Source organism: Gastrolobium bilobum, unplaced genomic scaffold (genome assembly GCF_033153095.1).
Source record: "Gastrolobium bilobum isolate Gb01-03AN ecotype WA unplaced genomic scaffold, APGP_CSIRO_Gbil_v1 utg6021, whole genome shotgun sequence".
In the NCBI taxonomy this organism is placed as follows: Eukaryota; Viridiplantae; Streptophyta; class Magnoliopsida; order Fabales; family Fabaceae; genus Gastrolobium; species Gastrolobium bilobum.
Window position 1 is genome coordinate 298,080 of NW_026899147.1, and position 140,667 is coordinate 438,746.

General features: G+C 31.5%; 7 protein-coding genes and 1 pseudogene across 10 annotated transcripts; 2 read left to right on the forward strand and 6 right to left on the reverse strand.

The window, feature by feature from the left end:
* Window positions 1-1,036: 1,036 nt before the first annotated feature.
* On the reverse strand, window positions 1,037-3,985 carry LOC133287635 (ubiquitin-conjugating enzyme E2-23 kDa-like). The gene is made up of 6 exons (XM_061485281.1): window positions 3,782-3,985; window positions 3,591-3,670; window positions 2,916-3,030; window positions 2,751-2,803; window positions 2,515-2,643; window positions 1,037-1,347 (listed from the first exon to the last, which is right to left on the reverse strand). The coding sequence occupies exons 1-6, from the start codon at window positions 3,823-3,825 to the stop codon at window positions 1,217-1,219; spliced, it is 552 nt and encodes a 183-aa protein (XP_061341265.1). The 5' UTR covers window positions 3,826-3,985; the 3' UTR covers window positions 1,037-1,216.
* A 9,223-nt stretch (window positions 3,986-13,208) lies between these two features.
* Window positions 13,209-18,350, reverse strand: LOC133287667 (AT-rich interactive domain-containing protein 1-like). Of its 3 annotated transcripts, none has more exons than XM_061485324.1 (3): window positions 18,215-18,350; window positions 16,665-17,737; window positions 13,209-14,545 (listed from the first exon to the last, which is right to left on the reverse strand). In XM_061485324.1, the coding sequence occupies exons 2-3, from the start codon at window positions 17,583-17,585 to the stop codon at window positions 13,679-13,681; spliced, it is 1,788 nt and encodes a 595-aa protein (XP_061341308.1). In that variant the 5' UTR covers window positions 17,586-17,737; window positions 18,215-18,350; the 3' UTR covers window positions 13,209-13,678. The 3 variants fall into 3 exon arrangements, with proteins under 3 accessions (XP_061341308.1, XP_061341307.1, XP_061341309.1); XM_061485323.1 differs by lacking the exon at window positions 18,215-18,350 and adding an exon at window positions 17,905-18,175 and having other exon boundaries at window positions 16,665-17,762; XM_061485325.1 differs by lacking the exon at window positions 18,215-18,350 and adding an exon at window positions 17,905-18,015.
* A 38,567-nt stretch (window positions 18,351-56,917) lies between these two features.
* On the reverse strand, window positions 56,918-59,725 carry LOC133287666 (G-type lectin S-receptor-like serine/threonine-protein kinase SD2-2). The gene has a single exon (XM_061485322.1). The coding sequence runs from the start codon at window positions 59,680-59,682 to the stop codon at window positions 57,121-57,123; it is 2,562 nt and encodes an 853-aa protein (XP_061341306.1). The 5' UTR covers window positions 59,683-59,725; the 3' UTR covers window positions 56,918-57,120.
* Window positions 59,726-69,157: 9,432 nt separating this feature from the next.
* On the reverse strand, window positions 69,158-74,284 carry LOC133287655 (probable E3 ubiquitin-protein ligase RHB1A). 2 transcript variants are annotated; one of them, XM_061485306.1, is made up of 5 exons: window positions 74,093-74,284; window positions 73,224-73,411; window positions 70,276-70,648; window positions 70,040-70,149; window positions 69,158-69,825 (listed from the first exon to the last, which is right to left on the reverse strand). In XM_061485306.1, exons 2-5 carry the CDS (start codon window positions 73,284-73,286, stop codon window positions 69,796-69,798), a joined length of 576 nt encoding a protein of 191 aa, XP_061341290.1. In that variant the 5' UTR covers window positions 73,287-73,411; window positions 74,093-74,284; the 3' UTR covers window positions 69,158-69,795. The 2 variants fall into 2 exon arrangements, with proteins under 2 accessions (XP_061341290.1, XP_061341292.1); XM_061485308.1 differs by having other exon boundaries at window positions 74,053-74,284.
* Window positions 74,285-76,733: 2,449 nt separating this feature from the next.
* LOC133287654 (pentatricopeptide repeat-containing protein At2g46050, mitochondrial) lies at window positions 76,734-78,695 on the forward strand. Its single transcript, XM_061485305.1, has one exon. It carries the CDS (start codon window positions 76,734-76,736, stop codon window positions 78,693-78,695), a length of 1,962 nt encoding a protein of 653 aa, XP_061341289.1.
* A 5,820-nt stretch (window positions 78,696-84,515) lies between these two features.
* LOC133287651 (calmodulin-binding receptor-like cytoplasmic kinase 2) lies at window positions 84,516-87,570 on the forward strand. The gene is made up of 6 exons (XM_061485301.1): window positions 84,516-84,790; window positions 85,247-85,491; window positions 85,614-85,782; window positions 85,885-85,974; window positions 86,109-86,410; window positions 86,992-87,570. Exons 1-6 carry the CDS (start codon window positions 84,538-84,540, stop codon window positions 87,250-87,252), a joined length of 1,320 nt encoding a protein of 439 aa, XP_061341285.1. The 5' UTR covers window positions 84,516-84,537; the 3' UTR covers window positions 87,253-87,570.
* A 19,995-nt stretch (window positions 87,571-107,565) lies between these two features.
* Window positions 107,566-117,736, reverse strand: LOC133287643 (uncharacterized). The gene is made up of 15 exons (XM_061485294.1): window positions 117,541-117,736; window positions 116,633-116,691; window positions 116,104-116,221; window positions 115,546-115,619; window positions 115,255-115,323; window positions 113,377-113,979; window positions 112,043-112,572; window positions 111,751-111,815; window positions 111,184-111,263; window positions 110,132-110,236; window positions 109,630-109,769; window positions 109,414-109,542; window positions 107,898-108,050; window positions 107,692-107,822; window positions 107,566-107,644 (listed from the first exon to the last, which is right to left on the reverse strand). The coding sequence occupies exons 1-15, from the start codon at window positions 117,734-117,736 to the stop codon at window positions 107,625-107,627; spliced, it is 2,472 nt and encodes an 823-aa protein (XP_061341278.1). The 3' UTR covers window positions 107,566-107,624.
* A 12,584-nt stretch (window positions 117,737-130,320) lies between these two features.
* LOC133287644 (uncharacterized) lies at window positions 130,321-131,011 on the reverse strand (annotated as a pseudogene).
* Between the last annotated feature and the right edge of the window lie 9,656 nt (window positions 131,012-140,667).

Sequence of the window (140,667 nt, forward strand, 5' to 3'; positions counted from 1 at the left end):
AAAAAATGATGAATATGTTAAGAACCCTAGTCCATTATTCCGATCCCATAAGAAACAGTATGATATATGATTGACTTTTGACACCTTACGTTTAAAACATAAAAAAAAAATATTACCCTTATAAATTACAGAAGTTTTAGAAAAGCTTGCATTTTTTAACAATTAAATTACATATTTTAGTGCTTTAATTATATTTTCCCCTTCAAAACTTGGTTAATACAAGTGAAAATTAATTTACTTAATATATTACGGGTTAAAGTTAAAGTAATATATAGGTCCTTGTAGTTTCGTCGATTTTTATGTAAGTCCTTGTAGTTTAAAAGTTTGCAATTTATTTAAAATTCTTCAAATAAATCCGTATATGTTAATTGCGTTGACTTTTAATTAATCATTACTAGACTATAAAGACCTATTTCAAAACTCAAATAAATTATTGAAAACCTTGATAGCCGTCTATTTGTTAAGATTATGTAATAGTTAACTTTATGACCTTTTAAGCCTGTTATCATGAAAAAATGGACATTCCTTTTAAAATGGAAGGAATTGATTCCATTCTACATTATAATCTTTTATTATTATTATTATTATTATTATACATTCCATAATCTACGAATTAGTTTTGCATAAATTTTTTAATGGAAATCAAATCCAAAACTTATTTACATATTTTAATTTTAATAGAAACCAAAATGATCCCCAAAAAAGGACAAGGGAATTTTGGAAATACCATGAATGAAAATGGATTCTCTCGTGCCTCATTTAATATAAAATCATTTGAGACGATTCAAACTATCTATAGATAAATTCAATATTATCATTTTTTTCACTCTTTATCTTAATGCATGTGCTCTCTCTTTCTCTCTCTCTCAGTATGGAGAACTGAAACTATCTCGCATCACGTGAACATGTTAAATGACATATAAGGGGATTCATTCATTATCATTTATCTGAGTCTTATTCCAATATAATACCATTCTAGGCTAACAGCTTAAAATCCATGCACTTCAAAGGGATAAACAAGAAACAAAATAGCATCAGGAAATCAATGGTGCATTATTTACAGTGACAGAGTAAAGTAGCAGGAAGGGGAATTTTCCCCCTACCAACAACCAAGTACATTACATATAATATAATGAGGTGAATTAACATAACTAGAACATCATGTACAGATGAAATACAGAACAGAGATAAGAACATGACATCCATACATACAAGGCTAGGGGTCTGCCTTACCAGCCACCTGTTCATCACTAGAATCATATTCATCTTCAGTTAGCTCCTCATCACTGGATTTCTCTTCTGTGGCAGCTCCTATGTCTTCGGGCTTAGCATATTTCTCACAGTACTCTGAAAATTTAAGTCAAAGACATGTCACTATTTGTTAAATTAAGAAATTATTGTTCCTGAAAATTATACACAAATTTGGTTCTCAAAGAATTCAAGCCTAGATAGATAAACAAATCAAAGTTATACTTTCTGCAAGTTAGTCTTCACAAAAGACAGGTGATTCCAAACCCTTACCTATAGATAAGGTATGAACTTGAGTGAACAATGGGTAGATGTGATCATAGACATTTGAGTTTTGACATTATTATAGGTCAGATTTGCAAAAGAAAATAAGCCAGGCATAACATGATAGCAAGTCATTATGAAATCTTGAGTTGCAAATTATCTTATCAACAAACTCAATGGAAGGTTTATTTCCTTGTTGATACAATAATAATAAACAGCTAGGCTGCCTCCTAGCCAAGTCAGAAAATAAATATGCCACTCCCCGTTAAACCCCGAGTAGTGAAGGTGGGATGAAGGCAATACTTGTATACAGTCTTAACTTGGCATACTTGCAAAGAGACTGTTTCTCGGATTTGAACCCGTAACCTTTTAGCTCGCCCTCTCAAGTCAGAAAATAGATATCATATTTTTTATTCACTTGCACACGTGATTAAGGTATATGACATAAATGGAGATAGTATCTCCTCTTTCACAGGTAAAATTAACACCTAAGCTTTCTCCTCTGCAGGTATATATACCCATGTGCACCCTAGGTACTACCATATATGCCTCACTTTTCTGTTTAGGATTTGATGGCATCATCGGAGGCAGTAGCGAAATATGATAGAGATGGCGGTAAAGTCAGTTCTGTTGGCGGATGACAACTTGAGATAGTCAAATTTATGATGCAGTCAATAGAAGAAGAGCAGCAATAGTTTTTTTGTTAGTAATTGCACAATAGTAGGAGGTTAAGAATTATCAGTAAGTCATTATAACTGTTTGTGAGAGTGTATGTGCACATGTGTACTGCAGTGTAGTCCATACCTACTACCCTGAGGTCTAAAAAGTTAGTCCAAGCGTCTCTTCTGGTTTTAACAGTTTAATTGTAGCTCAAATTAGGAAGAACAACACAAAACCTCAAAGAAAACATAGCAAGCCTGTGATAGTATCCATGGGACAACTACACATCAACTAATACAGACACGTATATTCAGCAAATGATATTTCAAAAAGGACCAATACCTTTAACCCTTTGTTCATAGGTAGCTCGGTCACGCATCATTAAAGCTGCAGCTTCTCCATTCAAGGGGTCTGATGGATTAGGATACAGAAGAAGTTGTGGTATAAACACCTCAAATACGTTGACAAGATCTGGAAGAATGTAGATTTTGACATAAGAAAACAAACCAAAAATGTCAAAATGGAAAACTTGAATACAACGACATATTTTCTCAAAAGGTTTAAAGAAAGACCATTACCAAACATGGGGCTCCAGGTCTGATTGATAACATCAAGACAAACTGATCCAGACCTGAAATTATTATTATCCAAGATGATCACAAACTTAATTATTCTTAAAATTAACACATGAGGAAAATTACTCAACATAGACAAGTTTCAGATCATTAATACAAGTTTCTTACATCTCATCAACATTAGGGTGATAGATCTTATTGACAAAGCCTATGGAAGGAGATTTATAAGGATAGGCATCTGGCAGCTCAACTCTTACTTTCCACACACCTCCATGATAAGGACCTGCCAGGAGCCATACCATGGATGAAAAGAAAATTGAAAAAAAGGAAGATGCATAATACAGTAACAACACTTCTCTCAAAATTAATCATTCTATCTCAATTCAATATCTAGAATCAGGACAAAACAATATACAAAAGCGAAAATCAGCAACTACCATGGTAAATATATTAGGTATAACTAGAAAGCAACCAAAAAAAAAACTCATGCCAATCTTCTCCGGCTAAAAATTAGCTTCATATTCAGACCAAGAACACCACAATAAGTAAAGGGAAATCAATAAGAAAACTAACAATAATTGCTTTGTAAAATAACTCTGCAGATTGCAAAGAGCAATCAATACAAGAAACAAAACAAGAATGAAAAGTAGACAAAAGACTACGACTCTCATATGAGTATGTTTTTTGTTGCCACCCAAATCTAAATCCAGAGCCACCAAAGTCAGCATATGGTCAAATATCAATTACCCACAGTAAAAAAACCATCTTTATTATCCAAAATATTTCACAAGGAGCATCAAAAACAAGAAGAAGAAGAAAAAAACACATGAAAGGAAAATTTACTCTCATTGGGTCCATGGAAATGGACATAAAACTCTTGCATTCCATCATTAATCATCTCCACCTTGTAGTCACTCATCATCCTAATTAAAAAAATCAAAAGCAGAATCCAGAGTCAACGTAAGAAACCCAATCAGAAAAAGATTAAAACTTGAATGAAAATAGAGTGAAAAAAAAGAGAGTTGAGGATTAACAGTTTCATCAAGTCCATCTCTCGCCGCTTGCTTGGGGAAGACATTTTTTTCTTTTTTTTTCCTTCTCCCTTTTCTCTGTGATGCTTTCTTTTCCTTAGTTCCTTGCTTTTGAGGAATTGATTGAGAGAGAGAGAGAGAGTTTGGGGAGAAGAGATTTGTGGAGACCTTTGCTTGTGCAACTGAAAGAAGTAAAATTGGTTCAGACAGCAATCTGAAAAACTTGAGTAATGAAAAAATGTTTATCCTTTAAAATTATATAACTTTTATTTTTTTATTTTTATAAAAAGGTGTGATTTATATCTTTATTTTTTTGTCATCTCTTTCCTCATTTATTTATTTATTTATTTTTCTTAAAATGACATAACTTTACCCCCTTTAAAATGACATACATTTTACCCATAATAAAAATAATATGGGAATTGTATTTGCCACGTTACATGAGGAAAAATTGTATAATGTAACCTAAAAAAGATGGGTGGTGTCTGGTAATAAAAAAGAGAAATAAAATTAGAGGATTTTATCTACTTTTTTATATATGGTAAGAGATAATGTTATTTAATAACAGGGTAATTATACTCTTATGTGACAGTAAATTTTTTTTTATCTCTTGCACACTTAACTTGAAGTGAGACCTATCAGGAAAGAGAAAAATATAAAAAAGAAACAACATAGCTTTCGATGTATGGATAGGAGATAAGAAAATTTTTCTGTGTGGCATAAGACTAACATTGCCCTTAATAATAGTAGGAGAAAAGGTGTATTATTATTTTATTTTTTTTGATAACAAGGTGTATTATTTTAAATGACATGCTTTATATTTTTTCTTTCTCACAAAGAGATGAGATTTATATTTTTAAAACTTTTTTCCTCGTTTTTTTTCATGATTTATTTTTTTTTTTGACTTGAAATGACATAATTTTACGTTCTTTTAAATAATACATATTTTCCCGTAATAATAATAATAGGAAAAAATATTTTAAATTTTACTACGGAAAATTTTTTTATCCTATTCACATAAAAATAAATGAATTATTATAAAAAAGAGAGAGAAAAGTTAATAAAATCACTTAATATTACGTAAGCGTGGCAGAGAAATTTCCCAGTAGCAAAAAAAAGAAACATTAAATCTATAATAAGAATAATAATAATGGATGAAGAAGCAGATTTCCAATAACGTCCTATAACAATATTTTATTACCATTCTTACATGCCTTGCACTTTCAAGATTCCTTCCTATCTAATTCCCATGCTGCCCCCTTTGCAAATTTTTTGTTTTTGGAATACATTGATTTGTTGTTTCACAACTAATAATATGATCTAATGCTCGATTTAGGCCTGCCGCCCCTTGTTAGAGATGATAGAATAAAGACGGAATTAAAATAAATAAATAATAGGAGTTCAAAAAAGGTATGAGTTTGGAAAATATAGAAAATGTTATATTTATAATTTATTTTTGTTTATAACTTCTTAAAACTATATTTTAACTGTTGATATCTGTCAACGGTTATTATTTATTGTGAATTAATAATTAATTAATAAATTTTTTTTGCGAAAATCTTAACCGTTGATTTATCTTAACCGTTGATTGACGGAAATCAACGGTTAAGATATGGTTGTAACTTGTAAGAGGTTGTAAACGAAAATAAGTTGTAAATATAACTTTATCTGGAAAACATATATCATATATTGAAGGGAGGTTATACTTATAACCTATTTTTGTTTACAACCTCTTACAATCATATCTTAACCGTTGATTTACGTCAATCAACAATTATCATTTATTGTGAATTAATAATTAATTAATAAGTTTAATTTAAAAAAATAATAACTGTTGATTGATGAAAATCAACGGTGTTAAGATATGATTGTAAGAAATTGTAAACAAAATTAAATTATAAGTATAACCTTCCTCTATATATTATATATTGTGTTTTATAGATGGTAAAAGAGGTTCAATTTACCGGATTTATCCGTTTAATCCGTTATATATGGTCAATGGTGGGTTGGAATGAGACTTTCAACCTTCCAACCTTCTTAAATCCATCTTCATGTGAGTTAAAGCCGGTTGAATGTTGGATTTTATTTTTTTTTCCGACCTTAACTTCTTATATGCAATTGCATCATAGCATTCACTAACATTCATGGACCACAAAATTCAAATAAATCATTATGCGTGTCAAGGTGCAAGCACCTTAGTAGGAAGAAGGTAGTTGTCATTGTGAAGGATCATCATACCTTCAAAAGCGAGTTTGTAGGGTAAACTAGTTTGTCTGCCTTGCCACCTTTATTGTGTTTGATACAACATTTTATACAAGAGTCTCTTAAGATAATGTTATCTTATTCAATGAACAACGACAAGATATGATATAAATATATAAAAAATATTATTTACAACAAAACTTTTAGATAAATTTTTTAAGTTAATTTTAAATTATTTTTACTCATTTATACATTAACTTTATTTTAAATTAATAAAAATTCTAAGAGTAATAACTTTAAATAAGATAACCTACAAAATCTTCCAAAATAAAAAAATTTATATATCCACCAAATAAATTTTTAAAATTAAGTTTTAAATCAATCATCTATACTGGTAACTGGTGGCCAGTGGTTAAAGTAATGACTAGGGTTTAATGGTTCGAGATGACAGTAGTTGGTTACGATGGTGGTGATTGGCTCGATGAAAGTGATCATGGTTATAAAAGGTGGTGACCTAACTTGTGGTGGCGGTGGTGGTTGATCAATGGAGAGGATTGATTCTCACATTCCTATTAGAAGAGCGTACAACTATATTATGGATAAGAAAACTCAGATATTTGTTATCTCGTCCTGTCCAATTCTAATCAAGTCTCCCTTAGAATAGTTTATTGATTTGCATGTGGAATAAATTGAACCAATAAATTTATGGGAATATATTTCTCATGTTGTATGAGATAAAATAATCTTATACACATTTGTCTCATGCACACACATAAAGTGAGCATGACATATTCTTTTTCTTTCTCTATCTTTTCCTTAGTGGATCTCCATCATATTTTTGTGTGTTATATGAAATAATTTTGTCTCATATAATATGAAAAACATATTTTTCATAAATTTATCATATCATATTCACTCACCAAATAATGAATAAGAAGCAAGGTAACTGGATAGGTCTCTAAAGTTAGTTTTTGTTCCTTTACCCTCTTAAATTTTTAAGATAATAAATTTATGACAATGGTTCGTGCAGCTGCAAAATTACTTTCTCTCTTATCTTAAGAGGGGCGTTTGGGACAAGAGAAAATTTTTTTACCAAAAAAAGAAATTTGCTCGGAATATGATGGAAAGAATTTTTTGTCGAGTAAGTTAAAAAAATATATTTGATAGGACAAAAAATTTCTAAAAAAGTTAAATGAATTTTATTGATGTTATGTTTCAATTTTACCACCGTGAAGGAATTTTTTTTTTTTCCATCCCATCGATGACAAAATTCAGAGGATGGTTCATATGTCAAAAAATTAGACGAGAATTTTTTTTTTTTTCAGACCCCTTTTAACTCTTCTTCCTATCAAATATGGACATGTATTTTTGCCTATCCTATTTTTCGAGCCAATTTTTTTTCCCTTTTACCAAACACGGTAACGAGAGCATGGCTATTTACTTTCGATACATAAGTGCATAGCCTTTTAACTTTCTGGACGGTGAGCATTTGTGTTGATATGATAATGGCGTGTAAAAGTGAAACTCAGATTCGTTTCTTTTCTTGGAAAGTGGATAGAAACAAAATTTGAATCGCAAAACAAGTGGTTGAGATAATTTGATGGCATAAACAAGTACAAGATTATTTATTGTATTTTGCTTTCCGATATTGGAAAATCAGAATAAAGTAATGGACTCTACAAACGTATCCTCAAATTGATGAAGTGATAAGGGTTCTTTCAATTTAAGCACTGTTATTGAGTTTTAGTCTTGAGTACGTAGTTATGTTAAAAATAGTGACAGGTTGATTTAATTAATAGGTTCAACGAGCTAATTTAATTAATTTTGATTTTGTCAAATAATAATTACTTTAAATTAATTTAACCGTTAATTTGATTATAAATGTAAATTACTACCTATTAATAAGGGTTAGGTTCATGATTAAATTGAATAAATCGTTTGCATGGTTCGATTTCCTTTTTTCTTTTTCTTTTTTGGTTTAAGTTTATGCAACAGCCTTTCTAACCTCCCAACCCCATTTTCACTCATAAATGTATGTCGAAGCTTCATTTCCCAATGGGAATTCATAATCTTGGTTTATTTTGGATTTTGAAGAAGTCTAAGATTTGGCTTCCGAATAATTAAGTTTATGTTAAAATTAAATACATTTATAATTACAGTTTCCTGTGGCATACGCGTATATCAAATTTCTAAAGGATTCAAGATGATTTGCTAAATAAGTTCAAACACAAAGAATGCGTTGATACCATGTTTAACCCACTTAAATAAGTAATAATAATTTTGACACCATATTTTCAATTTAAAACTTTAAAAGTTATTGAATTTATGAATTTTTTCATTTATATATTCCTTACTTAATTTATTTTTATCTGATGCCGGGACTGTATATCTCTTATATTCGAATTACTAATAATTTTGTCATGATATAAGTTATCTTTGATGTGAATCTTCTATATATCCACACTCATTTATTGTACTACTTTTCTAATAAAGTGGTATATATTGAATTCCTGTATACTTAGTGTTACTAGTTTCGAGACGTGTGAAAACGTTGTGAGACTCCTTATTTGAACATCCTCAAAGGAGTTTTAGGCACATTTTCATGTGGATGTTACATTAAGTTAAATAATGTATGCTCCATTACAAAAATAAATAAGTAAAAAAAATAATGTATGCTCAAGTATGAGCAGTAGAACTTAAGGTAATTAACAACAATAATAAACAAACGAAGATGAGAAAATAACCGGGCAAAGGTCCTTTTAGATAGGGTGTTGGAGATTTTCTTCAAATGCACAAAATGTGATGCTATAATCGTTTTTAGCCCTATGGACCTTAATAGGTATGAGACTGCCTGACCTGTAATATGTAAGAAAATATGTGTACTAAATAAAGATGGCCTTGCCCGGCAGCCATATGGGTCTGCCGGTACCGAACAAAAGTAAAGATAGATTTCTCACCCCTTCATGGTCCATAAGCATAGACAGTTTCCTCGTCTCAAAGAAACACACATCAATGGAATTGGACTACATATGTCTCTATTAAGAAAAAGAAACTGCAGTAGGGGCCAACCATGGTACTTGACAATAGGAAGATTGTTTCAGCATCCATCAACCTAGGACAAGGGTTTGTTTCCAAATGTTTTTATGTACCTGCTGTATGGTCTAATTTCACATTCTCTACGATAGTTCATTATATGTACCAAAAAATAAGATGAAGGGAAATAAAATCATTGACTCTTTTAAGTAACTGTTAGTGACTGATTAATAAACCCTTATCATGACCCTTGAATTTAAAACAATTAATGCAATTTGCCTAAATATCATTTTCACTTTTTTTAGAAATTAAAGGTTCATGTTTCCAAAAAAATTAAAAATTTAAAAGGTTCATGTTTTCACCTTTTTTAGTTTCCTTTGAGGTATTCCCCACCAACAATCGAAGAATAATTCTTTTGAAGCATAGAAATCACCCAAGTAAGTTTTGTTTATATGTTTTTGTGTAATATATATATATATATATATATATATATATATATATATATATATATATAAAAGCAGCCAATGGCGGAACTGTATATATGCAAGTGCACACACAAATTTTTTTGAAAAAAAAAAGAATAAAATATATTTTGGGTCATCAACAAAAATTATAGGACCCAATTTAATCCTTTAAAAAAAGTTGATTTGCAATCCTCTAAATTCCAAAATAGACCCATGTTAATCCTTTTGAGGGACTAATGTGAGTCTTTTTGAATTTCAGAGGGACTACGATTTTGATTATCTGTATTTATTTTTGAATTCTGAGGGACCACAAGTCAACTTTTTTTTTCTAAGAGATTAAATTGGGGCCCGTAATTTTTGTTAAGGACCCAAAATGTTCTATTGTTACAGTTTAGTTGACTCTTGATTACTTTTTTTTAATGTTAAATTAAAATTTTCTTTTCTTTTTTTTGTTTATATTCTTTTGTATTTTAATATATTTAAAAAAAATTAAATTTTTTTCCTTTATTTTTTTATTTTAAGTGCGCAGACATAAATAAAAGTTTTTAGTTCCGCAATTGTAGGCAGGTGCATAAATATTTTAGAATGTGTGTAATTGAGTGAGTGGTTATTACAAGTGAAAATTGTGTAAATCCTAATGGTGTCCTTTTAAACCTTTCTATGTGAAAAACAGCTGGAGGGTGATACTTAATCAGCTAGAATCCAAACCAACAGAGTCATTGGTGTCGTTTTGGGCAACTTGATACCCTTTTTAGAGCATGTTGGACTGTGGGGCTAAACTTAACGTGCATACATGGCAATGTAAGCTTGAGATGAGGAGGAGTTGGTGAATCATATTGTTGAGTGTTCATGGTCTTCTTTTGCCACACATTTAAAACTGGTGGCTCTTATTTGGATAAAGAACTCAGATCAACATCCTTTGTCCTCTCCATCTATCAAAATCGAAAGAGATAATGTCTAGTTTGACGTTTCATACAGCACATGTTATTGTCACTCATGTAATAAACACTCTCTTATTATATTGAAAATAAATGGGTAGACTAACATTTTTTTTTTTTAAAGAAAGTGGTACATTGAGTTCTCAATAACTATAAGAAATAAATATTCATGTAATTATTAAATATTGATTATCTTAGTATATACAATTTGTATACAATAACTGGCTGTGTAAATAAGCTGAGTCACATTAGGTCTAAATAGATTAAGCCTATATTTTGAATCTAACATGTCCTATTAGCTTAATGTGAGTTTAATTATAGGCTTGATATATAATTTATTTAGAGCTTGGCACCTTTCTTTTTTAAGGTAGAATTTACTTTTAAGCTAAAGCTTAAAAAAATAAAGTTAAAAGGTGTTTGGTGATTATATAAAATTGTTATGATGGTTTTGAAGGAGGGAAGAAAAAATAATTTATTATTAGAATGAATTATTATGGTAAATGATAAAATTTATAAATACAGATTTAGAATAAGGGTAAAAGTGAACAATAAATAAGGAGTCAAAAAAGTTGACATACATTTAAAAAAAAAAACTCCTCTTTGAATTTTTTTTCATTATTGAAAAAAAGCTATTTTTTATAAGAATTTTAATAAAAACATGTTTGACCTAGTTTCTACTTATAAGGAGGAGAGGAAAAGCTTTAAAAAAGACCTCTCAAATAGACACTTAAGCTTATTGGAATTAGAAAAAGTAAAAAAACTATTATTATTTTAATTAAAATTATTTAAATATTTAATTTAATTTATTTTAATTAAAATAAAAAATATGATATGAGCTAATTTATAAGTAAGGCCGGCAAAACGAGCTCGGCTCGGCGGGGCCGGCTGAGTGTTACAATCCACTCTCAAAAGCAGAGCGGGGCGAGCTCATTTTTTGGTAGATTGATGGCAGGGAGGGGTGGGCTGAGACAGGTTAGTGTAAAACAAGTTCGGGCCAACCCACCCTGCACGCCAAACGTGACGGGATAGGCCTAATGTTTTAGTCCACTTTTAAAAGTGAGGCGAGATAAGCTGTCTTATTTTTTAGCGGGTTGATGCCGGGACGGGGCGATGTGTCTACTTTCCCACCTCTATCTATAAGTCATGTCTTGTTAAAATAGGTTTGTGACTTGTTTTCTAAACAAATTTTTTTAAGACTTAAACCTATTTTTTTTTTGGGTAGATTAAACCTATTTTATTTTGTTGAATATACCAAGTCATATATGATGAATCATATGCCCCTAATACATCCCATTCAATAATTGAGAATTTTTTTTGTTATTGTACAATTTTTATCACTCTTGGGCTTGGCTCGATCAAGAAGTCCATACAGTGACGGAAACTTCCCTCCTAACAACGCTACATGATAATACTAATAAAAGAAGCAAGGGATCTTAGCAGAAATTTTTGACCATGATTAATGATTTCTTGATTTCTTGAAGGTAGTGTCTTAGGAGTCTAATAAAGATGTCTAAACTCTTTCCTTTATTGCCTCCCAACCAAATCACATGTATATGCTGAACAGCTAGGCTCTATTAAATTAGAAATTTAAACAAAAGAAGCAACCTTCACCTCTTATTCTCTAACATCTAGAGTCATGGCCAAAAAAGATATTAGGTTAACATAATATTTTGAGACGTAATTATGAATAGTATTCTCCACTAATAAAAAAAATATGCTAAATCTTTTTCTAAATAAAAAAAACCATTATCCATTTATAGAAAAAAAAAACTTATTTTTTAGTTTTATGTTAACCATCATCATATCATGTATTTATTTTCTTAACCAACAATACATTCTTCTTTTGTCAATTCCATTACTTAAACTCTTACTGTTTTTACAAATATGCACGCATGTTATATAATTCTATTTATGGTTAGATTTACGAAATGATATGCAATGAACAGTGTAAGTCAAACCCCAAAATAATGAATAACTAGAATTTGTCTTCTTTGATAAACCATTCTCCCCTTTGATAAGTTCAAATTAAATTAAAAATCGCATTGCATCCTTCTTTTATATAAGAGTTCTTGTATTAACAGGCTGTTACGGTTTAAAGTAAATCACTTTTTTTTCTTTCTTTAAATAAGTTAATATAAGGTCAACAAACGATACTGTGCACTTGCTTGTAACAACACAAATTAAAGTCTCTTTTTGAATCTTTTCTTTTTTATGCTAAAAACTACTTATAAGCTAAAATAAAGAAAAGAACTTAAAAAAAAAAACTAAAAATTGTTTAATAGTTACATAAATTTTTTAGCTTAAAAGTTAGTTATAAACATATTTTAAGAAAACTCTCTCTCTATCTTTATAACTCTTCATTTCAAAAAAAAAAAAAAACACAATTTAAGAAAAGCTGATAAGAACTTAAAAAAAAAACTCTTCCTATGAGCTTTTGGCTTAGAGCTTTTTTCTTCATTATAAAAAAAAAAAAAAAAAAAAAAAAAAAAAAAAAAAAAAAATCTTATAAAAACTTGTTTGACCTAACTTCTGCTTATAAGTAACTTCTAGCATAAACAATAGATGATTCAGGCAGGCACATAGTTGGAAATCACTCACATCAACATCCTTCCAGCCAGAGAGAGCACAAACAACTTCTGAATGTGCATATGATAAATTTGGCAGAGCTTAAATAGAACAGACAATTACTAAGCATAAGAAAATTTATAGACCAAACTGAAAATGAATAAGCCAAAACAATTTCTATACCACATTGAAAGACAGGAAGAAACATCAAAACATTACTCGCGTGAAATGAAAAGCTACAAATTGAAATTGCACTTTGATGTATTTGTTCATGACCCTCTACAATGAAATGTTGATCTATAATCCTAAGGCTTCTGTTTTAAGTAAAACCTTGCAATCAAGACCAGGTGAAAAAAATAAAGTGTGCAATCTTTGGCTGCTATATATCATTGTGGACACAGAGAAGGTACATATCAAAATCGGAAGCATGTAAAACTAAAATCAACTCAAACTTCTAAGCTGCTCAAATTTTTCCTGCTCCCACCACCAAAGACATCATCTCTCCTAAATTGACCCTACACCAAATCAACCTTTTAGGTTCCAATTTTTTACTCCCCAAAATGCAATGATGACTATACTCTAAACAAGGAGGGACAGATCCTTGATACTGAAAACTGCCACGGTGAAGATGCACAAATTTGTGAAAACTCAAAACTTACATTCTCAACGAAGGTCCTATTTTGGCAAACATTTACTTGCTATCTTCCCTTTGTCTGTGGCTTTTTGGGGGTTAATAAGATGGAGCTGCGTGATTTCTGTGTTTGATGTCCAAAAACATTCCTCAATGGCCCACATTCGGATCCATCATCATCACTGTCAACGTTGTCCGGAGTATGCCTATTCTGGTATCCTCGGCGGTGCAAAAGAAAGACATTGAAGTAGTAGCTAACTAAATCTTCCCTGCTCTTATGAGGAAATGATGGAAAAATATGATCCCAAAAATAACTCTCAGATGATGGAGGGTTTGATTGCACTACTTCCTTGAATTTTTTCTCATCTTCATCCTTCCACAATTTCGCAACGTCTTCACCTGACTTGTCAAAATTCCATTGAAAAAAAGCCAAACCCAGTTCCAGCTTGACTTTAGACCTTTTCTCACTAATGTGAAATCTGATACACTCAACAGAACCTGGTACTGAGCAGCCACAAGAATCTTGTCTTCCCTTTCCCATGGGGTCCCTTTCAATAAGAAATCTAGAATTTACTTTGTCTGTAGGCCATATTTGGGTCCCCAACCACTTAGAATCACTTTCAGAAGTCATGCCAGTCCATTCTGGTACTTCAGCTTGATGATTTGGACCCAAAGGAATGATCACTCTCACACATCCATCAAGACCTGAATGTACATCAGAGGAATGAAGAAACTGTTTCTCAGCACGATCTTCAGTATGAGGACTTGGTGTTCTATTGAAATCTACTCCGGTTCCTACAGATGACTCTGAAGAGCTTCGTACAGCTGATGTAGGTTTTGGAAATAAAGTCTTCTTGTCACATTTCGACCTCTCCCTAAGATTATAAGTTGCCCCAAGGTGATCATCATACAAGCTCGGATGCATCTTCTGCGTCTACAAAATGACAGAAGGTTTTGTTTTTAATGCGATGCAATAAGTACATTAGTAATTGCTTTAATCGAAAATATATGTAGCAGCATTTGGACAAAATTTAAGGCACCTTGATAACCAGCTAATAAAAAGAGAAGACCTTTATTACCAAAAAATCATGCAGTTACTTCGATCAAGAACTTATCTATATATGGTAACTATATACTTGATACTTATTAGATTAACTAATAAAAAGTGAGCTCTATCCATCATAATTTAACCTGCAATTTGTGGTGTATCTCCCAAAAAGGGCTAACAAATCCATTTAGGTTATCCATGATTTCAACAAGGGTACATAATAGTGAGGATATTTGCCTTGCCACCTTTAATATAAATATATAAAAGTATTAACATACTTCAATATTAATGAAGCTAAGTAATGTGACTAACATTTATCTTAGAATGTGTTTAAGGGTTTCTGTAGTATTCTTGGAACTAACATTAATATTTTCAAGTACAAAAAAACTATAACATACTTTCAAACATTAATTATAATAATTAAAAATAGATAGAAATCAATCCAAATAATATTCACAAATAAGATGGACTCCCCAACTACTTTCCACTATGCCTCCACTTTCTTTCTGCACCAACGGTTAAGTGAACAAAGTAGCCTTCAAGGATTTTCTCAATCCACATACACATCCGAGTTGCAATATAGTACAGAAGTAGTACAAACAGACAGGGCTTGAGCCCAAAGTCTTTTTAAGTTTTTCTTGTTTGTTGAGCTCTATTTCCATTAATATTTTAGAAGAAACAGAGCTCAATGTCAATAGAATTGCATCACATGTGAAAATGAAATACAATGAGTCCAACAAACAAATTATGGAGGATATGAAAACAGATTTTAAGCACACAATCATTAACCGAGTTGCAATATAGTACAAACAGACAGGTTTTGAGCCCAAAGTCTTTTAAGTTTTTCTTGTTTGATGAGCTCTATTTCCATCAATATTTTAGAAGAAACAGAGCTCAATGTCAATAGAATTGCATCACATGTGAAAATGAAATACAATGAGTCCAACAAATAAATTATGGAGGATAGGAAAACAGAATTTAAACACATCATTGTTAGAGATATATAAAACCATTAATGTAACCTCACCCAACAACTTAAACTTTTGGGTTGAATTGGTTCTTTATATAGTATCAGAGCCTCGGTGTCACGGATTTGATCCTTACCGCCCCCCATTTAATTAATAATTAATTAAATCTTATGGAGTTTCTTAGCATAGGTAAGCTGGGCCTGATGCATCATCCACCCTTCAAGTCCAATAGACTTTTGTGTGAAGGGTGTATTAGAGATATATAAAACCATTAATGTAGCCTCATCCAACAGCTTAAGCTTTTGGGTTGAATTGATTCTTTACAACCATAATTAACCGAGTTGCAATATAGTACAGAAGTAGTACAAACAGACAGGGTCGTCTTTTAAGTTTTTCTTGTTTGTTGAACTCTATTTCCACCAATATTTTAGAAGAAACAGAGCTCAATGTCAATAGAATAGCATCACATGTGAAAATGAAATACAATGAGTCCAACAAACAAATTATGGAGGATATGAAAACAGAATTTAAGCACACCATAATTAACAGAAGCATACAGAAGCTAACAGCCAAAAACAAATATCAAAATTTTGAAGATATGGTTTTAGCACAAATCAATGACATGCAACCCGACATTATACGACAAATAAAATCTGTCTCCCTCAGCAAACCAGAAGTTTTTTTTTTTTTTTTTGCAGGGAATGAAGCATCAAAAGTTGGGGATCGAAAGGAAATGAAGTCCAGAGCAACAAGCGCAAACAATCATCATTACACATTCAAGTACAAATACACTTGAGAAAAGAAATAATCAGTTAATCACTAGTGTAGTGTAAGTGACTAAGTGCACAGATAAGATTAATTGCACAAAAGATAAACAGAACGAAAAATATGTTCATTTATAGAAAAATTTTAACGGACTTGCTTATTTTGAGACTATTTAATTTTTAAGCATGTTACAGCAACACGTGCTTTAACTAAAGCAATTTAAGGTTAGCTAACTTCACTTAATAGCATATAATTTTTTTTTTCCAAATTACCTGCCAACTACGATTTTCACTGGTAGCCTCAAAATCCCTTTTGAGAAACACAAACTCTCGAAACAACAAAACCTGCTTCCAGATCTCCTGATTACTGCAAGACTTCCACTTCGGCTTTTCAGGTATAGAACCAACCACAGGATCACAAGGATTCCTAGCAACACGAGTAATCCAACTCAGCAAATCCAACATAGACTCTCTCTTCCTCTTACAACCACCAGTACTCTCTGTATCACCAGAAGATGGATCCAATACCACCAAATCACCATCATCATCGTCACACTTCTCGCCTTCACTCAACAATCCAGGCATACTGCTGTTCCCCGCATCAGATACATCCACTGTCGGCTCCACAGACATTTTTTCTCCATCAAACTCATCCAGTACTACTATTGCATCATTTCCCTCGCATAAGTTTCCAAGAACAGACTCATTCATCCTGTGGTCCAGCATTTCTGAATCCGGACATCCTCCATTCCTCACTTCTTCGTCACCATTAGACTCTAGATTCAAACCCTTCATCCCATTAGTACCACACAACACCCTCCCATCCTTGTATTCATCATCAAATCCACTCTTGAACTCCTCTCCGGCGACCTCATCCTCCGTGGCACAATCCGACAACAACCCTTTCACCTCGGCTTGCAACTCCATCAAATGCCTACCGAACTTATCCTTATCATCCACCAAACTACGCTCAAAGGGTACCTTACTGTCAGCAACTTTCTTCATCCAAGCATCCAAAGCACTCAAGTACTTACTATAAACCAGCTTCACAGAAGAACCAACACTCACACCCAACCCAGATTCCTCCCCAACCACATCCCACAACTTCCCATCGCAAACAGCATCGTACCCACCTTTCCCCTTCACAACCATGAACAGCTTGTACAAATCCACATGCTGCCCATCACCTAGCATTGGAGGAAAAGACAGAGAACTATTCAGGGGACAGATCTCCCTCAGGAACTCAACAAGGAATACCCCAAAACGGCACCGAGTCTTGTCGTATGACACTCCAACAACGACACCTTTATCTTCAACGAGAACCCCGTCATCCAACAGCGACCACCCTGCCATGGATTTCGAATTCAAACCCTAGGAACAAATAATCACGATACAAATCAAAATCACCCATTTTCTTTTCTTTTTTCAAAATTTTGATTTTAACTATTTTTTTATTCAAATTCGTTTTTGTGAGAAATCTAGGAAAAAGAGTTGAAGGGTGAGAAATTGGTACCGATTCAGAATCTGGGTTTTGCTCAAAAATGGATTTTGGCGGGAGAATAGAAAAGGGTGAGGATCTAGAACTAGCTAGGGTTTTTTGGAGCAAGCTCTGGGCTTGCATGCTCTTCCACCATTTTGTATAAGGAAAAAATGTTTCATATCCCGCGCTGTGTTTCTCTCTCTCTCTCTACAATGATGTTAATTGCAAAGAGAGAGAGAAAGAGAGGGAAGGGGCTAAATTTCAAGTTTTCAACAGACGCAGACCCTCTTCTTCAAAATCTCAATTTTCATTGGAAGTAAAAAGAAAAGAGAGAAAGACGTACCAGTTTTTAGAGAGAGAAATGGGTTTCAATGGACCCCTATGGTGAGTTGAGTTGAGTTGTGTTGTGTCGTGACCCTCTTGGCCTTTGGCCCTCTATGTGTTGAGTAGTATTTTCTTCTTCATACCCTATATTTTTTTTTTTTCCAATTGGTTTTGAGGGAATTTACAAGAGTTCCATTTTGATAAAACTCAAAATGGAGATTTATTAGGGTAGGGTTTTTTGATGAGAGGAAGTTCCTTCCACACCACCCTCTTATACATAGGTGAGGTTGGAGGATCCACTAACCTTGGTTAATATTTAACTATATGGATGGTTAAGTTGGGGTTTTGAATGGGTGTATTTTTTGTTGAGTTTGAATTATTTCTTTAATAAGATGAGGAGGAAAAAAATATAATTAAAAAGGACTTTCATGGAAAGATAAAAATGAGGGCATTAGAGTTTGCCATTAACATGGGTGCCCTCATGGATGGTTGTCTAACTTTTGAAGATTTATCATCTTATCTCTATTTGCTCAAGAAATTACCATCAAAATAATTGGAGGCAATGAATATAACCTCATAATTTTATAATTTATAGTAACAGTTGGGCATTCTATTACTTAAGCTTCCTCCTTTGACTATAACAAATTCAATTGTTTTATTGTTGAGGATTTCATAAATGGGTTCGCTTTTTCTGCAATTACTGTAGATAAGTTATCAGTAGTAAGCCCAATGCGATATCATTTTGGGGTAGAAATCATGGTGTTTTTGTAATTTTAATTTATTTCAGGGTTATTATAGTCTTTATAATTTTTTAATCTTTCAATCCCAAAATAACGTTGTTTTGAAAGTAAATGCAGATAACTTATCTACTACTGCAGAAATATTTTTCTGTACATAAATACCACAATTAGTTATGATTGGCCAAATATGAATCTTAGGCTAAATTAATTGACTAAATATTTATAGGCCATTTTATAAATAAATTGAAAAATTAATGTGGTTTTACTTATAATACTATAGATTATGTAAAAGAAATTAATTTTATTCAGTGTGTGAATTATTCGGATAATCGATTAACTGGTGGAGAAATTTTTTGGTAACTGATCCTAATTACCTCTTTGAGACGAATCAGAACCCCCCGGTATCCCCTCCGGTTCGACTCTTTGAGTCGCTTATGGGACTAATCCAGAGTTCGGGTGCGAGTCCAAGGATTATGGTACTTATGCCCCTCCCCATATGATGTTGGTGAGATTCGAACCGAGGTCTTCTTCCACCACTCAGTCCCCATGCTACCAACTAAGCCACCACACTTGGGTACCGGTGGAGAAATTTAAAAGTTCATTCTCATATCTCCAGAAAAACGTATATATTGTAACGCCCTTATTTATATAAAGAATGTTACATAGGGTTATTGAATTGCAATTTAAAACATTGGTATAGTTTTTTGAATATTAAATCGTAAGATTTAAAAACATATTAAAAAATAGCATAAGAAGTATTATATAAATGATGTATTGAATGAAGGAAATTAATTCCTTAATCCTTATGGTGAAAACCATCACCCATCAAACATTTATCATTTTGAATCATCAAGAAATATAAATCAAATGAGGCATATTTGTCTCAATTATAGCAATGATGTATCTCTAATCCTTTTGAGTTTTTGGCCTTTTTTTTTAGCTTTGGTCTTCCTCAATCAAATCAATCTTTAGAGATTATTCTCTCTAGATGGGAAAGAAAGAGATTGAAATTGATTTGACATCTTGGGGGGGCTATAACCCTAGTTTTAGTTTCTTTATATATTGTTCCATTAGGCACCCATTACACCTAGTTGGGTCAATATTAGTATCCACTCATTAAGCCCATACCGAATTAGGAATTTGATGGGATTCTTTGTATTGATCACTTAATTTTCCCAATAATTAAACAGCATGACATAATTGATATATAAATATATAGCCCACAATTATATTAGAAAATAAAGTTTCCTAACATTGAATATATAAGCTAAGAATTTAAAAATATTATAAAATGTGGATGACTTGAATTTTGAATTATATAACCGTTGGCACTAACGTTGCAATTATTCTCATTCTTGATTTCGTAACCACAATACTAATGGAGCATTACTCCCTCATTCACAGTTGTAATCCTATATATCGACATTGCTTGCATTGAAAATGGTTGCTAAATGATAAATTCTACCCTACTTATTTGCTTCTTTCTCTCTGACTTTGTCTTGTAACACACATTTCCTTATATTTTCCCTTTCATTTTCATAGCACGTTATCAGCACGAATGGAGCTTGTAACACCCCGTATATATCCGGTGATGTTATCATACTATCGTATTAAGCAGCGCTTAATTAAAAATGCGGAATTTCTTTTTCTTTTCAATTATGATGTCATTATCATTACCAACTTGCTTATTAATCAATTAATAAAACATCGCCTGTATGTAATTGCAATAAAACAGCTAACTGAAATACCTCATAACATAGATAATAAAAGTGTGTCTCTAGAAGTCACGGAACTACCACAAGTAGGCCGGACCAACTAGCAGGTTATACAACTCCAATATAAAAGTACTAACATAAAGTGTAATAGATAATCCCCATGCTCACTCAAATAAGGCAACAAGCCCAACATCAGTCTCAATAACAACATAATCATAAATAGCGGGAAACATAAACAGCATCCAAATCCAGTCATGGCAGCAATACAACATAATATCATAATCAGCTAAGCTCTGGCCTCCTGCCGCCAGAGGCATCAGTCACCATACTACCTGAACCTGAAATAAGCATTCCCCAAACATGGGGTGAGATCTCTAAACAAGAAATCTCAGTAAGACAAGGGGTCCTCAAGGATCTTCCACCCCAAGCTCACTTACATGTGCAATATAAGTTCAGAAACAGTTCATCAATATCATTTCTAAAATAGTGCAATGTAGCAGATAATCATGTCATGTGTGTCAATTCTATTCTACTGGCCAGAGAAATGCAGGATTTATATACGCCAAATACCCACACATAGTGCAAGACGCCACTTGCATTCACCCCGGATCACCATATCGTATGACGCCACATACTCAGGCTTACCGTCAAGATGAAACAACACATGCATATTAAAAGCCATTACACATAAAGCTCAACAACATTTCAAATATTCAAAGCATGTAACACAACATGCATATAACCACACCCCCATGGGAGATGGTGGAACAACAACATGGCTAAATTGAGGACACGAAAGCTTACCTTGCAAGCTAACACCCAAAGCCAAGAGTCCACAGCTCAAAGTCCAAACACAGCAGATTCACAATCTGTTATGGACCAATACTATATCAATAATAATGCACCATAAGTATATAACTTAAAGACAACGCCTTTCCTTTACGTTTTACGTCTTAAGGCTCCATACCAAGCTATAAGCCCTTAATCACTTGATTCTGACTTAGTTCATTAATTACAGAAGTTCAACTTCATCAATCTAGGGTCCACAAACCCCCAATAGCCTACTGTACACACATCACAACTATTGTTCTACGAAATCCCAGAATATTTGGATATTCCTCGGGACCATATCTGGATATGCAATATCCGGATATCTCACTGTACATATCCGGATATACAATATCCGGATATCCAGATTCCCATATCCGGATATCCAATATCTAGATATCCAAATCCCATATCCGGATATCACATATCCGGATATTTCTCGGGCAGATATCCGGATATTTCACGACAGAATGCAGAAACTGCATTTCGTGAAGATATCCTTCCAAGGTTGGGTTTTTACTGATTCTAGACACTTAAACATGCATTTCTAGGTGTGTTTGACCAACCCCAACGTTAAGTTATCATCTTTTAACCTTTACATGCATCAAGGTTCCATTTTTAAGCATCAAAACACAAGTTCAAGGGTTCAACCACTCACCTAAGCTTCAAACAGAAAAGAGGGATGCTCTTGGAGCTCACTACCAACACCAAAGGTTCTGACTTGGTTCCCAAAATGAAAATGGAGACAAAGGTAGGTTCTTGCACCCAAAGATCACTCCTTGGAGCACCAAGTGCCAAGGCAAAAGCTCCACCAACCCCAACAACCCAAAACAGCAGTTCCACACACCAAGGTCAGCACCCTCAACTCAGAAAAATGCCACCAACACACTCCCAAATATCACTCTCACTCACCACAAGTGTTTAGGAGAAGTTTCCATGAAAGAATAAGCCTCAAAGATCAAGCCATGAAGGAAGGAAGGCAATGGAGGCAAGTGGGAATGCTGGTCAGCCACCCTCTCACGTAGGGAATTCTGTTTTCTAGGACATTGTGCTCTTAAAGATAGTATTTATAGTCACTAACTCAATAAACACACAGTATTAACTTTAATTGCTACGCTTAGCATTTTAATCCCAAACTCTAGATTCTTAATCTACTCAATTTTACAAGAATTATCATATTTTTCTTATAATTTTCGATGCACCTTTCCAGTACGCGCTTTTCAAAGCCAGTACCGGTTTCTAGCACCAGTTCTCATTATTTGGACTTGAAACTCGTTTTACAAGTCCTACATATTATTCTAGTAATTATCATGCACTTATTATTATTTTCCGGGATACTTTTTCGGTACGCATTTATACCGACTAGCAGAACCGGTATTTGCACTTTTCTTCCGAAAAGCGACTTTCAGCATTATTAATCACTTACTATAATTACTAGAGCCTCATAATAATTATTAGGGTCAATTATGGAATCATTTCCTAATTTTGCATAATTAATTAATTAAAATTCCTTAATTAACGGTGCGGGTTCTTATAGAGCTATATGAAAATCTACAACGACATAGTGTTCATAACCATAGCTTTTTACCTAAAAAAAAAACTCTTCAATAATTTTTGGAAAAACTTCTTTAAAGAAAAAAAAACCCTTTGTCATTAATGCTTCTATCATCTATGGTTAAAAGGTTTCCACATAAGTAAATTTTGTCTACAAGGTAGGTATTTGGTATGTATTCATTTTTGTGCGATTTTATTGATTTCTAATTCTTCTTCTGCCAATTCTTTTTTCATTTTTGTTTATGCACATGAAGTCAGTGGCAGAGCCACATTAAGGCCTTGGCCCAGGTTAATTTTTGAAAATTATCCACGTTTCAAACGTGGCTAAACACTGAAGCTAATTTGCAGGCTAATTTTTAAAAATTAGCCACACCACTATAGCTAGGTTTGGCACGGGCTAAATTTTTGTGGCCCTGGTTGGATTGCTATGTTGGCTCAGCCACTAGTGCTATTGGGTATTTGATAACATATATCATTATGTTCTTAAAATAGCAATGATGAAATGTTATTTGGTATTTGACAATATATATAATTATGCTCCTGAAGTAGCGTTACATGTTTGGAAATTCTTACTGGGTATTTGTCCTATTCTTGAAATAACAGTGGACGATTGGTAATCCTTATTATTAATTTAAGGATTTCAAGAATTTTCATTATGTTATAGCAAAATATTGAAAAGGAAAAAATATCACATCCTCGAAGTGAGTGAAAATAATTGTAATTTTAGACCCATTGGTTCAAAAGCAAATCAATGAACCATTGTCAAAATATCATTTTGTTAAACCTGTTATTAAAAGTATTGTCTGAAGCAAATGCAGACTCTAGCTATTTTGAGGGCTCTAAGCGCAGGCAACAATATAAATTTTGAAATGCTGGTAGAAAATATAACTTTAGGTCAAATTATGAAAAGAAAAGAAACCAAATGAAGGTTGCTAAAAAAAAAAAAAGGATAGGCGTGGTGATCCTCACCCCAAGAAAATTACTTCTATTGACATAACCACTGCTAAGTCAAATAATATCTTTATTGATTATTGCACCTGAAGTAGTTTTAATATTTTGAAACGTTGGTTAAGATATTGTCAAATAATATCTTTGTTGATTAATGTCTCTCCATGAAAAGGACAAGTGTTGGTTATTACTCCTGAAGTAGCAAATACATATTTAGATTAATGTTTCTTATTTTTTTGCGTTGATTTAATTCATTGCTTAATTATTTTATGGGTTTTTCTTGATGTTGTTTCGAGTATAATTTTTTTTTTTATTTTACTGGTTAATATGTTTTTGTCTAAAGTTTTTTAATTTTTTTAATTTTCCTAAGAAGTTGTATTTTTTGCATCCCAAAAAGGATTGTACAAAAAATAATTATTTTTCTTGCTCATTTTATTTATGAGTAATTGTGATATAGTTCCTGAAGAGCTATAACTTAGACCATGATTGAAAAGATCCAATAGATATGCGAAATATTTTGAAATAAAATATTGAGAGAAAATATTATCGATATTTTTTGTCTCTCGAATATGCTTCAGAAGTAGTCATATAAAAAATGCTTATATAATTTGACTAATGAGTCAAACTCTCTTCCATGAAGTGAATGTTTCAAACTATAATTTTAGACATGATAAAAATTATGGTCATAACCAATGATTATCAATAGCACTAAAAAATAATGCTACAAAATTGATTAAAGGCTCTTTATTAGCTTAGATTATGTTACCTTGAAGAAGAAAATATCAAGGAAAGAAATAAGGCCTCCTAGTAGGAGCATACTGATGCAATGATATTTTTTTTATTTTATGATGACCTTAAGGCCAGTGGTGGAGTGTCGTGCAGTGAATGCAATATTTGAGAAAATAATTTATAGTATTATGCTTCAAATTGGCTCCTGCTATTAAGAGTGTGGCTTTAAAAAAATATATACAATTTAAGTTAATATCATGTCTTTCGTAGTTGTACAAACCTTTTGATGATAAATCGCTAACCATGACCAATTGGTTCTATGCCATTTCCCGAAGTGAATGCAATACCATTACATAATCATAATGTAGTTGTAGGTAATATTGTCAAGACCGAGATACTACATAGGATCAGTAAGGGGTGATAGGATCGTAAATCGTGGGATCGACATGGATCGTAAGATCCTACTATTTAAGTTACAAAATTATATTTAACTATATATACGCATGTGAAATAACTTCCATCAATTGTAAAACTCATAAACATAATATAAAAGTCATAAGGCTTATAAGTCAAGGAAGATAAGTCACAATAACAATAGAGATGACAATACATAAAACCAAAATAACAAAAGAAAGAAAGAGTTCAACATCTCTAATTTAAATAAAGTCATTAAAATCAAAATTATCATAATTCTTTAAAATTTTAAAGATTCAAACAGAAACTTTAAAAAATAAAAAATGGGAGAACCACTCTAAAAAACAATTTTCAAATATTGTTACTATTGGAATAGAATACAATGAAATATAATATAATCAAGTATTTTATTAAAAAATAGAATACATGAAATTAAATATAATATGGTAAAAATCGCTTGAAACAAAAAGGTTTCAAATGGAATAAAATAAAATAAAATATTTTATTAAAAAAATATAAGACATTAAACATAGTTATGGCCAGAATGATTTTGTTTTCAACCCAATGTTTTACAAACATAAGCATTCAATAAAATATTATATTCACTTCACTTGATCAAAGTTACAAAGAATAGCATACTGAAGCACCTTTTCATTTGCGCAAGAAAGAGAGGAAAAGAAGTTCGTTTTGCTCAGGGAGATGACAGAACTTAGTCATCCGTCATGAGAAGAGGTTGATGGCAGGAAGTTACAAACTCTTGCATTTATCCGCGACAGGCTTTGTTTCGCATAAGAAGGTGAGGAGGAAATAAAACACACCCGCTTAGGGACTTTCTGACTTAAGGCCTTTTTTTTAATCATAAGTGTTTTTGGGTCATAGGTATTTTCTGATTCGTGGGTTAATGGGTTTAAAATTTGGGCATTTTGGGTCTTTTAACAAAAGCGCGGGAACAGAGCGACCCTACGAGTTTACAAGTTTGCAAGGCGATCTTACACGATCTTACCAAAATGCGATTTTTCTTGCGATTTGAGTCACCATGGCATCAAAAAACATAGGATCGAACGATCCTACGCGTAAAATCGCAATTTTAACAACAATGGTTATTTTTGGCACTATGGTGGCTCTATAAGAGCTAATTATTTATTTAACAAATCAATTAAATTAATTATTATTTTCTTCCATCATTATGGGAAGAAAAAAATTAAAGGTCAAAAAGCATAAGAATTTTGTTGGAATATTGTCTATCTAGTTATACCTTATACACCCACAATCATAGTGAACTTGAAGTTCAAATGATAATTCATTTGCAGAATATTATAAATCATTACAAATATTCTTGTGAGGTATCCCAAAAGGACATTATGCAGATATAGTGCCTAATGAATATAAAGTAAACAAAGGATATTGTTCTTTGACGAAAAGTTCATGTTGGGCTTCCTCCTTCAATGCTAAGCTCAAGCCCATTGAGGGATTTCCTAAAAACCCTAACCCTAGATCTCACCTCCTCTATATATTCATTAGTTGAGGGTGGAGGCTAGGTTAAGAGATTAGAGGGAAAATTTGAGAGATAATTATTTGATTGTTTGAGCAAAGTTTCATGCTTTGCATTTGAGAGATCTCTAGAGAGAGTTTGAGTGAAACATCTCTAGGGAGGTTTGATTATCACCATTGTTGGAGAGATTGAGTTAACCACCACATTGGTGATTCTGATTATTTGTAACCATTATTTTCATAGTGGATTTTTGATCTGGACTAGGTCCCGTGGGTTTTTACTTCTTCACTGAAGAAGGTTTTCACACGTTAAAATTGCTTGTGTTCTCTCTCTCTCTCTCTCTCTCTCTCTCCCGTTTTTTGTTTTTTTTTTATTTTTCCGCTACGCTGCCTGACCTTGTGAAATTCAGGCTGAGGTATTGCTGAGATCTGAGATCGAGGATCTCATTGACTGACTTCCGCAAAGGTCCCTGAGCCAATCTGAGGGAACCGAGTTCCCAACAGTGGTATCAGAGCCCGAGTTCGACGGGTTTTGAGGGAGACGAGATGGAGACCAGTGGCATAACCAATGGTGGAGACATGTTCAAGTTGATCGCAGATAATTTCACCTATTGGAGACCGATGATGGAAGATCATCTCTACTGCAAAGATTTACATGAGTCCATTATCCTTGATGAGAGACCGGCAGGCAAAACTGATAAGGAGTGGGAGATCCTGAGTAGGAAGACGATAGCCACGATCAGGAAATATATTGACAAAAGCCTCTTTGAGCACGTGTCCGAGTTCACGAACGCGTATGAGTTGTGGACGAAGCTGGAGTCCATGATTCAGAAGAAGACTCCCAGGAATAAAGCATACCTGGTTCGCCGACTTGTGAAGCTTGAATACAAGGACGACATGAGCATGATTGAACACCTCAACACCTATAAAGGTATTGTGAATCAGCTGTCAAAAGCCGAGATGAAAATTGATGATGAGATGCAGGCTTTGCTGCTGTTAAGCTCGCTACCAGAAAGCTGAGATACTCTGGTGGTGACTTTGAGTAATTCAGCTCCAGAAGAAAAGTTGAAGATGGATGTCATGACAGACAGCCTCTTGAGCGAAGAAGTCAGGAGAAGAGAACGAGATGTTTCGAGCACGTCTGAGGCCAACATTGCTGAGAACAAAGGGAAATCCGACTCCCAGGGTAGAAGCAAAAGCAAGGGTAGAGGTCGTGACAGACGATAAAAGTCCACAGGTCGGTTAAAGCCGAAATATGAGTTGAAGTGCTTTTACTGTGGAAAGACAGGCCATAAGAAGCCAGACTGCTGGACCCTGCAGAATGATGAGAAGAACGACTCTGTGAAGCCGGATCAGATTATTCCCAAGAAGAGGGAAGACAAGAGCACCACTGCGGTGGCTGCCAACCCGGATGCCGAGATATTCCTCCTTGGTGAGGATAATTATTTGAATGTTGCATATGATGACTGCACCTAGATTGTTGACTCTGGTGCCTCTTTCCATGTACTCCACAGAAAGGTTTTTCTTCTCTTACCGATGTGGTGATTTTGGAGTCGTGAAGATGGGAAATCAAGTGACCAGCAAGATTTTTGGTGTCGATGATGTAACTCTGACCACAGATGTCGGATGCCGACTTGTGTTGAAAGATGTAAGGCATGTTCCTGACATGCGTTTGAACCTAATCTCGGTAGGCAAACTTGATGATGCTGTGTTAGTGAACTACTTCGGTAGTGTTAGATGGAAGCTGGCCAAGTGAAACTTGGTCGTGGCCCGAGGTAAGAAAGAAGGCTCCTTGTACGTGATGCAAGGAAAGATCAATGGTGGAGAAGCCAACTCTGTCCGAGATGAACCTAGCTTGGAGCTATGGCACAAACGCCTCGGCCACATGAGCGAGAAAGGGCTCCAGATCCTGAACAAGAAAGGATTACTGACATGGTTGAAATGCCAAGCATTGGAGAGTTGCACGCACTGCCGAGCTGGAAAGCAGCACCAGATTTCTTTTGTGAGACCGGATCAACCTAGACGACACAGGTATATTCTTGACCTCGTCCATACTGATGTCTGCTCCATGTCGGAAAGATCCCTTGAAGGAGCTCAGTACTTTGTTTCATTTATTGATGACCACTCCCGCAAAGTGTAGGTATATTTGTTGAAGTCTAAAGACCAGGTACTCCAATCCTTTAAAGAATTCCATGCAATGGTTGAAAGGGAGACTGGTAAGAAATTGAAAGTGGTCCGATCTGATAATGGTGGTGAATATTGCGACCCTTTTGATGCATATTGCAGAGCGACCGAGATCCGACTTGAGAAGACGCCCCCCAAGACTCCACAGTTGAATGGACTTGCTGAGATGATGAATAGAACTATTGAAGAGAAGGTCCGAAGTATGTTGTCCAATGTCGGATTGCCGAAATCATTCTGGGGAGAAGCCGTCAAAACTGCTGTTGACTTGATCAACCTCTCACCATCACGGCCACTTGAAGGAGAAATTCCAGAAGAAGTCTGGACAGGTCGAAAAGCGGCCTATAATCAATTGAAGGTGTTTGGATGCCGAGCTTTCGTGCATAACCCTAAAGATGAAAGGGCTAAACTTGATGCAAAGACCAAAGAATACATTTATCTTGGTTCGCCGAGATGTGAGTTCAGGTTCCGACTTTGGGATCCAATCAATAAGAAGATCGTGAGAAGCCGAGATGTGATCTTTCATGAGCATGAGAACATTCATGACATCTCGAAGCCCAAAGTTCGGGTTACTGTCAGAAACCCAATCCTTCTGTCCGAGCTGAAGCAGGGGGAGAAAATCATGAAAATGAAGAGATTGATGACCAGCAACCAGCTGAGGATGACTAAGACACTGATGTCCGAGTTGATGATGAGATCTGGGATGAGAATGATGAACCGGGTTCTCAAGCTGAAGAACAGCCGAGATATCCAACTCGAGAAAGAAGACCCTCTACAAGATACTCATCTGATGAATACACCATTGTTGCTGAAGACGGTGAGCCTCAGAGTTATGATGAGGCTGTGACGAGCTCAGAGAAAGAAGAATGGAAAAAGGCAATACAAGACGAGATGAAGTCTCTGCACGAGAATCAGACTTATGAGCTGATCGAGTTGCCAAAAGGAAGACGAGCTTTGAAAAATAAATGGGTCTACAAGATTAAGAATGAAGAGAACGGGCAAAAGCCGAGATACAAAGCCCGGATTATAGTAAAAGGCTGCAATCAGAAGAAAGGAGTAGATTTTGAGGAAATTTTTTCTCCTGTGGTGAAAATGACCTCGGTCCGAACCGTGTTAGCCATGGTGGCTTCGATGGACCTCGAGGTAGAACAAATGGACGTGAAGACGACATTTCTTCACGGTGATTTAGTAGAATAAATATATATGGAGCAACCTGAAGGATTCCAAGCTCCAGACCAAGAAGACTTGGTATGTCGGTTGAATAAGAGTCTCTATGGCTTGAAGCAAGCACCTCGGCAGTGGTACAAGAAGTTTGAATAATTCATGACTGATCATAAGTTTGAGAAGACTGAAGCCGACCACTGCGTATTTGTGAAGAGGTATGAGGCCAAAGATTTTTTGATCTTATTGTTATATGTTGACAACATGTTTATTGTAGGGAAAGACAGATCGAGGATAGCCGCCCTGAAAAAGGCGTTGAGCTCATCCTTCGCAATGAATGACCTCGGCCCTGAAAAAGCAGATTCTCGGAATCAAGATCATCCGAGATAGACAGAAGAAGCTACTGTGGCTGAGTCAAGAGAAATATATTGAGAAGATTCTGAAGAGATTCAGCATGGACAAAGCCAAAACAGTGAGCACCCCCTAGCTGGACACATAAAGCTGAACCAAAAGCAATGTCCGAGATCTAATGAAGACAAAGATGAGATGATGAAGGTCCCTTACCAATCCGTTGTCGGAAGCTTGATGTATGCAATCGTTTGCAGTAGACCCAACTTGGCGTATGCTGTTGAAATGGTAAGCCGGTATTTGTCAAACCCCGGCAAAGAGCACTGGGAAGCAGTGAAGTGGATCTTCAAGTACCTCCGAGGTACAACTGACTTATGTCTCTGATTTGGAGAAGGCAAAGCCGAGTTGCAAGGCTACTCGAATTCTGATTTAGGGGGAGACGCCGACTCGAGGAAGTCGACTACAGGATATTTGATGAGATTTGTCGGAGGAGATGTCTCTTGGCAATCAAAACTTCATAAATGTGTTGCACTATCGACAACTGAGGCTGAGTACATTGTCGCTACTGAGGCAAGCAAAGAGATGCTGTGGATGAAGAAGTTCCTCATGGAACTCGGCCATGATCAAGACAAGTACGAGCTGGGTTGTGACAATCAAAGCGCAATCCATCTTGCGAAGAATTCGACCTATCACTCTCGTACTAAGCATATTGATGTGAGGTATCACTGGATCCGAGATGTGGTGGAAGGTGGAGAGCTCAAACTCGTCAAGGTGCAAATTGACCAAAATTGGTCCAACATGATGACGAAGCCGGTTCCAGCAAGGAAATTTGAAAACTGCTGTGAAGGAGCAGGGTTGATGCTGAAGCCGACACATTAAAGTCAGAGAGGGAGATTTGTTGGGCTTCCTCCTTCAATGCCAAGCCCAAGCCCATTGAGGGGTTTCCTAAAATCTCTAACCCTATATCTCACCTCCTCTATATACTCATTAGTTGAGGGTGGAGGCTCGGTTAAGAGATTAGAGAGAAAATTTGAGAGATAATTATTTGATTGTTTGAGCAAAGCTTCATGCTTTGCATTTGAGAGATCTCTAGAGAGAGTTTGAGTCAAACATCTCTAGGGAGGTTTGATTATCACCATTGTTGGAGAGGTTGAGTTAACCACCACATTGGTGGTTCTGATTATTTGTAGCCATTATTTTCATAGTGGATTTTTGATCTGGACTAGGTCCCGTGGGTTTTTACTTCTTCATTGAAGAAGGTTTTCCCACGTTAAAATTGCTTGTGTTCTCTCTCTCTCCTTCTCTCTCTCTCTCTCTCCCATTTTTTGTTTTTTTGATTTTTCCGCTGCGCTGCCTGACCTGGTGAAATTCAGGCCGAGGTATTGCTGAGATCTGAGATCGAGGACCTCATTGACTGACTTCCGCAAAGGCCCCTGAGCCGATCTGAGGGAACCGAGTTCCCAACAGTTCAATGAGGCACTCCTGAAGATGTCAATGATAGACTACCAAATTCATATTTCTATAAAAGTGACCCCATAAGTAGTCACGATATTGGAAAATTAGGAGAATCGTTAAACTTTATAAATATAAGGGAAGATATAAAGTAATGATTTAGTACATGTCATTACTTCTAAAAATAACCAGGAACTTGAAATTCACTAGGTCATATGTTTTTAAGCATATCCCTCCAACTTATACGTGGATCCAACTTATACGTGGATTTGAACATGATATTTCTTATTTGTGCATTTTTGTTGTTGTGTTATATATGTCCCAATACCATCTCCACAACATCCTAAAATATGGCCTTAAAGATGGCTGAGCATTTACGTGAGCTTTTGAGACTTCATGTAGAATCAAGTATTTAGAGTCTCTGATGGGCAACTTGATTACTGTCTGATCCGTTGATCATATATTTAGTGAGGGACATTTCCCGTCATTAGGGGGAGCAAGCCAGAAGCTTAATAAATCTTAGAAAATTATTATGAAGGAAAAATCAAATATATTATCTTTCTCAACATACAAGTATAATTGAACTTGAAATTCAAAATACCACTCACTTGCAAATTTGGCAAGTCGAATGCTACATGTATTTACTGATCACAAGTGAGTGACTAAGTCTCATATTCTTGCAGAGAATGCACTACATATAGTGGAGATTTCAATGAGATAAAATATGTTTGTGTATAGTCAACACCGAAGTGTGAATGATCTATAGATGCTACACATGGATTATCTCATTGTAAGAATAGATCACCTATCTCAAAGTTTTTGTAACGTGAAGTTTATATTGGCTCAATCGCATTTTTTGTTTTATAATCTATAGGTGTAAATAATTTTATTAATCTCGCTAACTTTAAATTTAAATTTCAATTAAAATTCACTAGCTATTATAAATTTTAATAATTGTACTTTATAATAAGAAAATTATGAAAAAATCTTACAAAAATATTGAACAATTTACAATATGTTATCTTAGTAGGCCTTATATGTCTCGAAGGCGAGACTAGGCCTTGTATTTTCTAAAAAAATGATAGGATAGGTCAAAATTTTAGTTTGCACCAGGCTAAAAGGTTATGATAGGCTTAAAATATTTTACACAAGTCTAATCTGACCCATTTAAACCCTAACTTTTCAGAATTTCAAAGATAAAATATTAGAAAGTGGGGAACCATGTGAACAAATCAAATAGTAATGATTTTAGCAAGAAAAAAGATAAAAAATTTAATTCGTACAAAATTCACATCTACATGAGCTTAAATACAACTCATAATAAGGTACTTTTTATAAGAAATAAAGTAAGTATCACCATTATACAAAATTCATCATGTAAGGATGTCACAAAAACACAACAATTTGTACCATTGTAATATCTTACATGAGCCCAAAACTTGGTGGGCAAATCTCACAAATCATTATCAAGCCAAACCATGTGGCATCATACACATGAAACTTAATAATACTTGCCCCAATTTTGTGGGCATATATGACTAGATCTGATGTATTGTACTCAAATTTTATGAACAACCTAGATTTCTTGGGCCTAATTGTGTGAGGCTTATTATACGTGGTTGAGCTCATAAAGAGAGTAGTGTATTCTCTACAATATAAAGCTATCTAAAAATCAAACTTCATGGGCTAGGGACACAATAATCATACCAAGGTCACCCAAACTTTGTGGGATCATTCATTATTGAGAATCCCTCAATTCACATGACAAGCTTCTCTTGCATAATACATTTCTTAGTTTCAACATATAATCATATTATTCCCAAGTCCAGATTGCTCAAAATATACCAAAATAAGCATCGTGGATACATATTACTTTGTGCATCTTTTAATGTAAGAATTATCAATTCACGCTTTGGCAATTATCAAAGAGTAAATAAGCTACATTATAATATTTCTCAACTGGAAAAGAATATATGCAATGCATGATAGGGATCTAAACCTTTATTGCAACATGACATTCAGTGCAAAAGCTAGATATGTATACACATCAATATCCTTATTTTACTACATGACTTAGCCTATTCATTATATTTGAGTGACACTCATACTTGTAGTCATTTTACCTCTATTCCATGCTAAATCTTATATAAAGTGCATGTTATCATTGAGATATGTTCTCCTAATAGCCCTTTTTCTTTCGTGTCAAAATAATATCAATTTCACCATTTTGAGGGATTTGGTATTCGAATACCATGGGAGGTATTCAAAATTTTATGTAGAACAAAGTATTTTATGCTTAGTTTAATGTAGTTTCATATGTATTGTTTTAACATTTAAATTTTGGGAATCATACACTCATAAATCAAGTTCTAAATTCTCTACTTTCACTTTTCAAATGCATCCCGAATTTAATGGCTAAATTCTATGGGATTAATATTTCTCATATTATAGGAGATAATTTTATCTCCCTCACACACATAAAAGTGTGTGAGGCCATGTAAAGAGAAAAATGAGAAAAAGAAAGCATGGACCCCCCACACTTTTATGTGTATGTAGGAGATAAAATTATCTCATATAACATGAGAAACATTAATCCCAAATTCTATAAGTATCATGAAATAACAAGTTAAACTTTTACACCAATTATTTATACATTTCACCAAATTAAAAATAATTAAATAAATCCAGCAGTATACATATAACTCTATAGGTAGAACTTTCAAAAATTTGTATTACTCTAAATAGATTACATATAGATTAATTGTTTCATATAGCTTTAAATTGCTTTTACATCGATTATTATTTAAATTATTATTTTACACAATGGATTTATAAATAAGTATTATACATTTAATTGTTTTCAAGGGAGGAGATAACATAAATAGTAATTGAGCAGCCTACTTGTTTAATTATATTTAAAACACCAGTCGTTTTTATGATATTTAATAAATGGCCTAAAAAGATATTATGAATTTTTTAATATTTTTACATCTTCAAAATTTAAGTGTTTTAACCCCTGAGGGTAGCTTAGTTGGCAACTGAGCTCCCAAGGGTTTGTTTGGGTAAGGGTTTCAAACTTTGTTTCAAGCAAATTCTTGGAAAAACTTTAAGGGCCAGAGGACGTGTCTCTCTCCTCGAATAGGGGATTAGTCTCATTTTTTCTCGTGTAGCGAACTCAATGCACTTATTGTTCTAATGAGGGGGTAGCCTTTGGGGCCGTACTCCGATGACAAGGTGACCAAATGGGGTTGAACGAGGATACCTATAGGTTATACAAAATAAAATAAAATAAAGTGTTTTATTATTTGAGTGATTTAGAAAATAAGAATTTTGTCAATTACTTATATCTCTATTTGATTTAAATCTCCATTTTATTATTCTATTGTTTTCAAGGAAAAAGGTAACATAAAAAGTAAGAGCAACCTACTTTGTTTAATTATTTTTAAAACACTTGTTGTTTTCATGATATTTGAGAATAACCGAGAAAGATATTATGAATTTCGTAGTATGTTTACATCTTCAAAACTTAAGTGTTTTACTATTTAATTGATATAGTAATTATGAATTTTGAAAATTACTGAAATTTCTTATTGATTTAAATTTATTTTATAATACATGACGTGGTTTTGGTGATATTAAGGAAAAAATATGGAAGAATGTTATTAAATTTTGAAAATTGTTTATACTCTTATGATTGAAAATATTTGAAAAGCATTACAATATTGGTGAAATGATTTTGAAGAAAATATAAATGAATAGTATGTTTTATGTTAATTATTATATACTTTCAATTGATTTTCAATGTATACGTTATGATTTATGTTTTTAAAATTAATTTTGGGAGAAAACTTCTGAAGAATACTATAGCTCAATATTATAAAACCCATACCTAACTGGGTGGTTCAAACTAGAAATCGATAAATCAGTCCAGGTATTGTAGTGGATCATACGATGTGATCTATCTGTTTATCGAGTCTCGTTGGTCCTTGTCGTTGATGGCTAGAGGTGGAGGGTTAATTGGTCTGGTGGTGGAAGTGAAAATCTTGTCGGATAGCTCCTTTAAGATGAGAGTGCACAACTGGCCATGAGCAATGTTTAGGCACTGGACCTCTTGGAAACTGGGCTGAGCCACTTTTCTTAATTGGCTGGAATAAGGAATGGGCTCCATGGTCAATACGGTGTAACTCGTTGATGGAAGTGGTGAATATAAAACCTAAGTTATCTTAATATATAGAAAGGAGAATCAAATTTTGGAAACTTTGCTGATGTGTCGCTCTGTCCTTCATTCTCAGCTTTGTGTTCATACTTGAGAAGAGTTTGAAAAGTTGCTTCTTTTGGAAATCTTTTATTTTTTGCAAAAAAATTTGAAAAAAGAGTGAGATAATATTTGAAATTCAAAATTCGTTGATGGCAGACAGCTGTATAACTTTCCCACCATTTCCTGCATCGGTAATGGTGAAGTGTATTCTACAAGCACTCAAATAATGCATTGAGTTTTTGTATAAATAGGGAAGTGTTGCTTCTTCTTTTTTGTCTTGCTTGCATTTTTTTTCCCGTTCATGTGTCTAGGGATTGTTCTATTGGTATAATTTTTGGTTCCTTTATTATGAACAAACCCTATGAATTCGTTTTCATAAATTTTATACTGACACTGATTTATTCATTTTTTAGGGTGGAAGGATTCATGATACTGTGAGTGGTTATTTACATATTCAGCGTCTTCCACCTTCAATTGTTTCAATCTACGACTACCAAAACGAGATCTTTATTCACAATGCTAATTCATTCTTCTTCCACGGCTGCAGTGAGGGTCTTTATGCTTCCAGAGTCACCTCTTTCAACGACACTCAACCTTTCGAAGAAAAGTCCCTCAATGGTAAATCCTTCATCAGGTATTCCTTCCTATCCACAAAATAGGAATGTTTGATTCATTTCTTTCTCGAGAAACAGATTGAGTTTCGTTCTTTTCTCTTGGGAGTGCGTCAAGAAAATTTAATATATGATTTTTCTCTTCATCAAAGAAAGAGATGCACATTGTAGAGGACAACACAACCGCACAATAAAAAGAAGACAAGGAACAACGCAGAACTGAGCAACTCAACAAAGAGACGAGCATTGCATAAGGCTGAAGAAGATATGGGTTACCTCTTTTGATTTTTCAATTTTGCAACTTCCTTTTTTTTTCTTTTATTTGAATATGTGTCATACAATTGTGGCTTCATAATAGCGAAAAATATATATTATTATATATTATTTCCTTTTCTTATTTATTTTTTTATTTTTTATTTTTTCTCCACCGAACATAATTACTAATATCCTTTGTATATCCAAAAAAATAATAAATTTTATTTATTTTATGTATGACTTTCATAATAATGGATTTAAAAGTTGTTACTATTCATATTCCATGTGATAACTTGAAAAGTCTCTATTATTGAATGCCTTTGAATTTTAAAAAAATGGCTGATGGACGCATTGGAAAACGAAAAGCCTCATGTGAATTATAATAACATTAATTGCTAAACCTATTATAACATAGTTGTTTCACTTGAAGTAAATGGTCATTATGAATAAGTGGAGCTTCTTTGAGATTTTAACATTTTGTAAATGCAAGTAATACACATCAGACGTGGTTTACTTTTTCAACGTTATTCATTAATTTTTTTGAATTCCAATGGATGCAAAAGGACACTCTTCAATTTTAACGAAAACAAAGTCCAACATACATCCATATGGCAAATAGTCATGAAACTGGAAACACTTAGAATAATTACGGAAAAGATTCATAAGATTAAACAGTTTAAAAATCTGCAATGGAAATCTATGATTGAAGCAATCAAGCAAATATAATCTATTATACTCAACACAAAACAAGTCAAAATGGAATATAAGAAAACAATAGCCAATAAATATATAAATTATGAAAAAAAAGTTTCCCTCTCATTCCCTTTTTATAGTATAAGGAAAAAATAATAATAAATAAAACTCTACTTTACATCTACATTCAGTCATCTACATAAAGTAAATTAAAATCTTAACTTAAAATAATGATACAAAAAGGAAACAAAATTAGTACTTGAGACTTTTTAAAAAATACTTAAGATAGATATTTTAAATGTGTATATATATATATATATAATATAAATTAAAAGAGAAAAAAATTATTTTTTAATAGTATGTATAATTAATTCTATTCTCATGTTAAATTTTAAATTTAAAATTAAATATATTAGAAAGAAATCAAACTTTCATTCTTTTGATGTAAGAGTGTAATTAACACAATTTCCTATGTCGTGAATGATTACCTAGAAGCTATTACTTGGAGAATGTGCCTACACTTCTATGCATGTTTCTTTTTATTCTTTGCATAGAAAATTGTTAAGCCTATTAATTTATTATTACGTCTATTGGGAGGGAAAATATTTAATACTTAAAATTTAAACTTTTCAAATTTGAATTTTGAACTTAAGAGGTGAGAAAATATTCAGCATTTAATATTGCCCACTACTTTCTGCATGGAAAATTAATAAGCATATTAATGATAGTTATTACTATATCTATTAGGCTTAATTACTATACCTATTAGAATAAATTATAAAACTGGTAAAAGGATATGTCTAAAATAAATTTAATTTTAATAAAAAATTAATAATTAAACGAAAAAATATTTAAAATTATAAAAATATTATTTAAAATGTATATATATAATATAAATTAAAAGAGAAAAAATTATTTTTAAAAAGTATGTATAATTAATTGTATAATCATGTTGAATTTTAAATTTTAAAATTAAATATATTAGAAAGAAATCAAACTTTCATTTTTTTGATGTAAAAGTGTAATTAATACAATTTCCTATGTCGTGAATGATTACTTAGAAGCTATTACTTGGAGAATGTGCCTAGACTTCTATGAATATTTCTCTTTATTCTTTGCATAGAAAATTGTTAAGCCTATTAATTTATTATTATGTCTATTGGGAGGAAAAATATTTGATACTTAAAATTTAAACTTTCTAAATTTGAATTTTTAACTTGAGAGGTGAGAAAAGATTCAGCATTTAATATTGCCCACTACTTTGTGCATGGGAAATTATTAAGCATATTAATGATAGTTATTACTATATCTACTGTGCTTAAGTATTATGCCTATTAGAATAAATTATAAAACTGGAAAACGATATGTATAAAATAAATTTAATTTTAATAAAAAATTATTAATTAAACAAAAATAATAATTTTATTTTAAAGTAAATTAAAATCTTAACTTAAAATAATGATACAAAAAGAAACAAAATTTGTACAAGAAAATTTTTCATAAATACTTAAGATAAATATTTTAAATGTATATATATAATATAAAATAAAAGAGGAAAAAATTATTTTTTAAAAGTATGTATAATTAATTCTATTATCATGTTGAGTTTTAAGTTTTAAAATTAAACATATTAGAAAGAAATCAAAGTTTCATTCTTTTGATTTAAGAGTGTAATTAACACAATTTTATATGTCATGAATGATTACCTAGAAGCTATTACTTGAAGAATGTGTCTAGACTTCTATGCATGTTTTCCTCTATTTTTCTCATAGAAAATTGCAAAGCCTATTAATTCATTATTATGTCTATTGGGAGGGAAAATATTTAATACTTAAAATTTAAACATTTTAAATTTAAATTTTGAACTTGAGAGGTGGGAAAAGATTCAACATTTAATGCCCACTACTTTCTGCATGAGAAATTATTAAGCATATTAATGATAGTTATTATTATGTCTATTGAGCTTAATTATTATACCTATTAGAATAAATAATAAAACTGGAAAAAATATATGTATAAAGTAAATTTAATTTTAATAAAAAATTATTAATTAAACGGAAAAATATTTAAAATTATAAAAAATATAATTTAAATTAAAGTAAATTAAAATCTTAACTTAAAATAATGATACAAAAAGGAAAAAAAATCGTACAAGAAACTTTTTAATAAATACTTAAGATAAATATTTTAAATGTATATATGTATATAAATATATATGTATATAATATAAATTAAAAGATAAAAAATTATTTTTTAAAAGTATGTATAATTAATTCTATTATCATGTTGAATTTTAAATTTTAAAATTAAATATATTATAAAGAAATCAAACTTTCATTCTTTTAATGTAAGAGTGTAATTAACACAATTTCCTATGTCGTGAATGATTACCTAGAAGCTATTACTTAGAGAATGTGCACAGACTTCTATGCATGTTTCCCTTTATTTTTTGCATAGAAAATTGTTAAGCCTATTAATTTATTATTATGTCTATTGGGAACGAAAATATTTAATACTTAAAATTTAAACTTTATTTTGAATTTTGAACTTGAGAGGTGGAAAAAGATTCAACATTTAATATTGACCACTACTTTCTGTATGGGAAATTATTAAGCATATTAATGATAGTTATTATTATGTCTATTGGACTTAATTATTATACCTATTGGAATTTATTATAAAACTGGAAAAAATATTTATATAAAATTAATTTAATTTTAATAAAAATTACTAATTAAACGAAAAATATATTTAAAATTATAAAAATATACTTTAAAATACACACGACACAAATCCTTGCAAAAAAATAATTATTTATTATTAATTTTTAAATCTGATTGTAATAAAAAAGTCCATCTCTAAGATAAAATATAAAAATTTAAATGTGACGATAAGAACTTTTTTTGTGGATAAATGTAAAATTCTATTGCATGTTGATAGTTAGAGGTGGCAAACTGGATTCGGGCCGGCCCACCAATATATTTTTATAATTAAATTAAAGTTTTAGCCTTATTCTTTTATAATTAAATTCTTAAATCTGATTTTAATTTTTGTAGATACAAATTTGTAAAATTCAAAATACTAATGACACAAATCCTTGCAAAAAATAATTATTTATATAAAAGAGTGATAGTTAAAGGTTGCAAACTGGGCTTGGCCTAGAGGGCCTGTCCGCCCCACCCTCCAACTCATTTTTATAATTAAATTAAAATTCCATTATTATTTTTTAATAATTAAATTCTTAATTCATATTTTAATTTTTGTAAATACAAATTTATAAAATCCAAAATAATAACGAAACAAAAATTAAAATCATTAAAAAAGACAAAATTTGTAAATACAAATTTGTAAAATTCAAAATACTAATGACACAATCCTTGCAAAGAATAATTATTTATATAAAAGAGTAATAGTTACAGGTTGCAAACTGGGCTTGGCCCAAAGGGCCTGCACGCCTCGCCTGCCAACACGTTTTAATAATTAAATTAAAATTCCACTCTTCTCCTTTTATAATTAAATTCCTAATTCATATTTCAATTTTTGTAAATACGAATTTATAAAATTTCAAATACTAACTTGTAACACCCCAAATTTCTAACAATTTATAATAGCATAAATAAATTCAATAATTTTATAAATAACAGCGGAAGTTCAAAATAATCGAATTTGGGAAGTGTTACCGCCGCACCTGTACAGGGACAAGTGCAAGGCTAACTCTATTACATTCAAATAAAAATCTAAGACTACAGTTTTTTTTTTTTATACATAATATTTATGACAACTAGAAATATCCGAGTCGTGATCCTCACTGTCCACAGCTAGCCCCATCCTTTGCAACATGCTTCACTGAAAATCTGTTCCCCCGCAGCCGCAGGATCATTGCAGTCAAACAAACACAAAAGTCAGCAAAGCTGGTAATCCCAATCAAGATACAAAACGAGGATAATATAACCCAATATCAATCAAGACATTTATTTAAGAATAATCAACATAATCAACTCAATTAATATTTCGAATATGTCATTTAATCATAATCAAGTAATAATTCAAATAAGAAATTTAATCATAAATCAAGCAATAATTCAAATAAGTCATTTAATCATAACTCAAATCAAGTATTAATATCATTATTAATCATGTTTAAGATTATTTAGTCCATTTAGTGTATAAGGGTAATTGTCAACTAACATATTTAGCACAACATTAATCATAATATTACATAAATGGTAATATTCACAATTCAATGACATTCATCATAATCAAATCAAATAACGTTTCATTATTAATCATGTTTAAGTTCATTGTACTTAGTGGGAAGAGAACCATGGTAGACCCGGGAAACCCTGGCAGTCTACCCCGTGACCCGGGAAAAAACCACTGTTACCAGCCACGTATAATCAAAATTGGCCATAATCAATTCACATCTTCCTAGTGTGCACACCTCTTCCCAAAGTTGCTACTAGTACCCCGGGAAAAACCACTGTTACCAGATACCACTTTGGGAAGAACGGATATAATCTTTTTCACATCAGTTTCACATCGGAGGCATAAAGCCCAAAAGTTGTGTTCATCACCTTGGGAGGTACCATCCCAAAGCTATCCTCCCACTATTTAATTATTTACAATCACACTCAATCATCATAACTTTCCAATTTATTCAAGGATATAATAATTCAAATCTTCAACATTCATCACAGTAAAATCCAAATCCGATCCTCATCATAACTTTCCAATTTATTCAAGGATATAATAATTCAAATCTTCAACATTCATCACAGTAAAATCCAAATCTGATCCTCATCATAACTTTCCAATTTATTCAAGGATATAATAATTCAAATCTTCAACATTCATCATAGAAAAATTCAAATTCAATCATCGTCATTCAAATAATCTCATCACATCAATTATCATAGTTATAAATATTCGAATTCAATCATTAAAACACATATTTGGAAAGTTTTTCTTAAAGAGTATTATAATTCCATAATTTTCATAAATTATTCAATAAGATCCATATATTGCACATGAATTAAATTTTATACCATACATTGCACATAATTATAATTTCTAAAATAATAACATTTTATATCATATATTGCACATAATCATAATTTCTAAAATAATAAAAATTTTCCAAAAATATTCTAATTATCATATGTAGTAATTTAAATTTTAAAAAAACAAATACCTATATATATAGAAATGTTCATACCAAACTATTAAGAACATCTACAGATTACATATAAGGATTATGCCCAAATTTCATATAATAGAGATAACCTAAACACCTAGGAATTCGGATTACATCCAAGTTTTATATAAAAGAAATAACCTACGAACAGTATTACATATACCAAAATTCATGTCAATATAATCTATGACTCTCTAGGGGTTAGGATTACATATATCAAAATTCATATCAATATAACCTATGACTCTATAGGGATTAGGATTACCTGGTCTCCGTTTTCGCTAACTTCTAGAAGAAAAGAGTAATTTGGGACAGAGAACCGGTTGGTAACCAGAAGAATAAAAAACTAAGAAGAGAGAATAGTAGAGGAGAAATGTTGAAGAGTGAATTAGTTTGTTTAGGCTAGGCCTCTATTTATAGTTGAAGTTTTGGGCTCAGATATGAGTTTCGTGCATTTATTTCCTTTTTCTTTATTGATGTATTTGACTCAGATATTGACTTCATACATTACTGACTCAATGCTGACTCATCATATCTAATCAAATTACCAATCAACATTACCAATCAATCATTACCTATCAAACATTACCAATCAATCATAAATACTTAAATCATCAATCAATTAATAATCCAATTAATTACAATTTATCATATAAAATATATATATATATATATACACATATTAATATTATGTTATTATAAATAATTTAGAGTATTACAAAGTATCAAAATTATTTTCCAATAGCACTCATATCGCACAAAATAATTTTATCAAAAATAAAATTAATATTCTACTTTGTTATCTATCACCATAATATATTATATATATATATATATATATATATATCATTAATAATAATTTATAGTTTATTATTAATATTATTATATTATTATTATTATTTTATTAATAAAAATATGGGGTATTACATAACTACACAAATTCTTGTAAAAAATAATTATTTATTATTATTTTATAAATCTAATTGTAATAAATAAAATTTTATCTCTGAGATAAAATATAAAATCTTAGACGTAATTATAAGAGCTTTTTTTGTGAATTAATATAAAAACGTTAGTTATAGGTGGCAAACTGGGCTCGACCCGGAGGGCCGGCCTACCAAACATTTTTATTAAATTAAAATTTCATCCTTTTTTTTTTATAAACAATTTCATCCTTCTTCTTTTATAATTAAATTCCTAAATCTGATTTTAATTTTTGTAAATACAAATTTGTAAAATTTTAAATACAAACGACGCAAATTCTTGCAAAAAATAATTATTTATTATTATTTTTTAAATCTGATTGTAATAAACGAAAGTCCATCTCTGAGATGAAATATAAAAACTTAGATGCAAATATAAGAACTTTTTCGTGTGGATATATATAAAAGTTTATTACATGCTGGTATATAATGCTGACAATTAGAGGTTGCAAAGTGGAGTCGGTCTGGAGGACTGCCCCGCCTATTGTTTTTTGTAATTAAATTAAAATTTTTCTCTTCTTCCTTTATATTAAACATAATAACTCAAAAATTTGCTAACTCTATATGTACAAAAAGTTGGAGTTAGCTAGCTAACAATATTGATTTAAATAAAATGCAGAGATATATTTTTATGATTTGAATTAACTTTTACGAGACAGACAAACAAATTTCTTTTTTTCTTGTGCATCGCACGAGTTATACTTAATCTTGAAGAAGTTTTTTTACTTAGGGTGCTGATTTGGAACATTATCCAAGAAAATTGAACGCTCTTAATGAAAAATCCATATTATTTAAGGTCAACGTAAAAAAAATAATTTGGAGTCATATAATGAGCCAAGATATCAAGTTTCAAGTGTTTGAAGCAGCGAAGCTATTGTCACCTCATTCTTTAAGTCTTTGGTGGACCCAAATGTATGTTGTTGTTTTTAAAAATTTATCATTGTGGGTTCTTTATATTTTTACAAGTTTTTAGTATGTGTATTGATTTGATGCTGTTTAGACACATTTGTTCCAATGTAAGCAAAAAATATACATAACCATTTGGTTAATTTGCTTTCAAATCCCTTTCAGACAACGTTTTTTGGGTTCTAAAAAAATTAACCTATTTTTTTTTGCTGAGGTTATTACTTCTGGGTGTTAACATATTAGCGTAATTTATTTAATGAGCATTTGCATTTTGTATCGTAGGCATAAATATGATGGTAGAAGAGGATGTTCCTGATAATGCATAAACATAGGAAATCACATGTTTGGTATGTGTTAAACTCATCCCTCCAATGATTGCTACAGAATGACACTGAATTAATAGTATAGGTACAAGCTGATCTTTTAATTCCATGTTTGCTTGGTCTGTTTGTTACCTTGGTTTTATTAGTGACTGTTATAGTTAGCAATAAGTTGTATGCATTTTTTCTTTTTTTAACCATCCTCATTTTAACATAGTCTACTATGACGTATTTATTTTTTACATAACTCATCGAGTAGATAATTATATTTGATTTGCATAATATTGATCACTCTGGATAGCAGATTTTTGTTTATGGTTGACATTTGTAAAGTTCTGTGTCAATGCTGTAGTTTTTTCCACCTGAAATATAGAACAAGATAACAACACAGGTTTTTGTAAGTATAAGGTTTGCAGTGCGATTAACCAACCACGACGGACGACAAATATTTTGTTCTTTTTCCCCGAGCATCGCACAGGTAATTCACTAGTAATACTGAAATGCTAAAGTAACGAGAAGAAAGAAAGTAATGATGGAGGTGAAATGAATAGATATAGGGAGAGAAGCTAGAGTGGGAAAGTGGGTGACTTGATGAAAATACTTTTAGTATTACTGATGTACCAACCACTTGGTACATCTTTTACCAAATATTGGAAAAAGTAATATATTTATAGTGCCCCTATCTCTATAGTTATTTATTTCCATATCCCTAACTTTCATTTCTTGATAATGATCTACCTATTTCCATTGCACCGAAGATTTACCTGACTTTGACGGGGTGAAAGTTTGTGTTTTTTATTTATGAAAAATGTAGTTGAAGGGCTCTAGAATACGGGGAATTGGAAAGTTTGTAATTTTTTTTAATAATTTTTTTTTCTCTTTTAAGTTTTCAATTTAAAAAGTTGCACTTTTTAACTTTTATACTTTCCAATTATGCTCCTCCCGATCTTGCAAGCCAGGGGCAATTTGGATTGGATGCAATGTTGAGCAACCTCGACTCCAAGGCTTCTATATTAATTAATCTATCTATTTATAGTTTATTGTAAAAATTTCATAAAACGTAATTAAAAAATATAATATAAATAGTTAAATTATATTAAGTTATATTACATTTTGTAGAATTTTAGTGTGTGCTTGATTTGATAAGATTCACAATACTGAACAAGACAACTTCTTGTTCCATGTTTGATTTTAGGGGAAAAACACTTCTCCTGTTGGTAAAGAAGTATTTTCTTATGTTGTGTTTGTTCAAAAATCATGCCTCAATTTTTTAACTGGCGGACCCCACATGATTTATTGGTCAGTAGGAGATTAAAAACTTCTCCTACAACAGGAGAAGTTATATCCCTTTGATTTTATGGAGGGATTGAGCACAAAACAAAAAATAGGTGAAGCACCACACAAAAGTAAAAATATTTGTCCCTCGTTAAACCATGGGGAAACTTTTTGTTCCATAGCATGACTTTTAAAAAATAAAAAATATCCCTTGTTATCATCGAGCCGAATCTATTGACATTCTCTTCCAAATTCATATCCTTTTGTGTTATCTCCTCACTTGCAAAACCGAAATGAGGGATCAATATTACATTCAAATTGCAAGGTATGCGACTTATCCTTTGTTGTTGTTGACATAGCTCGACCAACATTCTAGTTTCGTTAACATAACAACTAAAAAAAATAATTGAATGCAGTGTCGTTAATTCCAACTCGACCCGGCCAGGTTGACCTTAAAACCAGTGAACCGATAACTTAATCAGTTCAAGTTAACCAACAGACCAACCATGCAATCGACCTGATGAGAACTGGTTTGACTTGACCCCGATAGGGTCATGCCTTTTTTTAAAAAAAATAAAGAGAAATGACGTCATTTTTTAAGCAACAAACAAATACAAAATCCCTAAGTTGTTGTGCATCAATTTCAATTCACATATACACATATAAATCACATAAAAAAAAACACAAGATTAAACATTTATACTTAAGAAAGGTGAAATTGAAATGAATAGTGAAAATGCTAAGTTAGATTTAAATTTGAAAGCATAGGAAACGAGGAAGAAGAGCCAATTTGAAATTTCAAAAGTGAAATTATTTTTTTAATAATGATATTATCGATAATTTTTTTTTTAATTAGGGAGGGTCTCATCTCGAAAAAATAAATTACAAAGATGCAAGAGTTCTTTAGTTATAAAAAGCAAGTAAATGCCCATCCAGTAAATTGACCATTTGAGGAGGAGGCTGTTTGAAAATGACGATATGTTTTTCCATGCTAAGGTCTTGTTTTGCAAATAAGTTTGCACATTTGTTATCAGACATGATTTTGGATAATTATAAATAGACATAATTATAAATTTTGCTAAATAACATAGAATTTATTAATAAAGAATTTCGCGTATAAAATATAAATTTATATACATATATATGTGTTATGCGGTTCAACTAGTCACTACCCTAACCGAGTTGATAATTGGTCTGGGTTTAATAATATTGATTGAATATGTGTGCCTAAAGAGTGAAAAAGATTCAAAAGAAAAAGAAAGAGAAAATGGATGGTGATTGTGGTTTTAAATTTGTGATTATACCCATTTTTCTTCTGATAAAGCAACCACGAGGAAGAAGGATGTCCAATTTTTTTAAATCTAGAATAGTTTATTTTATTAAAAATCTATTTTATGCATGTATTTTTTTTATTTGAAAATATTTTTTTTAAAACATAAAAATATAATTTACCTTTTTCCATGAGAAATATATTTAAAGTTTAAAAAAAATAATTCACTTACTAATAGATTTAATCATGTAGATTATAATCAAAAGTATTAAATTAATTAAATAATACATATTAAACTCTAACGCATAAAAAATGTGCTATCAGTAAATTCTGACCTCTAAGGGTAGTCTAATAGAGCGAGCCCTGGGGGTAGTCCACAAGAAAATAAGCTGATATATTAACAACTAACAGAGCTATGTTTTACTTTTAGTTGCTATTTCATTTTGTTGTTGTTGTTGGTATTTTATCATTGGATGTAAGTATATGGGCTAATTATGTGCAATTCAATTCGGCCAGTAATGGACCTGCTTTTAGTGGGCTACATTGAGCTAACCCTTTTAACAAGAGGGCTAATGATGTTAGGTAGTCTAGGCTCAATATTATTGGCCCATGGGTTAATTTGTTAGCCCTTTTCTTTTCATTTTTATTGATTTAATAAGAGAAAGTAGTTTATTATTATGCTAATCTTGGAAGCCTTTAGTTAGGTTTAGGGCTTATCACAATTTTGACATTTTTTTTGTTAAGTTGCTTGTCGAGGGTATTTTTGTCGAGGCATTTTATTATTATTATTATTATTATTATTATCTTTTTTTTTTTTGTTATATTGACCTTAATTATTTCTTTGAAGAGAAATCGATATTAGGTATTCTCACAAACTTTAATTTTTTAAGCCGACTATAAAACTAATCCTGAATCAGAACTTAGTCATTGATCTAGTTATGGGTTAACATAGTCTAATATGCTCATCTCACGAGTTAAATATACTCAATTTTATAAACCCGCATTTAAACGGGTTAGTAATTTAGGTGATCCTAACTATTTATTATATACCCAGCTTTACTCGTTCAATCTTGTTTATGGAGGTTAGTTGTCTTCCTTTTTGGGCCTTTTGATTGCTACTTGTAGGGGGGGAGAAAATGAATGACTAACTTTTTATTAAGATATTTTAAGTTTAAATTTTAGGGTGGATAAACAAAAAGTAGTGTATATTGCAAGCATATAGTAGCTGCGGTAGGATTCGATTCAAGTTCAGGTACTCACTCTCCTGCACTAAGCTTGGCAATTTCAAGTTTCAATCTTCCATGTGGGTCTTGTGGCTGTGAAGGTTTTGTCTTTACAATGCAAGTTGGGGTTTAAGATCAACATCTCATGGGACACCCCTACTCCTACCCCACATATGAAAAATCTTAAGTTAAATATCTCATTTATTAGTTATGCTCTTAACTTGTTAATTGTCAATAACCAATGCAACCAAAAAATTTAAGTTGATAGTAGAGACTACATTAATCATTTTATATTTTTCTAATATACTCCCTCACATGGAAAATGATGGACAATACACAAACTCACCTATTTGTACTAAGAAACACCACAAGACTCAATTAATTATTAATTAAATTGGGAGAGTCGGTGTGGTCGAATCCGTAACATCGAGACTTTGATACCGTATAAAGAATCAATTCAACCCAAAAGTTTAAACTGTCAGGTGAGACTATGCTAATGATTTTATACTTCTCTAACAAGGTCTCTCACACGAGAGCCCACCGAACTTGATGGATGGATAATGTACAAATTCACCTACCTGTGCTATAAAATTTCACAAGAATTAATTAATTATTAATTAAATGGAGGGCGGTGAAGACCTATGACACTGAGGCTTTGATCTTATATAAATAATTATTTCAACCCAAAAACTTAAGCTGGTAGATGATGCTACATTAATAATTTTATATTTCTGTAACATTATTTAATTTAATTATGCATATATGTGATAGAAGTATTCATGTCTTTTAATTATATAAAATGGTGGTTGTTTTAAGATAATGACTACACTATATTAGTTTAAACAAGATAAACTCATATTAATCAGTTTTACATATATTTAAGTCCAAATAAAATAATAACTTAATTAAACAAGATTTATATTTGCTGATCCATATGAATCACGAGTTCACCACTTAGTACATTTTTATTAAAATAAGAAAATTATAATTGATTATAACAAACAATAATTATTAATAATTATAACATTAAATTTGAGGGGGGATAAGAACGGCATATATATATATATATATATATATGGGGTTTGATTTTTCCATGTTACATAAGAATTCAATTCTCATATTGTGACTCAATTAGTAATGGACCCCACATTTATTAAAAAAAAAATTTTTGCACGTAAATCGAAGGATCATAATATGATAATTGAATTCTCGTTTGACATGAGAAAATATATATATGAGGTTGGATCCTTTGACACCAATGTCAAATTTTAAATTTGATACCTCATCTGAGAGTCATTATATTTAAATAGAATATATATATATGGTTTATGGAATATTTTTTAATAGAATATTTAAGGGTTTTATTAATCTCATGTTAAAGGAGATAGTTATCTCATGTCATAGAGATAAATTTGTGGGCTCCACCACCTGAAAAAAGAAAAGAAAAAAGTGACACAGTTATCGAAGGGTGTATAGGAGAGAAAATTTATCTTATGCAACATAAGAATAGTTTTTCCCAATATTTAAATTTGAGAATATTTTATAATATGAGGAAACGATGGTGACAGAAATAATGACGTCAAAAAGGTGCAAAATCAACAGACGTAAGCTCGATCGTCGAATACAGTACTCTGGCAGTCTGGTGTTTATATTTTGTAAATATGACAAGTACTAGGCAAGGGTGATAATTGCACTGGAGGGCTCCGATTTTAATGAAATGCTAGAAATCGCACGTTGTTTTAAAATTTTACGCCTTCACAACATACCAGCGTAGAGCTTTGAATGAAATTTATGAAACATTAATTATAAATGAGTGGATAATATAAATATAATAAATGTTTTTTATTTATTTTTAATAAGTTGACTAATCTTCAGTTAGTATTGAAAATAATTTTCATTCTTACATTATTAGTAAGAATCGAATATATTTTTTTAATTCGGTTGGATTTTATTAGTTGAGTTGAGTCAACTCATTGTCTCTTTTATTTACTTTTGTTTTTAATTGTATCTTTTTAAATTATTTTAATTAAATATGAATAACTAAACAGAAAATTAGTTCAATTTTTTTTTGCTGTAATATTATACACTTCTATTTCTCTACAAACTCATCTCAAACTACCTACACAATAATTAATAAGGAGACTTTGTTTCTTATCCACTTGTGTTGTAGAGAACAATGAGGGAATTTTTCAAAGCTAGTCATCTTTATCTTACTGAGTATCGAAATATCTTGTAGATATATTTTTCACTTTATTTCATTGAACACCCATGGATAAAGCTGTATTAAATCAAATATGGTTAGCCGGGTAATTTCGGGCTTTTTCACCCTTTTGTTCCTTATTAATTAATTAATAATCATTTTGCCCCTGATTCAAAACTATTTATCAATCTGCCCCTCTTTAGTCGACTATCTTGCATTTTTAATCGACTAAATGGCCAAAACAGACAAAAAATGGCTGCTGGGAGATTTAGTCGACTAAATCTCCCAACAACCGTTTAGTCGATTAAAAATATAAGGTAGTCGATTAAAGAGGGGCAGATTGGTAGATAGTTTCGAATCAGGGGCAAAATGGTTATTAATTAATTAATAAGGGGCAAAAGGGTGAAAAAGCCGGTAATTTCGGATTAAACAATTTTGATTTAAAAAAAATTATTTAACTAAAAGAAAATAAGAAAAATACGACTAAGTGCCTGTTTGGATCCTCTTTTTTTTTAAGCTAGAAGCTACTTATAAGCATAAGTTAGGCCAAACAGGTTTTGGGAAAAGCTCTTATAATGAAAAGCTCTTTTTTCTATAATGAAGAAAAAAGCTGAAAATTTAAAGCTCCTTGGAGGAGCTTTTTTTTAAGCTCTTATCTGTTTTTCTTGAATTGTGTGCTTTTTTTTAAATGAAAAGTGATAAAGATAGAGAGAGAGATAATTTTCTTGAAATATGTGCTTTTAAGTAAATTTTAAGCTAAAATTTTCATGTAATTTCCAAACAGCTTTTAGCTTCTTTTTTTTAAGCTCTTTTTTTTAGCTTTCGCTTATAAGTAGCTTCTAGCTTAAAAATAAGAGGATCCAAACAGGCTCTAAGAATAGAACCTAAGTCACATATTTTTGATTTACAAAAAAAAAAAAGTCACATATTTTTGTGGGCGATTAGAATCAACTGCGGCTTTATAATTGTAATTTATGAGCCCCTTTTATTTCTTGAAAATTTTAATTATTTTTAATAAAATAATAGAATTTTAATGGTTTAATTGGTGATGTTTTTGGAAAATATGAAAACCCAAATCCTTTTGAGGGAATACGTAAGTTGGCAGTTGAAAAAAAAGGAAAAGAAATTATATGTATGGAAAAAATATTTTTATTTGTTATATTTACACAAAAGTGAGAGACTCTTATTAATTTTTTTCTGTTTTTTATTTATCATGGTGGCAGAAGAAAAAATTATCCGACAAAAACAAAAATATTACACCATCCATTATTATATGGAGTAGGATATTGTAACAACAAATTAGTATTACTACTAATATTACTATCAATTAATCTCTCCGATAGATCGATTATGTTGATTCAACGGTTATATTTATTTCCATCTTTGTATGGTCATGATTCACTATATTTAATGTGAAAGCATTAAATATGAGAAATCATAACCATAAAAAGATTAAAATAAATATAAAGTAATTAAATATAGGGAATCATAATCACACAAAAATGGAAATAAATATAACCGTTGGATTAACATAATCGATCTAACGGTGAAATTGATTAGTAGTAACATTGGTAGTAACACTAATTGATTGTTACAGTATCTTTATATAAAGTAATTAAATTTGGAGAATTATAACCGTACAAAAATAGAAATAAATATAACCGTTAGATCCACATGACCGATTTAACAGTGAAATTGATTAGTAGTAATATTGATAATAACACTAATTAATTGTTACAATATCCTTACCCTTATTATATAAGTAGAAAGTCTGGGGAAAAAGAACTCCAAAAGTTGACAGAAGTAATAAAGAAGCCGAAAGAGAAAATAGAAATGACAGAAATTGCAGCTAGAGAGTGCAGACAGCTCTCTACACATCGAACATGGCCAACAAAGATATTCGTAAAGGAATTGATTCCATAATTGCAAAATCGGGCTTGCAATTTATCCCATACCCTTATTTTATTTTTTAATGTTACTTGACTTACTTTAGAGCATATATTTTATATATCCATAGCTATTCATTTCCAGAGTATTCTACAACATTAGTTTTGTCATGAACCAGCAAAGACTAAACTTTAGACTACTTAATCAGAGATATAATATCATGAATTAAATTTTTCCCAAAGCTTAAGATATCAAATCAAATGTTTTAAATTATTAGATAATGACTCAAATAATTTTAGAGCTTTAAACCTCTCTTGTTGTAGGAAAGGGAGAGATTTCATGCTATAGACTCAAAAGTTATAATAAATTCTACTCTCTCTTTTTAAAAAAATAAAGTATAATACATATTTCGAAGGATCTGCAGAAACTTTTCTTCTCCAACAGGAGAAGATGATTTTCCATAATTTTATATTGTATCTAAAAAAGTTTATTCTATAAAATGCATAAGCATGGTGGAGCTCTGCTATCTCCAAGGAAGTAGTGCCATGGATAAATGTGGACTTATGTCTTTCTCGGGCCTCCTCATCACAGGTGTGAATGGCCGACAATATGGTTTGTTTTAAGTTTGTCTTATCCTGACTTTAACAAACAAGTTATAGGTTAAAGATTTTTAGTAAAATCTATTTTCACTTGTAAGTCTGAGATATTTTTCATTATATGTTTTGAAAGCTAAAGCTAAGTTTGACCGTAATTCATAAGTACGCCTTATTATATAAATTTTCACATACATTGACGATAATTTCTTTATCAATTTATCAATTACTCGATTAATTTGATTGAATCGGATAAGTCTATAAAGGAAACAAAACTCTTCTTATCAAATTTTTCATATAGCTACATATCCAAAACTTGACTTCAAAATTACTAAGCTGAAATAACTTTGTACCAGTTGATCAGCTTGATGATTTGTTTAAGGAAAATAGTTTTCTTATGTTGTAGAAAAAAATCTCTCATGTAGTAGAAATAAAATTATAAGTGGGATCCACAGGTAAGAGAAGAGAGAAAAAATAGAGGTGAGACCTATCTCTCTTTTGTGTGTGTAGGAAATTGACTTTTTTTATGTAACATGAGATAAATATAATCCTTTGTTTAAAGTATTAAAAAGAACAAAACTAGGGTATAAAAAAAGAGGGTTTTTTGACCTTAGTAATCTCATTTTCATATGGTTTTACTGGAATAATTTCTTGGTCAAATGTATTACCTATATAATGCATAACGACGCGGTACTGTAAGAATCACTTTAGGACGTGACACTTTAGCAACCGTGCTCTTTGCTGACCACTGGAACGTGATACCCAGGCAATCACATTCTATTCCCAAGACGCGGTACCCTCTCAGCCGCGTGTCAGTCCGTCCCAACCCAAAAAGAATTCAACAGGAAGCGGTAGTGTATAAGCCGCGTTCTAAGTTACAAGTCAAGTCAGAGCCAAACAGATATATATGTTTCACCTAAAATTTAGGCATATTGATATATTCACGGTAAAAGAGTTCAAACAAATCAATAAAAGCAACAAGTTATTTTTGTACAAAATGGTCTTTAAAGTTGCTAGCAATTTATTCTTTACTGTTTAGAAGACTAACTCTTAAACCAGAGAATAATTAATTCAGAAATTTACTAATAATAAAATTATTCTATGGATTAAGAGTTAGTCTTCTAACCAGTAAAGAATAAATTGCTAGCAACTGTAAAGACCAGTTTGTGCGAAAATAACTTGTTGCTTTTATTGGATTTTTTGAATTCTTTTACAGTGAATATATCAATATGCCTAAATTTTAGGTGAAACATATATATCTGTTTGGCTCCAACTGACTTGTAACTTGGAACGCGGCTTATATATTATCGCTTCATGTTGAATTCTTTTTGGGATGGGACGGACTAACACGCGACTCCCTCGCGTCTTGGGAATAGGACGTAATTGTCAAAGTATCACGTTCCAGTGGTCAGGAACAAATGCAAAGAACGCGGTTGCTAAAGTGTCACGTCCTAAAGTGATTCTTACAGTACCGCGTCGTTATGCATTATATAGATAGTACGTTTGACCAAAAAATTATTCCGGTAAAATCTTATGGAAATGAGACTACTAACGTCAAAAAAGAGAGAGACTATATTAGATAATATATATTAAGTTCGGCTAACCTAAGGCAAAGCCTAACTTAACCGGATTTCCTCTTCGTGCTTTGTGTGCCTATTTATTTATTTATTTTGTAAAACCTATGTGGGTTTCAGTGTTTGAATGAATCAGTTAAACTAGAACTACAAACATAATTGGGAAATGGATATATTATGTTGTAGGAAATTAGTTGTGTCATGTTATAGACACAATCAATGTTGGTAGGGTCTACATTGATTGTGTCTATAGCATGACACAACCAATTTCCTACAACATGATATATCTATTTTCCAACATAATTCATGTAGGAGAAAAGAGAGAAGTAAATGTTAAGGGGTCTTTTATATTTGGGGAATAAAAAATCAGAAAAATATTTCTGCATTATTGCAGATAAGTTATCTGTATTTACTTCCAAAACGACGTCGTTTTGGGATTAAAATATTAAAAAATAATTATAAAGACTATAATAACCCTGAAATGAATTAAAATTACAAAAACACCATGATTTCTGCCCTAAAACGACGTCGTATTGGACTTACTGCAGATAATTTATCTGCACTAACTGCAGAAAAAATGAAGTCATAAAAAATATATAAAAAGTAAAACATTTTGAATTTTCAATGTATTCATTAATTTATTTTTTATTCGATTCCTGATCAAGTATCCTTAAAATATTCATTAGCAAAACCCTTATTCTTTTTCCCAAGTGGGTTTTTAACAAAAAATATTATCTCCCCGTTCTAGCCTGAGAGAATACATGCAGGAAATTTACCAGCAGTAGTGAAAGCTAGCTTAGAAGAAAATCACTTAAACCAATTAGAGATAGATGAAAATTTTATTTTCATTAACTTAAGATTGAATAACATTTTGATTTGCAGGAAGAAATTTTAGCCAAAAGCTCTAGCATTTTGATTATAAGCATTTTTAAATTAAATAAGACAATACATACATGCACTTTAAATGTGCAGGGGTTACTGAACCTAGATACAGCCTGCAATAACCACTACTCTACATCTAGCTAGAATTGCATTTTTTTTTCTCCACTCCTGTTTTTCCTTCTTTAACCCTTAGATCTGGTGATCCATCACCAAAAAAGCACAGTAAACAAATCCAATGCTCCTTGTTAATCATCTTCTGCCATTAGTACATGAGATTCGTATGTTTTGGTTTTATGGCCTCCTTGGAGATATAGGGCAAAATTATCTTGAACTTTGCATTTTAATTCTTCAAGAACCTCATGTAATCCAAGTTTCAAAACTAGTAACACTAATTGTTTCTTTGCCAGATTTGGAATCCGCTTATGATGAACATCCAAAGACCATTTCACAAGACGAGGGTGCAGGAAAGTGATAGATGAGGATTCCTCCAGGTTCAAAACTAATAATATCAATCCAGCAGTGAGTGAAGTAGCTATTAATTCAGAAAAGATGATAAGAAATGAAAGTTATATTCAACGAAGGAATAACACCAATGACAACTTGAAACAACAAAAACAAGTTCTGGATAATTACTAGCATAGTTTGCCAAAGACCACATAACTTGCAACAGCATACAACTTATTGCAAATCTTGCAATAAGTCAAGCTTATGCTATTGCAAAATTCCATGCTGTAGCACGCAACTTAATAAAGCTGCAAAAAGATATGGAAAATTTTATAATTTCTAGCTTTTAGGTTAGCATGATTTACTAAGTGAAACGATCTTTTGCCATAATATCATAACCTCTTCAATTACATGTTCAAATATTTCTGTTTTCATCAGTTAGGTAGGATCAAAATTGAATCATGATGGTTGGTTTCGTCATAACTATGTTACATGTTAAACATAAAGTATGCTTAAAAGTGATCAAATGCACAAGAAATATAAAAATGTTTCATTTCACTAGAAAGAACAAAATTTGAAATTTGAAGCAGGGAAATCCACTCTTTCAAGTTTCAACATCCTAATTTCAAACAACCAAAAGCTGTCCAGCAAAGGCAACTAATTTACATCCACATCCAATGTTCTTTTTCTTTGTTTTTCCATCCCTCTCCTTAGAGAGAAAAAAAAAGGGAGGGAAGGGAGAGATGAGGTATACTAAATTAACAATGCTATAATCTGGACTAATACCAGAACTTTGTCATCGAACATTGACATTGACATTGACATCCAATGGGGAAAAAACATCCCCTATACATGATTCTGAATCAGCAGTTGACACTTCCAAGTTGCCACCAGATAAGCTACAACCAGTGGATACCCCATTTCCAGAATCAACCTTGACCCCATGAAATGACTCCCCAGTAACCAATGCTTGTAGCAACTTAGGTGGTGGAGGAATAGTCACCTCCACTAGCCCCTCTAACATTTTCACCACCATACCCATAGTAGGTCTCATTGCCTCATCATCCTGAATGCACCAAACTGCCACCAAAGCAGCCCTCCTAACCTCCTCAATGTTATATACATTTACAAGCTTCTTATCAATCACAGCAGTTACATTACCCTCTATTATCTGCTGTGCAGCCCATGGAGGAAAGAACCACTTCTCTCCCGTCTCACAACCACTCTCTCTACCACCATCAGATGGCGGTGCCTCCACATTCCGACGACCACTGAGTAGTTCTAGCAATGTCATTCCGTAGCTGTAAACATCAGCTTTGGTGGTAATTGTCACACCAGAAATCCACTCCGGAGCTACATATCCCCAAGTACCCCTCATGGTCGCCAACACCCTACTGAAGTCCCTGCCAATGAGCTTGGCTAATCCAAAATCGGAAACTTTTGCAGTGAAATCATTATCCAAAAGGATGTTTTCAGGTTTGATATCACAGTGGATAATGCAGCATCTACATTCCTCATGTAAATATGCTATCCCTTTGGCCGTTCCAATTGCTACCTGGAACCTAACATCCCAGCTCAAAGTTGGCCCTTCTTTGCGCAGATAAGCACTCAGGGCACCATTCTGCATGAACTCATAAACCAAAAGCCTATGAGAATTCTCAGAACAAAACCCTCTGAGCCTCACAAGATTAACATGCTGAATATTCCCAATTGTGGAAACCTCAGCCCTGAACTCTTTCTCTCCACCCCCTGGCCTCTCCAAACGCTTCACAGCAACAAGTGTAGAATCACTCAACTCCCCTTGAAACACCGTCCCAAACCCACCATGTCCAACTTTCTCCGAAAACCCTCGAGTCGCCAACTGAAGCTCCTTGTAAGAAAACAACTGCAAATTCAACACAGGAACAAACCCATCTCCCTCCATCCCCTTCTTCTTCAGCCTCCTCTTGAGCAACACCAACCATGTCACCATCACCACCACACCCAAAACTGCAACTGACCCAATAACAGCAGCACTCAAAGCCTTACTACTAAACCCCTTCTTCACAGACCCCACTCTTGGAACCCTAACAAAAAGCACCCCACCACCACCACCACCACCACCAGATCCCCCAAAAGCAGTTAAATTTTGAAAATCCAAAGGAGACCCATAAAAATTCTTGCAAAAACCACTCCCTTCATCAAAATCCAAACCAACACAAGCACAAGAATCCAAACATTTACGCTCACAAAAGCTTCTAGACTTGGCTCTAAAAGAACTAAAATTACCACCTTCAAACCCAACAACACCCAGATCTTCAAAACCATCACTTTCATCACAGGTTCCATCATCTTCACGGTGACAACCTAAGGAGTAATCACCAGAACCCCACCCATCACCATCCACAGGCTCAAAACCACGGACACACTCACAAAGCCTCGAGATTTCGCCACTGCAGACACCGAAGCTACCACACAAACCCCGAACCTGACAAACCCCATCAGGCTTGGACCAGAACATGTTCCACGAACCTACCTGCATCGCCCACGTGTACTGCCGAACCTGCCCATAATGCTCCACACGGAACAGCGTCGGCGGCTTCAACCCACTCTCCAACGGCCTCTCCGAGAACCCAAACGACGCCGTCGGAGAAAACGGGTCCTCGAAATCGAACCGGTAAATGTACGGTATCGTCATCTCCGGCACGTTGAGGAACGACCCGTTTGTCCAGTTCCCGGTTGACCAATACGAAACGGTGCCGTTGAAGACAAGCTCGAACTCACCGTAATCCGGTGGTTTCAGCCGCAGGGAATACAAACCAGGGGAAGGGTCCGTTTCGGTTCGCCAGGAAACAAGGGATCGGACCCGGGTCAGGTTCATTCCGGGTAACCACGTGTCAGTCGGGTAATCGAAGCTTTGCCACGAAACGTCGCCGTTTCCGGTGAGAAGAACGAGGTTCCCATTCTCAAGAAGCTTCAGCTCAACACCAACACCAAAATCAACACCCTTTGAGTCGTTGGTGTTGTTGGTTTGCCAAAGGATTGAACTTGATGATGGGTCAGTGAGGAGTAGCTGACCGGTTCGGGTGAGTTTGAGGGTTGAACCGGCGAGGTTGGTGATGGGTTTGTGGCGGTTCGCGACCCAGACGAAGTTTGGGGTTGGAAGAGAAGCGTAGCGTATCGCAAGGTACCAGTGAGGTTGGTTGGAACTCAAGTTGAAGAAACCCAATTCGAAGGTTCGGTTTTCGCTTAGAATGGTGGTGTCTCCTCTTATCACAATGGTGGTGTTGTTGTCATTTGAGGAGAGAGTGAAGGAAGAAGTAGAAGAAGCAGCACAAATAGTTACAATTACAGTTAGAAGAAAAGAAATGAGTGACATTATAGAGGTAATGAAGTTGCATCAAAATGAGAAGGAGAGTGAGAGATTGTGGTAATGGTTATCGTTGGAAGGAATGTAAGAAGTAGAAAGGAGAAGATGATCTTCCGACATATCTATGTTCCTCCAAAGTCCAAAATATTATTATTACAGCACATTTTATGTCGAAATTACCCTTCTACCAACATTTTTTTTTTGGCTTTTTGATGCACGTAAAGGAAAATTATATATTTTGTTTAATTCTTTTTATAATTAATTTATAGATTTATGAAAATTATGGGAAAGAAAATAAGTGCTTTTTTAAAAATTTAAATTTTAAATAAAAAATTATTAAGTTATATTTTTTTCTTATTTAAAATAATACGACTATATATATTTAAAAAAATAAATATTTTTCTAATAATTTATTAATCTAATGCAAAATTATATGTTCAAGTCTCAAGCATGCTTTTGTGTACATTTTACGGAGCGTGATACGCGATTGATACACAGATCGCGTATAAAATGATGCTATACTTAAATGCATATTATCATAACGTGTGCCTTGATAAATTATTCCAAAATAATTAAATTTATAAATGATTACACAATAGATATAAAAGCCAAAAACTTTGGGAGATGATCCTCTTTTATGTGTTATTTAACGTTAATATATCGAAAATCTTAACCATACAGAATGAATCAATAATAATAGGAAAAGAGAAAAAAATATTAAAATAAAATTATAAAATCATAATTATTCATTTGTATCCTCTTGCATTATATGATCATATAACAAAAAAAAAAAAAAAAACAATTCTTCTAGGGATTTTATCATACCTCATAAGATATAATTAATCCTAATCCTAACTATTGTGATATGACCTTTTCTTTTTTTGGTGAATATTGTTATATGACCTTTAAAAAAAGAGTACTTTACTCAAAACTTTTTGATAACATATATTACAATTTACAAGGCTATTTGACAATTAACGTTAAGTTTTTAAATTTTTAGCGTGTTTTTGCTGCCACATGGCACACGGTAAACATGCTAGGGAATTTTGAAAAGAAAAGAAAAACAGAGAGAGAAAGCAAAATGATGAGATAAAAATGAAAAACAGATCAATGAAATGAGGTAAAAAAAATTTAATTATTGCATTTTAATTAAATAATTACGTATTTATTGTTGTTTGGAATGACGTCCCTTTTGGGCGTCACATGTGACGCCCCACTGAGGTGTCTCTCATGAAGGGAAGATGCTCCAAGGAGGCGTCACATGTGACCAAAAAGGACGTCTCATGGTGTATCTATATATTCTCCCATTTCAGCATTTCACTCCTCATTCATTCACCTCTCTCTACCTCTCTCTAACCACGGTTCGTAGCGAAACTCTGCCAACTTAGGTAAGGTCGTAATACCTCCTATCTATGTATACGTTTAAATTACAGTGCTAGTTAGTAATACATGTTAGGATTGATCGTATATTAGAGACTTAGAACATTAGGATAGTCACTTAGAAATTTTGTATCATGCTATGAATGTTGTAATGATACTTCCCTTTTTTTGTTACGTAGTTATTATTATTAATATTTAATTATGCATTAGGGTTTAGCATATTAATTAATGATTTAGAAAATAGTAATAGCGACTTCGTAAATTTTGTATGTATGATGTTATTAATGCGGGAGTGTACTCATAATTTTGTAGTCAGTTAGGTGTGCTGATTAGTACATATTTATGAAGTTATTAGTGACCTAGGGTTAAGTATTATGTAAGTATGATATTATTTTTGTTCGATATTTTATTATTATTTAATTACAAATAAATGAATGTACTACGTATTGACATTATTTCATTAATTTTGATTCCAATAAAATAAATAACTGTATGCTTAATTTTTGTGATAATAAATTATGGCATTGCTTAATTAATTTGTAAATAAAATGGGGCATTACATGTGATTAATTTCAATGTTGTTTTATATGATATAGTTGAGGGTAATGGCTGATTCATCATCTTCATCGTGTTTTGCATCGAATGTAGACTTAACTTTTGCCGAATTCTCTGATGCAGTTCGCCAATGGTTGCATTGCCTTGGATACGTGTCGACTTTTTTTCACCTTCAAACATGACACCTCGTCGACCTTCTACCTTCCTACCATTGTAATATAACACAACACGAACAGAATCAGGACGGTGAACTCATTTTAAAATAGAATAAGAAATAAAATTCAAATACTAAATTAAAGAGAAGATATATGAAAAGTGAGAAAAGAGGTGTGAAGAGTGCATAGGGGGTGAGGGATTATATAGGGTGCACAATGTGACGTCCAAAAGTGGCGTCACATTGTGTAGTACATTTGTAATTATTTCTCAAACTGTCATAAATGCATAATTATTTAATTAAAATGCAATAAATAAATTTTTTTGCCTGAGCATTCAAATATTAATTTGAAAAGTTTAACGTTAACAGTGAAAGAACATGTTAATAGGTTTTGATGGAATGGAAGAAACTAAAAGAAAGAAAAAGAAAAAGTACATGTCGTGATCAGAATGTGTGAAATGAATATACTTCTTAATCTATATGTCATTAACTTAAAAAAATGTGATATTAGAAAATGATTGGTTTTATAAAATATTTGACAAACAATTAGGATTAGCAGGTTAGATAATCAAAATAATGTTGTTAATTGTATTAGAGATTGAATTAATCTAGTAATTGAGACGCTTTTATTTATAAACGAACAAATAAATTGAGCTCGAAATAAATAATTTTAAATAGTTTTTACATTTTTAAAAATTGCGTAAATTTATAGAAAGTAAAACAGTAGACAAATAGGGACTCCAAGCGTATTCAATGAGAGCTAATTGTAGCATAACCTATTAATCAATTCTCATATATGCGAGCTTAAAGTTTGAACCCAAATGTTCAAGACGAACACACCTAATTAACACAAGATAAACGTGTTTAGAATTTTTATTTTATTTTATTTTTTAACATACAGTTGAGGAAAGAGCACTTTACCAGATTTAAAGGCACGTACATGTTTAGAATTTCAACAAAGATTTACATGTTACTTGCTTAATTGTACACCAATACTGATATGACAGCATTATGAATTAAACACAAGATAACAAAATACTTGGTTCTTATCAAATGAATCAATTTCAAAGTCACTAACAGTTAATTACAAATAAGATCAAATAATTTATACAAGATAATAGGTTCAAATCTTACTATCATTATTCCATTTTGATAGACTTTGTCTACAATACATGGGTTCAAAAATCCACTTGAGACTCAGTCAATGAGTGTATTTAACCTGAGTTTAATTTTCATAAAATATATTTTTGAGAGAGACAAAGGACTTTAACTATAATTAAGCTTTGATTCAAGATTAATTTCATAACTACTCAAAAAGTTAAAACTTCTGAAGATACGGAAAATAAACTAGTCTTAAAAAAATAATTAAGATTGGTATATCAAAATAAAATAAAAAAATCGACCAAAGACAATTTATGGAGCCAAATTAATGCTCAAACAAAAATTAATATTTCATATATAAAAGGTATAATTGTATAAATACAACTTAATATCTTAAAAGCATACCTTTATTGAGCTCTTTTTTTCTTAAAAAAATAAAATAAATAGCTTGAGGCCCATTATAGTATCATGCAATGAGATAACCAGTTCGCTAATCATGACACATAACATATAAGAAGATTAGGGGGCGTTTGGAAGAAGATTATAAAGTCTCTTTTATTTCTTGAAAGAGAAAACTATTGATTTTTGCCTTGATTGACAACTCATAAATCTTAATTAACAATTTAGCTGTTTCCTGATAACGAGTACTTTCATTTTGGATGACTCGGATGGTTAAGTTATTTTTAGTGACTTGATATAATATCTCTTTTAGTTTAATATATAATTGGGATGATTTCATTCAAACAACTTTTTTAAAGCGAATCCTTTAACTGGTTGACATAGAATAATTTGAAATAATATAAATAATTTGTATATGAGATAAAGTTTCTTGCTCGGTTGAAAGAGAATCTTACCAAACAAAAAGAAATGTTTGGAAACAAAATTAACAGCTACAATTAATGCTGATATAGACATGGAATGATTTGTTGGTTTATACATAGGCAATTGCTTTCTCAATTTAACATGAAACAAAACAATTTATATATATATATATATATATATATATATATATATATATATCAATGTATGAGATTTATTTATATTTTTTCTCTCTCTTCAAATGTGTTTATAGTAAAATTATTTTATTTTATATTAATGAGAAAATCAATTTCCTTTATACATATCCTTAAAAGAATAATACTTTATTTACCTCATAATGTTTGGAATAATACATATATCAGAGTTTTTTAAATTGCATCAAAGAACCAATAAATATACCTCACTTGACAATATAAGCTTAGAAGATGATAAAAAATTATATTTAATTTCCATCAAATACAACTAAATCTCAATTTGCAATTAGTCCTATAACTGATTCAAAAAATTAAAATTTATGAGAATATTCAAATGACCGATTTATTTCAAAGAGTTAATTAGAATCAATATAAAAAAAATGAAAGAAATGGAAAACAATTTGCATGGTATGTCATGAGTTACATGATTGGATTAAAAATTAAAATTTAGTGACTGTTTGGTTTAAACAGTGATTTCCTGCCCGTATAATCAAACTTGAGAAGTTGCATGTATGTATTTTAATAACATTAACATGATTGGATTAAAAACCAAAGAAGAAACGCAAGGAGTGAAGGAAAACAAAGAAAAAAGAGTTATTTTGGGAAAAGACAAGTTGGAGAGAGTGAAATGGTGTGGTGGTGGCAGACAAGTGTTCTCAAATCCACTCATCAAGTTATCTGTTTTTAACGCAGGAAATAAAATAAAATAAAATTAAAATAAGGCTTTTGAAGAAAAAAAATGATATTCCTTCTAGGAAAACTAAATATCCTTTCCCATTTATTTATAATAAAAAATAAAATAAGAGAAAAGGGACCACTGAAACCTGTGAAAGCAACAAGTGACAGAATTGACAAGCACGCTAAATCAAACCAAGAACAACTAGGCCAAACAAGCGTCAGTAACTAATTGGATGCAATATGCATTAAATCAAATATCTGAATTTTAACCTTTCTTCACTGATTGTTGGGCTCAAAAACCTCTTGTGACTTATTCTGCATTATTTGGTGCAATTGCACATGTAAATTTGGAAGAATATGACAGTGTTACACTTAAAGATGGCAAAGTGGGTAGCCCGCCTCGTCCCGTCCCGCTCCACCTCGTCCTATTCCGTTATTAACTCGCTAAAAAATAAGTCAGCCCGTCCCGCTTTTGAAAGTGGGCTGAAAAACTCAGCCCAGCCCGTCCCGCCCCATTTGGCGGGTTGGGCGGGTTGACCCGTCAGCTCGAGCCTATTTTACACTGACCTGCCTATGCCCGCTATTAACCCGTCAAAAAATGAGCTCGCCCCGTTTCACTTTTCAGATGGATTGAAAAACTCAGCCTATCACATCCCGTTTAGCAAGTAGGACAGGTTGGCCTGCCGAGCCGAGAGCATTTTGCCATTTTTAGTGCGTGTTTGGATCCTCTTTTTTTAAAGCTAGAAGCTCCTTATAAGTATAAGCTAGGCCAAACAGGTTTTGGGAAAAGCTCTTATAACGAAAAGCTCTTTTTTTTATAATGAAGAAAAAAGCTGAAAACTAAAAGCTCCTAGGAGGAGCTTTTTTTAATCTCTTATCTGTTTTTCTTGAATTGTGTGTTTTTTTTTAATGAAGAGTGATAAAGATAGAGAGAGATAATTTTCTTGAAATATGTGATTTTAAGTCATTTTTAAGCTAAAACTTTTATATAATTTTCAAACAGCTTTTAGCTTCTTTTTTTAAGCTCTTTTTTTTAGCTTTAGCTTATAAGTAGCTTCTAGCTTAAAAATAAGAGGATCCAAACAGGCATATGAATGAACCCCACAACAATTTACAAAAAAAAAAAAAAAAATCAACCCCACAACACAACTTGCCTTGTTCTCCAAATCTTGTAGGCTGGAGCCTATGGAGCTTTCCAAATCTTGCAGTTGTACTATATTGTATAAATTTTTAATTTATCAAATAAATTATTTTTATTTCAATTGAAATAATTATAACTTAATATATTGGAATTGTTTAAAATCCTATTAGTCTTATTGTTTTGTTGAGTTTGATATTCTCATATTATACGAAGATAAAATTATCTCCTATACACATCAAGTGTGTGAAACCCATATGATTCCATGTAAAAAAGAGAAAAAAAAATATAATTTTCATACACTTTTATGTATATATAAGAGATAATTTTATCTCTTTTTAACATGAGGGATATTAAACCCTTGTTTTGTTTTTACTGTTACAAATTTTATGTTAATAAAATTGTTAACGAATACTTTCGTAATAATTTTAAAATAATGTAAAATTTACTTATTTTTAATTTGAATAAAATCTATAATCAATTGTAAATTATATTTTCTGTACCAAAAAGTTAAATAATGCCAAATGCGTAAAAAAAAAGTGGTTGAACAAACGAATTTGAAATTGATAAGGAGAATCTTGGCTCTCAAAAATAATAATCAATATTTAAAATTCAACAATGGAGTCTTAGACACCTTTTTATATGATGTCAACATTAAAGACTCCTAAAAGAAATAAATAGTTGATTACAAAACAATAAAAAGTAATATATGCCTAAAACAAGAAATAATTAAAATAAAAATATAAAATTATGATATTACTATTCAAAATAAAAATAAGCTTTAAAGGTCCAAAACAACGCATGCAAGCACACATAAACACTTCTAAGCCAATTTTAGGTGTATATTTTTGTACTAACTTTTACAAAAATATATGATAAACTTTATTACATTAAGTGTTTATCATGATTTGTATTAATATTTTAATTTAATTATAATATAGTGTTATAAAATATTAATGTACGTTAAAGTATCATAGTATAAAATTCAATTATAATACATTTATAAAATTAATTTTATTTGCAATTTCCACTTGGTGTATGCATCCTCCCTTACATGGACACGTGAATTTTTTTGAAATTTACGTGTCGGATACGTGTTCGACACGGACACGCTTCGACACGCTCGGACACGCGGTCAACATTTGGGGACACGCTCGGACACGTTTTTTTATTTTTTTTATTTTTTTAAATCTTAATTTTATTTTGTTAACTAAATATAAAAGAAATAATTTATAAATTAATTTTTTTCTGTTATAAAATTTGACATTAAAAATTAACAAACTACGAAAAATTATTTATATTTATATTTATGTTATGAAATTTAAATATTTAATTGATTATATGACTTATTATGGACTCTTATATGTATTAAATATAAATCATATTATATATATTAAAAATTTTATTTAATATCAAAACATATCCCAACGTGTTCAAATATGATATTTTTTAGAATTAACGTATCGACGTGTCGTGTCCCGTGTCCGTGCATTATAGTATGCATCTAAGTTCAAGCCCGAGAAGTCCAACTTAACCAACAACTCCAGAAGGCCATTCTTAGATTATAGTCCTTATGGTAAAGAAGTCAACGAATTCAGATTTTGACTTTGACTATTTTGTTTTCTCATATTTGCTGGCTATGGAATGTGCTTGTAGGGTAAAGTCTTACAAAGGAATATTAATGTCTTATGGCTGCTCATTCCAGCTTTGCCAATAGTTGAAAGGTTGGATTAAGCAATGACTTTGGATTTCACTCAGCATTTTTTTCCAAAGTTTTGCCCCCACATTGTTTTGAGCAAAATTGGTTTCAATGATAATAATCTCTACTCACAAGAAGAAAACTTTGCTGTTATTTGGCATGCTTATTAATCAATTATAATTTTATGATCAAAACATCATCATGAGGTTTATCCTTGACATTGCTACTCTCTATCTTTACCTTTTTTTCTTAACCAATCAAAGAGATGTCATCATATCTCCGGAAAAATTCACTTACCAAAGTTAAATAAAAAATATAGTTCACCTAATTACATTTATTTTATCCACTCTTTTACTGTACTTTTTTTAATTGCATTTATTCTATCTATTCCTTCCACTTTTTTTTTACTGTACTTTATTTAATTGCATTTATTCTATCTATTTCTTTATGATTAGTGTGATATGAGTATCATTTGTAAGGAATACTGATAAAGATTTATTCGTGTGCTAGAGTCTACAACGCTAGTAGCTAATGTTTATTACTCCAATGAGGGATTATTTAGTCTTGCTTTTATACATCACAATTCTGTTTAGAACAATTTTCTTATTTAATATGTTATGATAGTCAACCAAGGTAGGCAGAGTAGGGAAGTCAACAGTAGAAAACATGCAATGAAGGAAAACGTTTCTATCATTCCATGACAAATAATTTAAGGGTAAAGTATTCCAAAAAAAAAAAAAAATTAAGGGTAAAGGTGATATCTTCCATTGTTGTTAAAATCTCGATTTATCACTACGATTTTATGTTTTTATGATTTTTTTTCGTCAAAACGATTTTACTAATATTTCAAACGCTTTTATGTTTTTACGATTTTTTTACTTTACGATTTTACGTTTTACGATTTTTTAAATCCCTTCCGATTTTACTTAAGATCTCGATTTTAACAACATTAATATCTTCTATTTAAAGTGGTTTTTTTATTATTATTAAGGGCTCAAAGAACCAGAATGTTTTATTATATTCAAATTAATTTTATTTTTTTTGAACCGATTCTTGGATCTAATGTCATTTATGATTTATAACTAAATCCAAATCACTTTGTGTATGCAAATCAATTCTGAATTGATTTTGAATCGGTTTTGAATCAATTTTGTATGTTTGAGTTAAAAAACAAAGGGAAAAGTATTTCTCCACTTCCCGAAAATAAAATTATCTTTGGTGAGTCTAAAACGATATCATTTTTAGATTGAAAAATTAAAAAATTAAAATCATAAAAACTAATATAATTCTGAAATAAATTAGAATTTCAAAAATATATTTTTCCCAACCCCAAAACAACATTGTTTTTGACTTACTGGATATAAGTTATCTTCGGTCACTGGAAAAACGCTTAACCCTAAAACAAATCAATTCCGTTCTCAAAATTGATTAAAAAAAATACAATTTGATTTAATTATTTTGTACAGTAAAGGAAAAAAAAGAAAACGAAATTAAATGTAGTATTATAGCTTTGATTTGATACATTCAATATTTGAGTTGAGAAAATAAGGTAGGGCAAGTGTTAATTGTGCTATTGGATACGTTAAACTGATTTTGCTATTGGTTTAACTCACAACTCACGTGCAGTTTTGGTGATTAGATTAAGCCAACTATATACACACATGCACACAGAAAGACAACAGGAACAATTAGAATGTTTAACTCTTGCTTCCACTTTACAGCTTCCCACTACCACCACATGCTAAACAACAAATTGAGATCACAATCAAACAGAAAACCAGCAGAATTTACAATACATTGATTAACAATGTTCACAATCAACCCTTTTGGCACCAGCCAGAAGAAAATTTAATAAAAAAGAATGGGGTTTAAGGTATACTTGGTCATTACTCATTGGCCATACAACAAAAGATGGGATCCCCAGTATCCACCAGAATATTTACATTGAAAATGTAATCAAAATGTAAATGCAGACTTGATTTACAAGACCAGTATACATTTTTTCCCCACAAAGAAAATTACATAGACAAACAAATAAATATTGAGAAATTTGTACAAGAAAATGGAGAGCAGCCAAGCAATACTTAAAAAAAAGAAAGAGCCATTCTCTGAACATGAATTTCTTCATCTTGAGATATGCTGTATTCTTTCACTAAAAATAGGTAAATTCCAACCTGAGGAATTGCAGTCAAAGAGACATGCAATGTGGTGCAGCATTCTGTCAAAATCTCCTCATTCTTCTCCTCACAGATTGTATCCCCAATGAAATGAGTCCACTAAAACAATGACTTTTTAAATGAACGATGACTTGAAAATGAATCTGTACCATCATCTAACCAGTTATCAAACAATAAGTTTTATATCCTTCACTCATTTAGCAAGCTTTTCTTTTGAAACAACCAAACTAGTTCAGTGTCTGGTCAAATATCATCTCCTGTAACATTAGAGGAAAAATAGTATTTCACTAAAGCTCAACATAATTGGTAATCAAGACAAAAAAAGCTCAGACAGTTTGTATTTCATGATCAACAATAACCAATAAACCACATCTAGCAGGAACTGCTGGAGTTCATTTACCAAGAAAAGAAGCCAACAACCACCCTCTTTTCATGTTATAGTTAATAAGGAATTGATGCAAAAAGCCAAACCTGATCACATATAGGACAGGAGTCACTTCTTTCCATCCACTCAAGAATGCAAGACAGATGAAAGTGATGCTCGCATTTCGTCAGAGTTTTAGGATTCTCAACATCATATTCTGCATTAAAGAAAAATATATATTTTTTTTTCAAAAGATAGTTTCCAGAGAGAGCCAGAACTTATTAGTTTTGATCCCTCAACTGAAACATGGAAAATCTAACTTTAAAAGATAACTTATACTCACCTTCAAGACATATTGGACAGACGTCCTCTTCTTCGGTCACTAATGCATGAGATTCATTTGATTTTGGCAGTTCTGACTTCCTTGGAGATATAGGTGAAGAATTAGCTTGAGCTTTGCACTCAGATTCTTCAAGATCATCACACGTAATTAAAGTTTCAAAACTACTACCACTAACTGTTTCTCTGCCTGAATCAGAATCTGTTGAAGCTGGGCATCCAAGGACCATATCATATGGCAAAGGTGCAGGAGGGGGCTGGTAAGTATCAGGTGTGGATGTTTCCAGGTTCAAGCTTACAAGCAATCCAGCAGTGAGTGAAGCAGCCGTGCCATCATTAGAGGTTAACGACTCACGCTCTTCTAAAGTTGGTGGGCACTGAAAAACAAGAGTTTTTCAGATTTCATATGTTCATTACAAAATAACCATCATCTAAAACAATAAACTAGTAGACAGATTATTTCCAGAAGCACTTAATTTCGAAGAGAATAATGAAACCAATCATGTTACACTACAACTCAGCCACCTTCTCATCTGTCATCCCCAAGGGGACCGGTCATACATGCATTGGGAGATTGCTGCAGAGTTTCTCTTTACTTATGGTAAGAGAGAGAAGAAAGCATAGGTTTTATGGAAAGTGTTATAAATTGTATAGAATCCATCTATAACAATTTGTTTAAGCTCATAAGAAATCTTTGCAAATTGCAATATGACAACGAAGCTGCTCCCTTGTACATACTACAAACAAAAGACTAGTCCAAGTGTTGAAATTACAAGATGAAGGCAGTTACATATTTTATTTCAGTTTCTTGCCATTTATCAACCAAAACTTTGTAAGAAACTAAAACAAACAATAAAATTAAATCATTTAAACAAAAAAAAAAAAATGGGGAGAAAACATTCATTTTGAGCTTTGATTATCTTCCATTAATTTTCATCCTCTCACAACTTCCCAACATTTCACTTAAGTTGCAGCTTTCCAAAATTCATTCAAGCATGCATGAATGATGAATTTAAATTTTCTATCAATTGTGTAACTTGATTCACTAAGAACTATATAATTCACCAGCTCTACTTATTTTTGCAAGGAATCTGATATTATGTCAGAGGAAGTCCTACGGTCTTAAAATAAGAAATAAATCCACATAGCTTAATTTTTTTCCATCCCTCTCATCCCTTCAAGCAATGACTACTCAGGAAACTTTCTGATCTTTCAATTAAGTGATAACTCCAAGGACTATCTTTCTAGATCCTTCCTTCCTGGAGTCAGCATCTATTTAGTAAAATTTAATAAGTATTTTTCATTTCACTGATCTATGAGAAAATATACAAAAAACAAAGGAAAATGAAAATAGAACTGGTGAAGAGTCCATAGAAAATCGGGCAGCAATTTTAATGCATGCCTGCATTTAAGAAAGTTAATCATAATCACAAACCTTACATGAACCTTAATGTAACAATGCTAAAAGTATTGTTTTCTGTTGAAAAATAGTATGTTATTTATCACAGCTCCACTGTGGCATTTGCTGGACAAAAACAATTTTTTTTTTAAGGATTTGATGAATAACTTAAATATAAAATTTTGGAAATCTTTTTATTTGCTATAGTAGATTTGGAGCAACGCTAAGGTTGCTCCTCGTGACCGGGATGTCATGGATTCGAGTGTGGTAAATAGCCTCTTTGCAAAAGAAATGTAAAGGTATAGCTGCATACAATTGACTCTCATCCCTACCTCGCAAGCTGAGGAGCCTTGTACACTGGGGTTTTCCCCTTTTTTATTTCCAACAGTGCATTCAATAAGCACTTCATGGCATTCCAAATTCAAGTTAGGATTACAGTGTTCAGTTTGAAATCTCAAAGCCCTTTCATCTATAACATGAAAATAATGATTTTTGTAAATGAAATATTGCAGAGGTTACATCTGGTTTACATGGTTGGTCCCCAATGGCAACCATTTTGAGGGCTTTTAAGAGCAAGTTGACAATGAAATAGTTTGAACTTTCCTTTAACAAGTAGTTCTTCACTCAAACATTACTAATGACAATGACTCCAAGCATATATTTGGAAGTAAAAACCAAGATTGCACGAGTAACAGATTCACTTGACTATGAATAGTTTGAACTTTCCTTTAACAAATAGTTCTTCACTCAAACATCACTAATGACAATGACTTCAAGCATAGACGAGTGAGGCTGCTTGGAAGTAAAAACTGAGATTGCAGGAGTATCAGATTTACTTGATTGAACTTGAACCATTGCAGTGACTTTGGTTTCCCTTGACTTTATTATGTAAACTGATTCCTACTTGGAGGACAACTTACAACATAAAACCCCAAACTGAATGAACCTTCAATGTTCAATACTTTTCATAATTAAATTTAAATCTTGTCTTTATGGGCATTTTTTTTTTTTGGAGTTTGTGAGCATGTTTAATGGAGTGATTGATAGCTAATGATTTTTGTTTTAAGTAAATCAGCAAACAAAGATTTTCATTAAAGATGGGAAACAAGTGTAAGTATTCTTGGCTGACCTGTTTGTTATTATTTGATGCAGGGACCATAAAAGTGTTTTGCAATTTGGTATAGCATCAGAATATATGTGAGCTTCCACGGATGATACTTATTAACAAAAACAGTGAGGAAATAAATTATAACTGAGTTTGGAGCTCTTCCATGATTTCCTTTTGGTTTCTTAAAAGCAGGGCTTTTATTACCTTTTTTGTTTTCTGGGGTCATAAAGGACTCGTGAATTAACAGATGGAAGAAAACTAAAGGAAAATACAACATAGATGAGATGAGAAGCATCACTTAGAATCAATATATGCACTGTTTTCCATCATAAATCTATCTTCATTCAGAATGGTAAAAGGGTTCATGGCATAAACTTATAGTAAGATTACTGGATAGATGCTTATAAGCTACAAATCAGGTAAGAGAGGATAGAACATTACTAACATAGTAATACACTGGTGTTCCATGCAGGTGAGGTTTTCTGGCAGAACAACAGCAACCTCCCATTTTCCAGCAATTCGTTTCTGTTATTTAATCAAAACTACCAGTGATATTCTCATCCTCTTCAGTTATTTGGGATCGAAAGAGGATCGGAGGCTATCATACTTTATGTGTCTATTCCGCTACTGCCACTACAAGTCCATAAAAAGAGTATTTACGAATATATTTCACATTAGAAACAAGATTATATCCCACAAAGTCATGACATCAATTGACAACTTGAAATTATGCAAACAAACACAAAGTGTAATAGTTAATTACACAGTTATGGCAGCCAAGCCCTTCATTTTGAGAAATAAAATAACATAATAACAAATTGCATATAGTCTTTTAGATGATAGAATACACAGTTGCAAAAGATACAAATGCCTTAACTCACAGCCTCATGTTCATATTTCAAATTAATTCATGATCATCCCTCTTACAGATTACTACAATTAGCATGCATCAACATCCACATCACCATCATCTTTATCACAATATCCCAAATTACAATTAGCATATAAATTTCAACAACAAAACAAAAGATACAAACTTTACATATAACAAACAATTCACATAATAAAAAGAAAAAAAAAGAAAGGAAAGCAGCAATCAAACCAGAAACCCAGACCAACCCAGATTCATCACAAGAACAAGACACAACAAAACATAGCAAAAACCTTGACTAGTAATACCCAAAGGACCAAAAACAAGAACCGATTAGACAAACCAAAAAAAGGGCCGAACATAAAAAACCATATGAATCAAAATCCATAGCATAAACCCTAACCTTTAAGGTAGAAAAGGATTACAGTCCATAAAAAAGATACCTTTAATGGAAGGAAGAGATGAGAATTGAGTTAAACGAAAAGGGTTTGAGGGGGTTGTGAATTTGTGAAGCGTGAAACCTTTGAATCTATGTATTACGTTGGTTACTTTTTTGTTGTTACTGTTGTTGTTGGTGGGTTGTTGTCCATAGTGTATGCGCTCCACTCGTTTCTCTTTCATAAGTAGCTTTGTCCTATGTTGAGTTTTGGGAGTGTTACAATTACAAGTACAACACAAAAGTCAAACTCAAATAACTTTAGCCTTATAGGGGCTGCTCAACAAAGTGTACATACACCTTAACACAACTGTGTGCAACATGTCCCATTTTAATGTAATTTTTGAATTTAATGTTTATTATGTTATAAAAGATAATTTTTTTTTTTTGATAGACAAAGATAAAATTATTTTATGTATATATAAAAGTATATAAAATTTATATTTTCTTTTTTACTTTCTTTTCCTCACAAAGCTCTATATAAATTTTACATGTTTTTATATATGTATATGAAATAATTTTATTTCAGTGATCCTAAACCCATAATTTTTATTATAAAAGCATAAAATAAAATAATTCAAATCCATCCTATTCTGTGCACATCCTACCTTTTTTTTCTTCAAATGCAGCCATTTTTTAATCTCAGAGAAAAAAGAAAAAAAAAGAAATATGAATCTTAATTCTTGTATTATTTCACCACAAAATAATATTTCTTCTTTTGTTAGATTAACAATTATTCCTTTTGCAAGATATTTTGCAATCATTACCAAAAAAGAAGAAGAACTATGTTTATCATCACATGATAACAAAATGTTTATTGCTTTAAATTCAAATAACTAGCTCTTATTCGAATATATATGTGTGTCTGTGCAGGAATTCGAGCAAACCTTTTTTTAAGTGTATGATTTTTTTAACTTGATATTATAAATTTGATTTCTGAAATTTTAAATTTTTAATAATTTAGTCTGTCAAAAAATAAATTAATGCATATAGTAAACTTAATGGAGGGACTGAAATAACATCTTAGTTTTTAAAATTATTTGCCGATATAGAATAATATCAAATAATTCTGTAGGCTTTGATTTGATAAAGGTGTGTTGGATGAGTGTAGATCCATGTTCTTATCAACAGGATGATAAATTTTGGTACAACCAACAGAATGATATTAATTAATATAAAACAGTGCTCATACTAAACAAACCACACACAATATTAAAGAATATAAAACAGATTATCCACACAATCATATATAATAAACAAACACAGCACTCAGTAGGATTCTAAGGGTATCAAACATTCATTTTCTCTCGGGATGAATTATGGAAATTCAAGTTTTTGGATAACTTAATAAATTTTTTCTTATCAACTTTCTTTATTCATGCTTGCTATTGGATCACCTAACTCAACGAATTCTCACCTATTGAGTAAACAAGTCCAGTCTTACCTCAAATTGGTCTGATTTGTTACATAAATATAATTTTTTCTGATTTTGGATATAAGTGGAAATTGAACATATAATTTAATATAATTTATCCAAATTTCTCACTACTAAACCAATGTCAGTGACTTTATAAATATAAAATTTTAAAGTTTAATTTATTCACTAGATGTATGATTTTTTTAAGGATTAATTCGACCTAAAAAAAATTATTTAAATGTTTATAATAATACCTTTAGGTTAAAAAAATATAATTTATTGTATTGTAATAAAAATTAATGCAATATTAATATTAATAATAATAAGAATAAGAATAAAAAGGATTCAATCCTAGTGGCTTTATAAATATAAAAGTTTAAAGTTTAATTTATTCACTAGATGTATGATTTTTTTAAGGATTAATTGGACCTAAAAAATTTATTTAAATGTTTAAAATTGTTGAGATATATAGTCTCACATTGGTTGTATGAGTAACTAATGTGGAGTTTATAAGGCTTTGAGCACTCCCACCCTTTAACCTAGCTTTTGGGGTGGTGTATCCAAGGTTCTTTACAATAATAATACCTTTAGGGTAAAAAAATATAATTTATTGTATTATAATAAAAATTAATACAATATTAATAGTAATAATAGTAAGAATAAGAATAAAAAGGATTCAAATTTTAATTTTACAATGACGTAGACAATAAACCACAGGCAAAAGAAATGGATTTTTTAGACATGAAAAGAATTAAAATTTTAGTGGTTTAAAGTTTAAACAGCTATTGTTTTTGAATGATTAATATGTTTTTACAATTCAATTTCTCATATTTAAAAAAATGTCAAAATCGGAAATTAAATGCTGAAATCGGAAATTTTAATAATAATAATATTCAATGAATGGTTCTGTTTGGCCTTCCCTCTTCAATTATTGCATGATTGTAGAGTAACCTAACATAGTAGTGACAAACCAACAATGAAATATCACATGTTTTATATTTTTATGCCAATTATTTTAATTTTCTTGACATTTTTAACATGAAATTATTTTTTTATATTATCCATTGTATCATGAATTACTCTATTATTCAAGTCATAGCAAGTTCTCTCTATCAAATTTTATCACAACTATATTAAATTCGAACTCGAAACCCTCAAATAATCCCTTATTAGTTAATTCACATGATACATACAAATTCTTTAAGTTCACTTGTCTTTAGCCTCTAATCTTATGCTCTGTAAATTCCATTTAAAAAAGCAGTTCCATTTCCCTCCAAAACCTTATTCATTTATCACACAATGCTTCGGTAACCCTTGTCATCAACCCCATTTATGGAGCTCCTTGAGTAGACTCAGAGCTTCTGTGAATGTCCCTGATGAAACCCATTTCAGGGACCCTAACACTGTTCATTTGTTTTGTTCCAATGCTCTAAAAGTCTCTGCCAAAAAGGCCTTTCTTCCTGAAGGAAAACAGTTACATGCCCATTTGATAAAGTTTGGATTTTGTCATGTGCTATCCTTACAAAATCAGATTTTGAGTGTTTATCTTAAATGTAAGGAAACTGAAGATGCAGAGAAACTGTTTGAGGAATTGCCTTGCAGAAATGTGGTGTCATGGAATATTGCAATTCATGGTATTGTTGGATGTGGCAATGAAAATGACTCCAATGCACAGCTTTGTTTTTCTTATTTTAAAAGGATGTTGTTGGAAATGGTGGTTCCAGATGATATAACTTTTAATGGTCTTATTGGTGTGTGTGCTCAGTTTCATGCTATTTGCACGGGTATCCAGTTGCATTGTTTTACAGTGAAACTGGGTTTTGATTTGGATTGTTTTGTAGGTAGTGCTCTCGTTGATTTATATGCAAGATGTGGTTTAGTTGAGAATGCAAGGAGGGTTTTTTATGTTGTTCAATGTAGAGATTTGGTTATGTGGAATGTGATGATTTCTTGCTATGCCTTGAATTGTTTACCAGAAGAGGCTTTTAGCATGTTCAACTTGATGCGATTGGATGGTGCAAATGGGGATGAGTTCACTTTTAGCAGCCTTCTTAGTATATGTGATACTTTGGAATATTATGATTTTGGAATGCAGGCTCACAGTCTTATTCTGAGACAGTCATTTGATTCAGATGTTTTAGTGGCTAGTGCATTGATCAACATGTATGCCAAAAATGAAAATATAATTGATGCACACAGAGTATTTGATAAGATGGTGATTCGAAATGTTGTGGCATGGAATACCATAATTGTTGGATATGGGAATTATGGAGATGGGAATGAGGTTATGAAGCTTCTGAGAGAGATGCTTGGGGAAGGGTTTTTCCCTGATGAACTGACTATGTCCAGCACTATTAGTTCATTTGGCTATGCTTCTTCCGTTACTGAAACACTGCAAGCTCATGCCTTTGCAGTTAAATTATCGTTTCAAGAATTTTTATGTGTTGCCAATTCTTTGATTAGTGCATACTCCAAGTGCGGTAGCATTACTAGTGCATTTAAATGTTTCAGATCAACTGTAGAACCTGATCTCATTACGTGGACTTCATTGATAAATGCATATGCATTCCATGGTCTTGCCAAAGAAGCAACTAAGATGTTTGAGAAGATGCTATCTTGTGGCATAATACCGGATCGAATTTCTTTTCTTGGTGTTCTTTCTGCTTGTGCCCATTGCGGACTTGTGACTATGGGACTTCACTACTTCAAATTAATGATCAATGTGTATCAGATTGTTCCTGATTCAGAGCATTATGCCTGCCTTATTGACCTTCTTGGAAGATATGGCCTTATAAATGAGGCTTATGAATTCTTGAGGTCAATGCCAATGGAAGCTGAATCAAATATGTTAGGAGCATTTATTGGATCTTGCAAGCTCCATGCAAATATAGGAATGGCTAAATGGGCTGCAGAAAAGCTCTTCATCATAGAGCCAGAGAAGATTGTAAACTATGCCCTTATGTCTAACATCTATGCTTCTCAGAGACATTGGTATGATGTGGAAAGAGTGCGGAAAATGATGGGTGACAAACCTGATGCAAAAGTACCAGGTTGCAGCTGGATAGAGATTGCTAATCAGGTTCATTCATTTGTATCCGGTGATAAGACCCACCCTAATGCTTTAGAAATGTATGCTACATTAAAAATGTTGCTTAGGCCAATGAAGGAAAGAAATCATGGTATGAATTTGTAAAGGATACATCAGACCCATGATCTACATCAAGTGTACTTGCATGGATTATTCCATGCTTTGCTTCAAAGATGGGCACTGTAAGTGTTGGTTTGGCTATCAGTAGTCATGTTTGAACTAACGAGCTAAACAAATGCTTCGCTTTGAGCAAAATCCATATATATATAAATAAATAATATTTTTACAGCTACTTTAGATAAGATTATCTAGAGCTACCAAAAAATTACGTCGTTTTGATTAACGAAGGTTGTTTCTGTAATTTTAAATGAATTAATGAAGGATGTTTCAGTAAAATATATATAATAAATAAATAAATAAAATTACAGAAACACCCTTCATTAATTCATCTAAAATTCTGAAAACACCCTTCATTAGTCAAAACGACATAATTTTTAGGTAAATGTAGATAACCTTATCTAAAGTGGCTGTAGAAATGTTTATCCCTAATCTTAATATATATGGAAATAGATCTTCTAATGTGCCAAAAAAACATGATACAGTCATGTGGGAAGATCATAATCATACAAAGGTAAATCAACGGTTATGATTTCGTAACTACCTATTTTATCATTTTTTCTCTCTCCTCCTTTTTTACCATTGATTCACCTTTGTATGGTTATGATTCCCCACATTACATGGTCATGTGAATTTTCACATTAGAGGATCCAGATCCAATATATATAGAGGAGGATCTTTTGACACCAAATCTTAATCGTTGATTTCAGGAATTTATAATTTATTGGGTCACACTTAATAATTAATTCTCAATAAATTATAAACGTTAGATTGACGGAAATCAACGGTTAAGATTTGGTACCAAAATTTTTAGTTTGACACTATTGTGAAAGGATCATATCCCATAAATTATAAACGTTAGATTGACGGAAATCAACGGTTAAGATTTGGTATCAAAATTTTTAGTTTGACACTATTGTGAAAGGATCATATCCCATATATATATATATATATATATATATATATATATATATATATATATATATATATATATCTATATGGGAAAAACATTTCTCAAGCAGCTTGAGATAAGTTTATCTCCGGCTACCCCAAAACTACGTCGTTTTATTTATTTATTTCCTTATATCAATTGATTCACCTTTGAATGATTATGATTCCCTTTTTTTCTCTCTTTCTTTATTACCATTGATCCATCTTTGTACGATTATGATTTAGTAGTCGAAGATAAGATTATCTCAAACAGCTTGAGAAACGATAAGCCCTATATATATATATAAATATATATATATATATATATAGGAACAATATATTCTTACACCAGTGTAAGAGTTAGAAGACTTACAGTCAATCTTGAGCATTGATCCACTTGTATCCAATGACTCTCATTACTAAAAAATTAGAGCTGTTAGATATAAATAGGATCAACGATCAAGATTGAGAGTGTAACTTACACTGGTGTAAAATGATCCTAACCCATATATATATATATATATATATATATATATATATATATATATAAGGTAAACATTTCTACAGCCACTTTAGATAAAGTTATCTACAACTATCCAAAAACTACGTTGTTTTGATTAATGAAGGGTGTTTATGTAACTTTAGGTGAATTAATTAAGGATGTTTCCGTAATTTTATTTATTTATTTATCATATATATTTTACTGAAATACTCTTCATTAATCTACTTAAAGTTACAGAAACACCTTTCATTAATCAAAACGACGTAATTTTTGGGATAACTGTAGATAACCTTATCTAAAGTTGTTGTAAAAATATTTTTTCTTATATATATATATATATATATTCTTAGGAAAAAACTATTCTTATGTCACATGACATAAGTTTTCTCTCCTACACACCCTTCGATGACTGTCCCACCTTTTTTCTTTTCTTTTCTTTTATTTTTTAAGTAGTGGAGCCCACTAGTTTGTCTCTATGACATGAAATAACTACCTCCTTTAACATGAGATTAATAAAACCTATATTCTTATTCCATAATCCTAATTATTTTTTTAGGCGAGTCAAGTCCCTGAATAAGATTTTTGCATCTAGTGCAGCGGTTACGTCAAATTTGAACGGTAGGTATTACTTTTTCCTAACCTACAATTAGAGCCATGATAATCTACATTACCGAACCTAGCAGAAATATTAATTATCTGTTAAATCTATAATAATCAACATCTTACCTGCAGGAAACAGTTAAGTAAATTCCAATCAAAGGCACTGGCAATGATCTCTAAATTGAAAATACGTGCAACTCAAAAAAATATCATTGTGACAAAGTTGCGACTCCCAATAATTACATAGTCAATTTAAAGAGTTAAAGTTTATTTTCTCAATATTTTTTTTAGAAAATATTTAAAATATTAATTTCGGACCCGTTCCGAACAGAATTACTTCTCATAAAAAATACCTGTGATTTATTTAAAAAAAAAATAGAGGTTACAAGATATCAAGAAATAACTCGACTGCAGGAATCATTAAAGTCGGTATAAAAAATAAAAATAAATATCACTAATCATGCGAGCCATCAAGAAAATGTCAACAGCATTGTATGGTCCATCAAGAAAATGACATTACCAAAAAAATAATAATAAAAAGATCTCTTAAACATTCGAGCCATCAACAAAATGCCAACAACAAAGAAAAAAAAATAAGCAAAAAGTTTTGTCCGTTATACGTAGTTGATTTTTATTTTTATTTTTTTGGGTAGACGCGTAGTTGATTTTTTTTAATTCGATGAGTTAGAGAGAGATACACAATTGTAAATAAGTGCAATGAATTCTAATCATATATTAACTTTTTTTAAAGAAAAAAAAAATGAAGTTACGAGGCTTTCCTCATTTAAGATTATATTTATCCATATGTTACAAATTTGTTTTCCGTTAAACTTATCTATATATTTATATAGACATTGGATAAGTATATTTCTCATTTATGTTCTTAAACTCTATTGTGTATGGTCCATAGTTCATTAATGCATTATTTTATTTCTAAAAAAATAATTGATAAAGTAGTTTTGATCCTCTGCCGACGCCATAGTCAAACAGATACTTCAACTCTAGAAGAAAGTATTTTTAGGATATAATTTTTTATAACTTCCTTCAGTAGTTATTTTTTTATTTATGCGAAAAATACTAACTATATATTTTGGGTTTTAACTTTATTTCGAAAACATTACTTAATTACCTTGAAATTCTTTTAATTTTATCTTAAATTAAAAAGTGATTTTCTTATTTGAAAAAAGCCACAAGCAAATAATATGAAATCATTGATTGCCATCACTTAACAGCTTTATCAGTATCCCTAACCGTGTCCTTTTAAAATCGATATTTTCTTTAGACTATTGTTTTAAGTTGGTTCTAAGTTTATAATGATGCAAAAATCTGGTGAGAAATGATTCAAACCGATTGAACTTGTAATGCCTGCATTGTCGACCAACAACCTAGAAAATTAAAGGTTAACTACTTGAAAATCAAACAGAGTTTTGATCAACGATGTAGAAATTTTGGTTATGAAACTACTAATAACAAGTTTAATTTACAATTTAAAACTCTAAAACTATGCTTTGGATAAAAGGTACAAGAAATAAACTTAGTATAATCATAATTCAGGACTTTCTAAAAATTAAATCAAATATGGGTTTTATGTTTATCATGTAACATGATATAACATCACTTTCCTACACACACATTAAAGAGGTGGGGTCCACATGTTTTTCTTTCTCTTTCATCATTCCACTTTCTCTCTCCATTTTTGTGAGTGTGTTGAAAACAACACTTAAATCATGTAACATAACACTAATAAAACCCATCAAATATACTATGAAAACGTTCATTTTTATTGAGCAATTGTAAGGACATTAACATGATCAATAGTTGTACTTTTTGATTTATGGTATGTCCAACTGTTAACGTATTGTTTGTCATAATATGAAAGGGCATATACTAAATTCGGTGTTGACTGTTGCGCTACATATAATGACTATATTTTGTATTATAATATATATTTTTTATTCCATCACCAAATGATAGTAGTCTAGTTGACGCATACAAATTAAGCAGGTGAGGTGGAAGCATGTATTCGATGCTCCTAAATATCACATTTGAAAGAAATTTAAAGTCTTAATTTTAGATCTATCTCGAATCGGATTAAAACGATTAAAATATATTAATTATTTTTGGAGCGAGAGAAAATGGCCAAAACACATATAATATTAATTTTGAGTCTAGTATGTCAATTATCCAATTCTAATTCCAAAAGTCATCACAAGAATTCAAATCCAGCCTTTTTTTAACTGGTTGTCCATCCTAAACTCGTATTGCTACTTAGTCCACCTTCAAGGATTGTTTTAAAAAATTTATAATATTTCATTCTTCATACGTACACATTTTATTTTATTATTTTTATAAATTCGGTTTTGATAGTGATTGATTCTAAATTTTTAATTTTCGGATATTATCATAAACCGAATGTTTTTACATATTTTTAAAAATAGAGATTTCTGAATAAAAAAAATTTCTCCTCTACTAAACGCCGCTAAGTATTGAAGATGGAAAATTCTTATTAACTTTGCCAATTGTAAAATCTATAATTTACATATAAAAGTTCCTTTTTATTCGTCGGTATTCTAGAAGTAAATGAAACTCAAACAATGTCATCAAAAGTCGGTCTAGGCTCCCATTGAAAAAGTCTCATCAAAATCTGTTTTTATCAAAATTTCACAGCTTTCCAAGTCAATGAATGAAATGTTGCTTTTCTACATCTCCAGCCATTTTTCTAAACGTCCAAAACATTGTTACAATCACTGAGGACCTTTTCGAAGTTACACTCTAAAACACGAACTTGTGCCCATTAATTCTTTCAACCTACAGCTAGCTTAAAAGGAGCTATGATTGATTGTTTACATTAAGATCAATATATTTTAATGAAATCAAGATCAATATATTTTGTCTTTTCATAGGAAAACCGGGTCAGATACATAAAAAAACCAAAAACAGACAAACTACAAACAAACAATATGTATTTGCATATTATTACACCATAAAATCATTTTTTGGATTTAATTTTGTTCGGTAAATAGTGATCGGATGTAACTTATATTCTAATGTTGGTTGTTGATGTTATTTATATTCAATTATTCTAATTTATTAAATATGTAAACTGTTAAAAGTTAGCAGATTAATAATAAAGATTGAAGGTAAATTTTTTTATTATTACATCGATATAAAAACAATTTGTTTCAATTAATAATGTGAATAATTTTAATGAGAGTAAATCGACCAAGAACCCAAATCCCAGTCTAAAATAAAATTTGATTTACCATTCAAAAGAAATACTTTTTTATTATCATTTTTCTTATATATTAACTTCTTAAAAAAAAAAACTTGTTTAAGGTTCGCTTTTTCTGCGGTTACTGGATAAGTTATATGCAGTAAGCTCAATACGACGTCATTTTGAGGTGGAAATCATAGTGTTTTTGTGATTTTAATTTATTTCAGGGTTATAATAGTCTTTATATTTATAATTTTTTAAGATTTTCATAGACGTCGTTTTAGAAATAAATGCAGATAACTTATCTGCAGTAACTGCAGAAACATTTTTCCTTTTATCATATAATTTTATTTAAAAAAAAAAGAAAAGAAAAAAAATTGTACTTGCTGGTTCCTATCATAGTCATTACAGACAAGCAAGCAAGAGGCAACCACCGAAATTCAAGAGAGATGCAAATTGAATAGCTTAGCTTCAACGGCGCAAGATAGCGTCAGCAACCTTTTATTTCTAATAAACGCTAAGTCGTTGCTCTTTATTACTTCACTTCAGTTGACGCGCCAATTTTCTCTCTCTCTCTCCAAAAAATGACATCCCCCAATCACCGCCGCCGGCGACCAAGCTCCGGCCACCGGAGCATGCCGGACCGCGTTCCTTACTCTCCCAGCTACCCCTCTTCCGAGGTCAGCACATCCCACCAGTCAACCTCCTCCGGCGGCCGGAGCACCGTTGCCGCCGCCGCCAGGACGGTCGCCGGAATGTTCACCGCTTGCTTCACGCCGCCGGAAGCCAACAGCTCGAAGAGCCTCGTGGATTCCGAGGTGTTCAAATCTTCTTCTGGTAGTAGTTTGATTCTCTTCCTTTTATTTTACTCTCTGTTGAAAAAAAAAATGGGGTTTCTTTTGGAGAATGTGTGCGTGCTTCTCTGTTGTTTCGGATCTTAGAATTTGAACTCATGCAATGAAAAAAAGTTTATTTTTTTAATTATGGGTCGAGAATTTGGTGAAGTCCCAGTTCCCAAAATCACGGCTTTAGTGTTTCCCCATTTGTTTGTTTTATGTGTGTGTGTAGCTTAACTTTTGAACAAAGATTACTCTCTCTCAGAGAAAGGAATTGCTTAATTTTTCCTTAATGCATGGCATTTAGGTTACTAATTTGTATTGTTTTGTTAAATTTTTAGCTTCATTATGTATGTATCTGAAACATTGTAGATTTTGAAGTGCTGCTATAGGTAGATTTGATTTATCTTCATGCTTATCAAATGGAGTGGAATAAACGTTTCCATTTGTTTTTTAGTTGCATCAAATGCTTCAAGAGCTGGTAGTCAGAGAGGGCGTGGCTCGAATCGAGGTATCAATGTCAGTTCATACAACTCAATCCAAGGGAAAGAGCCTGGCATTGTGAAGTTCACCATGGAGGAAATCTTCAAAGTCACAAGAAACTTCTCACCTTCTTTCAAGATTGGCCAAGGTGGTTTTGGGGCAGTGTACAAGGCCAAACTCATGGATGGAACTGTTGTCGCGGTAAAGCGTGCTAAGAAGGTTGTTTAAATTGATTTTTTAGCCTATCCTTTTGCTCAGTTGTGTCACCATTGATGTGGAATGAGAATGTTAGTCATAACAAGCACCTCGAATTTATTTGTTTATTACCTTTTGCTTTGCAGAGTGTGTATGAGAAACATTTGGGTGTGGAGTTCCAGAGCGAGATCCAAACACTATCAAGGGTTGAACATTTGAACTTGGTCAAGTTCTATGGATATTTAGAGCAAGAGGATGAAAGAATTGTTGTTGTGGAGTATGTTTCAAATGGAACCCTTAGAGAACATTTAGATTGTGAGTTTCTGTGGTCATTTAACTATTTTGTGTGTTTCTGGTTTGCCATTGCCTTAAGCATTGGCTTTTTGTGCCTACAACTTGATCAAATGATTATTACAGGCGTTCATGGAAACATTCTGGAGCTTGCTGCTCGTCTAGAAATTGCAATTGATGTGGCCCATGCTATCACCTATCTTCATATGTATATAGGTAAAACTGTTTTTTCATCAAGGATCTAACAAACTCATCTAAATCATGGCAAAGTGCATAGTTGTTTGTCCCAGATGACATATATAATGCTGAAAAGAATCTCAGAGTTGTTATGTATTGTATTTTCTTTGTAGATCATCCTATCATTCATAGAGACATAAAATCTTCCAACATTCTCCTCGCCGAAAATTTTCGAGCTAAGGTAGCGGACTTTGGTTTTGCTAGACAAGCACCTGACAGTGACTCTGGCATGACCCATGTATCCACCCAAGTTAAAGGAACAGCTGGCTACTTGGATCCTGAATACTTGAAAACTTATCAACTAACTGAAAAGAGTGACGTGTATTCATTTGGCGTGTTGCTTGTTGAACTTGTCACAGGAAGACGTCCCATTGAACCAAAATTTGAACTCAGGGAGCGAATAACAGCAAAATGGGTGTGTAATGTTTTCCTTCATTTTATTCTTTTGTTTTGCTATTCAGTCGAAGCGGATCCTTAGCACCATGGTTGGTGTTGTTGTCATATAACTCATATAGGTCACATGTTTGAATCATGTAATCAGCCTCTTGCAAATGCAAGGCAAGGCTACCTACTATCGACTCAATGAGTCCAGCACTTCCCTACCCTAGGCCCAGCGCACAAAGCAGGAGCTTTGTAGCATGCTATTCAGTCAGTTTCTCCCAAATTTATTAAAAACAAGGTCTTCTAGAGGGCGAGCTGGAAGTAGTGGTAAAACTGCTCCTTTGTGACTGAAAGATTATTGGTTCGAATTCGAAAAACAGTCTCTTTGTAAATATGTAAGGGTAAAGCTGCACATAAGGATTGTCTTCACTCGTACCTTCATTAATGAGGGTTTAATGGGAAGTGGTTTTTTAAGGTCTTTTATGATATTCCATTTTGTTCAGTAAGTTTAGCACCTACTCTTCATGATTGCACCTTCACAGTACAAATTTGTCCAAAACTTTAGCAGGTAAAAAGGATTGATTCTTTGATGTAACTTATTTGCTATAAGTGCAGGCTATGAAGAGGTTTATTGATGGAGATGCCATCTCAGTCTTGGATCCAAGACTGGATCAGACTGCAGCAAATAGTTTGGCCCTAGAAAAGATACTTGAACTAGCTTTACAGTGCTTGGCTCCTCGTAGACAAAATAGGCCTAACATGAAGAGATGTGCTGAGATCCTTTGGGCCATCCGCAAGGACTATAGAGAGCTAGCAGCTTCAGACTTTCGCTCATTTTCCACTACTTCCCAAAGGAGCACTTCAATGAAAGAGTGAGAAGGCTAAAGTTCAACTCAAAAGAATGTAAGTTAGGACAAACCATAGCAACAGGACAAAACCATTCTTCTATGTAATGATCAAGCAAACTTTGGTACCTGGGATGGTCGATGTTGGACCAGAATGGCATGTGCTAGTAATGGTATGAAGGATTTATGTTATGTGGAATTTGTCCGTAAAGAGTTTTGGCTTGTGTATAGGAACTGGCGAGAATACTTCCCATAAAGATGAGTGTCTTGCTTCCCTTAATTGTATTTCTTTTTCTTCTTCTTCTTATACACGACAATGAAAATTTGTATTTTATTGATTGGAAATTTGATCGTTGTTATTGCTAGCTTGGGTCTAATGTTTCATTTAGGGTGTGTTTGGTACAAGAGAAATTTTTTGGTGACCGGGAATCATGATTAATGGAAATTCAGTAGAAATTGAGTTTACTTGGAATCTTACGAAAGAGGTGTTTGGTTCGCCAAAATATTACTGGGAATATTGGGTAAAAATTACTGATTTCATATTTGGTTTAGAACGAAATATGACTTGGAATATGAGGTTATTTTACAAAAATAACCCCAAACTATTTTTACTTTTGTAATTGATAGATTGAGTCTAGATTTTTATGTGTATTGGGGTATTTTTGTCTCAAAATTTATTATTGTGCTCTCCTTTTTGCTTGGTATTCTGATTGGTATTCCGAATTACCATATTATTTTTGGTAATCTGAATAGTGACTTTTCTTTATAAATCAAATTACCGGTAATCCTTGGATATCCGGGAATCGTAATTTATTCCTTCTACCAAACGTGATAATTACATTTACCAAAGAAGGATTACCGGTAATCCTCTTCAAAAACTTGAAACAAACATCCCCTTAGGGTTAAACATGTGGTTTTTTAAATAGAACTTGCTTGGCTTAAAGAAATTCTTACTGAGTCTAAATTTTCAATACCTGTGTAATACACTCGTTCTTACTAAATTAAGAAATAAATGGATTCGTGACATTGAAAATAAAGAAGTTAATTTTATATAGACATGGGAGTCATGTTTTTGTTTTTTTTTTTATTTTTTTTTTATTTTAATAAGTGTAGCAACGCCAACCAGGGTTGTTCGATATTTGGATTGGTTCGGTTTCGAAGCAAAAATTATCCGATTCAATCCCTTCATTTTGATTTTTTAATCATTCATTTGATTTTTATTTTCTTTTTAAAATTCGATCCGATCCAATCCAATCCAATTTTATTCAGTTTGGATTGGACTGGTTTTCGGTTTTTTCAAAAAGCTTAAAAATTTGAGCCATACAAATCACTAGTCATATTAAAATAAAGCCATACAGAATTACAAACTATTAAAAAATTCAAGTCTTCAAATTAAAATATGTCTTAAAACTCATGAAGAGTTAAAATAAATTAATAAACCATAAAAAATTAAAATAAGATAGTTTGTAATTAATAGCATCCAAGATTTCAAGTTACCATCTTTTAAAAATAATAAATACACAATGCATTGGATTGATTTGGTTTGAATTGGATCGATTTTCACCAACTAAACCAAAAATCGATTCAATTCAATTAAAATATACAAGTTTTTTTTTCGATTTTTTTTTAATTCGATTATCAATTTTTTGATTCGATCACCGCAGTTTGAATCAGTTTAACATCGATTAATAATCTATTTCAATTCACACCAAGAACACCCATTTGAACCCTAGTAGCAACAAAGAGTACTAGTGCTACACTGCTACTAGTAATCCACACCGGAGAGAGGGGGGGGATTTCTTATGCGAAATGTTAAACTCTCAACTACAAAGTAAATACTTTTTAGGGGTTTGCATTCATTATTTAACATGACACAAAAAAGTTTCTTACATATACAACATTTTGTGGGAACCGCACTTTTTGAAGCAAAAAAAAACTAAGACACGCAAAAAGAATCTCTATAACATTACACAATCACTTTTCTTACAACATAACTCTTATAAAATCCATATTTTTATTAAATAATTATCCTTTCTAAAAGCTCAAGCGATCGAGTAAAAGTTATTTTAATAATTTTATAGGAGAAGGATATTGTGACAACCAAGTTGTGTTACTACCAAGTGACTACCAATCAATCTCACCGTTAGAGCGATTATGTTGATCCAACGGTTATATTTATTTCCATCTTTGTATGGTTTTAGAGCGATTATGTTGATCCAACGGTTATATTTATTTCCATCTTTGTATGGTCATGATTTTCCAAATTTAATACTTTATATTTATTTTCACATTTGTATGGTTATGATTTCTCATATTTAATGCTTTCACTTTAAATATGGAAAATCATGACCATACAAAGATAGAAATAAATATAACCGTTGGATCAACATAATCGATCTAACGGTGAGATTGATTGGTAGTCACTTGGTAGTAACACAACTTGGTTGTCACACTATCCTTCCCCAATTTTATATTAAATTTTCTTAACATGTTTTCTCACACAAAAACCCATTGAATTTATCCATATAAAGAAATTTCATAATTAAATATTTATTAGAAGAATAAAATCAATAAAAATAAAACTCGTGATGACTTGGTCATTGATTCTAATATCATCATACTAAAATAACTATTTCAATCAAAAAAACTCTAGTTATTAAGTGAACATCACTCGTTTTATGTTAGACTTTTTAAATATTTTTTTGCACTGATTTATCAATATATCTAGTTTTTAACATTAAAACTTTGATTAAGCTGGAATAATAAAAGTAAATACTCCATGGGTGACAAAGCTCTTTCAACTAAATTTTAAAATAGTTGCATTATTAAGACTCAAACTCGAAAATATTAATTAAATAATACCAAAAGCTAATTTTTATTTTATTTTTATTTCACTGAATAAAACATGACCATATTTATAATATGACCCTAGGGAACTCATCGCACCACGTGATGCGATCTCAACCATGCAAAACATATAACTCCAAAAATAATATTTTTATTTTTCAATTCAAATGAGTACTCTCATAACGCTAGTCATTAACAGCTGACAATAGTTATTATATGGTGTTGCTCGATGCAATGCAAAATAACCAAAAGACTGTATCTATCCACCTTGTTAGCAATTATGACCATAATAATTCATATATATATATATATATATATATATATATATATATATATATATGTTTAAGGTTGAAAAAGCTTTTAATTTACAAAAAAAAAAAAAAAAAAAAAAAGCTTTTAATTATTCTATACAAACATGTGGTTATGTTGTTTCTGTCTATTTGAGCAAACCTAATTGTCAATAAGCAAACTCGATTGTCCATGCTCTCAAGTTATTATTGCGTGCAGATTCCGGTAACTTAATTTCTTTAAATATGTGAATTCAGTTGAAGATGAAGATTATAACAAGGGTTAAAAGTGATGCAGATTACGCCACGTGGCGAGATTTGTGAATTCTCATTGAGTCCGCTCAACTTGAAGTTGAAAATAAGAAATTAAAAAATAAATAACGAATTCACTAGAAAGTAAACTAAACTCATTAAAAAAAATAAAAAAAAAACAATTTTGCGGAGATCTAAACGCCTCGGTTGAAAAATAAATTTGCATATAATTATTAGCTCATGCAATTCAACTAGTGATTCACTGATTAAATCATTAACTCAGTACCTTAACTAGATCCAGCCGGTTTTAATAATATTGTCATACACATAATACCTAGGAAATCAAACCTTGACTTGATATATAAACCACAACGGTAACAAGTCACTTATTCCATATATACATACATTGCATATTTAGAAGATATATTCTAGAGTAAAGATCCAAATTGGTCCCTGACAAAAAATTCGGTGCCCAAATTAGTCCCTCACAGAAATAAACTCGTTAGATAGTCTCCAACAAAGTGAAATAGGACCCACGTTGGTCCTTTTGTCAATCCAAAACTCACGGAGTCAATGACGGTGATGACGTGTCACGTTAAGTGACATGCTGGAGGCCACGTGGGTTGAGGAACGACGTCGTTTTGAGAGACTCATACACGTTGGTCAGTAGGTCCCTAACAGTTTTAAGTTTTAACAAAGGGGACCAGCATGGTCCCTAACATTTTTATCGGGGTCCTTTTTAGTACCTGCTAAAGTTCTGTTAACACCAGTGCCACCATTTGCTATTAACACACCAGCAATGTCATTTCCCCTTGTACATGCTGATATTAGTCATGCATAACACAATCAACTTCTGCATAATTCACACCATGACATTCTTAGTTTAGTCTTTATACATTGTTCCCATTTCCCCTTGTACATAAATATACTTTTTCTCAATGTTATTAACCAAATTCAACTATACAGATAATAACATTGACATTACAAAAATAACTACTTGCTCTTAGTACCTTCAAGCGGGAAAGACACAGAGACACGCAGAGCCTTCAAATTTCATTATCGACAAAAAGTACGTATGTTTGATTCGAAATAAATTCAAAACGGTACATTACAATTTTCATTCTGTTCATAGCATATATATTGTTTTTCAATGTAATCAGAATATACCTCGCATATTTATGTTTAAGGTTTCTTAACTCATCGTAGGTTATGGTATTATTAGATCGTGTGAATATTATTTTTTAGACTGGAAAATTGCGTATCTTACTTCTAAATCCTACATATATTGTTACTTGAATCTCAACAGAAAATCAAAAAGTTAAAAATATCGCTCATTAATACAGCACAATTTTTATTTCAATTTCTTTGACGATGCCAAATACTTATTTTTGAACAAACAATGAATACCGAACAGAAGAAATATATCCCTTCAATTTTATTTTATTTTAAATGGAAAAGATTAACATGGACCTAGTAAAAAAACAATTGATTGATTGGTTGGGCTGGATGTATGTGGCATGGTTTGGCTTATAATGTTTAAGAACCTACGAAGTAAGAGCATGTTTTTCTCATTTGAGTTTAATCATACATCTGTTAGTAGGGTTGGCAAAATGGGCCAACCCGGCCCGACCCGACCTAACCCGCATTCAACCCGAAAAAACGAGTTAGGTTAGGGTTGGCTCGAAAAAAAGAGAGCCAGAAAACCCAACCCGACCCGACCCGAGTCGGGTTAGGGTTGGCTCGCGGGTTGGCTAAAAAATATGGCTCGTGGGTTGGCTTGAAAAAATAGCTCGCGAGTTAGCTCAAAAATAGGCTTGCGGGTTGGCTCGAAAATCGGCTCGCGGGTTGGCTCGTTTTCAGCCTATTTAAATGACCCTGTAGTATTAATGTACCAACTATGTGGCTTCCATTAGCTTAAAAAAGAGTTACAAAATGAGAAATAAAAGCAAAATATTTTAGTTTCGAATTTTCTTCACAACAAATTTGCATCAACATCCAGAAACAATCAGATTCACTTGCTACCAAGTGGGCAAGATATTTGAACCAAACAGAATCAGCACAGCCTAACAATTAAAAATGGCAGGGATGTGAGAAGATTAGGGACTTAGGTTTAGATAAGGAAGAAAATTGATGACAACATGTGTGGGTTTGTCCATTTTTCTATATTATATTTTGTATTTTTTATTTATAAACTCAACCCGCGAGCTGGCTCGTTTGACCCGCGGGTTGGCTCGTTTTTTCACGGGTTGAAACGAGCCGGGTTGGCAGCTCATTTTTGCCAACCCAACCCGGCTCATTTTTGGTGGGTTACCAGCCAACCCGACGGGTTGGCTCGTTTTTGCCAACCCTATCTGTTAGAAATAACACTAGTTTGCCAGTTGTTTTGGCTGGTTGAGATTTTCTAACAGTAGCCTGAACCAAATTCAACCTCCAAGACACTTAGAAACCCTAATAGATCATTTTTTGGGCGCCCCAACTTCAAGTTGAGGTTGATTTTTTCATGCGTTATTTTTGTAATGTCAATGTTATTAACTGTATAGTTGAATATGGTTTCGGAAAAGAAGTCACACTGTAACTTTTTTACATGGGTGGATGATGTTATATCTGATACCATAGAGCTGGAAGATTGGACAATTAACAAGCTGGAGTTGAATGTAGCTGAAATGGAGTTCAAGTTGAACTTTTTGGACATGAAGCTCAATGATGAAGTGCAGCTGGAGGTGAATGACCACAAAAAGAAGATTAATGAGCACTGTATAAAGATTGAAGACATATCATTGAAGATGCAAGCAGACTTTGAAAGGGTTGAGAAGGAAATGATGCATGTGTGTAGGTGTGCTAGGGTGTTTGCTGGATCCATTATTGTTGTGTTTCTAGTATGTATATATCTTGCAAGTAGGCTGGAGTGAAATTTAAAATGTGGTTCTGTTGAGATTTGCTGGTGTAATGAATTGTTGTTCATACAATGTATGTAGCATGGCTTATGTATTTGAAGTTATATTTATTGGCACAAAATGTTGTATAAACTCGATGAAGATAAAAAAAGGAATGAGAGCAATGTATAAAGACTAAACTAAGAATGTCATGGTGTGAATTATGCAGAAGTTGATTGTGTTATGCATGACTAATATCAGCATGTACAAGGGGAAATGACATTGCTGGTGTGTTAATAACAAATGGTGGCACTGGTGTTAACAGAACTTTAGCAGGGACTAAAAAGGACCCCGATAAAAATGTTAGGGACCATACTGGTCCCCTTTGTTAAAATTGTTAGGGACCATACTGACCAACGTGTATGAGTCTCTCAAAACGACATTGTTCCTCAACCCACGTGGCCTCCAGCATGTCACTTAACGTGACACGTCATCACCGTCATTGACTCCGTGAGTTTTGGATTGACAGAATGACTAACGTGGGTCCTGTTTCACTTTGTTGGGGACTATCTAACGAGTTTATTTTTGTGAGGGACTAATTTGGGCACCGAATTTTTTGTTAGGGACCAATTTGGGTCTGTACTCTATATTCTAATGATTTATTATTTTTTATATTAAATTATTTGTAATTAGGATTATTTATTTACATATATTTGAGTATATTTATAATTTTTTAATATAAATTATAAATTTTGCATATATTTACTCGATCATGCAATTAAACTAATAACTCAATATCTCGACTAAATCAATAAATGCACCAAATTTAATAACATTGTTTTATATTATTATTTCCTTCTAAATTGTAATTCTTTCCTATTTTTTTTTGGATAACATTTTTTCCTCTTTTTAAAAAAGAGAAAAGTGTTTGTCCTTTTAAAATGACATAACCTATGATGCACCGACACTAGGGGTGTAAATGGGCTGGGCTGGGCTGGGCTTTGGCCTTCTTGGCCCAAACCTACGTAAAAAAAATTCAGTCTATCTGGCCTACTGGCCTATCAAAGGCTTTATTTGTAAACCAAGCCCGACCTATTTTTAAAAATAAGAAAGCCTGACATGGCCTACAGGCCTTGTAGGCCTACCACTATAGATACTAAGCAAAAAAAATAATTGTATAGAACAAAGAAAGTTTCATTCATGAATGCACTAGTACTTCTCATAAGAAAAAAAAACAAGAAAGAGTCAACATAATACCCCAGCTTTAGAATGTATATCATAGAAGAATAGAGTCAAAGAAATGGGGAAAATAATAAAAATACAATTATTGGGTGCTGAAATAAAGTCTACAAGAGAATGTCATTCATCTAAAAATTAGGGTTGGTATTGGTACTTTGCCATGCCACATAAAATAAGTATTATTTTTTTATTTTATTTTTAATAAATTAAATATGCCAGCCTACAAGGCTTTGGGCCAAACTTGACAAAATTGGCCTACGGCCTATTTTTTAAAGAAGCTTTCTTAAAAACCTAAGCCAACTCTACTTTTCTGAAAGGCCAGGCCAAGCCATGCTTAATGTAGGCCGGACTGTAAGCTGGGCTGGGCCAGCCTGGCCCATTTACACCCCTAACCGACACTAACACGGGACACGGGACACGACACGCCGACACGTTAATTTTAAAAAATATCATATTTCGACACGTTGAGACACGTTTTGATATTAAATATATATTTAATACATATAAGAGTCCATAATAAGTCATATAACCAATCAAATATTTAAATTTTATAACATAAATAAAAATAAAAATAATTTTTCGTACTTTGTTAATTTTTCATGTCAAATTTTATAATAGAAAATTATTTTATAGGTTATTTTTTTTATATTTAGTTAATAAAATAAAATAAAGATAAAAAAAACGTGTCCGAGCGCTGATCGCGTGTCCATAAAATGTGTCGGAGAGTTGACCGCGTGTCCCCAAATGTTGACCGCTTGTCGGAACGTGTCCGACACAGACACGTGTCCAACCCATAAATTTTGAAAACTTTAGTGTGTCCGTGCATTCTTGGACATAACTTATGTCATTTCACTCTCACAAAAAAGTGGAACATACACCTTTATTTTTTTGTCCACTCTCTCCTTAATGATTTATCTATTTCTCTCACTTAAAATGACACAATTTTATATTCTTTAAATGACACATACTTTACCCTTTAAAAAAAGATGTGGGTAAAACAGAGTACCAAAAAAGCTATCATTATTGCCCCACCCTTAGCGAAGTGGACCCTTCCCTAAGTACATATAATTATTATATATTTTGATTGAGATAATACACCATGGCACTCTAGGAGTTTTACAAATTTAAAAATATTTTATTGCTTGTTTCGTTATTATATATCTATCTTTATGTGCTGAAATAAAATATATACTTTTAAATATTAACGTTTCTCCTATGATATAAAATAATTTTTTTTATGATATCAAAATAATATCATTTTGGGTTTAAGAAAAATGTAAAATATTTTAATAAAATTCATAATACAAAAAAATAAAATTATTAAAATATCCTGTACTTTTTTTCCTAAACCTCAAATCAATATCATTTTAGTGTTGTTATAGATAATTTTATCTCGGTTTATAGGAGAAACACTTTTATCATATTTTTAAGAATGATTAATTTTCTTGATAGTTTTCTTTTATATAAAATATATGTTAGTGTTTATTTATTGAAATTCTAAATCTATGTTATCTTAATTAATTATGCATGCTTTCTTACAATTTAATTTTTTTTTCTTAATCTATAATACTTAGATTTTACTTGAATTAATTATACACATTTTTATAATTGTAAGTATTTTATTTTAGATTTTTTTCAATCAATATCAACTACTCATTTATCCCAAATTAATTGGGGTCGGTGATAGATGTATCCAAATAAAAGATACGAAAAGGTTGAAACAAGATAAAAATAAAATAAAAAATAAAATAATAGTAATAATAATATATATATATATATATATATATGAGGTAGGATCCTTTGACATCGTTGATCTTTTTTGATATAACGACTATCAGATGAGGTGTCAAATTTAAAATTTGACACTGGTGTCAAAAGATCCAACCTCTCTCTCTCTCTCTCTCTCTATATATATATATATATATATAGATATATGGGATAGGATCCGTTTACAAACTTTTTTTGCAAATTATAATAAGTACGACTGGTCATACTTAGTGTGGTTTGTAAGAGTTTGTAAACAAAAAAGTTTGTAAATATAACCTACCCCCATATATATATATATATATATATATATATATATATATATATATATATATATATATATAAGAGTAATAAAAGAAGGGAAAAGAACAAGAGGGGGAAATGAGGAGGAAAAGGACTAAAAAGGGACCTCTGGAACATAGGAATAACAACAAATCCAACCCTCCACCATGCTTATAGCTTTTCTCCATTCCGTTCTAAGGCACAATGTCCGTCAATTTATATCTCACTCCATTAAGTCTTGTTTACTATCTTTTCCCAAGTAAGTTTCGGTCTACCTATACATTTCTTTGTGTTGAGCTCTTGGTAACAAAATTTTATTCTTACGGGAGCATCTAGGGGTCTTCTCATTACGTGCCCAAACCACCTCAATCTATGTTCTCTCATCTTTTCAGCCACCGATAATACTCCTATCTTTCGTCGAATATCTTCATTTCTTATCTTATTCACCCTCGTATAACCACACATCCTCCTTAACATCCCCGTCTCTGCTACTCCCATTTTATTCTCATGTTGCCTATGTGTTGGCCAACATTCAGCTACATATAGCATTGCAGGCCTTACTGCTGTTTTATATAATTTTCCTTTTAACTTAAGGGAAATTTTGCGGTCACACAAAAATCCAGATGCACTACGTCATTTCATCCACCCTGCTCTAATTCTATGATTTACATCATCATCAAACTCTCCACATTTTTGCAAAATGGATCCCAAGTATCTAAAAGCATATTTCTTGGGTACCTCTTGACCACCTAGATACACGGGATCTTGGTCTACATCTATTACCGGAGAAAATTCATACTTCAAATACTCAGTTTTGCTCTGACTTAACCTGAATCCTTTCGATTCCAACGTGCTTCTCCACAATTCAAGTTTTCTACTAACATCGTCTTTGTTCTCAACAATAAGCACAATATCATATGCAAAAAGCATACATCATGGCACTTCCTCTTGAATATCTTTTGTTTGTTCATCCATAACTGAGGCAAAAAGATAAGGACTGAGTCGAACCTTGATGTACTCCTACCGTGATAGAAAAATAACTTGATATTCCGTTACAAGCTTTAACACATGTAGTATCCCTATCATACATATCATTGATTTTCTTTACATACTTTGATGGTACTTTTTTCTTCTCAAGAACCCACCATAAAACTTTCCTTGGAATCATATCATATGCTTTCTCAAGATCTATGAATACCATATGTAAGTTCTTTTTCTTTTCTCGATATCTTTTCATTAATTGTGGCATCAAGAAAATGGCTTCCATGGTACATCTTCCTGGCATAAATCCATATTGATTTGCAGAAACATTGGTATCTCTCCTTAAGCGATGTTCAATAACTCTATCCCACAACTTCATAGTATGGCTCATTAGCTTAATGCCTCTATAGTTAGAACAATTCTGTATATCTCCTTTGTTTTAGTAAATAGGCACAATCATACTTTTCCTCCATGCATTATGCACCTTATTTGTCTGAAGAATTTTATTGAAAAGATTGGTCAACTATTTTATTTCCACATCCCCCAGGTCTCTCCACACTTCAATAGGGACACCATTAGGTCCCAAGGCTTTATTAGTCTCCATCTTCTTTAAAGCCTCCTTAACTTCATGTGTATTAATTCTGCGCACAAATCTTCTATTCAAATCATCATAAACGTCCTCCAAGTCCACCTCGCTTATATCGTCATCCCCAATTAAACAACTTGTTGAAGTAGTTTATCTATCTTTCATTTACATCTTTATCTCTTAGCAAAAGTTTTTGATTTTAATCCTTGATGCATCTAACTTGGATGAGGTCTTTACTTTTCTTGTCCCTTATTTTTGCAAGTTTATATATATACTAGTGAATTACTCGTGCGATGCCCGAGGGAAAAAGAACAAAATATTTGTCGTCCGCCGTGGTTGGTTAATCGCACTTCAAACCTTATACTTACAAAAACCTGTGTTGTTATCTTGTTCTATATTTCAAGTGGAAAAAACTACAGTATTGACACAGAACTTTGCAAATCGGCAAAAACCTTGCCCCTAGCTTCCCGCACTGCTTTCTTTGCATTTTTTCTTGCCAATCTAAACTTTTGCAAGTTCTCTTCATTGGGGCTTTTATGCAAAGATCTAAAACATTCCTTCTTAGGTTTAATTGCTTTTTGCACCTCTCCATTCCACCACCATGTTTTCTTTGTATGAAATCAATTTTCTTTACTTTCTCCCAACACCCTCTTTTCCATATTCTGAATACACATAGCCATCTCATTACATATTGCATTTGCTCCTCCATCAAACTCACAAGGTCCTTCATGCAACATTCTTTCATTGAACTCTCTCTCTCTCTTTTTCTTCTTTAAACTTCCACCATTTTATCCTTGGGTTCTGGGTCCTCTTTCTCATTGTAAGTACTTTGTTGAACCAAACCTCTAGGACTACCAGCTTAAATTTATGTTTTTTTATAGTTGACTTAAATTTAAATATTCATATAATAAAAACTACTTGCTATTAAATAAATATATAAATAAATTATAATTTGAATTTGATACGAAAACAAATTGATTTTTTTTCAAAACTAGATATTTATTTGAATACTTTTACTTTGAACACCATCATATTCATATAAGGAGCCACTCTTTTAATATTATTTTATTTTATCAGAAAAGTTAAATTTGAAACCTGTAATTAAGAAAAAGCTTTTGAATACTTGAAGTAATGAAATTAGTCTACTTAAATATTTAATTTTAAGTTTCTTTTTTTAAAGCATTTATGGTGTACCCACCGGTGGCACAAACTTTTTTTTATAGCATGTGTTTTGTAAGGAGAGTACGAGCTTGTCACTGGTGTTGGTTGGCAATGAAAATTGAAAATTGGGATAAAATTAGATTTCAAGCATAGTAATTGGCATCTGACTAATTTTTTTTTTTCCAAGAAAAAAAAGTGATGTTTTAATTTTTTGTAAGCTAACTTCAAACATATAAATAAATATTTTTTAAAGCAGTTTTTTTTTTTTTTAAACATCTAAGTGGTGTGTGCTCAACTCCATTCAATGCATCTGTGTAGGAATTAACACTAAAAATCCCATTAGAGTTATGAAATGACAGAACTTGTATCCCTAATATTAAACCAGGAAATATTTATTTTTACACCCTCAAAACAATATATCACGATAGGTGCCTTGATTAAAACGTGTTCTAGATTTATTTCATTTTATATATTTTTTTGGAAAAAAATGTCTGAGCACAATAAAAAATTCTAGAAAAAATTGAACATCATGTTTACCAAAATAAAAAAATTGAACATCACATTATTAACCAAAACCCCTAAGCGGAACATGCTATTTCTGGTTACAGAATATCCCCAAAATTGACTAAAGAACAATATTTCCCCAAAATGACTGGCACAAAGTTAATTGGTATAACTAGGTTATCGTGTGTTTTTTTTTTTACAAGTAACTAAATTTATTATTTATTTGCAAAAAAAAAATCTCAAAAATTGAACTTGCAATATTACGTTTCTTTTATTTATTATTTTTATTATCATTATGTAATTACTTTTTGTTCTTATTTCATTTTAATTATGTTCGTTTATTTATGTATAAAAAGGATTGTTTAAACGTAAAACACTAAACATGAAGTTAATTACTTACAGTTTCCTAAAGGTTGAAAGTTGAAACATATCACTTGCATTCACAAAACAACCATCTCCACAATATTATTTATGGGAGGAATTAAAATTTTAATCCTGATCTCACCCCGAATAAAGTTTACCTATGGCTTATCGAAAAAAACAAAACAAAACAACCCCAAAATTAATTTTGACCATCTTCGCCTTTATATCACACCAATTCTGTCCAGTATCAAACAAATATTTAGAAACATCATTAACCCCCCAACTTGGTTGGCATGTAGAAGCAAATAAAAATCCAAGGTCCATGACCCAAAAGCACAGGTACGCAAGATCTTTCTCAAGAAAAATTTGACAGAAAACATATGACCATACCAAAAGCAATAAATTTTGTGCACAAAAACTGCGAATAAAGTTTGGCCGCCAAGCATGTGAATCAATTGGTAAGGAGTTGTTCAAGCTTAACTAGTGATCTCGAGTTCGAATTTTTGGTAGGGAGAGTTTTGTCGTCCATGTAATGTTACCTGACTCGAATCGAACTAGTCGAGTAATGAATGAACCAATTGATAATATTAAAAAAAAGTGTTGGGTCATAGCAGCCGAACCCTATCACAGTCAGACCCAAGCATGGAACCAAAAAGCCTAATTACCTGAAGGACTGCCATTTGCAGTAGTCATTGGCCCAATATGATTTTTATCAAGTTTAGTAGTTTTCGTGTTTTCTAGTTGTTATGGACCCGTATAAGAGGCCCATTGAATAACAGGCTCAATAAGGGGCAATCCAAAACTCAAATCAAATGTAATTGCGGATAGTATCCGTCAAGGATACTAATCCTAATACGACAGCATAACAGACAGGCCTAGGCCCTCGTCAGAGGTACCAAAGGCCCACATCATACTATCGACAGGTAACCTTTATAAATACAAGGTAAACTCTAAAGGTACGTTACGCTCTCTCCCTTACTGTTATGCTCTCACTGTGCGCACACACACTCCATTGGCTAAAGCCATTATTAGTTTACTGTGCACAGTGATCTGCTTGACTCAAGGGTAACTCTTTTATAGATACCTTGGAGAGGGCACTAGATCTAAGATTAACATACCAGACTATTGGGCTGGACATCTCTGTCTCCAAGACAAAACGCTAGTCTTCCTTGATTTATGCAAATTTCAGATTAAATTACCTTGATTTATGTAATTTTTGAATTTTTATCAATCAGTCTTTTGTTAAATACCGGAGAATGGATCTTCTCATGTGAAAAATGGATCATGTTGTTATGTTATTTGATCATAACTGCTCATTTAAAGATTATACAATTTTCTTTCTCTTGTCTCATCAGCAATAAGTGGTGTGGTGATCAAATAACATGATTACTTTTTTACCTGAGAAAATCCCCTCCCGTTAAAATAGTAGTGATGAGAATGAAAGAGCAGACAGAAAACTCCCCAAACAATCTCTGTTCGCTCTGCTTTTCTTTCTCTCAAGTGAATTGCTAAATTGGAATCCTCTAAAGTTACGCTTTTTCTTTTCTTTTCTTTTTTTTCATTTTATATGCCTAAAATTCTAACTCACTCTCTCGTTTTCTCTATTTTTATAAATATTTCTTACAGTGATATACGAACTACACTCGAGATATTTATAATTTAGAATATCTGAATTTTAAAAACAATTTTCTGTTTTCAATAAAAAAATTTGTTTCTTTCATTTCACTTAATATTCTCTCTCCATGTTTTTGAAATCTTTTTGGGAAATTTTTTTGATGCTTCAGTCGCACATGGTCTTTCTATTTAGGGATTGGCATTTAGACAAAAATTTATTTTTCATATCTCCTTTCTTTTATCTCCTCAATAATTATTTGATTTTGATTGATTCGGACAACTGAATTAATGGTTGTCCAGGACCACCAAAATTCTTCTCTTTTTTCAAGAGGTAACGCTTCTCCTTTTATATAGAACCTTAAATATAGGAAAAAATGTGTATCATTCTATAGGATGTAAAGAGAAAGAGATAGATAAAGGAAGAGAGAGTGAATAAAAAAATATAAAGGTGTGGGTCTCACCTCCTCTTTGTGGAAGTGAAAAGATATAAGTTGTGTTACTAAAAGAACAAACACTTTTTCCTTAAATATATCATGTCATTCGATCTACCAAGCAATGTAACCCTTGCGTATGTGATCACAGAGAACCTTTATTTAAAGCGAAATTCAGTACATGAGATAAAACAATGCTTTGATTCGCGTTGGTTACATAAACATAACACCTAGGAAATCAAAGCTTAGCTTGATATATACACCACGACGTCAACAAGTGGCTTATTCCGTACACTGCATATACAGCAGATATTCTATTATGGTTTTGGGTAGGATGCGATGCAAAGCTGCAGACACAAACTACAATAATTGTTTGGGCACATTCTCCTTTATCTTATCGGTGTATTGATATTGAACATCACGGAATCTGTCCCAAAACATTACTCTCCATAAAAGCATTACAATTGCATAAGGTCTTAATACACATTCTAGGCTTCAAATCAGTACATAGGCATGAAATTCACTCATTCCTTGACTTTTCTTCTTGAGTCCCTGTACCTGAAATAAAATTCCACAAAAGGTGAGACATGAATCTCAATAAGTTAAAGGAAAATTCATTAATTTCTATATACCAATTCAGCCACATGTCCTTGGTGACTCTAGGATCATAAAAACGGGTTAGTAAAATGTATAGTAAGAGCATGCTCGTAAAAATATTTTATTTTATTTTTTGGAATAAAAGGAAACAAAACAACTAATCACGGATCAGTCTAGGAGTAGTAACCCCATAATTGTCCTTTGTTACAGCCTCCATGCAGGTGGGAGGAATACTGGTTAGAACATAGAGATTTCAGTCAAAAGGTGAAGCCAAAGAGGCCAAGATATCAGTTACTGAATTGCCTTCTCTAAGCACATGTGAGACCTTAACCTCCCAGGATCGCCAAGATAGTCTTTGATGCGTTTAACCAAAGGGAAGAGGTTGTGATGAATCTGACAACCATCCTCTACTAGCTGGATAGCAGTGGAAGAGTCTCCTTCCAACCAAATCTGTCGTAAAAATATTTTTAAGAGCATGATCGTACAACAATTTGTAATGAGTATCCATTTCCAATAATGTCTAGTCACAATACCCTATATTTATAGGCTACTATATGTGCACTTATTTGGATTAATTAACTTGTATGTGAATTGAGTTTAACCACAAGAACATGCACTTAGAATGTCAACTATAACATTCTTACTATCTTGGATATAGAACAATTGGGAGAATCTATATGCATATCATAAAATATAGAATAAGAATTAGAATAATCTATTTATTCGAATAAATAATAGATTACTGTACAAAAAAATTTGCATAGAGAGTGACTCTTCTCCAAATTGCTTCGCACTTAGTAATACTAATGCATCCTCAATAAAATTCTCTAAGGTAAACAAAAGCGAACTTTTACACATTCAATTACAATTTCTACGTCTACTCATAAACATCCAACATATGGGCAGAAAAGAAATGGCGCATGAAATCAATTGTAACCCAAGAACAGACATACAATCAGCCAAATGTGTCTAACTCAGAATTTACAGACTCATTGAAAAAAATATTTATCTTTTTAAATAACGTTAAAATAACTTTTTTTATTTAATATTTAAATTTAAAAAACCTCTCATTTTCTTCCAATCATGATTTTTATTGTATAACTTTTTCTCTCATCATAAAATATTGTAATTTTGATTAAAATAACACAATTCTATATCATTTAAAATTACAAATTATAATCCCTTTCAGCATATGGTCAAATTTCTAAAATGTGCAGAAAAGAGGAGTTCATTCTTAACTTACTTTTAAGATGAACACCTTCCTAGAAAATGTTTAGGAACTTGATCATTCCCCAACGTAGCCTTATTTTCCTCCAAGAAATTGTTTGTTTTAAGTGCCGTAGAATCGCCTACTTTCAATTCTGAAAGCTTTATTTGGATCGGAAAGACCAAAATGCCCCCCTTCTAGGTGCAGCTAATACATGGATTAGGGGTAATTCTGGAAATGTCCCATTAAGACAAGACAAAAAATTTAACTTATGTGAAAATTCACGTGACCATGTAAAGTGGGTAATCATAACCATACAAAGGTGAATCAATGGTAAAAAAGGAGGAGAGAGAAAAAATGATAAAATAGGTAGTTAAGAAATCATAACCGTTAATTTACCTTTGTATAGTTGTGATCTTCCCACATGACCATATCATGTTTTTTTGACACGTTAGAGGATCCATTTCCAATTTAATTACACACTTAAGAGTTATTTAATTAGTCATGCGTATCAATAGCGATAAAATAAAAAAATTCTAGTATCACAAAAATGATCGTAATTAATCCTTAAAATATATATTTTACCAATGAAAAGAAAAAATAGTATATATGAAAAGCATATTAAAATTCTTCTCAAAAATAACTTATCTACATTAACTTAGAAACATTAAAGTCATATTTTATATAACATAAACTTAGACCATTCGGGTTAATTTGTAGTTAATTTTTTATAGCATTATGCCTCTTAAAAAAAATAAAGCATGATATTATTCACAAAAAAGTATACTGGGGTAAGAGTTAGAAGTCTTACACTCATTTTTTATCATTGATCTACTTGTATCCAATGGCTCACATTTCTAAAAAATTAGAGTCCTTAGATATAATTGGAATCAACGGTCAAGATTGATAGTGTAACTTAAACTGGTGTAAAATGATCCTCATCCATATATATATATATATATATATATATATATATATATATATATATATATATATATATCAGAAAAATATTTCTGCAGTTAATGCAGATAAGTTATCTGCATTTACTTCTAAAACGATGTCGTTTTGGGATTGAAAGATCAAAAAATTATAATTATAAAGACTATAATAACCCTAAAATAAATTAAAATTACAAAAATACCATAATTTCTGGCCCAAAACGACGTCGTATTGATCTTGCTGCAGATAACTTATCTGCAGTAACTGTAGAAAAAATGAACCATATATAGAAAAATATTTCTGCAGTTAATGCAGATAAGTTATCTGCATTTACTTCTAAAACGACGTTGTTTTGAGATTGAAAGATTAAAAAATCATAATGATAAAGACTATAATAACAAAATAAATTAAAATTACAAAAACACCATGATTTCCGTCTTAAAACGACATCGTATTGGGTTTACTGCAGATAACTTATCTGCAACTGCAGAAAAAGCGAACCTCTATATATATATATATATATATATATATCTCGTAGTTAACGGTATTAATAGAAATAAAACAACCCGAAGATTGACGTACTTGGTATGCCATTTATCAAAAAACTAAGGGCTTAATTTCGCTTTGAAAGTGGATTAATATTTTAATTGATTTAATTTTTCAATTTAGATTAATTAGAATTGAATTGTGATTGGACTCATTCACTATTTAAACAAAGAATTTAAAGTTTCTATAATAAATATAGATAAATTATCTACATTCACTCCCATCATTTTAGATTGAAAGATTAAAAAATTATAATAATAAAAACTGTTATAACTTTAAAATAAATTATAATTATAAAAATACTTTAATTTTTGCCTTATAATAATAAAAATTGTTATAACTTTAAAATAAATTATAATTATAAAAATACTTTAATTTTTGCCTTAAAAAAATATTATTTTAGACTCAATGCAGATAACTTATCTGCATTATGTAAAAAAAAAAATCCTTAAACAAAAGGTATAAACTTAGATATTACGTGTAATTAAGTCGTTCAATTTTAAAAGTATAAAACTATAGTTAAATGATATTTTTTAATATATATTTTAAAATGGATTATATAATATAAAATATTATCGCAAAAAATAATTTATATTAAGAAGTTTTATAATTTTGTTTAAAATTATGAATTTTAAAATATCATATAACATTATAAGGGAAAATGTATATCATTTTAAATGACACAAAATTATGTCATTTTAAGTGAGATAAAAATATAAATCATGAAAGAGAGTGGGGGAAAAAAATTTAAAGACGTGAATCCTACCTCTTTGTTTGAGTGAAAGGATGTAAGGTGTGTCATTCAAAATGACACACCTTTTTCCCAACATTATATTACCTAAATCTAATCCAACATTTGTTCAACTAACCCAAAAAAATTCAATTGGATTCAATTTACATAACCTAAGTCTAATTCAACATTTGACGGACCTAATCATTGGGTTAGGCCGAATCATGAACTAAGTCTTTATAAGTACTCGCAGTCTATTGAAATTGTGGCTCCTGTAGTGTTCACCATCTCCACTAAAAATTTCATGTACAGACAAAAAAAAAAACACAAGTCAAAATATTATCAATGTTTTGGTTTCATCTGACTTTTATTACATTATAACACGCTAAACATGTTTGGTATTCCAAAAATACAGGATATGTTTTGAATATTGTAAATTGGTTTAAAAGACAAACATGGGTGCACAAAGTTCCCCAACCTACTGAGGGAAGGGATGAGAGTTGATTGCGAGGATAGGGATGAGAGTTGATTGTAAACAACTTTCCCTTTATATTTTCACAAGGACGCAGTTTCTCATACTCAAATTCATGACCTTCCAATCACAAAGACAATTTTATTGCTACTCCAAGGCTCGTGTAAATTGCTTTTAAAAAAGAAAAAAGAAAAAAGTAGCCAACTTGAGAGGGTTATAAAGAAGAGGAATGATATTCTTACTACCAAAATCTTATACTACTAACTTACTACCTATCTAATTACCATTGAATCAAAGAGAGAGAATGCTAAAATGTTTTTGAAAAAAGAGAAAATGTTGATCCAATGGTTATTAGATAGGTAGTGAGTTGGCAGTAGAAGATTTTGGTAGTAAGAATATCCCTCTTCTATAAAGAAACAGCTAAAGTTCCATTCAGTTATGTTGAGTTGCTTTTCTTAACAGATCTCTTCATATAATACAATTCACAGGCTATTAATATTCTAAATTGTTTTTGACCTTTAAACTTTTATCCTATGACTAAAATTACCCCTTGTTTGATTCTTTCTCCTACCTTATCGCACTCAGACATTTATGGAAATATATATCCTAAAATAAATTTGTAATAAGCAAACCTCGTGAAGAAAAGAATTTACAAGAGACTGCTTTGTTGATCACACTATTAACATCTTTGGCCTCATAATTCATTCTCGTATCACCTTAATGCAAAATCAAAATTTAAAAAATCTACCTCTCATTCCTTTTTGCACCCACAAATTCCATATATGTTCTAATTACCTCTTGGAAATGAATCCTGACGAGCCAGTGCATAGGTTTCCCTTGTAGGTAGGTGATTTTCAGCATCCACAATATTTGCTTTAGAACAAAGGAAGAAGAAGGAAGATGTGTATATTGTAATATGCCAAAAGCTGCAACCATTTCAAAAGAGCAAACATGAGACACAGAAACAAAGAGATAGAAGGAAGAGTGAAATATTGTAATACCTATGCCAAATCCAGTAGTTTTCACTGGTTTCAAGCGTCCAGCTTGTTGCTGCCATGGCCAATGCAACAAAACCGGCCAATAAAAAACCCCAGCGGAACCGTCTTAAAAGGGTCTTGACAAGATTATAGAGCCATTGCTTTATAGTTTCCAAACTGCAGCGGAAATTCACCATTACAACTACTTTTGAATATATTTAAGACATAACATAAACTAGTTTAGGACTTGTTCATCTTCAAGCACATGTTTAAAGAAAAAAACATAAAATTGTTCTGTAATCAGGCTATGAATACAGTGTATGACAATGAAGACCTTGAAGACACCTAATAATATTAACAATTATGAGTTACCACCACCTTCTTAGTTCCTTAAGTGAAAAAATGCTATTAGAAGATACAATTACCTGCTTTTTAAGCTTTTCAGAATCAACGGCTGTGGCAATAAGCCCTACTCCAAGACAAAACCAGTGACTACACATGCCCGTGAGCCAGACCATGAGTAGAATGAAAGAGAAAACAGAAGTATTGTGTAGAATTGGCGATTTACAAAAGGCGTTCTTGTAAGATTTGATCCAATGATGAAATCAGGACAGATATGTTACTACTATCAAGTTGAATTGAAAATTTACAGAAAATGAGCCCATAGCAGATGCCAAAGTTCAACATGCCAATAAACTGAGGAGGGATAGAGATTGTAGTGCAGAAGAGAAACATTAATAACCACACTACTGCTTAATATTCCTAAATTGAACATATCTTCACTTGGAGCTCCTAAATCGCATTTCTCTCCATTAGTTTCCTCATCCATGGAAGTAAATCAAGTTTACATAATTTCTATTGCCAAGAGCCATATCACAATATTTTAAAACTCGGCCTGGTCATCCACTCGGTCGAGGTACTGGGTCACTGCGTCATTGGTTCAACTAGTGGGTCACTGGTTCAACCGGTTTAATTAAATTTATATTAAATTATATAATAAATATATTATAAGGTGCATTTTGACCAACAATTGAGGGTAGCCTAGTGGTAAACCGTAAATCCTAAACCCTAAAACACCCTGACCCGCCAGGTTCCATTTGTCAACCGGTCGAAACCAGTTCAACTGCATGACTGATCCAATGACCAGCTCGAACCGGTGCACTCACCAGGTTACCAAAACCCCAGTCAACCTGGCCAGTCCGATCCAGGTTTTAAAACACTACTTGACACTCTAGGAATTTTTACATGGAAAAGGTTGTTCAACAAAGAACCCTGGCAACTCACTTGAGAAGAATTGGGGAACAGACCATATACAGTACCATACAGCTTGATCATGCAACTGTCAGCCACAAAACGCACAACCCCGGAGGAAAAGTAGAGGGAAGGGGGAAACAATAGCAACCCTAAAGTGGCAAGGATGCATGCACACAGAAAACTTTGAAACTATAGCATTGTGCAGAAATTGTACCATCAATTACTATTATGTTGTCTGGCAATTGTCCTAAAACAAATTTAAATTTTTTAAGTACAGAGAATTCACCTTTGAAGGGAGCTTAGTGAGGATCCAAATGAAAAGGAAAGGGACCTAAACTTTGATGAGAGTTCTATCAACCATGCAATAAGAAGACCAAGAGCCCCAATCACAATCACAAGAACAATATTGGATGACCTGCAAATTTCAGTATAGATACTTGTGAATAAAAACATCTTTAGCAGCCTATATACGTACTTGTTTGTCAACTAGGTTCAATTGTACCTGGTTGCCTGAGTTACAGCCATGAGGGCAGTAATAATAGCAACAACTGTGTGGATTGCCCTCTTATATACTTCGTCAATGGTAGCTAGAAATACAAAAGTGCTAACCACAGCCATGAAAGAGAGCCAGAAGTCCATGAACTGAAATATTGATATGTAAAGTCATTGTAAATTCCCAGAAAAACAAATATAGCCACAGCGTATTGCATTGTATTTAGATCCTAATATCTTTAATGAAGTCAATTTTTAGCTTCTCATCTGAGAATGTGTACATACTAATATGATTGAAACCCAAGGCTTGAGAATTCACAGCATAATGCATTCCGTTAGGAATGTGAATCCTATTATGAACTCAGATTACAGAGGACTGTTGAAGCTTGCAACAGCAATGTGAGTGACTCTATCCCATCTGAGTAACATTTTGAGTTTCATATATGTATGTATATATATACATATAGATTTTAAGATAGAGTAAGAGAGACCATTGAAGGCAGGGTTGTAACCTGTAGAACATTAAAGCTCAATGCACACCAGGTGCCTACGTCACATGCATGATATAGCCCACTTGAAATTCCACTGGATGTGAATAAAATCCATTCTGCAAATGCCTGCATGTAGGAAATTACAGGTTCCATCATCAACACAAAATCTACAAAATGAGTCAATTTGTTTTGTTGGAAATTTAAATGTAAGGCTCTTTGAGTGAGCATATAAGTACTCCTTGGCAATCCAAATCGGTGTCTCCTTCTCACTGTGTTAACTTAAATATCTAGAATTATTTATCGTCGACATCTAAGTTTCCATACAATTCTGAGAGCCCGTTTGAATTGATTTATCAAAAAAGTCCTTTTTATGACTTCCTTATTTTAAAAGTACTTTCTATAAAAGTTACAGCTATTTAGATTTTAAAAAAATATTTCAAATTTTTAAAAAAAAATATTTGGCTTTTGACTTCTGCTTTTTTTAGAAGCTAAAATTTTAGCTTATGAAAAAAGCAGGTTTTTGGCTTTTTTTATGACTTATGTTTTTTTTAAAAGCAGGCATCCAAACAAACTTTTTTCGAGAAGTTCATTTTTTTCTTAAAAAATGCAGCTTTTGAAGAAAAAAAAGCCCATCCAAACGGGCTCTAAATAGTACCAACCAATTTTCATATGCGGGTAGATAAATGATGATATAACATGTTAAGAAATATAATATAAAAATCATTCATGTATGTTCACCTAACCACTTAAACTTTTGGGGTAGTTGATTCATGACATAGTATTAGAGTCTCTATGATCAAGTGGTCTAAAGTTCGGTTCTTACTGCCCTCATTCTTCTAATAAATGTCGTGGAATTTCTTAGTACGGGTTAGGTGGTCTATGCATTGTCTATCCTTCAGACTCAAAGGGCTATTGCGTGAAGAGATGCGTTAAGAAATATAATATAAAAATCATTCTTGTGCTTTCACCTAACCTAACAACTTAAACTTTTGGAGTAGTTGGTTCCTGACACAACCAAATGACGAGGAGAAAAATAGATAACAAAAGGAAAGAAAGTAAAGGACAAGAACTACCTTCTGCCGAAGGGCCCAGTAAGCAGGAAGTATGGCAGCAGCATTTGATCCAATGAGAAAAATTGACCGCAGTATATGCCCTACAAAAATATATCTAATGTCTTACAGCACATTCTAAATCAAAACATAATAGCAAATCTATATATTTGACAAACTAAAGAGAAAAACAGGAGAATAGCATACTTGGCTTTTAACTTTATATATTTAGACTGAAGTTGTCAAACTTGACTCAAACTCACCATGCTTACCTACTTTATTTAATAAATAGCTATCAAAAATACATATGTACAAATAAGTAGCAACAAATCATTATAAATGTATCATAAAATGGAAACAAAAATAAATCAAAAAAGATAGATGACCAAAATATATTTGTAAACCATTTAGTTCAGGTTCTCTGCTTCTGTCACTTAAACAGAACTATTTCTTATTCAAATAGTAGCCAGGAAATCAGATAAAAATAACATGACAAGGAAGGGAGGGGGATGCAGATAATATAATAAAAGTTGAATCAAGATATTTGCAATAAAGACACCAAGTTTATCAATTTCTAAAATTAACAATCACCTTTATGTGATACAATTTCAATGCTACAGTCAAAGCCACCATGGTTTCGATCACAAGAGCAGAAGCTGAGGACAAAAAGAAAACATAAAAAACAGTTAATTTCCTTAGGAAGTTGCGGAACAAACACAAATCATGCAATCTGGAAAGTCTGCAACTTATTAGCTGATTATTTTACACAATGTCTCAGTCAATACCAAGGACTTTTACAGTTCTTGTCTAGTAATTTAAAGAAAACAAATGAAATGTAAATAGAACTGGTAAATTAAGAACAAGCAAAGGGCTTAACATAAACCTGAATGATGTCAATCCACTAGCATCAAAAGAATATTTACAGTCCCCATGAGAGGAGCATTGATTTGGGCATCCATCAAGTGAAATAGACATGATAGTTTTCCATTTCATAGAATCATTGCTGGTATTTAGATGTCTTAGACCCAAACCCCAAGTTCCTTCTCTAGCATAAATAATGTAAAAATCAATATTGTCATCACTTGAATCATATAGCATGAAAAACATCGATTCATCACTCTTCCTTGTCTTGTTAGCATAATAATAGTCCCAGCTATCAAGAGAAGGCAATCCACCAAATCTAGCATAAACTTCATAACTGATCTTCACATCTGAGGATAGCCGTATGTGAATATTTCGTCCAGCTGCACCACGAGGAATGTCCAAAGTAAAGTAAGTCCAAATGTCATCAGTTTCTTCTCCGTTTGATGAGTTGTTTGAAAGTGGCTCAAGAGGAAAATTGGTAGAAGATGCTCCTTCACCAACAGGTAAATAATATGATTCAAAGGGGGTTTGACCTCTCCTAAGAACCGTCTGCAGACAACCATTCTTATCTTGTCAATTTCTTATTCATGTAAGTAAATATCTTTAAGCATCAAGATATAGAACTCATTCAACCACAAGGTGTTGTTAAACTTAAATCTATGAAAAATGCTACAAAATTCCTATTGAATAGTATTTAGTGAAAAACTCCGTTATTCTACACAAGTAAACTAAATATGTTGAGACATGGAGGTCACAGGTTCAATTCATGTAATCAGCTTCTTGCTAATGCAAGGGAAGGTTGCCTACCATAGACCTGCACAACAGGTCTCACCTTCTTGGTCCTTGTGGATAGCGAGAACTTTATAGCACCATCTTCAACCCTTATTTTTTAGCACCAGGCATAAAATAGTTCAAATCTCAACAATCTTAAAAAATAAGTTCAGTTTATCCCAGGAAAGAAGTCAATGAGTAGACTTTCCAAGAGACAAGCACCAACATGTATGCTAATGCCTGCACTGAGACAAGGCACATTCCTATTTCTGCAAATTACAAACATCTGAATGAATTCTGAGTCGTACATTTTGGATGTTATCATAGTCTTTTATTTGCTACTAGGAGGATTATATTTGGATAATATTCTATTTCTTTTCTTTTTTCAATTGTTGCATCTATGCATTTTTAACCATCAAGATATGACTAACACGTGATCATATCCCCATTTCACCTAGTGAAGTTATAACCCAGGGAAAGTTTTGGAGTCCAAGAAATACCACACTGACATAATTTGGAGTTGATTTTCATATTAAAAAAAAAGTACCAACACAAAAAGCATATAGAGGCAGGGACACATACCTGAAGTGTGTAGCTACTCATTGTGCAATTTGGTCCAGCTTTCCCAAGTGGGCACTGAAGAAATTGTGATTCCATTGAATAGCAAACTTTTACATTGCCATCCTGAGTCCCTCCAAACTTTTTTGTAAGATTAACTGGTAATATACTAATGTACAGACGACCGATCAGTGGAGATCGAATAACCAGAGGGGATTTGTTTAAATCACTGGAATAATCATGCATAGTCTCTGAAGGTATTGCACCATGTCGAGCAAAACACATTAAATTAATATCATTTGCACCAGAAGCATTATTTGAAGCTGTAATGTTGAATCTGACATTTGCTGCCATAATGGTCAATTCATCTACCACATTTGCTATATCCAAGGAGTAAATGTTTGGTTCACCTTCCTGAACACAAGAAACTTCAAAGTTACTTTTGCAGGTCATTGAATTTTCCATCATTGGCTTCTTCACGGTAGCATTCAAAGAATTATAGACATCCGATGCTGTGCATGAAAGTGGATAGACTGTACTGTTACAGAACTCCCCCCTTATCATTGAATTTGTGCATGCTTCCACACTTATATTGGCACTGAAGGAGTACGCTGGGCCTCGGATGATCTGCAGAGGTAGAAAAGTAACTGTTATTCAGCCATGTGTAGTCAATCCATCAAGAACTCTTACTGAGAGATAGAATCGGGCAATGGGCAAAATGGAAAAAATTTAAGGAATTTTTGTTTTGAGATGAGATGCAAAAATAAAGGCAGAAATCAATATTTGAGGCTGTGTCCAATCAGACATTCTGGATGGAGAATTTATTAGGTACATTTGTTGTACCATACCATTTCTATCAATAGCAATCTAGCTTTAAAACCCACTTAAACAACTCCATGTAAACCCCGGCTAAATTCGAACTCGTGAATTTTCGGTCACAACGGAGCAGCTTTATCACTGCTCCAGACTTGCCATCTTTTGGCTTTAAATCACACTTGGTTATTGAAATTCATTTTCTTTCATTTAGCTTTAGAAGAAAGAAATTGAGTTACTATATATATCAAAATGGAGTATTAAACTAGGTGTGCTGAACATTTCTCGTCTAAATGAGGCTAGTAATAGTACATTTGATTCGAATGCCCATATAAGATCATGAATGAAATTCACTAGCTTAGTTAACAAGATATCATTTTCAACCACTCAGTCAAGGATTTATAGCTTCAATGGAGATTTGATTGTGAACAATCAACCATTGGGCATATTGATCGATCTACTATTTACTGAATCAATTAAGCCTTAACTAAATATAAATTTATATGATTTTTCGTATCATCATTAGTTCATGATTAATTGAAAGAAAGAAGAACAGATCAACCAGGAAGCTTGGTAAAACCAAAACATAGGAAAAAGAAAAACAAAAATCAGGTCGAAAGAGCACGCCAATCCAATCCCTTTGCATATTAAGGTATAATAAATACACTATAAAATCCATGATTAATTGAAGTTTTCAGCAAATAATACAATTTCAAAATGAAATAAATGTTAGAGCACTGGCTGGCAAAGCTGATTCTTATCATTTATTATTAGGACTATTGTAATGCTAGAAGTTTTTGCCAGTGATTTCTACTAGTGATGAATCTTCTATGGATAGGATAAAGGGAAACATTAACAATAACTTCCACAGTTCACAATAAAAATCAGGATTAAAAAAGAACAATTCTATTTAGTTATGCACAGTAATGTGAAGAGGTAGTATCAGCATTAACATAATAGCTACCCTTCTAGCATAGAATTGCACAAAAAGGAAGCACTGAAAGGATAAGAAATGGTTGCAACAAGTTAAGTACTTCGAATTTTAAGGTTTCTTTGTGAGAAAAGCGATATTTGGATAATAAACCATACCATCTTCGATTGTGTCCTTGTAGGTCCAATGCCATTGAAAAGACCAATGTACCAAGCACCTGGAGATATCTGAACCAATAATTCTTATGTTTGTTGTCTCTGATATTATAAAAGGACAATAAGCAAAATCACTTGTGAACTAATCCTAGTAATATAGGAATTTAAATGTTAAAGAAGATATAGCTATGTCATTATACACCTGAAAGGAAAGGAGATACTGAGCTTTGAGATACAATACCAATATAAGCAAATAAAGATATTGCCAAAAGTAAAAAGGAACTATTACAATACCTGCTCGTTTGTCAATTTCATAGTGATATTTTTCTCCATTGGAAAGCACTGCTCCACATCAAGACCATTTATTCCTAAAGAAAAAGGGGAACAAAAAAGTAATTATAAAGTGGAATTACATTAGACAGTTCAAGAAAAATAGTCCTTTTTCTTGGTCAAGGAAGAGTTAGAGAACAAGAGGAAGAACGAGTACTGCCATGGTGCTTCAAAACAAACTGAAACAGTAAGCAATGAAGAAAACATAATTCATGAGTTCAGTATTCATTCATTACCGGATAGCCAAAAGAAACCATCATAGTAGGGCATGTAAAAGAATGTGTGTGTGTGTTTTTTGTTTTGGGGGGGGAGGGGAACCGTATACTAATGAATCAAAAGAAGAAGAATTACCTATAGATTTTCTTATGCTAATTTAATGAATTGAGGGATTTTACCGCGGGGGCCAAAACAAATTCATAAATCTCTTAGAACAAAATTTAAGATAGAATTTATGTGCTCAAATTTTGAGTTTAAAAAACATTTTAGTTAACTTGAATTGAATTTATTTAGGTGGGGCTGTACCTGAGACAGCTGAATCTTTCAGAGATGTGTTTAAGGCATCTGGTAGAGGAGGGCTGCCATCTCTAAAGCATATTAATGGCAGCGTGCTTTTTTGAACCCTTTCAACTCCTGCAACATCCTGAAAACAATGTATTTATGAACCAATGAGTGAGGCCAACAAGACAAAGCTGATTGGATTAAAAAGAAACAAGATATCCTGAAATCAGGTTCACCATGCAATTTTTATGTAGCAGAACCAACAACAAAGCAATTTTAATAGATAAAATAACAATTTAACAATTAAAGGAAAAGAATTTAAAAAAGAAAGAAAATTTAAAAGACATATAGGATTCTTATCAGAGTACTAAATCATTTTTATAATTACCTCATGCGACATGAGGCAATATAAAACAAAAACAATATCAAAATATAAGCACACGAAACAAATCTAATCCAAAGGAAATAAAAATGTTCCCAGGCAACAGACACCAATACAGATGCAAGTATTCTCAGGTGCTCCTATCTGCAAAGAATTCTGGAGTATACTTACAAGGTCTACATCTGAGTTCAATGCTATGGACACTGCAGAAAACCATGGTGGTATATCAACTGCAACATGACAAAACAAGAGACAAGTAAGATCATCATCATCATCATCATATATATATATATATATATATATATTTAGCTTCTCCAGTGATATTATTTATTGTATCTCATCTCTGTTCCAATCCGAAACAGCTGATTATTATCCATCTGTTGCTCATATAGGGATTTCATGCATAATAGTCAGACATAAACACAACATTTTAACAAGTGCCAATGGTTTAAATCTAAGGGACACGTGAGAAACTTATATTTGAATAATCAAGCACATGCAGGGAAAGAAAGAGGCATGAAATGAGAAAGCAGAAAAAGTCATAAACCAACTACCAAAATATTACAGACAGGACTGCAGCATAATTCAATTCATCACAAATTAGAGAACAAATGACAACCCACAATCATAAGAAAGTATCATAACCTTCAAGTCAAGTCATGGCTCTCAATATCACAAATGAACCCACATAAGAATGTTATTGCCAATAAACATAGCTCTGTAATTTCTCTTCAAAATGATTAACAGAAAACATAACACTGATAAGATCAACACCATTAAATTGTTGCAAGTCTCCTAAGTTTCCCTCCAGAGGGTTTAATTCTGATCTTAACCTTGTCATAGAGAAGAAAAACTGAACAATTGCAAAATCATTTACCTGGGACTCTTCAAAACATACTGAATAGTTATAAGTCAATTCCAGACTAAGTAACATTAAAAAAAAAAAAAAAAAAAAATTATTAGCACACAAATTTACCTATATAGTTAAAAATTCAATTCCGACCCATTACACTTTGGAGTGGGAAATGCTTCACAAACAACAATAGAACAATGAAAAGATAAAAGAAAAGGGTGAGTACCTCTGATATAGCGGAAATCGAAGGGCCTAAGGGTAGTCTCAGGGTAGCTGAAGCTGGAAACAGTGAAGATATCAACAGTGCTACCGAGTTCATCATTTGCAGAGCAGAGAACAACTGAACATGAAAAAAGTAACAAAGTACTGAGAAGAATATGATTATGATTGAGATGACACCACAGAATCGAATTGAAAGACATTTTTTTCTTTTTTCTTTTTGTAATTTTGAGGTTGTTCTCAGACCATGAATTGAAGACGCAGAGCAGCCAACGATGAATTATATTATAGAACTGTTAAGCAAATTAAGACAAATATTGAAAGAAATCTTTTAAAGAAAAACTATTATATGTTTTATTATGTTTACATTATGGTTTTACTTTTCGTTTCTTCCCTTTTTTTTCATATCGTAGGAGAAATATAAAAATATTAATTTATTTATTTAAAATTTAAAAACTTATCTTATTTATTTTTATAAAAGTTAAAGTGGTAGGTTATAATTACAATTTTTTTTTTAAAATCTCTTACAATCATATCTTATCACTATTTATTTTTGTCAATCAACGATTATCATTTATTGTGAATTAATAATTAATTAATGAGTTTAATTTACGAAAATTATAACCGTTGATTGGCCGAAATCAACAGTGTTAAGATATGATTGTAAGAGGTTGTAAAAAAAAAGATCGTAACTATAACCTTTCTCAAAGTTAAAATAGTGACAAAAAAGATAAATTTAATAACTATTGATATTATATTAATTATTATAGAGATTACAATAGTAAAAATTCAATTTAATATTGATTTATATTTTAAAAAATTTAAATGATACTCTAATTTATAATATGACAATTTAAGCATTTGCTAAAATATCGAAAGAGAATTTTGGTATGTATATAATTTTTTAGTTTATTCTATTTAAAAAAAAAGTGAAGTATGGAAAAAGTGTTTTATCTTTTTTTTTTATATAAAATGACTATGTTTTGGTATATAGTTATTAATATTTTGTATTTTCTTTCCTTCACAAAATTAGAAGAATAAAGAAAGTATTGTGAAAAAAAGAGAATATAAAAATAATAAATAATATGCACCAAAATATAATTATTTTATTTAAAATAACATAAAATTATATTTTTTTAAGATGACAAATGTTTATATATGTGTGTGAAAATATAACTCTTAGGGAGAGTTTATCTCTCTTGCCTCTAATGGAGAAATGTGCCATCTTTTTTAAAAAAAATAAATAAATAGTATGTTCCACCTGAACTTGTGTGTACATAAAATTTGAGCCCATATGTCTATAAGATCGGATATTATGTCTAATTTTTTTTATGAGTTTAATGTTTTTATAATAAATACACATAAGTTATATGCATTCATTTCTAAAATGGAATTGTAAAATTAAAAAATTATAATAAAAAATTATTATAATTTTAGAATAATTTAAAATTATAAAAATACTTTAATTTCTGTTTTTAAACAATATTATTTTAAATTTTATAAAGATAATTTATTTGTATTCACGAATAAAAGAGGAACCCTTGTTTTATATATATTTTTAGCTGAATTATTATTATTTAGAATGAAAAGGTGAAATGCGGCCGGCCGTGTTGTAGTGTAAGGCTGTAAGGCATGAGCCACGCGCAAAAGCCCCAGTAGCAAGTCAATGTTAAAGATATTGCTTTGAAATATTATTTAAATATCATGCCACCTAATATATTAAATTTTATTGTTATAGAATTTAATTATTTTTTTCAAAACAAATTATTTATTCATTTTTTTTAAATATATTTTGTCATACGCAGCAACTTTGAATGCACTAGCATGGTTTGTGAAATGAAGCATGCATTTTTAGTGGGTCAAAAATTGGTGTCGGGATTTGAATGGGAAATGTTGGGGAACTATTTGAATAAAGTTGATAAAATAAGAAAAGAAAAAAGAAAATGGTAGAAAACCAGTAAAATAGTATAGGTCACCAACTCACCATCGTCTGGAATAGTGACCAAAAGTGTCGCTCTTTGAAAAAAAATTATCTAAATATCACGTGAATAGTATTTTTTATCATATTGCACCAAATTTTTTATCACTAGTAATGAACTTTATTCATTCAGCTTTTTTCTGTAAAAATATGCCACGTGTTACAAAGTTATTGACAAACATAATTTGCTAGTCTCCTGTAAATCAAGCGAAAATTTTGATGTTTTAAGGAAATTCTTGTCATAATTATAATTGAGGACAAAATTAGTAAAAACAAATTTGATTATACATTTTTTGTGTTATTTGAATAAAATTCTTTTTTCACTTGAATCATATTCCTTTTTGCAGCTAAGAAATTATATTCTTTTGAGGTATTAAATTTGTGGATAAAAATAAACATTAATGTTCACTTGATATAATTCAGTTGATACAAGTGTAGGATACATAATACCAATGTTATTAAAACCGGCTCGGTCATTGGCCCGGTCGAGGTACTGGGTCACTGGTTCAACCAGTGGATCACTGGGTAATCTACATGACCCGGTAATTATATGTAATTTTAAAATTTATATTAAAAAATTATAAACATACTCAAATATCTAAGCAAAAATGACAAAAAAATTCAAATATTTTAATATAAAAATAATAAATCACATATTATTTTATAATAAAGGATCAAACAAAAATATAATGATCGTGATACGGGGCTTTAGGTTCAGAAAATGATATCTCTAACTATAAATCAAATCAAAAATTTCTCCATAGTGCATAATTGAGATAATATTAGTGTTGTAGGTATATAACTTATGTAAGTCAATAAGCAAAAAAATATATTTAAATATGTCTATTATGAAACTTTTTTTTTGAAAAAAAATTTGGAACTTCTTTTTGGTACCGGGTTGGGTCACCGGTTAACCGACCAGATCACCGGTTAACCTACCGGGTCACCGGTTTTTATGAAAATTGGTTGGATCAGACCGGGTCGCACCGGTTCTGATGCATGACCGGTTCGTTGCTTGAACCTGACCGGTTATATGATCGGTTTACCGGTTCTCGAGTCGACCCGGCCGGGTCGGTTCGATTTTAATAACACTGCATAATACTGTGCAGATTTAAACTTCATAATACATTTCACTAGGGGTGTTAACGAGCCGAGCCGAGCTTTGGTCTTAAAAGGCTAAGCCTGTGTTTAAATGTGTCAGCCTGACCAAGCCTGTTACCTGTTATGAATATAATTTCAGCCTGTGGCCTGTCTTATTTACAAAAAGTAAAAGCATGGTTTAGCCTGTTAGCCTGTTTAAAACAAAATAAGGCAACAAAAATTTATCCAAACAAAATATACAGTTAACAACATTAGTAATTCCATAAATGTTCATAAATTTAATGTATATCCAAACAGCATAATATAAAACAAAATCATTCAAAAAGTCTGTTTAATTAATAAAATGGGATGAAATGGATTGAGGAGAGAGAGAGGGCTATCACAAGTAGTATAAAAAATATAAAATTAAAATAAAAATTAATATATTAGGCTGAGAGGCTCTAAGGCCGAGCTTTTGAATTGGAGCCTAAGGCCTTTTTATTAAACGAGCTTTTATATAAGTCCTAGCCTGGTTCCAACAATCAATTTTAGACATAAAAACTCAAGCCTTCACGAGCCGAGCCAAAGATCCGTAAGGCCCCTGACTCGTTTAGCACCCCTACCTTTCACTTATTCTTTTCATCTTTTTTCTTTTTGTCTTGTGAGGCCTGACTTTTTCCGAGGTTCATCACTATGATATAAATATAATGACTTTTTCTTCCCAGGCCTGACGTGGCAGAAAAGAAAATTTTACAGTAAATACTCAAATATTATTACCAAAAATTAATAGCATATTCTAACCATTGAATTAATCATTATCTTCTAATGTAACAAATGCTAATACATACTTTTAAACTTTCATATTATAAAAAGAATAAGATATTTTTAATATACCTATTATACCCCCAACAATAAAGAGCTATATATGATAATGATATGGTGAGTAAAGTAGAAGGGAAGTGTGAGATTGAGAAATGAGAAAAAGGACACATTCATTGTGACGATGATTGCGTAATCACGCATTCCTTGTGACTCGTGAGGTGTGTGTGAGACTGTTTGTGTTTTCGCATTTAACCCTATCGTAAGTTTTTAACTGGATACGTTACTAGCTAAATAATTTTAAATTTACCAAAATTACAGTATTATTATATTAGTTTTTAATTTTTGTTTATTAAATAAATATCTTAAAAAATTAAGACATTTTCATTTGTTTTTCCTTAAGATTAAAATATTGACATCAAATAATAATAAACTTTATTACTCCATTTGATTAATTTCTTGGGGTATTAACATGTGAAAGCAGAGACGATAGCGGCATGGGCTTGCACGATATTCGAACTTATATCTTGCTTATTTTAACAAGTTGGGTTAGGGCTTCATGGATAAAAGAAATTCTCTTTGGGCTGAGATACTTAATTAGATCTAAATACAAGTGTGTACAAATAAATGACATTGGATGAAAAATAGATAAATTAGTGAAGATTGAATCTTAGACATCATCAAATTCAACTCAGAGATCCGGGGCAGACCCACCCGGGGGGCTCCGATTTTTATTTTATTTTTTCAGAATTTTTTTAGAGTTTGTATGTGAATAAGTATGCATTTAGCACTTTCACTCGAAGTTTAATAATATTTACCTTCAAAGATGGACAATGATGAATTAATGACAGTTTGGATATAAAAAATATTTCAACTCAAAAGTTTAAGTCAATAAGTCATAATTATATCGATGATTTTATATTAATATCTCTAATGTTAGATTTTTTTAGCAATATTAATTAATTAATTTTATGTTTTAAAAATTTATCGAATTAATTGATATTCCAAATCTATTATTTTGATTAGCTCATTGTGATCATATTGAGTTGGATTTATGACATTTATTTATATTAGGCCTAATTGAGCAACAGTATAAGCTTTAGTATGATCTTGGTTTAATAAGTATGCATTTTGCACTTTCACTTGAAGTTTAATAATATTTACCTTCAAAAGTGGACATTGATGAATTAATGACAGATTGGATATAAAAAATATTTCAACTCAAAAGTTTAAGTCAACAAGTCATAGTTATATTGATGATTTTATATTAATATCTTTAATGTTGGACATTTTCTTTTATGCGGGCAATATTATTTAATTCATTTTATGTTTTAAAAATCAAATGGATTAATGGATATTTCAAATGTATTATTTTGAGTAACTCATTCTATTATATTGAGTTGGATTTATGACATTTGTTGGTATTGAGCCTAATTGAACAATAATGTAGGCTTTAATTTGACCTTAGTTTTATTTAATTGGTGAACCCACCGGATGCAAACTATTTTCAGAGTACGGCTGCGTTTACTTGTTAGCCTATTTAATGTTAAGCCTCGTTAGCTGCCATGCTATATTGCAAGAAAACTGCCATTTTTGAATAAGTCGTAAAAAGAAAGATCTTGACATTAAATTTTTCCCCCCTTCGATTATGTGATGCCTTAACAAGGTACACTCATTTATACCTTTTATTTTATTATTATTTGATATTTAATAGTCATATAGATATACCAAATAAAATTATATCCCACACATCCTATCACGAAATAGTAGAAATGGTAAGATTGGAACTTGCGATCATTTGTAAGGAGTTCTGATATTATACAATGCAATAAGTTGAACCTAATGACTTTAACTTATAAATGATGACCCATTAATATATCTAACAACATTTAATATTTTTTACGTACCTTCATCCACATCAATGATTTTAAAGATGGAAACAGAGTTAGAAAAAAAAAGGATACTGACGATTAGAGATATGTAAAAAATGTTAAAATAAAATAAAATCTCATGATGAAGACAAAAAAACTCTCGAGTCCTTATATATAAAATAAGCCTCACGTGTTAATGTTACTTATAAGTGTATTAGAGAAAAAGACTACAGTTCTTCTTCTTGTGCTTAACTATTATCAATTATTATTATTTTAATTCTATTGTTAACCAAAATGCATATCAGGCATGTCTTTAATTTTCGAGTGCTTGACTTAATTCTAATAGCAATTTTCCATACTGCTAGAAATAGTGGGGCCTGTCTCACGCATTGAATCCAATTAACTCTTCTAGAAACTGAAACTCTTAAAAAGACACGTTGATATAGTTTTATATTACACTTAAATACAATTTTTTTAATGTACGACGTCGTTAGAGCCGAATACATTTTTCCCACCAGCAGTAGGTTCGTTAGTGTTTTCACATTTCTAAACGTACTATATTTTTCCAGCTCGGTCATCAAGAAAATTGGGAGACAAAAGAATTTATCATCTTTTATAGATGAGATAATATATAATTTATGAATTTTTTTTTTTTTTATAAAATTCTCTTCCCATTAAATTTCAATATCAAGAGTGGAATGAAAATAATTCTTATACATAGTTTTGTATTTACATACTTGCAAAGAAATTGTTTTTCGAATTTGAACACATGATTTTTAAACTACACATAAACAATTATACTAGTGCTCTAGCTTGCCCTCATAAATTAACATTTCTATATTAACAATAAATTAAAATTAAATATTTACATCTTTTTTTATTATTTTTGGTACATGAATGTTAGAACTTAGAAGTAAAAAGTAGGGTAGCAAGGGAGCGTAAATAGGTCAGAATTGAAGGCCTATTGGGGATCTATGTCAGGCTACAGCTAACCTAGTATATCTAGTAAAATAAAACAAATTCAGGTATTAAAAAAACTTACTTAAAAAAATGGTCACAGAACTTATTTCACAAAGCCTAATTTATAAGTATGTATTTATGTCTATACCATATTATTTTTTTAAATAAAATTATTATTCAAAAATTTCAAATAATAAAATAATATACCTTAATAAGTTTGAAATAAAAGTGTTATTGATGTTGAATAAAATGATTTTTCTTTTTAAACTATTGAAGGCCTAACATACTTAAACAAATTATTAGGTTTAGGCTAGACTTTTTAATGTTTTTTAGTATGAGTCATGCCAAACTGTAATCTAGCTAGCCTATAATAGACTAACAAACTAAAAAAAGTTTAAAATATTTTATATAAGGTTGAGCTATTTAAACCAAAACTTAGTCCAATTCAACTTATTTACATCCATGTGTGCAGCCTATCAACAATTTATTATTTAATTTATTTTTAATTTATTTTGACTTAATTTATCTAACAGACAAATAAAATTTTACTTTAAAAAATCATCTGATTAAATAGGCATTGGCTTTAAAAAAGGCTTATGACCTATTATATTTACTTATATATTTATTATTTAAGTGTATAATGAAAATTTTCAATAATAATAATAAACTACATAACTAATAATGATTTTATATTACATATAATATTTTTATTAAAGACTACCTCTATTTAAAAATAATTGTTTTTATATTTATTGTGTTATTTGAATGCTTATGTATAATGTAAGTCTTCAAATGAAATTTTGAATTAAAATAGATTTTTATTTTCCGAAAAAATAAGACCAATAACATCAAGCTAAATTAAGTCAATATTTTACAAAGTAAACTTATTTGGATAACATCTAGCTAGCTTAATCAGTCCAATTTTGAGCAAAAGGTGGTTTATCCTTGATGAGATTTCGAAATTCCATATAGAGGATAGGGACATAGGGTCCCAAGAAAATGTAAGTACGTCAAGGAATAAGATCCATTTACAAATTTTTTTTACAATTACATTAATGTAAGACCGGTCTTACATAGTATAGTTTGTAAAAGTTTGTAAACAAAAAAATTTGTAAATATAACATGCCCCATACATCAATATAGTAACTTTTATCCAGAAAGTAAATGAGAGAAAGAAAATAATGAACATTCATTGGAAATATTTTTTTTCGTTTTTAAAATTTTCTCTGTATTTCTCTTTTCATTAGTCAAACAATTTTTTGTTTTCTTATGTTCTTATTTTTTCTGTCAATCCAAGCATAGGGTTAGAATATTTATGGCCAAAATGCACATTTTACCAAATCTGAGAGCCTATGTAGGCAAGTGCATACTCAAGATTTTTTTCCCATTTCTTATTATAATATTTATTTTCAAAAAACTACTTCTACTTTTATTATAGAAAGAATTTTCTGTCACATACAGTATATTCCTGAAAATGTATAGGTAATACTAATAGGCTAATGACTCTCTTTTTTCCTGCATTGGTAGGTTCCACTTTTTTTAAAAAGGAATGTCTTTGTGGCGGACATTACTTCTTTGCCACAGCAGTAGAAAAGTAATATCTATTTATTTTTTTAATTATTATTAAGGGGAATAGATTTGTTATGTTACAGCCTGCACTAACAAAAAAAATATGAGCCCATGAGAGTTTCAAAAAACAAAAAAAAAAACAAAAAAGTTGACAGTTATAAATTTTGTGTGAGCAGGATTAAAGAGATTTGTTCTGTAACATGACCAATACAATCCCCTATTATTAATTATGTGATAACAAAATCATATAAGAACATTCGGAATAGGTGGATTTTATAATTTTGCTGATTAAACTCAATAAACAAGTAATAAAAAACATAATAATTATATTAACCCTTCTGTTTTTCTTATGCTTTGAGAATGGCAACGGGATAGACAAGTTCCTTTGATAGATAAAATTCTGACGAGGCAATTATTACCACTTGTCATATTACCACTTTAAGCAATTACTAATATTTTTATTCTCTTATTTGATATAAACTAAGAGTTTAATGTTTTTCATCTGCATATATAAAATGATGCAAGATTCATGTGAGTCATATAAAGAGAAAAAAATATATATGAATCTGCAACAATAATATTCTATAACAAACACAACCTGTAGACATGATAGTTATAGTACTAGACGTATAACATATAACTTGGTTATTTTCCTTATTATCATGTTATAGGTTGTGCTTGATATGAAATATTATTGTTACATAATCTCACACACTTTTATTTTTTTATATATATATATATATATATACATATATATATATATATAAAATAAATTAATTTAATATAATATGAGAAACAATAAATAAACTCTTTCTAATTAGGGTCCTAACAGGTTTGAAGGGGAAATGGTGACTTTTAATGCGAAGCTGATCAATGGCATCATGACATGCTAACCTATGTAGCACCGATACTGACACGCGACACGCGACACGACATGACACGATATTTCGACACGTTAATTCTAAAAAATGTTAGCTTTCGACACGTTAAGACACATGTTGATATTAAATAATATTTTTAATTTATGTAGTGTATATTATATTTAATATTTAACAATTTAACAAAAAAATGAAGTTAAACTTATAATACTCATCAATTTTGCAAAGAAACATAAGATATCCTAAATATTTATATTAAACTCAATAAAATGGTAATCGTAATCCAACGAATCTAATAGTTAGAACTAAAAACACAACACAACGCAATCATTGAACCATTTTTTGAGTTTTTACAACGCGTGTTGGAGTGTCGGGCACGACACGTCAGGATTTTTGAAGTGTCGGTACTTCATAGATGCTAACTGTCTTGTGCTTCAAATTAAGGATTTATTTAGTCTCATGTTACATGAGAGAAGAAATCTTATATTGTAGACACATAGTGGTAGAGTTTACTATCTAAAAAATAAAAATAAAAGAAAAATATTACACGATTATCGAAGAGTGTGTAAAAAAAAAATTTACCTCATATAATACGAGAATAGTTTTTCCCTCGTGTAAAACTTAGGGTTTAGGGTTTAGGAATAGTTTTTCCCTCATGTAAAACTTACCTCATGTAATCCAAAAAAAAAAAAAAAAAATAGTTTTTCCCTCAAATTAATTATCTCAGCCGTCTTTTCTTATTTAAACTATTCTGCTTTCCCTCTTGTCATTTTCTACGTGTAAATTAAATTATATTTGTTTAAAGGTCCAGCCCCAACTTCTGCATTGATATTACCCTCGAGTATTATTTTAGGAATTACTCCATGCCTTCACAAAGTATCTTCCTTCTTATTATGCCTAAACAATAAATATTAAAATTAACGTTCATTTGCTAACTTTTCAACCAACGTTACTCCACGTGCGTCTTTTGCGAGATTTGCCATTGCAAAGGGCATAGATGATTCCATCTCATTTAGCTAGCTATGTGATGATGGTGGTGATGATAATTAGGGCATATATCATTCCATCTTATTATAAAGGGCTTTTTTTATTTTATTTTAGGCACCTAGGCATTAAGTTGTGGGCACTCAGCGCCAAATATATATTCTGATTGATATTTTATCTATTTTTTTTTTTTTGCAATAATTATGATATTTTTAACTCCGTATCTTTTCAATTATCTAAAATACCAAAAAAATATAAAAATTAACTTAATTAAATATATAAAAAATAATTTAATTAAAAATTGATTTCATGATTTTAATATTAATAATTTAATACATTAAATTCATATTTTGATTCTTAATTTAAAAATTTAAAAATGTAAAGAAGCACTCGGAGTGTCGAAGGCTTTATAAACTTCGCATTAGTTGCACATACAACCAATGTGGGACTATATATCTCAACACACCCCTCACACGATATATATCTCAACACGCCCCCTCACACAATATATATCTCAACACGCCCCCTAACACGAGAGCCCATTGGGTTTTTTTTGCTTTTATTTTAATTTCACTTTAAAGTGGAGGCGGTGAGGATCGAACTTGTGATCTTGTAGTCACTCAATCTTTGATACCGTGTAAAGAATCTTGGAATATACCACCCAAAAGCTAGCTCAAAGGGTGAGAGTGTCCAAGATTTATAAACGCTGCATTAATTGCACATACAACTAATATGGGACTATATATCTGAACGTAAAACTTCATTTTAAATTCAAAACATCGTAAATTTAAGATTTTTCTAAAGGTTTTAAAAAAAAAAAACTTTACAGAATGAACTAACGTTATATTCTTATGTTAGTTTTCTCTTCTCTCAATCTCTAATGGAAATAGATCTTTTCATATGAAAAAAAATAGTTATGTAGGAATATCACAATGATAGAAAGGTAGATTGATGGTTATGATTTGTAAGTATTTATTATAATTTTTTCTCTCTATCTTTTTTTATTATCAATGATCTAGCTTTGTATACTTATGATTTTCCACACGATCATGTAATGATTTTTTTCACATGAGAAGATCCACATCCATCTCTAATATTTATAAAAATTTTCAAATCACCATATAGGTTTGCTATATTGTAATTTTAGTGTAAAAATTGAGTCAAATGGCTTTGAATACAGAAAAAAGGTGTTATATATCTTACCGGGATTTCAATCATCATCCAGTTTGAGAAGAAAGCTTTCCAGTTCATAAACCGCGATCCGAATCAAGAACTCTGTAGAACGAATTCAACATTTTGCAACAAACCACAAACACGTGCAAGCGCGTGTGATACATGTACCATGGTTTTTTTTTTTTAATTTTTTTTTTTTAGGACTCGACTTCATAAATAAGCTTGATAGTGACAATACATTCATATATTAAATTTCATAATATGAACATATTTATGAATTCGAAATTATTGAAAGTTTATAAACGTGTTATATATAAAGAGTTTAGGGTAAACACTTATCATATTGTAAGATAAGTTTTTTTTCCTGTTATGTCTTATCGAATTTTTACGCCTCAATTTTTTTTTACTAAATGACAGACCCCACATGTTTTAGTAAAAACTTTTCCTAGTGTTTATCCCATAAACCCAAATTTATAATAGTACAACTCTTGAGCATAATTATTTCATCTCCGTGTCTTATTGGGAATTTCGGGGGATTATATTACGTTACCCAACCTAAAACATTTTGATAATTTACTCAATCTTTTATTATACTCTCATCGTGGTACTATTCGAATTTGGCTTTTTTTATATTTTACTTTATTAAATTTCTGAATCCCTCATCCATGTGATTGGGAATAGTATATGACTTATTGATTACGTGGCTATTTTCTACCAAAAAAACATGGAGATATTTTTTAGAAAGAGAAAGGATATTGTAACAATCAATTAGTGTTACTACTAATGTTATTATCAATCAATTTTACTGTTAGATTGATTATGTTGATCTACCGGTTATATTTATTTTCATCTTTGTATGGTTATGATTTTCTATATTTATTGTGAAAGCATTAAATATGAGAAATCATAACCATATAAAGGTGAAAATAAATATAAAGTATTAAATATGGAGAATCATAACTATACAAAAATAAATATAAATATAACCGTTGGATCAATATAATCGATCTAACGGTGAAATTGATTGGTAATAACACTAATTGGTTGTTACAATATCATTTCTCATATTCTATTTTATTTTAAATACACCAATGTTCGTTTGATGGACAAGATATGATAAATGGTTGAATAAGAATACGAAAGGACAAGGGCTTGACAAACTCATATCTTATCTTGTGTTTACTGTGCAATAGACAAAAAGTATGATATGATTGTATTATCCCATCCTATTTTGGAATGAATCAGATAGTGTCGGGATATGATATAAATAGACAAAAATATCTTTTATAAAAAATTATATATTTTTAATTTTCAAATTGATTTTTGAGGTTCTCAAATATGGGTCTTGGGTGAACGGTGAACAACAACCCATAATCTCATATCAAAATCAAAGTGAAATCCACAACAAAAATTTAAGCTTACTTTGTAAGCAAAAGTCAAAATGCGAACTAAGCTAAATGGGGAAAGTTCTACCTCTAAAAATACTAAGATTTCAAGAAGACCCAATTTTAATAAATGAAAAATTGAATCGAAAAATAGGATGCCCAAAAAAATAAAAAATAAAAATTAAGAGTACTACCTGAAGACTAGGAGACTCGAAGTTCATAAACTAGATCTTAACTCCAACATTGTCCAAGACTCGAAGCTCGACTCGATCATTGAGACAAGCATCTTTAATCAAATTGGTAGTATTTTCTTGAAGCAAATTGACCCTATCGACGATGATGGTGGTCGCCACCTCTCTTACGCTATGAGTTTCCTAGTAGAACCCAGGAACGAAAGCTTTTCCCAACAAGATCCCAGGGTACATAACGATAAACCTAGCTTTTCCCAATGGGATCCCACGGTATACATAACGATGAACATGGACTCATGGTACTTGATCCCCACCGTTTTGGGGTTAATGGTTGTAAAGAGTAGCTGAACAGTGAAGGAGAGGGATGTTACCGGTGTTAGTGACGGTGACAGTTAGATCGTTAGAGGTATGATACCCACATACTGAACCCCAACTTGCTAAAGATCGAACAATGGCTTCTTGGGCTTCACGACGAGGATGATAATCAGCACCACCGCTAGCACTAGAAGTGTTAGGAATGCGCATAGCATGAAGAGGTAGCAACAACACCCCTTGAATGACGCTGATGAAGAAGAACGAAATGGAGTCATTGGACAGTACGGGTGGTGGCTTACTTATGATAGGGATGGGTCTTGGGAGCTTAAAGAGGTTAACGAGAGGCAAAATGCATTTTGGGCAAAAAATTTCTTATCCTATCCTGTTTAATTCTTACCCAAGTCTCCCATCAAGATTAATTACCAGGTTGAGAGTATGATAATATGGGTCAATAGAATAATTTTATCTTATCTTATTGCATCACCAAACAATGAATAAGAACATGACAGGATATTATATACTATCGTACTCTTCTTGTCCTGTTCACCAAACAGGCCCCAATGTAAAATGGAATCCATATGGTATATTTCATCACGTTTTAACAGTCCATCAAATGTTATCTCACGTTCTAATTCTGTTATTTATACAAAGATATGATCATGTGATTTATGAGCTTCGAGAGTCAATTATAAGCAATTAAGGAGACAAGAATAATGCTCCTATAAGATGAGGTTATTTGTAAAGTGCTCAAGTAAAATTATATCTATTGTAGATTTGATTTAAGGTACATTGTGATCTTAACTCAATAAAATTTAAGAGAAGATACAACTTTATCTATGTACTTACATAAAAGTTCACATTAGTAAACATTTTCCCCTAATTAATATTAAGAATTGGTTGAATACATTTCATTTTCACTATAATCTAAAGGCCCTTGAATAGGATTGGTATCGATGAGGAATTTAATTGAGTAATCAGATTCATTTTATATGAAAAATATTTAGATAATTGTTAACTCTCCGAAAGAGAGATAAGTTAGAGCTTTTTATGGTGAATTGGCCGCATAAATTCCATATAAGTTATCTTAAAACCATGATATTTGAGCTTAATATTGCACACTTATGATTAAAGTGCTTTGAGATGATTACGTATGGAAAATATGATAAATACCCTTTATTTTCTTATTAGAATAGATAACTAGTTGAATGTTTATTTTCTAGGCCAAGATGATGTCGGAGTGTTATAGCAAGAAAAATTGACGAAACTCAGCACGTGCAAAATGGCGTATAAATGCTATAGCAATCGCGACAACAAAATGCAGCAAGGGCGCGGGAACAAGAAGATAAGGTTTTCAAAATAAAATTCAAATAAAGGATAAGGTTGCCAACTAACGGATAACTTAATAGAAAACATAGGAAAAAGTTATTTCGATGATCAAGCTACCATCCAGATCCCAGATTCAAGGAGAATAAGTTCTTATCTTATAAGAAACAACATTTCCAAAATAAAATAAAATAAGATAAGTTATTATTTGTTAAGGATCAATAACCCAAGTTAAATGGATAAAATATAAGGATAAGATAAGGTTGCAGTAGTTGAATTCAAATTAAATCAGGATTTCACTCCCTAGACTTGAGGCCCAAGTCATCACCAGCCTTTCCTATATAAAGAGGACTTCACTACACATTTATACATGCTTGTTCATGTTTCCTTTGGACGATTACTTAGGTAATTCTCCACTATATTTTGTCCCTACTGATCGAGAGGCAATGGAGGGGTTCAAGCACAGAGATATAAGAGTTAAGTGTTAGGTATACATGTAAGATTAAGGAGAGTCCTTACATAAATTAGTGCTCGATTACTAATTAAGAATTGATAAATTCGATGCTATAGCATCGTTACAATGTTGTCGTATCAGAAAAATTGATTCTAACCTATATTTCACATCCATCACTTTAATCTATTAGTTCATCTTGTTGTTTTAATTAGTTTTGTAATTACATTTCATTTACTTGCCTTTTATTTTACAAATCAACCATAAAAATCATTCCTTTTTTTCCTTTTATCTTACTTGAATATCACACTTTATAAATCATCAACGCATAAATAATATTTGGATTCATAAATTCTATATTACTTGTTGACAACGTGCACATGTGTTAATCAAGGTGTTAATTACACGCCAATAATAATTATATTTGACATTCAATCCTTACTTTACTAGTCTAAATTACTTAATAGTTTAATAATAAAAATTGATAACAATCATTTTTTTCAGAATGGTAAAATCAATATAGTGATAAATAATAAACTCAGAAATTATAAAAATAAATGTCCCATTATCCATAATTATTTTAAATACCTACATCGCTATGTTAAATTTGAAATTTGTTAGGCTGTTCAATAATGATAGTTGACAGAATCGTCGTTGGATGAATTATTGAAAGTATAATAATGCCAATTTAAAAAATGATGCTAGAATTAATTCCAATAGCAATTATTGGATTGTAACAGCTGTAATAAATTATTTAATTTAAATTATATTTATTTTTTTCCTCCTATTCCTCGTTTTTTCTCCCCAAACCCATTCTTCTAAAACTTATTTGCTCATTTCATTCTTCTTGTCCGAAAGCACGCCTCTAAAACCCAATTTCGTTCGGTAATTCTTTTTCTTTTTCTCTCTCTCTCTCTCCAATCTATATCATAATCACTTCGATTTGATTCCTTTCGATTCTAGGATTTCTCTAGCTACTATATTTTTAATCCATTTCTTCATTTTGTTTCTCCCCCAAACAAGGCTACGAAAACCCTAGAAGATGACATATATCCCATCTAAGTTTCTCTATCTTTGTGTGTAGTTATATCTAACATTATTGAGTTTAGTTATTGTTGAGATTTGAAATTATTTGTGTGATGAAGTTATTTTTGTGTGGATTGCTAGATTTGTCGGTTAGATGACATGTCGTAATTATCGAGATCTTTGTTTTTTCAAGTTAGAACTGTTGCCAACATAATAAAAATCAACGACATTGGGAGAAAAATGAAGAAGTGGAGAAGGATGATGTGAAGGAGGAAGATAAAGAAGGTGAAAAAATTGAGACCTTAGTCTAATGATATTAAGATCCTTGGCGAGGTCTTGTTTACATTTTATCTCTTTTGTTTATTTACTTATTGCATTTATAAAAATGAAACATGAGATATGCATATTTTCATTTTTTTACAATGAAGATGATAAGTGTGATCCTAACTCATTATTAGACATTCATCATTCAAGAGGTTTAGGAATATAATTTTTTCCACAGTTGTTTGAATCTTAGATACAACAGTTATAGAAGTGAAATATACTTATGCATAACACTTACATGTTAAATACTGCATTTGCGTATCTTCACTTGTGTTTATTCCAGAAGTTTTTCCTCTACTATGTATAGAATTAGTTTTTTATTACTGGCAATTTTTAGCTTGCAAAAGACTATTGATTCCCAATAACAATTTTTTTTACTATACCGATGGTGATATCACATAATTATCACATGATTTCAATAATGGGATCATCGTAAATATAAGCTTCGTGGTAAAACATACTAAAAAGTAATTTATACTTAGTTTATCCATGCTTTCATTATGTAAGTTTATTTGGGATAATGCACCATGCTATAAATTTTAATTTCTGGATACAATCTACATACCTTTAGTTTTTTTTCTATTTTATTGAGTTATGGTAAAATGCCTACAAAATTTAATCCTTTTGCAAGATGCTATACCTTTTTTCTTATTTTTCTTTTGGATGTTTTAGTTATTCCATTGTGTCCTTTTTATGTATGAACCTTGCAATGTGTTGGTATTGGAGGTAAAAGCTGGATGTTATGAAAATCTAGTTGTTAACTTTTATTTTTCATCCTTGTATCTTTTTCTATTATATAAATATCATGGTATGTTGTAATAAATCTCCATTTCTATTTTTAATTCTTGCTTTAGGATTTAGAGTTATTTGTTGATTTTTTTTTTTGTAAAATTTTTTAATGCTACTTTATTCATTAGTTTAACTTAATTGCTATGGGGAAACAATTAGTAGAATTTTTTTTATTGTTTTTCAAGGTGACCTTGAAGATGCTTGCAAGCTCAACATCTCTCTAGAGTTCGCGAACAAAACTCCATTTGATAAAACATTTGTCAAACCAAATTTACAAAAAGGTATGTTGCTTGTAAATTGTAGTTTTTTATAGTACTTTGTTTTTCCCATTGCTGATTGTTGATTGCACTTTTAAAATTTATGCTTATATATTTTTAGATATTAACGAAATGAGAATAAATTTAGGGGAAACTTTCTAAAATCCTTCAAGATCTATTAACATCATGTAAAAGGGCATAAGTTGACTCAAAGGTATCATTTCTTTATTTATAATGATTAAACTCTGAATATAGATTGATTTGTTATTAGTTGAAGTGTTTTATTATTTCAAAGCTCACTATATCAAATTTTATATGTTATGACGTATAGTTAGGAATGTGGCTTCCATACTTAAGAGCGGTGGTGAATTGGATATTACAATATTTTCATAAACTCTCTCTTCTAATTTCTAAATAATCATTTATAGCAGGCTTTGATATATAAAAAGCTTAATTTATGCATTCAAACAATTCATAACATATTATAGAACCTATATTAGCACATACAAGATATAAAAGAAGCAATTAAATTGTTAGAAATAAAAAATTTAGAGTTTAAAGTATTGCAAACACAATATATCCTGGTTTGGTCACCACCACTTGTGACCTACATCCAGACCGAAGTCGCTCGATCAATTCTTTCATTAATGGTAAAGTTTCACGGATGCTTGATAAACCTTTACAATCTTCCATGATTTCGAGTTCTTGGATACCTTATAATCTCCAAGCTTATGCGTACTTGGAAATCTTTCATTTCTCTTCAAACCTACTTAGGCATTTGGTGAGCTCTCTCATACAACGAGTTTCATTACCCTCTCAACTCAAGAATATAAAAAGAAAAATATTTGGAAATGAATATATAGTCTCAACGTGTGGATATACAAATTGAAGCACTATGGGCATATGGATTTTTAAGATACGAGCTCAAGTATGTTTGATCTTTGAAAGATATGAAATAATATGCAAATAATAGTGTAAAAGTTCTCAAATTATCCCTAGGATGTGTAAGAATAGTGACTAATCTTTTTTAGGGTCGTTGGGAATGCATATATAGAGATGTTTACCAAAATTAGCCGTTTATAGCTTTTACAGGCTTTTTGTCACTGTGGTAATCGATTACCTCATATGGTTATCGATTTCTATGTGGAAGTAATTGATTCATAACCTGACAACAAAAATAGTGTTTCGTATTTTAAGCATAACTTTAGTTATACTTGTCGGTTTGATGTGATCTTCGTCTCTTTACGAAGATAAAAGAGATATATACAACTTTTATTACAACACAAGATCCAAACCTATTATATTTGATACGAAAAAAATTATCTGAAAGACATCAACCAAATTATGCAATAAATTTTAAGTTCAAATGTGTTCTAGTTTGCTTTCAACCATTTTTTATGAAAGATCTTGACTTGGTAAACATGTTTTGAAGTTATAAACATGTCAATAATCTTTTTCATGGGGTTTTCAAATTTATTTGAACTATTTAAAGGTTATGAATTATGCAGTTTGAAAAATATGTTCACTTTGAGAAAACTTTGAGCTCATCCAATGCAGTCTATCATATACGCTTACATATAAGTTTAAAACCTAAAGATATATTCTAAATATGATTTTAGACTTAGCTTTATGTCTTGTGTCTTGTATCTTTACTTGAGCTTGATGTTTTGATTTATTGGATATGATAATGCTTTACACTATTGGTTTTGATCATTTTTCACCATGATTGCGATATTGAGCTTCACTTAAATGTTGTTCATGGTTTGTTGTCTTTAATATTGATTTTTCTCCTCTTATTCTTCCTCGTTGCTCCACCAATCATGACACATGGTTGGTATTTTTTGCTCTTGATCAATGTTCTTCTCTTTTTTTATTGTCATTTTGTTATCATCAAAACATATCTTGTATTTACAATGATGTATATCATTTATCTCAACACTCTTTCTAATTTAGGGAAACAAATTACCCACAAGAAAGTTGTGCTAGATGATAGACAACTAACCCAAAAGGTAAGATGCGCTTGTTAATTTCTATCTTTTTTTTCTTGTGATAGTTGTTCAATTCTCTATATTGCATACTGCATACTTATAATTGTACTAGTTCTTCATAACATTTTAGATTCTATTTCTATTTTTTTCCAAGTAAGTGCAAATTATGTATATGCATTTACAAGGGATATTATTGGTTAGTTATGCTTTGTGATATCATCAAGTGTAAAAAATTATGGTATTGCTCCCATATATTAGTTTATAGTGTTGTATTTTTTGAAAAGCGGCCTTCTATTAAATTGGAATGATTTTTTAATTGTGTTCTTATTATTGGTCTAGAGTATATGCCTGACAAAGGCCAGACAAATGATTTAAAAAACTTGTGAAAGATAAATTTACAACACCTAATAACTATGAGCTAATGTTGAGGTATAATATTTAGAAATTTTCTTCGTCAAATACATATATGAATTGTTCGCAGAACATAAATTATTATATGAAGAAATAGTTTACACTTGTAGTTTTTTTATAACTATAGATATAATTGTATATTTAAATGCATAAATTCATGACTTGATGTAAGAGTTTACACAATATGTTGAAAGCTATTTGTGTGACAACATGATTTACAATTGAGTTGTAATTTAATAGCATAAATTTCCATTTGATTATGTTATGTATTGTTTTAATTTTTATGTGTGTTTCTACATGCTTTTTATACGATTGTGGCCCATTTTTATTCTTATGATATGCAAACACCTTTTTTGCTAAAAATTTTATTTTTATTTGGCAATTAAAATTTCAAAGCCCACTTTGTTCTAAAAAATATATTAGTGAATCTAACTATCACTTTATTTTTTTAGTTTAAAATTTTAAAGTTTTAGCGACGATTTTCAATCATTGCTACAAATCAAATTACACCAATGTAGATCTTACCACCATTATTAGTAATTGGCTTCACTTTCACCTAACATTCTATTTCATTAGGCACATGAGGTGTTAGATATATGTGAGATTAACAACTAATAATTAATGTTAGACTTGTTAGTCTTCATATTATATGTTTATTTGTCATTGCCACCATCATAATGGAAGGTTATATGAAGCATTGGTGGAGCCATATATTTTCTAAGATGGGGCCAACACTTCAAATCTTACTTCTTTGATATTTTAGAATGTAAAGTTTACAAAGAATTGTATTAGCTTAGGGGGCCACTACACACCCTTTGTTTGCAAAAAATTTTTTATAAAAAATTGGCGTGCCTTATTAATGTAACCTTATATGATTTAATCAATTTATAATGAAAACATGTTTATAGTATTTCATAATATTTTAAAAAAATTGAGCATCTTATTATTATCTAACTATTTTGAAATGTAAAAATTTATAATGATTTTGTTGTACTAAAGTAAAAAATGCTTATGTGTAGCAATTCATGAGCCTTTGGCAGAAGTACAATGCGAGGTCTCTCATTTAGTTATTAGTAATTTAACTGAAAACCATAAAACTTTTATTTTCTGAGCATTAATAGGCATTTGATGCAAATGCTAAAGGTATTTTGTTGGCTAATAAAAATTAAACATATTTTTGGTATGCTTCTTCAATTAGGGCATGACTAACTTATGTATTGTTCTTGCGTGTGTACTGGACTTGTAATCTACCTTAGTTATGAGTATGATTGTTTTGAATCATTCACACAGGCTCAATCTATTGGGTCGGCCACTGAGGCCCCTTGATAGGGCTGGAACCCATGTATCCCAAAATTAAGACTAATGTTTCACTATATCAAATCGCCATCTTTCAAGCACGTGAACACACACACACACACACCTTACTCATAATTGAGGAATCGTTGCCTCACTCATAGGAATCTTCTTCCCTAATTAGAGCCTCATACATAATTGGGGCCCACAAGGAAAAAAGGTAATGACTGACTATCTCACATCTTCTTCCCCTTATAAATACCCCTCTCCACCATTGAAGAGGCATTTTTTGCATCATCATTCTCCTTGTTGTTACTCTGCAATACAGTCATACCTAGAGCCACCATGCTCTCCTGAGACTTATTCACGTGACTCTATTGTAGAGCTTTAGTTCGTATCGCTACCTCTATATATTATTGTTACATCAACATATTTTATTCCTAGAGGCAAACATATCTATTTGTAACACTCAAATAGTTCAAGGACTAAGTTTTAAACCTTAAATTCTATACCTTCTTTACTTTATTAATATAGATACAAATCTTTTAGGTACACATACAAATTTATCACATTACCTCTTCTTTCTCATTTATCTATTGACTTAAGCGTTGGAATTCTTGTAGGCTAATCACCATGTCCTTCCCATTAGAGCAAGAGAAAAAATTTCCCTCAGCAATCTCTAACCACCATAAAAAAGACTTGGATTCTACATAATATTTAGATCCAGGTATCTCTGACTAAATTTGTGTGTAGATATATATATTTTTCGTTCATGTATGATTTTGTGCATTCTTAAGATATTGTGATATATATGCTTGTCTATATTTGACACTCTTATTGGATACATTAACATAAGCATTACTGAGCTATTCTAATTTTGGAGTTCATCTTGCATGATTTGTAAATGAAAACTGATAATACTATATTGATCATATAAGTTTTAAAAGGAAGAAAACATGTGAACTTTCCTAGATTAAAAAGTTGGATGATATTCAATTTAGATGAAAGTTATTTTCTAATGTTTGAAGAATTGTAATGTGGTTGCACATATTTGTTTATCATATAAGTCAAATCAGAATGTATGCTAGATACTTTATGTCATGTTGTGAGCAGTGGCAGAGTCACATTGTCTTTAGATAGTGTCTTGCACTGCCTAACTGGCCGATTTTGGCTGACATGTTTAAACAATGACAAGGCACTAACTGATTTTGGCTAGCATGTTTAAAAAATAAAAATTTGCAACCAGTTATTGCATCTCCATCCACTTCAACAACCTAATTCAAAAGGAAAATATTGCCACTTTCCCAAGGACCAAAGTGGGCTGCAACCTAGTTATCATTTTCCTGAAAGAGAATCCTTTTGAAGTCAAATTGTTCATATAAAAAAAAAGACATATTAAACATACTAATTGTTTATTCATTGTTATTGAAATCTTAAACTATGACCACCTTTAGTTATATGAACACGGGTATTGGTTGTGCTAAATTTTTTTGGCACTGCCTAAATTTTTTGGTCGGCTCCGCCACTAGTTGTGAGCTTTTATAGCTCTATAATTGTATATTAACAGCCCCTATTTCTTAAATAAATTTTATATTTATAGTAATAAAAACAAAGGATTTGGTGTTTGTCCTTTTAAAGGACATAAAATTGTGTCCTTTTAAAGGACATATCCTTTTAAATGAGAGAAAATATATACACAATGGAAATCATGGGGGAAGTGGATATTTTTTAATTTAAATTTTAAATAAAAAATACTAATTTTATCTAAAATGACCCTCCTTTAAAAGAATAAACATTTTTTCCCAAAACAAAAGATCAAATAAGTTTCAAATAATATAATTTGTTCATCGTTTAGGATAATATTTTTACTTTTTACTCTTAATCTTATTTTAAAATACTTTAGGAAAATATGATTTACAATGCATTAGCTATATCATATTAAGCTGCAAGCTAGAGAAGCAAAGATACAACTATATTTCGATAATCCATAATTTGATCACAAAGCCAATTGCTATGATTCAAACAAAAAAGAGCAAATCTAAAGATTTGCCGAAAACTTTCCCAAGTGA

Excerpts from the sequence above, each read along its gene's own strand:
- LOC133287635 (XM_061485281.1), bottom strand. The coding sequence starts at position 3,825 with ATGTCTTCCCCAAGCAAGCGGCGAGAGATGGACTTGATGAAACT. Across the intron at positions 2,804-2,915 it reads CACCCTAATGTTGATGAGAT|GTCTGGATCAGTTTGTCTTG; the intron begins GTAAGAAACTTG and ends TAATAATTTCAG. Across the intron at positions 1,348-2,514 it reads CTATGAACAAAGGGTTAAAG|AGTACTGTGAGAAATATGCT; the intron begins GTATTGGTCCTT and ends TTAAATTTTCAG.
- LOC133287667 (XM_061485323.1), bottom strand. The coding sequence starts at position 18,012 with ATGCAAGCCCAGAGCTTGCTCCAAAAAACCCTAGCTAGTTCTAGATCC. Across the intron at positions 17,763-17,904 it reads AAAACCCAGATTCTGAATCG|GGTTTGAATTCGAAATCCAT; the intron begins GTACCAATTTCT and ends ATTTGTTCCTAG. Across the intron at positions 14,546-16,664 it reads GTGAAAATCGTAGTTGGCAG|ACGCAGAAGATGCATCCGAG; the intron begins GTAATTTGGAAA and ends GTCATTTTGTAG.
- LOC133287666 (XM_061485322.1), bottom strand. The coding sequence starts at position 59,682 with ATGTCACTCATTTCTTTTCTTCTAACTGTAATTGTAACTATTTGTGCT.
- LOC133287655 (XM_061485306.1), bottom strand. The coding sequence starts at position 73,286 with ATGGGAGGTTGCTGTTGTTCTGCCAGAAAACCTCACCTGCATGGAACA. Across the intron at positions 70,649-73,223 it reads GAACACCAGTGTATTACTAT|TGCCCACCAACTTTAGAAGA; the intron begins GTTAGTAATGTT and ends CTTGTTTTTCAG. Across the intron at positions 70,150-70,275 it reads CTGTCCAATATGTCTTGAAG|AATATGATGTTGAGAATCCT; the intron begins GTGAGTATAAGT and ends TCTTTAATGCAG.
- LOC133287654 (XM_061485305.1), top strand. The coding sequence starts at position 76,734 with ATGCTCTGTAAATTCCATTTAAAAAAGCAGTTCCATTTCCCTCCAAAA.
- LOC133287651 (XM_061485301.1), top strand. The coding sequence starts at position 84,538 with ATGACATCCCCCAATCACCGCCGCCGGCGACCAAGCTCCGGCCACCGG. Across the intron at positions 84,791-85,246 it reads GGTGTTCAAATCTTCTTCTG|TTGCATCAAATGCTTCAAGA; the intron begins GTAGTAGTTTGA and ends TTTGTTTTTTAG. Across the intron at positions 85,492-85,613 it reads CGGTAAAGCGTGCTAAGAAG|AGTGTGTATGAGAAACATTT; the intron begins GTTGTTTAAATT and ends TTTGCTTTGCAG.
- LOC133287643 (XM_061485294.1), bottom strand. The coding sequence starts at position 117,736 with ATGTCTTTCAATTCGATTCTGTGGTGTCATCTCAATCATAATCATATT. Across the intron at positions 109,770-110,131 it reads TGAGCTTTAATGTTCTACAG|TTCATGGACTTCTGGCTCTC; the intron begins GTTACAACCCTG and ends TCAATATTTCAG. Across the intron at positions 109,543-109,629 it reads GCTGTAACTCAGGCAACCAG|GTCATCCAATATTGTTCTTG; the intron begins GTACAATTGAAC and ends TGAAATTTGCAG.